A 107,923-nucleotide genomic window follows, 5' to 3' on the forward strand; every position below is an offset into this window, starting at 1 on the left:
TTAACCCGAGAGTGTTTTATCTGACTACAGCAAAACAGAGAATCTCAGTCTACAAAAATCTCATTTATCTTCAACTACCTAAAATAAAGCCTAACAATAGTTAAGCACAGATAGGTTTAGTCATATAGCTGTACTTAGTATTGATAACTGGTTGCAGAAATACCCACCCATCTGGTTATATGACTGTAATTTACATAAAACTGGTTGAATGGGAATCTGTGGACTTTTAAGCTGCATTGTCCTAAAGCAAAGCCAACCTCATACACGATTCCTTACTCATACAGCTACTGCACATGGCTAATGGTGTACAGGAGATTGCAGTTTGTGCTGCACTGCTTGAAGTTGATGGGAAACAATGTTCATTGCAGAACTCATTATTCATTCATTACCAAGCATTAATTAAATCCAGGTCTTAAGAGGTGTCACTGAAGACAGAAGGTCTGGTTTTATTTCCACTTATCATGGATCTTCAGCAACAGGAATGGCTAAGGAGACAGTCTGAACAGGAATACTGTGTAGATACTGCACGCAAAGCAGTGTGCTCTCCTATCATCAGACACCCTGCCCTGTGCACCCCCCTGCCCACCCCCACCTCCACAAACTGTTCAGAGACCCATCATCATTCATGTTCATTTCCGGAGGAACATTCAACAGCATTAGATTTATATCATTTAGCTTCATAAAGTACAAATCCAGACCAAGATTTAGTTTCAAGCAACCAGTTCAGTATAAAGAGTCACAGTCACACAGTACTCAGCTGGTTGGTTAAAACACAATCTTGGTCTGGATTTTTACATCATGGACCAGAACGCTCCACCTCTGAATGGCATTTTCTCTACAGTGCTCACTGATATCATGATAGCACCAAATAGTCCTTCTCTGCATGTGTTTCCCACAGCTTTCCCATAGTTGCTTTCCAAGTAGTTGTCTTGGGTTCAGCTCCTGCCAGTACAACAGCCTCCTAGCAGCAGATGCAGCTTAGTGGCAGAGTTCATGCTCTGTGTGCGTGAGGTCCTCGATTCATGCTCTGTGTGCGTGAGGTCCTCGATTCATGCTCTGTGTGCGTGAGGTCCTCGATTCATGCTCTGTGTGCGTGAGGTCATCGATTCATGCTCTGTGTGCGTGAGGTCCTCGATTCATGCTCTGTGTGCGTGAGGTCCTCGATTCATGCTCTGTGTGCGTGAGGTCCTCGATTCATGCTCTGTGTGCGTGAGGTCCTCGATTCATGCTCTGTGTGCGTGAGGTCCTCGATTCATGCTCTGTGTGCGTGAGGTCCTCGATTCATGCTCTGTGTGCGTGAGGTCCTCGATTCATGCTCTGTGTGCGTGAGGTCCTTGATTCATGCTCTGTCTGCGTGAGGTCCTCGATTCATGCTCTGTCTGCGTGAGGTCCTCGATTCATGCTCTGTTTGCATGAGGTCCTCAATTCACCTGTACTTCTACAAATCGCAAATAAGGTTAATTTTATTGTTCAGGGTTAAGGGCTTCACTCAAGGACCCACAGGTGTGACAAGAATTGATGGCGCTTTCAGTTTAATACAGAATTGCTGTATTGCTTTGAGTAGGTAATAGAGGTCTGAACTTTAGCGTTTAGGCTTCATGAAAACAGCCCCTTGTTGCGCTCAGAGGCGTCTTTAACCAATCCTGAGGTCATGGATCTGCAATATTTTTTTTTCCCTGTGAATTACTGTTCATTTCCACACATGTTGTCCTGCTAAGTTCTTGTAAAAAAGTGCTAAATGCCCTTTTCCCCTTCAAGAGATTCAACAAGAAAGTAAATCTCTGGCCTGGGCTTAACACGTCAAATTAAAGGCTACAGATGCAACTGCTTCACTGACGCTATACAAGAGCAAGAGTCATTGCTCCACACAGGTGAAGCTGATACGAATGACGCCTAATTTGCCTTGTCAAGGTGCATCCTCAGTGACGAGAGGGATGTGTTTGGTGACATCCACTACAGAATGTTACAATTATCGTTACGCTGTAACTATCTCTGCTCAGCTACAGAATCAGGTCACATGCAGGGTATCTGCGACTCAGGTTTCAGTTTTGAAATTTCCCCTTTGCGGGTCGATAGAAGAAGTAGAGTGGGGTGGACATGATGTTGCATGACACAAAATGGGGAAAACAGCACAATGAACATAGACACCCCCTCCCCCCAGCCTCAGGCTCAGACTCACATTTGAAAGTGTATAATTGAGGTGCCAAGTCCACACTAACCTTCTTGACCGACAGATCCCTACTGAACATGTAGGGAACTCTTGTCAGGTGATGGCCTTAGAGCAGGGGTCTCCTGGGGAGCACCAGGCCTGCACAGCTTAGCTCCCTCCCTGTTCCACCACACCTGATTCAACTCAAGAAAAGAATGGTAATTAGCAGAGAAGCTGAATCAGGTGTGTTCAATGAGGGGAAACCCCCAAAATGTGCAGGGTAGGGGCTCCCCTGGACTGGACTTGGAGACCCCTTGCCTAGAGAGACTTGCCCCTAGTCACAGGAAGACAAACACACTGAATGCACAGCTATCCTGCAGACAGCTACACTTCCGTCTGGCTTTGCCTCAAGTTGGTGGAAAAGGGCACCAATGCCCTGTCTCTCAGTGCCCTAGCAGCTCCCCACCAAAAGGGAACCACACGCCAAGGTTGAGTTACTCAAATGTCACTCATGCAGGCCCAGATGTGCACAACCATGAAAACAATCTTCCTACCGCTTCAGATAACCTGGGCAAATATGTTTTAAGAAGTCAATTTTCAGGTTTTTATAGCCGAATGGAAACAGTGCCTGAAGACGAGACAAAGTAGCCCAGACTGTGTGCTGCTGGCATAGCAGCTCGTCTGATTGACGCCTGGGACGCAGTGACACGTAGGATAACTTCCAGGGCTCACCTCCCTTCAGGGAGATACCGCCACTATGCAAAGTGGAACTTTGGCAAGGAGAGCAAAGGACCAATAAAAATTCTGGAAAATTGCTTCCATTTTTTTTTTTATCATCAATGATCTGAAACCAAGGCAAAGATTATGCCAATAAAAATAGTATAAGAGGAAAGAAATAAACAGAAAAAAAAACTTAGATTCAGACTTTTAAGATTTCAACAACGCATGAAAAATTGACCAAACTATTGGTGGATTTAGAATTTGGTGATCAGTGATCATTGTTGACACACCACAGCACACAACAACAAAATGTGTCCCCTGCATTTAACCCATATGTGACAATGTGACATAGCTAATTCGGCGCCCGGGGACCAATGCTTAGGGGCGGTACCATGCTCAGGGTACCTCAGTACCAGCAATCTTTTAATTACGCTTCCCTATCCATTAGGCCACCACTGCCCAGAAGAATAAGGGAAAATAATTTACTCAGAAGAGAATTGTTTTGGATTAATTGGTTTGGATTTATTTTGTATCAGAGTAACTGTTCAGTGTTATCTGTGTATTGGGTGATGTAATCAATTAGCCAAGTTCAGCTGTGTCAGTATTGGCATATTTATATTGCATCTGTTCAGTTGTTTAATAGTTTCATTGTGTGTTTCCAAGCAGCCCTTCATCCATGGTGACATATGTAAGCTATCAGCATTGATAGAGTTCCAAAGAGGCTGGAAAATCACAAAATGCTGTCGGTAAAATTTGCCAGTTGAGAAAAGGGGGGTATCGATCTGGCAGATAGTATAATAATATTATATCATTATAGAATTTAATATTTTAACCAAAATGATTATATAATGGTTAGGAGTGGACATTTAATCTATGTGTCGTGATCAGCAGGGGGCCCCTTAGAGTACGGGGCTCTATTACAGTATTACTACCATTCAAATGATCACATGATGGGGAATGACAGCCAACCACACTGAGTCACTGCATCATTCAATGAGATGTACAGGCAGGTCACTCATTGGTGCAGGTTGCCGTCAAGTAGTGTGATGTCAGGAGAAGGACTGGGCAGCTGTATATGCCGGAAGTGAAGCGGCAAGGTCCATCCGTCTGTCCATTTTCTCATCAGAGGTCCTCGATGTTCATGAAATTACAATGCTGAATAAATGCTGAAGAGCTCAATTCCACAGCCCAGATAAACTGTGTCAAAGAGACATATGGATCAAGCAGTTTGAAGTGCGGATGTGTGGACAGTCCGAGGTTCACGCCTGAAGCTGGTCTAGTCATTCCTGCCTAAGGTGGTTTGTAGCACAATGGATGTGATGACATGCATCCCAGGAGAAGGTAAGTCAGTCCATAACTGCAACATGGTTTTGGGGATCACGCCCCCCCCCCTCACTAAATTCAGATGCACCCTTAGAGACTTTGTTTGGGACCCAATGCTGTGGCCATTTCCATTAGGACTCTAGATGGTAGGTTGCCAGTTCAAATCCCTGGACTGGCAGACTGAGTTCATTGTTGGACTCTGCCAACTGCTCCAAGAACTGGCTGACTCTGCTCTCTCAGTCTTATGTCTCTTTAGACAGAATGGCCACTGGATTCTTACTTTCTGGACCTGAAATGTCCACCTCTGGTGCTTTCCCCTCTGGGCCCATAAACAAGGCCCTTACGCCACTGGGACACTGGCTGACCCTTACCTTCATGTCTACTTTGCTAAATAAATAAACGCAATCACTAATCGACTACAAGTCACTTATTTAGCATTATGTTTTATCAGTATATGTGCTTTAACTCTTAGTCATTTGTAACTTTTTATATATTTTTGTACCCTACGTGTCCCAGGTGCCTGGAATCTTGAAATGAGTCTGGCAGTTACAGCTGCCTTTTCATTTCTGCCAGAACAGAAGTGGAGGACAGGCAACAAACAACACAGATGTTCTGGAGAAAGAGACAAGGATCAGGTCACTAATGGAAAGCTTTTCTTTTTTAAAACAAAACAGCAAAGGCTGCCAGTACATTCCTCTGGTCTCCCTATGCAACCTCTGGATTAGCCAACGAAGGCAGCAACAAACCAGTCTGCCCCCAGAAGACCTCATAGTCTGAACCCACTGAAAGATGCACTTTTCCTGTCATTTCCGAGGTGTCATCCTTGTCTTAGAAGTTACATGCCTCAACATCAAACAAGTGTCTGTATATTGGTGTGTGCATGGTTCCTGAAAAGGACACAAGCTCCTTAAAAAGCCCCCCCCGAGATGTCTGGGGGGGGGGGGTCTAAGCAATGTCCACTTTTGTGTTATAGGTTATATTATATCTTCTACACATTAAGGTTCCTGAAATGAAAAAATGAAATAAATCTGAGCTGCGAGCCACAAACTGTATATGTGGGTATATGTGGGTATATGTGGGTATATGTGAAGGAACACAGTATTTGTTAACCATATGGTCTTCTCTGCATCCCTGCAACTGTGGTGCTGCCCTTATTCGTCTCGGAGTCCCTTTAATCAGCTGTGATACGGGAGGCTTGGGGTACTACAGCAAATAGACAGCTGCTGTCAGTATTGAGTTATCTGCTCCGTTGATGTGGCAGCATAAAATAAAGGGAAGGCATCCTTGACGCACCAAGGTGTGGCCTCTGCCTTCGCCTCCCCGTCTCCCCTGATCCTGTCCCAGACGCCGCTGCTGGCCGACAGATCACAGGTCCCATTATTCTGCTCAGAGACACTCCGCATACGTGGGTCTTGAAACGATCTTTAAGCTCCTTAGTCTAATCCCTCCCCAAATTTCGCTGGTCTCTGTCTCAATAGGTTACGGCTGGGGTGGGGGCACTAAGGCCAGGAATGCAAAGACCACGCTGTCCGTGGGATTGCACTGAGACGGCACAGCTTGAAGAACTTCACATGTGGAAACTGTTTAACGAAGCAATATTTGATCCAACTATCAGTGGATACTAGCCCCATAGGGAAAAAGGAGGGTTTTTTTTGTAATGTTAACAGAAATATGTCCCCTTTGTACTACTTTTATAATGCTTTTATTTGTGTAGCACACCATAGATGATGCTACTGCCTTTTCACTGTAAAATTTCTGTGATCTTGAAATTTTTTCTATAGACACTGGTTCCAGAAACTGTGTTTCCTGTCCAGCTGCATAGCAAACACAGTTATTAGAAGCATTTTGGGGAAAGGCTGAGCCACAGAAGAGATGAAGGCCTCAGGACTGAAAAGGCTGATGGTCACCCTGCTTCTGCTGACTGAAACGGGCGGGTCGGGGGTCTGCTGTGATGGAGCCCATTCACTCCAGGACAGTATCTGCACTTGATCTGAGTCGTCAGCGAAGCTGCATCTGAAGCTGATTTTCATTAAGGACCTAATAAATTAAATCAAATATCATTATTGAATGCACTGCTTGAAAATCCACTACGATTATCAATATTAAAACATTTTTTATTAAGGAGAAGAATTATGATGAAATAAGGGATATTTATCTTCACACACAAACAAAGAAAGATGCTTGTATAACTTATACAGTACTGTACAAAAGTCTTAGGAAGCCAAAAAAAAATTATGTTTAAATAACTGTCATGTTGGTGTAAAGCTATGCTGTTACACCTAACAAAGTGTCAGTTTAGCCATTTCAAAACCTCTGCTAAAATAACCCTGTTATTTCCTGCAACCATACAACACACCCGTGTACTTTATGACCTGACCACTAGCCCACCTCATATATCTATTCAATGTCTCGTTCACTTTTTTAACTAATTAATTAATTAATTAATTAAGCGAGTTGGTGGTGAAATTTAATAAATACATAGAATGGTTCGGGTGCCACTGAGGAAAAGTTTGGGAACTGAAGTGGTGTTCATCTAGCTATCCAAGTAGATATCAGTAACTTTTTGAGAACAGAAGACATCTTTACTAATTTTTATTGTGTTTCTCGTAATTTCCATATGTTCTTATGTTAAATTATATTTTTTTGTTGTAAGAAAATGTGCACTTACTACCCAGATAAATAGCGTTAAACATTTCTTTTGAGTGACTTTTGCACAGTACTGTTTGCTATAAATATTGTATATTATAGGATATACGTAACATTTTGCAATGTTAGCAACCTTTTGTAGGTTCAGCACCTCTCTGGAAAAAAAACACATTTGGTGAAATTCTGTAGGATCTTGACCCAGGTCCAATCAACATATCCAGAAAGATTAACCAATTTCGAGCTTAGCAGAAATTACAATGCTCCCCCCCCCCCCCCCCCCCGCCCCCCCAAATTCAAGGGGGTGAGGGCTGCTCTCAGCGCCCTAGGATTTCACATCGGCCACAACTGTGCTGGAGATCCTACAGACCAGGACGTGACAGGAGATAATATCTGCTTGTTCAGGGTACAAAGTGATGGAAAACACTCTATTCAATGCACCATAGATAAGCTGCGTACCCTGTGGAGTCATTCCTCTCTGACTAACTGCTCTGTGGGAGAAGACCCCGTACACATGAGTGTTTCCAGTCTTTCCCAAAGGATGTATACTCTGTGAGATTCCGATGGCCCCGCATAGCGACAGCTGGGATCTGAAGGACAGAATGGAAACGCCATCTCTCAGAATAAACATCACCCTTCACTTACTCACCAATTTCGGAATTATCCATCAGACCTTCACTCAAGTCTACTGTAGCAGCAACCCCGCCCCCCAGCCTCTGTCCAGTCTCTGCTATTTCTGGGCACTAGTTGTGTGCTGATTGGCTCCATCTGGATATCAGCCATCGGGGCCCCAATGCTACGAAGAAGCGTAACTTTCTGCAGAGAAAATGTAGGCAAATTCTGTGCACATAGAGCATAGAGCTTCTCCTGCCACTATCCAGAATTTAAATGCAATGACAGCCCCGTGTCCTTCCTTGTGGAATCATCACGTTACCTGGAGTCCAATCTCTAATATCTAAATAAAGGGCATTTTCATAAATGTTCTGAAACTGCTTGTCCTATACAGGGTCGCAGGGGGTCCAGGCCTATGGATGCAAGGCAGGGAACAACTCAAGATGGGGCACCAACCCATTGCAGGGCACACTCACACTCACACACCATTCACTCACACACCATTCACTCACACATGCACAGCTAAACATGGATTTTTTAAAAGAAATATTTCCATGCATTGGCTTTGTATTGTATCCCCTGCTCTTCCATAGGATTATGCAGTAGTGCCTCTGCATTACAATCCTTAATCGATGGCCCGAGAGGTTTGCTGCAGATTCATTCACGTCCAGAAGAGAGTCTGCTGCTGTGGACCCTTGGGATGAGTTACCCAGCCGCCTGAGTCCGGGGAAGAGTACAGCCTGCCGCGGGGGATGCAGCTTCAGCCCTGAGTCCGGGGAAGAGTACAGCCTGCCGTGGGGGATGCAGCTTCAGCCCTGAGTCCGGGGAAGAGTACAGACTGCCGTGGGGGATGCAGCTTCAGCCCTGAGTCCGGGGAAGAGTACAGCCTGCCGCGGGGGATGCAGCTTCAGCCCTGAGTCCGGGGAAGAGTACAGTCTGCCGTGGGGGATGCAGCTTCAGCCCTGAGTCCGGGGAAGAGTACAGCCTGCCGCGGGGGATGCAGCTTCAGCCCTGAGTCCGGGGAAGAGTACAGTCTGCCGCGGGGGATGCAGCTTCAGCCCTGAGTCCGGGGAAGAGTACAGTCTGCCGTGGGGGATGCAGCTTCAGCCCTGAGTCCTATTCGCTAAGCTACTCACTGGAGGTCAAACATGTGCTCGTGTTCCTTTCAGAATATTAAATCAGCCCCCCCAAAAAAATAAAAAATTCCCGATGGTCTGCCACACCTGTGCTGTGACTCAGGAGATTCTAGACTGTTTATGCCTCAGGCTTTTTCTGGATCGTTCGTAGACCATTTGTATGTTAAGCAGTAGAGGTTTGCAGCTGCTGGGAAGCAGAACAATGGCAACGAGCAGGCAATCGATCAGCCGTCCGTAGCCAATGGGCATCTCAGCTGATGGAAACCGGCTGCCCTTGATTAGCCTGTCATCATTACTGGGGATTAAATAGGGGAGCTGGGCGGATGGGAGGAATATCAGAGAATGACGTACAGTACTCACAACTTTGTTTAATCCTTACCATCCTGTACCTGTGCTTCCCCGCGGGAGACTGTCGGCCAATAACCTTTCACTCTATCAGACAGCTAACTGATCACTATCTTGATGTTTTTTTAAGTGTTTGTGTTGCTTTGTTTTTCTGTGAAATATATCAGTGTCTGCAATGGGCTGGCCCCCCATCCTGGGTTGTTCCCTGCCTCGTGCCCATTGCTTCCGGGATAGGCTCTGGACCCCCCGCGACCCAGTAGGATAAGTGGTTTGGAAAATGGATGGATGGATGGATATATCAGTGTACGTTGAATTGGAATTAGATATTAGTTACGATATTAGTTTTTAAGCTGAATTTGCAGTTAAATAATAACACAGAACATTATAATAACAACAATTATATAGTAATGATAAAAGTATCTATATACAGTACTGCACTGTACCTCGAACTTACAAACAGTTGAAGCCATACAATGATTTCACAAGCATCACAAAGTAGTGAATGTACTTGTTATTAGGAAACATTGTATTTAACCTGCATTATTTTTATACAATAGTCTTTATGGCCGTGCGTTAGTAAGTAGGAGTTGTTTGTAAGTCAGACTGCTTGCATAAAGCACACTGAGACTCACTGTAACATAGCAGCCAAAATGTTAGTGTTTCGGTAGCTTTTGTCTTTTAAAGTATAGTGTCATTATTTAGCTGCTTCCGCCTTCATTCATTACAACTTTGTTTTCTCCGAAAATAACCACAAACTGTTCCCCAGTCAGGGCCTTTCCTTTTCTGGTGAATGATCACATTACTGTACGCACTGAATTAGATTTAGTCAATTAGTGTTAGTACTTTTGCCTACATTATCTAAAGTCAACATCCAGCCAGACATCAGGGTCTGGGGGTGCGTTCCCGGGGCAGCCGGACATCGGGGTCTGGGTGTGAGTTCCTGGGCCAGCCGGGCATCGGGGTCTGGGGGTGCGTTTCTGGGCCAGCCGGACATCCTGGTCTTAGGTTTTGAGTCCTATCCTTTACTACAGCACTAGAGGGCAGCACTGAGTACACACATTTCAGTTGACTGGTATTTATCTGTCAAATGGTTCCCAGATGCTCTGCAAAATAATTGTTCCTGATCATTAAATCACTTTGGGGTACAGTTAAACCCTCCTGTCTTTCATCCAGAGCACTCCTTCAAAGTTCAGATTACTTCAGTAGTGATGATCAGCTCCAGTACTAATAAAACTCCAGAGACAGTAATTATAATTGTCCAAGAGCTTGATTCATTTCATTCTTTGATTCATAGGTCTTATACTTTTGCTGCTTAGAATTTAGCAAAATCAATATTAATCCACAAATGAAAAATATCTTTGGTTCTGACCCTACAGAATAATAAATAAATAAGACGAATGAATGAAAATGAAGCTGAACTATTTATCACATAAATACATAGTTACCTGTGTTATTCCCCCTCTTAATTAGTTGCCCTGTGCCATCAGGGATTTTCTGTGAATACATATTGGCCACAAAGATGGAAAATTCAGTACAAAACAGGTCTTTTTCCTAAAATGCTTGGACCCATGCTAAAATGTGTTGTCACAATGCAACACCATTTACATTACATTTATAAATACAAACATTAGTATAAAATGGCAGGCATATGTGTCAAAAGAGGCCACTTTCAGGCAGGTGTAGATAATGTACGTACCACAAAGACAAGGTGCCCTTCAAGTAAATTTTTGTTTTACTGGGTGGTTTACGAAAGCTTATATTCATGAGAGAAGCTACCTGATTGGTTGGTGAATTCTGTCTATGGCATTCACTGGCCAATCAGGCAGTCACATGTTTGCGCTCTCAGCATATGGGCGAACGGTGACCATGACGTGGCACGCAAAGGGAAGCGTTTGAGACACCCAGCCTGGGAGTCACTCTCTGCGGATACGGCCATTCTCTGTGTGGTCTGTTCCTGATCCAGCCGCCACAGTGGAATCGCAGGCCAGCCTCTTCCATGAAGGCGGGAGTTCTACCTACACACAGCATCCCTCACCACAATCCATAGGAGACCATCAGAACCAAAGGCATCTTGGTTGTCATTCAGATATGAAAGAAGCTAATTCAGCTGCACCAAGGAGCCAGAGCCAAGTTATGGGGTTTCGAAAGCTGACTCGGGTAACCGAATATACCCTTAATATTGCCCAAGTTAAGATTTGTCATTTTCTTTTGACATGGGACTGGCTGCACACACAACAAAAATACTTTCCTGTCTGTGAAACTGGTCATTTTATAGAAATCAGAAGGTTTAATTATATGAAATATAATTATATATATATAATAATTCTACAAAAATTACACCCGAAGTTAAATAAACCATAATAATATTTCATGTGATAATATAGAATATTATATTCTATATAATAAAGTTATATAGAATATCCAAAAGAGCTGTGATATTCAGAATTACAGACAGTTTTTTATACCTCTGTACATACATCTGATGATGAAGGTAAGTGAAGTCTGAGAAAGCTTCTGGTTGGTAATTATCTGTTCCGCTACATCAATTAAATGTGGCCTCAAAATGTAAATTCCCAAGGCAAACAAACTTTACAAGCTGATGTGCATATTTCTATGGTAACCTTACAGAAAGTTAGCGAGCCGAGTGACTGATTCACTGCCCTTCTGACACACACAGGCACATGAACATACAGAATCTGAAATGCTGGAAAATTCCTGGAGAAACCCTTGACTGAAAACATTCATTTTTGTGGTCTACATAATACATGTCCTTTCAAAGACTGTGCGGCATTGTGGCTAATGCCTGCCAGCCTTATTCAGCGCCTTGTAATCTTAGTAACAGTAAATGAGTATTACAGTGAATGGAAATCAGGGATTTGTTCTACGATTAATGCAGGAGGGGGATTTCCTGTGCAGGTTTTCCTGACATGTTTCGATTTTTTTTCCAGCAGTAATAGATACTGTGTTTTTCTACCCTTGAATGGCCAAGTGGTAAAGAGGAAGACATATTTTGGGGTTCTCTGCTGGTAAGTGACTTTGCAGGGCTATGGACTGGTCAGCTGAACTGAACAAAGTAGCTCATATTCTCTTATGACCAGCATCAGCCATCAGGAGTAAAGAACGTGCTCCAGGTAACTAATAGCCCACCGGTACCCTTGCAAATTAAATATTCTAATTAAATAATCATCAGTTCACACACCTTAGATTTTATCTAGCCGTTCTCAATCAATTTAATCACTCAAGGTTATGCGATACATTTGTGAAGAAATACATTTTCATACAAAAACATTTCACGTAACTGAGCAGTTGGTGTGAATGGGAAGACATACTGCGTCTTGTCAGATTCAAACAGTTATGTGTATGATTCAATAATAACAGCCCTGAAGAGGCGAACAGTACCACACACATCTGACTTGGGAATTTTTTTTAAACCTACAGACAGAGGAAGACACTCATTTGGCCGCTTATACCGCTGACGGTCGCTAACCACGTCTGCACAATGTTTGGAACTTTGGTTTCCATAGCGATATGGACCTGATATGAATTCCGTTTGCTTGCTCAAAGACCCAGTGAAATACAGAAGGTCATGACGGTCGGGTCGGTGTTCTTTCCATTCTCTCAGACAGCGTTGCGGTGACCACCTGGCTGTGTCACTGCTATCTTGTTTAGACAGTAGCCCTCAACAGCAAGACAGATTTACATTAAAATTAGGTTAAAAAAGAGCCACGAAAAAAAGCCATCAAACCTTTTTGAAAAGCTGTATTCGGGGCTAAAGCATCCCGTGGGGTTTCCCCCCAACCCTACATTTCTACCAATAGCTTCACTAGTACAGACGTGAGCAGAACCCGCCCACAGTCCCTGCTGACAAGGTGAAGCTCAGATGTGGCCCTCTGCCGAAAATGACTGCCCAGGCCTGAACTAGTAGGAATCAGGAAACCGAACATGAAGGAGTTCCCTCTGACGTGTACTACTACAAAAATGTTTACTTATTTTAATTACAAATCACAGGATGCCCCAAGGCAGAGCTAAGGCAGTAAAGCAAATGAAGAAGATCACGCAGCGTTCCACATCGGAGTGCAGAGCTGAAGCCTTACTGCCGGTTTAAGTTCCTACTCAGACTTCTGCTAGCTGTGACTCGATTCTGCACACAGCAGAAAATGCTGCTCTACTTACGAACTTTCAACTTACGAACTTTCAGACATACGAACAAAGAGGACTGTAAGTCCAAATTGTGTTCATTGGGCTCCCGTTTCCTGTCCTCAACATCAATTTTTTTTCTGCACACCAGCCCCGCCCAGTACGAATTCTGACCGCTACTCCCGCAGCGCAGCAGCGTAGCGTGCGAACTCCCAGCATCCTAGTTCTTTGTACTTGCGTATACCCTTAAAATGATGTTGGATAACAACTTACGAACATTTCAAGTTACGAACGGCCGTTCGGAACGTATCTCGTTCTATAAGTAGAGGAGCGTCTGTACAATCATGTGGCCCATGGCTACATTTCAGTCAATGGTCCCATGCGATTATACTGCACTGAGCTGAAGAACTTGTATGGCCTATTGATGTCGCAACCATAAAAGTGCTATAATGTAAAGCATTACTTACGTGTTTGTGGTGATACTAGTGTAAACAAACCTCAAACCTACTGTGTTGTCAATATAAAATATAAAGGTATTATGTAGAAGTTTTAAGCATAAAATTATGTACAGTACCTAATACTTTATAATGATAACTATGTTATTGTTGTATGTATTTACAATACTGTACTTTTTATAATTATTTTAGGGTGCTCTCTTTTTAATTATAAAAAGTTCACCATAGCCTAGACGTGTAATAAGCCATACCATCCAGGTTTGTGTAAATGCACTGCATGATGTTCTCGCAACGACAAAATCGTCTGACGATGCATTTCTCAGAACACGTCGCCATCGTCAAGCGACGCCTGTTTGTAAAGGCGCCTTTTGTCAGGGAGTGAGTTGATGGGCCCGGCTGTTGTACCACTGACCAAAACTCTCCGCGCAGCATTTCAAACTTAGAAAAAGCTCCTGCCAAGAGACTGGATATAAAATAAGAAAATCTCTGGAAATAGGTCGCAATTCTGCAGAAAATTTAGAATTTTAGCATATGATCCCGTAGTCTGCCTCGGAGCCAGATGGTGGATCATTATTTTGGTTGTATATGTGAGGAGATGCCAGAGGAGATTACCTCACTGCGGAGCCTAAACAAAGGGTTAGGGTTACAGCTCCCCTGCCAGGTGGTGAGCGGAGCAGACGCTAAGCTTACAGCCGAAGCCATACCGCTGCTCCGTCCCTTGTGAGGATGGGCACATGTTGGTTTGTGGGCTGAAGCTATTTATTAATGCAACTTTAAAAAATCACAAGTAATAATTATTGTAGGAACAAGCAATACAGCTAAGAATAGATGCCGTAAGATCGACTGTGCCACATCCAATTTACAGCCCCTCTAGAGCAGCCAATTATCTTACATTGCTGAGAGTGTGACAATGTTCCTGTGTCACTTTAAATAATGTGACAGTCGCATGATTACTTGAAGCAAGAGCCCTGTTCGGCTGAGATCTATTTCGTTGTATTGTGATCATGGAAATAGCCAAGAAAATTATTTTTTTCGAAAAGGCATGAGAGAAATCTGGCATAGTTTGCTTTTAAACAACAGCACCACATTTACTCTTGTTTTAATCATACTATATAAACATGGATATTACATTGCTATACTTGAACCTTACAGTTCAAATATATCATACATACTTTAACCTTACCTTGGATTTATACATGATGCTTCCTTTTATTTTAATACTAACATTGAGAAAGGAATTCTTTTTAAAGAGCTGAATGAAAAAGGCGTGTTCATTTCTATTTAGAATGTCAGTGTTTTGTTATTGTGTAGTAAAATCCAACTTTACAGGCAGGAAACACATCCTCTTTGCTTTCAAACTGTACATAAACTCTGCGCAAGGGCGGTTTGCTGGTGCAGTAGCCTCACACTGATGGGACCTGGGCTGGAGTTTCTGTCATGGTCGTATTGTCTTAACATCACTGCCACTGTGTGACATGCACTAAATAGCTAAAAGCATATGGACATCAGCTTATTCAATATCTCATTGCAAAACCAAGGGTATAAATATGAAGCCGGTCCACCCTTTGTTGCTATCATAGCCGCTACACTTCTGGGAAGCCTTTCCATTTGAAGCTGGTTCATAGCTGGCGGGATTTGCTGCCATTCGGGTTGGGTATTGATGTTGGGTTAGCAGGTCCCTTTCTGGGAGTCGTTTGGTCCAACTGAACTCGCTCCCAGACATTTTGCCCTTTACAACTGCCTCACTTGCAGTCGACCAGGACAGCTCTAGCAGGTTAGAAATGCGGCAAATTGACTTGTTGAAAAGATGGAGTCCTGCAATGGTGCCGAATGAAGAGTTTCCAGCCTCTTCCATAATTAATAGGGGTTCCCATATACTATTGGCCATATAGCATAAACCCTTTTAAACAAACAAAGAGTATGAGATATGATCCATAAAACAGTGACTTCGGAGTTTGAGGGGTGCCATTTCTTAACAAACTCTCACATGAGGGATGACCTTTCCTAAGAGTGCGAGTGATTATCTCTCCTAATAGACACTCAATCGGAGTGAAGATTTCGCCTGACAGACACTCAGGCCGTGGCGGATTTAGCTCTGGGCACCATGGGCAGGCGCCAAGCAAAAAAAACAAAGCCAGAATGGTGACATTTGTTCAATTGTTTTTCTATTATTATTTCTACATCACACCATTGGTATCACACCATACCTGTCCTGAGGCCCCTCCTTTCCATTACTTTTCTTCTTCCGCTTGCCAATGTCTTCCGTAAATATAATATTAATTTTCACTGTTATGCAGATGACACCCAGCTCTACCTCACTTGTAAGCCCACTTCCAATCCTCCTCCCTCCTACCTTACCGATTGTATGACTGAAATAAAATCTTGGTTCTCTTCAAATTTTCTTAAACTAAACAGTGATAAAACTGAGGAACTCCTCATTGGCACTAAAACAACATCATCCAAAATAAACAGTTTTTCCCTTGACATTGATAAAATGCTCGTTTCCCCTTCTCCACAGGTTAAGAGTCTGGGTGCCATCTTCAATGGTACCCTCTCCTTTCAGTCCCATGTTAATCATGTCACCCAGTCTGCATATTTCCATCTCCGTAATATCAACCGTCTTCACCCCTCCCTCACCCCCCAGGCTGCTGCTATTCTTGTTCATAGTCTCGCTACGTCTCGGTTGGATTACTGTAATTCCCTCCTCCTAGGTCTACCCCAAAAAACCCTTCACAAATTACAACTCGTTCACAACTCGGCCGCTCGGGTTATTAGCGGGACACCATCCCTCCACAGCATTACACCCAACTACTGCGGCTTCACTGGCTCCTGGTCAAGTTTTGAGTTCAAAACCCTTCTCTTAACGTTCAAGGCCATTCATGACCTGGCACCTCCGTACCTGCATGATCTCCTGCACATTGTTACCTCCTCCCGCACCCTCAGATCATCTTCTTCTGTTCACTTGGCTGTTCCCTCTGCCCGTCTTACCACCATGGGGTACAGGGTCTTCAGTCGCTCTGCTCCATGGCCCTGAAACTCACTCCCACCAGACATCAGAAACATCAATTCACTTTCACTTTTTAAATCAGCCCTCAAAACCCATCTTTTCAAATTAGCATTTTCTCTCAAAATTTTCCATTTTATTTACTTGATTTTTGTTATTATTACAATTTTTTTTTTTATGAAACAGATTTTATTCTATGTTCTCTGTATTTTATGGTTCTATGCTTTATTGTATGGTGTCCTTGGGTGCTAGAAAGGTGCCTTTTAAATAAATGGTGTTATTGTTATTATTATTATATTATATTGTGGGTCATTTAGGCTTGTTGTAGTGGCCACCCTGATTATAGTGTGTGAGCTAGGCAGGCTACCAAGAAGTATGAGATGGGAGAGGCGGCGGGGCTGGGATAACCTCTGACCTCCCCACTCATAGTACGAGGTGGGGGGGGTGGGGCAATCTATCAAATGGCACGCCTCTAACTTTGTACAGTACTAATGTAATTAGAAAAATCAGTCACATTGTGAAATGCTACCAAATAAACACAATTCATTCATAATACTGTCAGTACAAGGTTCACAGACATAATGTTGCATGCTTTTCTGGTTTGTGTGTAATTGTTAAGAATAATATAATACCAGTCTGCACACCACTAAGGTGAACTGGTTAAGTCTTGACTCATGGCTAACAGTGTCGGGGGATGGATCTTATTTTGTGTGTATTTTTATATTCATATAGTTTTAAATTTTGTCATTATTTATTTGTATCGTTCCAAATATCTTAATAAAGATTATCATCCAGGGTGCCATAAAACCTAGAACCACCACTGACCAAAGCGATGGTCTCTCCTAACAAGCACTCAATCAGAGGGATGGTCTCTCCTAACAGGCACACAATCACAGGGATGGTCTCTCCTAACAGGCACACAATCACAGGGATGGTCTCTCCTAACAGGCACACAATCACAGGGATGGTCTCTCCTAACAGGCACACAATTACAGGGATGGTCTCTCCTAACAGGCACTCAATCACAGGGATGGTCTCTCCTAACAGGCACACAATCAGAGGGATGGTCTCTCCTAACAGGCACACAATCACAGGGATGGTCTCTCCTAACAGGCACACAATCACAGGGATGGTCTCTCCTAACAGGCACACAATCACAGGGATGGTCTCTCCTAACAGGCACACAATCACAGGGATGGTCTCTCCTAACAGACTCTCAATTACAGGGATGATCTCTCAAATACCTTCAAACATTTTATGAGAACAGACTAAGAAGCACTGAATGCAGTGAACACACTTTTAAAATGATGGATGTGCTGTCAAATGTAACAGAACAAAATCTTTCCTGCATTTTTTGCAGCGCTGAAATGGAGATTTGAATGTTCCTACTTTTTTCAGGGGGTCGGAAACCTCTAGCCCAGCAGATGGGAAAGTCTGTGCCAGAGGTGCATTCATGGGCTCTGACATCATCATTTACGGTGCAAAGGAAGGAAGAATCACTCCTGTCCCCGTTGGTTACCATCTAACACTACTTTTGCAGAAACAAGATGGAATCCATCTCATTTCAGCTTATTCAACATCTTGGGTAAAAAAGAAAAAGTAATGGAGTACTGGACATATTTGCCTTAAGATAATTCTTCATTGTACCAATACATCATATCAGTCCATCATCCATCTGCCACCATATTGCAAGAGAGGTGTGGTCGAATACAAATGATCTCATATGCTCAATAAAATATTTACAAAACTGACACTGATAATATGAAGCAATCTGTTTAGAGAAGGTCCCTTGAGAATGTTGTAATCTATACAGGAAAAAAACCTACTGACATGTTTTGGGCAACACGAGCTAATAAATACATGTTTTCATAGAAAAACAGCAAAGGACTGAGCCACGGCACACCAGGAAATGTCTGCAAATGCCAAGCCTGGAAACAAGGCCTGCCATGCAGTCATGGACAAGCACACATCCAGCAGAGGGTCACCGTGGCACATCCCAGGAGGCACAGTGCGCAAGGAAGGAGAGCATCCTTGACAAAATGTCCGCCCATCAACACACTGTGGGCAATTTACAGATGCTTATTTGCTAAATCACGTGCTTTTGGACTATGTGAGAAGACCATACCGGAGACAGAAACCTGTATCGCTGCTGTAGGTGTGAGGTAAAGAGCTACCCAGAGAGCCAATGTGATCCCCTTTATGAAATTTACATGCCTGCCAATTAGGCTTACTCCTGCCAAATAATATAGCTCGTAATAAAAAATTTTCAAGGTCGCAACTGTACGGTACCCAAAAGAACATATAATGTGGAAGATGCCGCACTGAAACCCCAGTAGCTGTTATGTGTATAAAGCATAACGTTCTTCGCAGCTACATTCAGCCACATTTACATTTCTACTCCACAGCCTCAGCCCTTACTTTGACTCTGCTAGCCGGACTTGCTGAAGGCTTTGGCAGAGAATCCATTGCTGTGATTAGCACTGGCAGCCATGTCCTTAACAATCACGCTGCCTTCTTACTCCACAAGAAATAAAAAAGCTAAGTATGAAAACAATCAAAATAAATATATGCCAAATAAAAATTATAGTTACTGAAATTGTCTGTTTTTACACAGTGATATATCTCCATCTAGCGGACATTTGGTATTATGCGTTCTGAGGAAGCAATTATGGTTATTGGAAAGTTCTTACTATTTATATAAAAAGTCGACAAAAACTACACATTTCCACCAAAAACTATGAAGACGGGTGGACACCTATCACGTGCTAGAATGTTTACTGGAAAAATTAGTAGATTTTGTCAGTTACAATAGATAAACTAAGTAGAAATTATATTTACACATCCATGTCATTTTGCCCAATCTTTCCCCACGGTCAGGTGGTCAATTGTATTTCTTTTTCTTAATGTCCATGTCTTAAAACTATGTTTATTTTGTTCAGGCCTATATGGCTCAACATTTATAATGTATTTTTTACTTTCTCATTTCCACTGTGACTAGCAAGAACAAGAACTGTATGACCCCCATACATCAAATATCTGAAGCCGACAGTAAAAGATACTTTGACTTTTGAAAGTCAGCATTCAGACATCAAACTGTTACAAAAAAATGTGATTGTTTTGTGACATTGTATATGGGTGGTCTGTGGTTTGCCAGGTTCAGAAACCGTATTTGTAATATGAAGGGTCACTTAAGTACTCTTAAAACCAGGTATTTTTAATCTGAGTAGTATTTCACCAGATGACTTTCACTTGTGTAACATTTTAAGATAAGAGATAAGATAGGACTTTATTGATCCCACAGTGGGGAAATTTGCGTGTTAACACAAATTTTAGTGTGGTATCTGTGCTTGTGAAAATTAAGTACGTTTCCCACCAGTTTTCCTCGTACGCATTCGGCACATGTGCGAGTTCTGTGTCCGTTACGCACGTGGACGGTTATCAGAAGGAAACCGTGCAAGCAGCACTTCGACACTGGCTCTCTGCCTCCGGGTGGCATCAGCCTAATGGCGACGCTCACTGCCATGACAACAGAGCAGTGGCAGTTCGTGCTGGACGGCAACCTAACGATAACGAGGCACGTACTATGGTACGTACACGTTAGGCGAAATGCTTAAATCCAAGCCAACAAATTCTACAAAAGTTTTTCCAAGTGTAAACACTGACAATACACACCAAGAAAAACACAGAGTAATTTCTGGAGGTAGATATTTTTATTTTTAAAAAGAGGTTGCATTAATATTTACAAAGAGGAACCTAACCAATAAATACTTCCAATAACCAATGTTGTGACTGAGTTGGAGAAACGAGAAAAGAGTATGATTTGCGGGAGCAGAAAGCACAGGACGCACCTCTGCATAGCCATCGTTGGCAGTGCCACCCCAATCAGGCTCCACAGAGCTACATAAAGAACGCCAAACTCCTCCACAAACTTACAATATCGAGCATGTTATTTACTTAACAGAATCAATGGCTTAAAATTAAGTGGGAAAACAGTGAAATTGTAATGCTTATTGTAGCAACAGGCTGCTGTCTGATTCCAGCACGATGACGGCACAACACTGGAGCACTCTTCGTGTCTTTACTCTTCATCACCCGCTTCCTGCTTCCTAGCCTGTTTCCTATTCTTCTCTAATGATTGCCTGAAAAAGTGGCACCTCAAATATCTTACTAGACTGTCAGAAAGACTGGCTGATATTTGGCGACACCATCAACGTTCCCATTCACTTTATAAACCACAGGAAGGCCAGAGCTTATTTGAATAGCATATAAAATTTCAAACATTGGGATATTAGTTGTTTTAGCATTAAAAGAGACTGTTTCTAAGATTAATTTTCATGAAGAGTTTCAACTGTTAATTCAAACTTTAAATAGAAACTCAAACTCCTATCACCAACTAAACAGAAAAAAGTATTTTTTCCTAGAGCGATCTGCCATACAGGAATATCTGGCACAAAAAACAGCCATGTGTAGAAACAATAGGATTCAACTCTGTGACACTTGTTGAGAAACAGCAGCAGCTGAAACCAACAGGGACAGGGACCCACTGTCAGTCCATGGTCCCTCCCAGCTCCCTGCCAGACAGTTTGCATTGTTACCAGCAGGTGGGAGGGAGCAAAAATGTGGATTCTCTGTGGCTCCACGAGGACCGGACTGGGAGACACTGCTACAGCCAGACTCACTGTGCACCTTCAGGGATTTTCTATGAAGATGTTCCCTCATGGTATTCAGGCTTTCTCTGTTAACCCGACTCAATGCTATCCAGACCGAGGGTGTTGGATGAAAGGCTCTGAACTTGTACCCATTTAGCAGAGCAGAAACAGGCATTGTGTGAGGCTCCTCTTACTCACTAGTAAGGACCCCGGCACAAAAAGAGAAAAAGAGGGTAAAAGGAGGGGAGTGGATTACAATGAACAATAAATAAAGAGAATAATATCTCAGGACTGGATCAGAAGAAAGATAAAAACACTGCATCTGCTGTTTCAGGGGACGCCCGCGATGATCTATAGCATATAAAAAATGGCAAACGGGAGTGCAGTAGGAGCTGGACGGGGTTTATGTAGGCAGGAGGGGAGTAGAGGTGTGTAGGATGAGCTGACTAAGGTTTACGAGGAGTGCAGGAAACGGTTGAAGGCATTGTAGGCCGACTCCAAGTCAAAGAGCATCTGCCGGACCTGGGAGTCGTCCAGCTCATCGGAGGCCGACATGCTGCTCAGAGTGGTCAACCTGCCCAGGAGATGGAGGCTGCTTAGGTATGTGTGCATGGATGGAAGAAGCAGGTACTGCTATGATCACAAATGCTCGGAAACAGTTTCCTGCTTTACATAACTCTGCATTATCCAATAATGTAAATCTAGTTTTCTCCATCTACTGAGATCAGATGTATGCATTTGGATATAAAAAAGCCATCTAATCCACTGACATATGATTAATACTAATTATGTTTATTGAAATATCAAATTTATGAATGAATGTTCCGTTTCTTCCTATTCTACTAGGCTGTGAAATCTGGCACCAAAACAGGGCGATCTCAGGGCCAGTTGACCGTACCATAGGTTGACCTTGTCCTTGGTCTCCGAGTCAGGGGGCATGTTGCTCATCCTGTTCATGGTCTCCATCAGCTCCCGAAGATCTGGCTGGATCTGCTCGACCAATGTCCAGTCAAGAGGACCAGACAGACAGACCATCAGAGAATCGCCCATTAAAGTGGAGGCTGATTTTCCAACTTTCAAAGACAGTAGTTTGAGCAAAGTTTATGCAAAAACTGGAGTAGAAGAAAGCAGGGTAGAGGTGTAGTGCAGAACAAATTAACAATTAAAAAAAAAAAAAGACTACCAAAACTACAAAAAAAAAAAGAATGTCCGGAAGGTAGCGTGGGAAAAAGTTTGTAAGTGTTCCACTGTTCTGTATTTATTGTAGGCAGGCAGCCTCCAAACTGAAATCACAACACGTTCCTTACTGGTACACACACTCAAAAACTGGTACTTGGTCTCCCAAGCATATAATCGAAACAGTGATGCATGTAGTTCAATGACTCTTGCGAAAGTGAAGTTTTGGATGGACTGCATCTGATTGAATCCAGGGACCATCGCGTTCCACCAACGACTTGTTGGTGGATATCCCCAAATAATGGGGGACACATCTTCTGTACAACTGCAAAATCTACACAGCAAAAAGGCTGCAAATTATAAGTTTTAATTTTTTAAAAATTAGTTATGATTTGTAATGTGACAAATGTTTTTTTTTTTTTTTTTTTTAACAGAATGTGTTGACTAAGGCTAAATTAAGTTTTCCTTTAAAAAACAATAGATTCAAAAATGTTACATGCCCATTGTCAGGTGTGTACTTGCTGTGTATTGTAAGTGTTGCTCTTAACCAGAGGAAATGAGGCCGGTTCTCAGATCGTGTCACTTGAGCACCATCTGAGAACCAGCTCCCTACCAGCAGCAGCACACGTGGAAAAGGACAAGAGACTCACACAAAAGGGTCATAGAGGATAAAACAGGGTGTGAGATTTTCATTGAAATGGAACATCACCCCCTGCAGCACCCCCAGCCGAACGTTACCTCATCCATGGCCCGGATCTCCAAACGTAGCTTGTCCATCACAGTGATGAAGAGCTGGGTGAAGCAGAACGCAAAGGTCAGACAGGAATGCGGGTGTGTAGAACTGATGACTCCGAGTAATGAAACGGGGGGGGGCGACCAGAAAACTTACAGAGACAATGTCAGCAATGCAGCGATTGAGGTTGCCTTTGTCATCTTTGATGGTTATTGGCCGGTCTTCTTTGATTCGCTCCATAGCTAATGGGCAGTCCAGCTAACAAAGGCAGATATGAGAATCAGACTGGGGTCACCTCACAGAGTCATTCCTTCCAGCGACCTTCACACCGTACAGATGGCGAATCAATCAGGGCACATGATAGGGATAGGTATTATTTCACAATATCCATTGATCTTCATAGTGCAATATTTATGGTAGTCATCACAATATTCACCTACCGATTATCATCTCTATATCTTATACTTAATTTCATATCCGGTACTATAATAAAAAAAGTTTTCCAGTTTTGATGCCATACACTGTATGTGTGGGGGGTGATTATCTGGAATGTATATTCTGTCTCCTTCCATAAGAAACAATAAGAATTACTAGTAATCAGGGGTGTGTTTCTCAAAAGCTTCGTAACGCTAAGTAGTTTATCTAGTACTTAAGATTAATTGCTAATTAGTGAGTGTTTTTTGAATCTCTTTGTAACTAAAGCAATTCGTAATCTTGCTCGTAAATTTACAAGTGCTCCGACCCACGTGTGATTTTCTACGTCATATTTATTTGAGCTTGAGCCTACTGTCCTGCTACAGACACAGAGATCAGCCAAAACAGATCACAACAGCACACTGCCTTTTTTTTGGACAATGTCATACTGCTGATATAATAAGAGGTCAAATACTGCAATATAAAACCATAATGCTGACTATAAATTAATGCAAAAGGGGCCCGTTGTTGTGACACCTGTATGCCATTTGAGTGCATCACAGAGTTGGGTCCCATTCAGAGTTAACTTGAGGATGACCTTAAAAATCAAATTCAAACTCATAAAAGTGGATGAAAACACGATGCACAATCACAATTCGAATCTGAATAAGAGAAAGTAGGATTAAAATGGAACTGATTTCATATTAATTCACATAGTGTAGATGTAGCGATATAGCATATTATTTGAATATGAATTACACAGTATGGTAACATGCACAGGCACTGAATCCCACCCCTCCCCTCCTGCCCCACGTGATGAAGAATGTTTATGCCAGGAATAAGTACCTGTCGGCCCCCCTGATCGAGCACCTGCCTGTAAAGTCTGTGCATGTCACTATTATACCACATGTGAAGTGTTACCTATAGAATTTAACTGTGCTTTTGTGTACCATGGTGAAAGAGCATTTCATACAGTCATAAAAGTAACCCTATCACAACCCTGTCCATCTGACAGCCCACAGACTCACAGGAAAAGCTACTGCATGCAGACTCCTCACAAATAGTAAAACGCATGAACGTTTACGTACGTTAAATATGTAAAAACAATAAGTATATGCATGTGGAAAAGGACTTAGAGGGCTGACATGAAAAATTCTAACAATACGCCTTTGGTTTATCTTACAATCATGCAAATATAAAGTTCACATCACTCAGTAGTGTATAAGGTCAAATTACATCTACTATCTAGTTAATCTATTATGTAATTTTTTGCTAGATTAAATGACATTCCTGTGTTGTATGTTTGCATTAAATTGAAATGAATTCTTCTTACCATCATTCCAATTCAACATCTTACAGGGTGTGGCATATTCAATTCCAATTCCAGTAAATGAATGGGATGGGGCACAATTCATACACTCTGAACAACCCTGGTAGGCTACATAATGAGTTGTCCAAACAAACTTGCTAAGTGTTCAGTCACATCCTTAGATTCGTGAAGGTTAATCACCCTGCGCAAGCATGCAAGTCAACCGAAGACAGCATTTGAGACAGCGCCGTCCAGGAAGCCAAGTTGCTTGTCTAAATGTTGTTTTGTGGGTGGGCAGTATCAGTAATGAACAATTCATAAAAAAAAAATCAGGTTGCCCCGGGGTGATATGATGAGCCTCCTTGGCCTGGTGCAGATTAAACTGAATAGAGGAACACACTGGAATTTTGCCCTCAGTGCGCCGTGCAGCTCCTGACAGCTCTCTGCTTCTACGCCCCCTGGTGGATTCCTGCAGATCTACAAATGCACATGGCCTCACAAAGGCTGCTGTGTCCTGCAACTGTGCATGCACTGATCATATACCATACGCACAACTACATACAATATCCTTGCTTGACACTAAAATTGGTTTTCATATTATTGCAGGCATACCTGCCACTGTAGGTGCTGTGGATGGAATACCCAACCATATTTATACTTGCAACCCCTTGAACGTAGCCTGCACCTGTCGGGCACTAGGCCTAAATGTCCAGGTGATATGCAGCTATCAAGGACATTTTAGAGACATCTGAAGTGCTGCCCCCTTTTTCTGTTGCTGCTCACCACTGCTCTGCTTTCAGAAGGAGGCAACATCACATTTTGAAGTTAATTTTATATGTTCAAAAATAGGTTAATTTATTTCTGTCTTAATTTTGCTTGCTTTATTTTCTATTTACATTATATATTTTTGTCCCATTTGCATATGTATGGTGTGACACTCATGTAACATTTCACCACTGAAACACATGGGATCCATGATTCTGTCATCGGCGGTCTGTGCTGTTCTTATGTGGAGGCTGGGGAGGAGCCAGCGGGGTACCGCTTAAAGTTTGTTTGTTAATTCTGAAATAACAAAAGGGTTTCGGGAAACGCTCGTAAATCTCACTCGTTCTTTACGCACATTGTTCGTTATTTGCCAAGATCGATCATTTTCGGGAAACGCACTCAGATAAGTTTAGGTACTGCACTTAGTGAATGCACACTGCGGATGTTTTTAAACCTCTGCTAACACTGGAAGCAGTTTGAACTAAGACCAGGAGGGAGAGAAAGCACAGATAACTATTAATTATGTGGTAAACTGAAACTTTTGCATTTTTCTGCTGAAAACAGAGGCTCTCCACTGTGAATTGTGGTAATTTCTCTGTTTCAACAAATACAGAAACCTCAATATCCAATGAACAAATGGAAGATGACTACATAGCACGATATGTGATGAGGTGCTGGCAGGCTTAAACGAATGACTAAGTAGATGCCTTACATGCTGAACAGAAGTGCAGACCAAACCAAACAGCAAATAAGGAACAGGCCTGTTTGACAGCCCCCACCAGGGAGGGACTAGTGTGTAAGGCAGCACTTACCCTATACTTCCTGCAGAACTCATCAATAGTGCCCACATCAGAACCCTGGACCTGCTTGAAAGCAGCTTTGTACTGTACCAGCAACCTGGAGCAGGCACCCGTGTACCTAGTGCAGAGAGCCAAGAAAATCTCAGTGCAGCTGGCAGGTGTTAGCAGTGCTCAGTATATGCAAGGCAGCACTGAAATACATACCAAGTACGTTTAGGCAGATTCTGCAGCTGCACATATGAAAAGCTAAGTGCTGTATAGTGCAAATTACATCAACCAGCATCCAAGGACACTGACAGCCCATATCATGACCACACCCAATAAGGTACGGCAACGGAATCGCTCAACACAACATGCAGTATGTGGTTAAGAACTTAAAGTTGGCAGTTCAAAGCCACATTTGAGGGACAGGATGGCTGTCCAAAACAGTACAGGTTCAAACATTAAAAAGAAACTAGCAAACAATCAATGTGATAATAATGAATGAAAACAGCAGAAATTAGGTAAATGAGTGCCGACAGACGACTGGCTCACTCATTTGGGGTCACGCAGTCCTTTATGTACGCCTTCTCCAAGGCTTGCAGTGTTTTCACCACAGCAAACAGTTCCGCCATGTTGTCATACCTGCCAGAATAATTGGGGGGGGGGGGGGGGGATGTGTTTCACAACAAGGTCTTATTCAAGATTCACAAATATTCAGCTAGTTCCACATTAAACTGCAAAGAATCCACTTACTTTTCCCGCTCTCTTGCATTCTTATACAGCTTGACTTCCTGCAACACAGTAAAAATGTTTTCAGAAACGCTTCGCTTTACAAGGAGAGCAAAACAGTTTTGCTCATGCAACCCAGCTATCATCCAGCCTTTCTGAACTCATAATGACTGTTAAATAGACGCACTTACTTCATACAATTCAGGCTTAGGAGGAACAGCTGAAATTAGCAAGAGAAACAGTTCAGCACAAAAACATTACAAACGCAGCATCAGCCATACACACCAGACGAATATGGGAAAAAACAACTGAACCAAAACACGAGCTGTCATCGCACTGTCTTCACCTCTCATTTAAGAGACGTTTACGTATTAAAACACATTCTACTCGCCAAAATCACTCATTGCAAGAAATAAGAAGTTGGAAAGTAAGGGGACCGAAACTTTATAGGGCGTTTTTTTAAGTATTTGTCGCCCTCATAAACTATTGCGGGGGTATATTGACACAAAAACACAAATGAGGTTCATTTAGACGTAAAAGTGCTTATCGGCTTTAATGTAAACTCACCTCCTCCCATCCCTGTGCTGACGGGGATTCCGTGAAACATGGCGGCTCTGAAAAGTGTACTTGGCTGTCAAACGTACGACAGGCAAGGCGTTAAATCATTTGACTGACACTAACCCTGAAGTCATCAGCTGACTATTCAATCCTCATTGAGTGTCAGGCAGCGAAAAACAAACAGCGGTATTTCTTACTACGAAGAAGCTATACTGCATGTTTAAAGTAAACGATAATTAAGCAGATTTCTTTCTTATTAACAAATAGACTTAGACCAAAATACCCAAGTAATAGAAATTACTTTTAGATTGACCGGTTTTAGCAATTAGCATGTACCAACATCAATTTTTAACAACGGCAAAAAGTTTTAATGACGATTAAAGCAGTTAACTATTAACATATAAGAAAACATTTCTGAGCCTGCATCATGCCTAATTATGATATTACGAGTAAAAAAATAACCGGTCAACTCTTTTTCCGTCGCAGTGGCCAATCAACAAGCTAACAAATGCTAACGTTAACAGGATCATTTAGCGTCGTATCAGTTTTGCTTTGTGTAAGCGAAGGGTGTTTAGGCATCTATGTTCTTCTTTAATAAAACCCAACACAACTATATATGCTGAATTAAGCTACAAGCAAAAGAAAACTGATTCTCACGTACCTTCTTCCCAGATTAAATGACGTCGAACCAAACACACCCGTCGCAGACCGAACACGGAAACACGGCGAGGTGTCCGGCGTGCCTGTATTAAAATATTAGACCTGACATGCTGTAACGAAATTTAAAGATATAAATATATTCTAAAATACATATAAAATATAAGTTTATTTTTCTGTTTTGAAATACGGGTTTAAAAAATATATTTTAGTGAGGCAGTCGACGACCGCCTGTCTAAACCACAGGGTCAAAACACCTTTGAAAATTAGGCGGGATCGAAGTAAGACAGCTGAGTGGTGAGAGTCGCAGTGTGAGCGTGTGTTATGTTACATTTATAATATTTAGATTTATGTAATTTATTTTGTGTTTTACATAATTGTCTATATTGAACTGTGTGAAGATCACCTCCACGATTGCTAAATGTATGTGTGATGTATTGGGAACACAAATAAGTCGTACAGAAGGAGATTCTCGTGTACTGACTCCTTGTGTTATGGGCATTTCATATTTTTATTGCGTGGCGCATTATATACCGCTATTATTCTTGGAAGGCCAGATCAGGGCTCCGTGAGCATGAAACCTACAAAGAAGGCTGCAATGGGGAGCGAGGATGTGTGCGGAGTGTGGCTGGACACGGCGGATCTTCGCGGGCGGAGGAAGCGGGTGAGCAGGCGGCAGCCGATCTGAGTCCATATCCGTCATTATTCACCTTGCCTTCTGCTTGGCCTTCAACTCGCTTTTGCTTGACCGTCATTTTGATTAACAAGTATACAATTTCCCGTGCGGGTTATGGCAATTAACTGGGGGCAGCACGTGCAAGGGGGAACGGTGGATAAGGACTTTCAGGTTGTAATCTGTGAAAGTGTAAGATTGTGTGTCCCCTCGTGCTGGACTGCAATACCATCTGCGGTTTGGCCTTTCTTTGTGCTCCGTGCAGCTTGGATGATGGACAAAAGATGAAATATAATGGGGATATTTTATTCATCCCCATGGAGAAATGAGCTTTTTGCCTGTCCCACCTTGCTCTCCAAAACACACACAGATATGTCAGAGCAAGTCTGGGGGGGGGGTCACATTAGAGGCACCCCTGGAACAACTGAGTGTGGGATTCAAACCAATGACTTTTCGATCACGGACACAGACCTACAAAAAAAGCTTGTAATCATCTAAAGAGAGAGATTCATATTTTTAACCGTGCATGGGTTACACATGCTTGATTTTGGGGGGGGTGGGGGGGGTGGGTAGAAGTGTTTCATGAAACATTTAATGAAAATAAGCATGTGTGCTAAGGTAACACCAGAAAAGCTGATTAGTTTACACATAAATAAAATGTAGAATAACTAAGTGGAAATGGTCTTTTTTGTGCCGCAGTCCAGCCTGAAGCAGCCCATCTCCAAGCTGCTGAACCCTTTGGCTCCCTGCCCTGCCTACAGTGTGGCTGTCTCTCTGAGCTTCACACAAACTAAACTCCAGCTACCTCCAACCAGACAGACTTCCATCACCTCCTTCTTCAACCCATGGCCCACAGGTAAGCAGCATCACACCGCAACAGGATACAATTGTGTATATGTGTTTGTTATCTGTTACTTTAATATTCCTGGCCTTCAACAGAAGCGAAGGCGGTCGAGTCTTCGTGTTCTGAGCATATGAGTGGCTCCTCCACGGCTGTGAGCGAGAGGAGGAAGAGGAAACGCAGCACAGCTGAGGCTGACTGTGACCCCAGAGCCACTGACCACTCGGACCCGCAGGACAGGCCGGCCTGCCAGGACATCAGGCCGTGTGTCTGGGCAGCTCCAGAGCGCCTGGCTCTCCTGGATACCAAATGTCAGTCTGATGAAGAAGACCAGCCAGCTGTGAAGAAGAGACTCGCGGGACGCCGCCCCCTCCTGCCCGAGCCGGACACCCAGGACGCAGCTCCCTGTCGTGGCTTCAGCAGTGCTGCTGCCGCCTCGGAGCCCCGCGAGCCCCCACTGTCGGACTGTTTCACTCAGGATTCACGGGGCAACTGTGTGCTGGGGCACCGTGTGACGACGGGAGATGGCGGCTTTCCAGACAGCCTTGAAAGCGAATGGCTGTTTGGGGCACTTTTGTCACACGCGGACCGAACTTCTACCCAGAGGAGGCATGGAGGGAGTCCCCGCAGAGCCCTACGCGAAGAGCCGGGGGAACAGGGCAAAGAGAACAGTTCTGCTCCGGCCTGGACTCAGGGTCTATCACCGGTGAAGCGCAGATCCTGCTCTAGCCCGTGTTCTCCCCTTAGGAGATGGGAGGTCAGCTGTCCATCACCGCGCAGGTATGCTCCCAGAAGCCTCCAGGAAGACGAGGAGAACACCTATGACATGTTATTTACACAGGATTCCCAGGGCCAGCGGGTCATCGCACATCATGGCTTTGAGCCAAGAAGTCCACTGAAGGACTGGGGTAACATAGCTAACTGCCGTTTCCGGACCGGGTCCTCAAGTACGTCAGCGAAGGAGAATGAGGACTCAGAACTGGAGCCAGAGATACTGTTTACGCAAGACTCTGAGGGGAACGTGGTGATTAAGCACTGATGGACATCGTATCTCTCATTCAGCAGTTATGCACAGCCACCGTAGCACTCGGACACTGTGTTTGCACACAGATTCACTGGGGAATTTCTGATTCCAGTTATAAGCACTGTTATTGGTGCCACAGTTTACTGGTTCCTTACCTAGTTTTGTTTGAGGTTCATTGCAGAAAATCTGAAGCTTAAACAAAATGGATAAAAGTAGCTACATATCGAACTGTGATGAACAGAACCACCTACAGCTAAATGAGGGAAGTATTAGACACACTTGTTTGGTGAGACAGCACCTTCTAGTGGTCACCATTTCTACATAAACTTGTCAGTACAGCAGGGGTAGGGATCCTGTTCAGTGGAGGGCCGGTGTGGGTGCAGGTTTTTAGGATGACCTCTCAATCAGCCAATAATAAATCTGGTTCTCAACTCCAGTTCTGGGGACCCACTGTGATTGGCTGATTGAGAGGTCATCCGAAAACCCCGCCTCCACAGCAGCCCTCCATGGAGCAGGATCCCCACCCCTGCTCAGATACTTTTGAAATTATACCAGATTCATTACTTGTTACCTTGTAAAGAAAAGGATTATAAACTGTCACAGGGAACTCTTGAAATATTTGAACTGAAATGTTTTATTTCAAAAACCTGTCATATGGACAGCAAAGGGATGGGTAACTGTGGGGATGACAGATGTGACAACCACTATAAACTGCCTTACAGTCACCGGTCTGTTATTTTCTTTACATTACAGAAGGTTTGAGGCAATGGAAGGAAACTGCTCAGTGAAGTGTTTTAGCTCATCAGCATACTGATATAATATACAAATGCTAGCTCTTGGCAACTGTGTCGTGTTGCTATATCTCATTGTGATTGTCAGAACGGTATTGCAGGAAACCTGAATAAATATTTCCTGTTTAAGTAAATAATAATATTCTGATTTGATCAGCTTGTCTCAAAAGCAATGAAATTACCTTAAACTTTATCCTGAATTTTAAATAAAGCAAGACAGCAATGAGGTTTTAGTTCCGTACACTTTGGTCGCTCCAGCTGGATGAAATCTCTTCCTTTAGTAATCTTTCCATTGTGTTCCTTCTAGCTGTAATGAATGAGGTACAAATTCCTGCAGTCAAAACCCTCAAACAAAATCTGTCTGAAGTTTAACTCTCTCCTCTTAAGTGTCACACAAAGTGACAGTTTACTTTTCATTGTGTTTCTCAGCACAAGTCGATACGAATCTGTCAAACATCCTCCTTACCAAAAATGACAGGCTGCCTCCTGGTTTTCTGTACCCTAACCTCCCTTTTCCTCTGTACATTTTAATAATGCACAATGGGCTACACAAAGCGAAAATCTATGGCACGAGGATGCAACATATATTCACTGGATGTAGTGTTAGTGGTGGGGGTGGGGTTAATGCAAGTCCAACAGCACGATATCAATATGTATCAAAGCTCTTGTCAAAAGCAATAACTGGCTTCAACGAGCATTTGAAGGTGAGCTACAAGTGACCTAATTAAATAGCACACCTTAAAATCTCATGGGTTCCGGTTTTCATTGGGTTCAGTTGGAAAACGACTTTCTGTTTGTGTCTAGAAGTTTAGTTTCACTGGTATCAAATATATGTGATAGGGTCCTTGGGGTTTCAGAAGGAGGGATAAATTTAACAGTAACAAAGTCATTCCGTCGCAACAGATGCCACAAAGCGCTAATGTAGTATGGGATCTCGCGGACGGAGCGTTCGGCTACAGCATCGCCGTGTCATGTGAGGCACTAGTCTCATGCCTACCTAACTAGTCAGCTAGTTGTTTTTTTTGTACAGTTCTTTAACAGAAAAGAGACATATCCGACGGTGCAGTGAGGAACAGGAGGATGAGCGAGAAGCAATGAAGTGCTGATCAGCCGGCGATCTCGGTAGGCTCTGTCACCAGCTTGGATCCGTTCCAGATCGTCTTGAACTGCTCCGGAACCGGAAACTCTTTCTGTTGCACAGACAGGCAGACAGATCAGGCTGAGGGCCACGGTCCATCAAACACACTACATCCTCAATTAAGAGGACTGAAGCTCCCCTTCACTACGTCTCGCTCCCACACTCACATAGTCATCTCCCTGTGGGATCAGTATGTTCATCTCGGAGCTTTTGGCACTGACGATCTCGCAGTCCAGCGCGTCTGTACTCAGGTACACTTGGCATCCTTCTGTCTTGTTGATGGATATGGTGGGTACTTTGCCCATCACCTGAGCGGCGGAGAAACAAACCGATGGGGCTTAACACTGAAAGGACAGCTACTGAACGCGGCTCGGAATCCAGCATGACGTTGTTTTTGGAAACTATGACGGCAGATGGACCTGCAGCTGGACGTCTCTGGAATTGATGACCTCAGCGATGCCGACCACGTTGTCAAACACCAAGCCGAGCTTTCTGCAGTTATCTTGAGAAAGAAAGGTTTAAGAAAGTTATTATAGTTGGAAATTCTTTTCTTTCTTTTTTTTAATTAAAAACTAGGGGCTGAGTTGTGGGGTCCATGTGGCATTTATCAGAAGAGGGAAATGGTATTCTTACATTGCAAATATACTGCTCTGTTTTTCTGCGTATCTATTTTAGTATTCCAAGGACAAATTCTATGAAAATCTATAGTTCCTATGTAAAACTGCCCCAGGAAGGGTTTTACAAAGCTTTAGATTACAGTCGGGGCTGATTCAACCAACCACGGCTTGAAAATATTCCAAAAACAAATTCCAGTTAGTTCCAAAAAGCACAACTAGAATTTACTGAATGCTGAGTTCTATCCTGAATCCACACAAATGAAGTGATGTATATGCAGAGAGAGAACAAATTAATGTACTGAACATGTACATTTTGTCTTGTCATTATTCTCTAAACTATACAGTATAACAACTGTTTACGTAGCATTCACATTATACTAGGTATTATGAGTAATGTGCGTAGGTTTTATGCAAATACTGCGGCATTTAAATAAGGGACTTGAGCATCTGTGGATTTTGGTATCAGCAGGGGTCCTGAAACCAATCCCCATAGATACTGATGGCTGACTGTACTTATCAAGCTAAACGGGTAAAATGATTCTATAGGTCATGTCCTTTGTGCTCTTTGTGCCCTCTGCTGGCTGTTCCTGGAAGTTCAATAGGGCACCAGGCCCAGGGCCTCACCCACAATGATGGAGTTGACCTTCCCCTTGACCTGCAGCGTGGAGTTGCTGCAGCTGAAGACGTACACCACCTGTCGGAGCTCGGTGTCTGAGATCACCAGGTCGTGGGTCTGGTTCTGGTGCTCCTGCAGGTCACATGACAGACAGATTCGTGTGTGCATCGCCGCAGTCAGCTTACTCAGAGCCCGGCGTACTCACAGTCGGGAACAGCTCTGTTATGGATGCTGTCGCGATTAACCAGCTGACTGCTTGGGTCCAGCCCGTCTGATTGACAGTAACTATGGAAACTGAGCCACTTACTACTCTCCACTTCTTTCCCTCCAGCTCCAGCAGTGGGGAGTGGGTTTGCTGGGGGGCCACTTGGGGGCCAGCCAAGCCGGGAACCCGGGTCTTGGTTGGAGAGGTGGCTGGAACTGCTCCCTGGGAGCGCAGGCCTGGGTTCTTGTGGGTTTTCTGGTTGTCGGAGACGTGCTTTAAACCTTGGGGAGGGGGGAGGGGGGGTGAGGCCAAAGTGATAGAGAAACAAAACAGAATCAGAGTGAATCTGGGGGGCTGTTTGCAGGTTTGCTGGGGAGAAACATGGCTCAGCACCAAGAAATAATGCAGGATTCCCTTAAAACATTCCATTCACTTCCTGAGGTAGTGAGTGACGATTTAAGTAAAGGAAGTAATGACTGACGGGCTGCTCTCTCCTGACACCCCCGGGCTGACCTTTAGTGATGGCTTCCCCCTGGTTGAGCTGTGCAAAAAGGGCTGAGTGCAAGGCTGCCGGGTCATCCGCTTTGGGCCCCGCCTCCATGAAGACTGGGGGAGGTCCAGGAGGAGGGGGTGGTGGAGGAGGAGGTGGGCAGGGACCCTCAGAGGGAGCAGGCGGGACAGAGGAGGGGGCAGTCAGATCCTGTAGAAAGAAATCAATCAAAAGCTATTTTAAAGACCAATTTGTAGGCACAGCCTTAGGCAGAATGAACAACCAACCAGGAACGTTTCTGTGATGCAGCTGTATGCATCCTTACCAGCAGGGGGAGACACACAGCACAGAGTATTTTATGGCACTTTTGAGTATCTACAACCAAATGCATTAAATGCGCACTCTAGTATAAATGCTATTGATGATGAATTTTATTACACTACTAATATCTATACACCAACTTCGCAATTAATTGTTCACAAAGCTGGGCTGCATTAGCTATAACCCACATAACAATACATTAATGACACCTTTGCCTCCACAATGCTTCAAACATGCAAAGAATCAAAATATAATTTTCCTCTTCATACAGAAGAACATCGCATATTTTTATGAATGCCTTTCTTCACAAACCATAAAATTGAACTGGAACACGTGGAAGTTGATTACAAAAGTAGGGCTGATTTGCATTGGGGGGTGTCCCCACAAGGCTACTTTTCAGGGTTGCCCAAAATGCCCCTACAAGGTGAGGAGAACACGCCCACTGACACTCGATGGTCTAGCTCCATTTGCTGGGGATTTCCTATTGGCTCCTGGACCACGGTTCTATTTTTCAGCTTTTTGACAGATAACAGGTTGTTTACGGCATGTGTGCACGTATGAGGGCATTATGTTCTGCGCCCTGTCACCCCTGGCCCCCAAGACCCTTGATATATAGGCAAGTCTGGTGTCAGCTGTTCTGCTTCTGACCCCCTGTCCTTGGCAGCCCCATCCATGTGCTCCTGGCCCCTCCAGAACTCTTGTGCAGCTAATTAACACATCGCCGTGAGACAGCTGCTGACGGTAACATAGAGGACCTCCAGCGAGGGCCAGCTGCGGCGGACAGCTGAGCGGCACGGGGTCCCTGGCTCCGCGGGGGAGGGGCGGAGTGGAGACCTCGCTAACTAGCCGTTAGCATTGTTTTGGAGAGGTGGTGACTAAAGAAGCCCTGAGTCACGTACTGGGGGACAGCAGCACGGATCCATCAGGACGTCCATTTAATGGGTAATTAACACATTGGTTGCTCAAAAAAATAAAAAAAATGTTAAACTAATGCATTCAATTAAGTTCCTAATTATTTAATTTCTTAATCTATAGCAGAGGAGCAGATGAGATGCACACAATGTTTCTGCCCGTGTGTGTGTGTGTGTGTGTGTGTGTGTAGGGGGGGCAGCAGGTGTGTGGCCAGGGACACTGAGCTTTTTGTCTGGCTGTTTCTTCAGCCGAAGCTCCACGCGACGCCAAGGACCTTGAGCAGCACCTGTTCACGCCACGCGCCCACTCAGCCCAGCACTGAAAGTGCCACCCCAGCTGACACACACCGGCTGTCTCCTCTCGGATTTCCCTCTGGAGGGGGCGGGGCCTGCTGGAGCACGCTCAGTCTATCTGTCTGGAAACTAAGAGTGCAGAGTTCTGTGAAACTTCACACAGTATTGTGTTCGGGGATCTACGACACGGGGGATCTCAGACAACCGAATATACTATTACAGGAAATACTGCCTTGTGTGTTTTGTGGTACTTTATCCACCTAAACTACCTCCTACAAAATATATATTTAATTCATGGTTCTCGGGAACATGGTAAAGAATTAGTGAATGAGAATATGAAATCACACTGAGTGAACAGAATATAAATTCATACTAACACGGCTAAGTATATAATCACACTGAGTGTGCAGAATATAAAATCACGCTAGCAAGGCAGAGTATATAATCACACTGAGAGAGCAGAATATAAAATCACGCTAGCAAGGCAGAGTATATAATCACACTGAGAGAGCAGAATATAAAATCACGCTAACAAGGCAGAGTATACAATCACACTGAGAGAGCAGAATATAAAATCACGCTAACAAGGCAGAGTATATAATCACACTGAGTGAGCAGAATATAAAATCACGCTAACAAGGCAGAGTATATAATCACACTGAGAGAGCAGAATATAAAATCACGCTAACAAGGCAGAGTATATAATCACACTGAGAGAGCAGAATATAAAATCACGCTAACAAGGCAGAGTATATAATCACACTGAGAGAGCAGAATATAAAATCATGCTAACAAGGCAGAGTATATAATCACACTGAGAGAGCAGAATATAAAATCATGCTAACAAGGCAGAGTATATAATCACACTGAGTGAGCAGAATATAAAATCACGCTAACAAGGCAGAGTATATAATCACACTGAGAGAGCAGAATATAAAATCATGCTAACAAGGCAGAGTATATAATCACACTGAGTGAGCAGAATATAAAATCATGCTAACAAGGCAGAGTATATAATCACACTGAGAGAGCAGAATATTAAATCACGCTAACAAGGCAGAGTATATAATCACACTGAGTGAGCCACCTTGGGGCTGCTGGCTTCTTCAACAGAGGGAAGCACGGTTACTGACAGAGGAACACGTCAAAGCTCTACATGGCTCACTGACACATAACGCCACCACCAGAAGGCACTGACGCCCCGCCTAGCCGGAGATTAACGAAACCAAACGTCAGATGGGGACGTGGCTCCTGAGGACAGAGTCCAAGTACTACACCAGTATTTTAATGTACACACGTAATGTCCCCTGTTTTATAATGACATATTTTTGCAGCCATTTATTGATTTCCATTGGTGGCTCACACTGGTGCAGTTGGCTGTGAGTTTGATTCCCACGCCTGGTTTCCCGGTGTGGAGCTGCCACAGTCCCCCTTTGTCCTCTTGGGGTTCCACCTGCCACCCCGGAGCATGTGCTTAGCTGATCTGGTGCCTCTAAATTGCTTGTAGCATGTGTGTGTGTGCTCACAATGGACTGGCATCCCATCTAGGTTGTCTTGTGCCTGATATGACCCTGGATAAGCCATTATGGAAGATATATGGATAATGGTGTACAGTCATGCGTCACTAAACAGTTCTGAGTAACGTGCCGTTAAGCAATTTCATCATTATGCGAACATCATGGAGTGTACTTACACAAACCTAGGTGATACAGTGTACTACAGCCTAGGCTGTAGTACATTTTTCTTCTTATAAGCAGAAACAGTACACTCTAAAACAATAATTAAAAGCACCAGCACCAGCTTATTAACATTACAAGTATTATATACTGTACATAATTGTATATGCTATATTTTTACAAGACTGTTGGCGCAGCAGGTTTGTTTACACCAACATTACCACAGATACTTGAGTAATGTGTTGCCCTGCAACGTTACGATGGCTACGACATCTGTAGGCCAGAGGGATTTTTCAGTTCCATTAAATTCTTATAGAACCACTGTTGTAAATGTGGCCCGTCATTGTCAAAAACGTCATTATGCAACGCTGGCCTGTATTACAGACCAAAAACTACATGAATGAAAAGGGTCTTGCCAGTTTGCTAAATTAGCCTTTTACAGAGAGCCCACACAGTGATGTCACTGCTGCGTTTGGAGTGAAAGCATCTCCTGTAAGACTCCTGCAGGACTCTAGTTATGTCATCATAAAAAGAGTTTTTTAACAGTTGAGATAATTTACTGCTTTGCTCTGAGTAAGAGCATTCCTGTAGGACTTTGTAGCAATTCCTGTAGGAAGTTGTGTTACGTTGAAGAGAGATTCCTATAGATTTTTTCTCATTTTTTCATTACAGTCTTATTATTCTCATTACAGCATTATTTCAGATCATCCTGGCTGATTTGTGTGTGTCTCTCAGAATGACAGAAATGATTCCTTGGAACCAGGACATGCAGCTGTGTAGTTATATCTCTTTTATCAATGAGATGATCAATTTGTCCCTGGAGAAATGCCAGAAATAATTATTCTCTCAATAGTGAAACAGAAAGAGGTTCAGATAGTTAGTAAACGTTTTAGAAAGAACAATGAATTTCATTGATATCAATAGTGCTGCTTTGTGAATAGTGGCTGTTTGAGCAGAGTCTTAAACCTACAGAGTTCGACTGCTGCCAGGTCTGTGTGGGTTTTTCCTATAGTCTTAAAACATGCCTGCGAGTGTTTGCCTTGCGCTGGGCTGGCAGCCTGTCCAGGGTGTGCCCTGTGGTACCTGGGACCAGCTGGAGGCTTACTGTATGAGGACACACATGACTGTTCAGGCCTCCGGGGGGAGCCGTCAGCATAACCCTGACAATGATATGGAGCAGAGCAGCGGACAGACGTAGCGTCTGCCTCCAGAACCGCCTGAAGGCTGCACCCTTGACATAAATAAATGAGCACCAAGAAACATCATCCTCTCTGCCTGCCAGGCGGTTTGCAGCTGTCACTGAGCCGCCCAGACAGCCACGTTTACCTGCCTGAAAAGCTGCACCCAGACGGCCTGCTCCGCATGCTACAATGGCGACTTTGTACAGGGCTGTTCATTGCTGTAACTCAGGGCCCACGTCACTATATTTGCTTCAACAATTACAGCAGACAGTGCCTTCTTGTTTTGAGAGTCGCGTGGGTTTGGGGTCGTTACCCAGGCCTATAGGTCATGGGTTCAAATCCTGTGGTCGGCAGAGTAATAATATCACTTCTGGAACTTAGTTCTCTAAACTGCCTCGGGTGCTAATAGGCTGACTCTGACCTCTGACCTCTGACCCCATGCTTTCTTAACTTGGTCATCACTTAGGACAAAAACATCTGCTAAATAAATAAGTGGGAACATGTGGTTCCCCCCAGGCAGAACATCCCCCCAAGCAGACCACCCCCCTAGGCAAACCGTCCCCCCAAGCAAATTGCCCTCCCAAGCAGACCGTCCCCTCAAGCAGACCGTCCCCCCAGGCAGACATCCCCCCAAGCAAATCGCCCTCCCAAGCAGACTGTCCCCCCAAGCAGACCGTCCCCCCAGGCAGACGTCCCCCCAAGCAAATCGCCCTCCCAAGCAGACCGTCCCCCCAAGCAGACCGTCCCCCCAACTACAGTCGATTTTCCACATGGCAGGGGTTAAGGGCATAGCCCCCCTGATCTAGAAAACCCACATAAAAATGTTAAGTTCCCTTGGTGAGTGAAGCAAGCATGAGAGCAGACAAAGCAAAATGAAAAATATACGATAAACGCGAGATACAAAGATCACTGAGAGATCACTTAGAGACATCACACGAGAGGGTGCCGTAAACAGGCCCAGCCAGCACTGTTCATACCAGCATTTGATGGCTTACTAAACCTTTTGTGTGTTGCCTGCTGGGCTGTGGCTTCCACAAAACTCCTTAACCCCTAAAATTCCCAAATACTTCTTAGACTGTCTCCACAATATATCGAAGCCATGGTGAGGAAAGTCGTGATGCAGATGGATCGACTGCATTTAATCTTTATTTAATAATCTTGCAGGTAGAAAAACAAAATCGAACAGAGATGGTTAGTTACATTGTTAGCCTCTGTTAGCACAGCTCAGTAATAACAACCATTAACACAAAGTATCATGCTGAAAGTTTGTTTACACAATCAGCTTCTACTCAGCAGTTGTGTTTTGCGGTAATATTAACCAGGGTAATCTGACGGCGGGGTTAAACCGTAACTGCATGGGCATCTGATAGTTAAGGATCGACACAGCCATAACTCCAAACAGAAGACAGATGAGGTGAGCTGCTGTGGTGAAAATGATCATCTTGGGAGGAGACTAGAGGTGGCCGTGGGATTACAGAAACAACACTGGGCTGTGTCACTGCTTTTACTGGGAAAACACTCACATTTCCTACAGATCCATTACAATGACAGCTATTCCGCTGATGGGCATGTCAGCGAGAGGCCACATTAGGAAGGAATGCAAGTGGCATTAAACTTTAACTATTACAACTGCAACCATGGGGACAGGAAGGGAAGATTCCTAACTGTCCCTCAGTAACACGGCCATTTCCTTAGCTGTAAATCCAGAGGACAGAGGGATCATGGGAAATGCTTGGGGTAACCATGATTTGGACTCACATTCTTACTCCAGACCAGGCCCGTGGTGTAGTGCTGCTTAATGTAGCTCTGCAGCTCAGTCCAGATGCTCAGGTATGACCGCACCCAGTCCACATGCCGCTTGTCCCTGTAGAGAGGGAATGGACAGGGGGGCAGGTCAAGAAGATGGAGGAGGACGAGGACAGAAACAAGCTGAGGGTGTTGAGTTCCCAGAATGCATCCCCCTGCTGAGCAGCCACCTGCTCCTGTCCGCTGGAGAGCCTGGCTCTTATAACCCTCCCTGTCACTGCTGACGGTCACTGGAGGTCCTAAGAACATCGCAGAGGACAGAGAAACGTGCCACTCACGAGTCCTTATAGCTCTTGAGAACCCTGTTGGTGTAGAACGTGGCCGCGTCGGTCATCTCCTTCACATACGGCCCGGGCTTCTGCCCCTGTGGGGGGGGCGGTTCACACAAGTATCAGGTTAGACTGATGAGAATCAACAGAGAGAGCAAGTAGGAAGAATCAGCCTGCATGCTGAACGGGCTTTCCGGAGCTTTCCAGGAGAAGCTGCCTGAAATTAGGGGGCTTCTTTGCGACAGGAGAAGCTTAATCATTAATAGCTTTGTCCATGGTTAGAAAAGCTGTCACCATAACAGATATTAATAACCCCACCCTGTGTGTATGAAGCTAAGTGTCTTTGTAGTTCCTCAGTGTTTATACCAAGCAAGCCTGCTTTAACTTCAACAGAACATAAAATAAAGCTCTTATCTCAATATTATCTACTGTTAGCCCAACTCCTGTTGTGAAGAAATCCTGCTTTGTGTGGATTACGTGTCATTAATGTTAGATAGTATAAAAACATAAGCAGCCAAAAGGGACATTAAAGACTGGTATGTATACGACTGGGATCTTGTGGCATATTCCCACCTTAAAAATAAATCATGTAATATCATGGTTGGGAGACAAGATTAGGAAAACAGCATACAGTTGCTGAATATTTTGCAGTGCAGCGCAGTCTCCATGGCAAAGGACACTGTTGTCCTGCAGTAAGCAGTGAGTCACTGCGTATAAATTACAGCAGTACAGCCAAGTCCTGGTCCTCAAGGCCCAACCCTCTGTTTCGTCCAGCTCTGCCCTTTACTAATTAGGCTTTAATCAGCTGTGGCTCAAATTAGAAATTAAACAGATTTTAATTAAGATCATGTTATGAATGCATTACCTGAAGACTAGTATTAAAGCAAATTATTGTTGGGAATAACTAATGACAGAAAAGCAACTATACAGCACTGAGCAAAAGCCTCAAGCAGTCAAAAATAATGTTTCAAACGATTTATCTGGGTAGTACGTGTATATTTGCTCAGAAACAAAAACCATTTAGCATAATAAGATCAGAAAATTAAAAGTAACACAAAAAAAACAAAACAGAATTCCTTCTGTTGTCTGAAATGTCACTGATGCTATGTTGGAGCTGAATAAGACACGGCTTCTGATGCCAAACCTCTCCTCAGGGGCACCTCAACCATTCCATGGATACGCTAAGTTTCAACACCAGCTCAAAAACTTAACTAGTGAGAGTAAGTAAGAGCAGGTAGCACAGAGCCCACCAGGAGCATGTGTGGGAATCACTGGGATGTAAGACTTCATGTGGTGGGTGTGTGGTCTGCTGGAACCGCACGCCATCGCACTCACCACTGCCACCCAGCCCAGGGCTGGGATGCTCTCGCTGACCGCCGACAAGTGGTTGAACATGCTGCTGCCGCGGTTCTTCTCACGGAAGTTCTGGATTTCCTGGATGTTGTCCGATATGGGCTTCAGTAGGTCCATGAGCTCTGACTGTGGGGGGGGGGGGGGGGGGGGGGGGGAGAACAGTGAGATGACAGGGTGTGAGGTGAGAGCCAGGCAGGCCGCAGTCTGACACAGAGCCCCCCCCCCCTCCCCCATGCAGGGATGATGGCCCTCATTCTGGGATTCTGGAAAAGTATTAATGGCTCCAGTTTCAGCTGGAATGCTATCTGTGAGAAGGCAGCTCTCCCCTGCCCGTCCCACAGCACAGCTCTCACACAGGGAGACCCCGTTCCTTGTAAGGTGCTGTGCTGATTCACTGTTTATACCTCAGTCAAGCTGCTGGAGAGCTTTACTTGAGGGAACACAAATAATGTTTTATGCTATTACATATGGTGTGTGAGTGTGCCCTGCGATGGGCTGGCCCCCCATCCTGGGTTGTTCCCTGCCTCGTGCCCATTGATTCCGGGATAGGCTCCGGACCCCCCGCGACCCAGTAGGATAAGCGGTTTGGAAAAATGGATGGATGGATGCTATTACATATGTATTAATTAACCACAAACTAAGTGTTAGTAACAAATTGATGTCAGGTTTGTGCATCATTAATAAATTGTCACACATCTTTTATCTCAAGCAAGTACTATATTTATTATTATATCCCTTAATTCTGTAAACTTTTATGACTTACTGAAGGAAGTAATCTAGGAACAAAAAATAACGCACGTAAAATAGTGATCACATGTTTGTTCATTGTTAATGAATTGTGACGCATCATTTATCCTAAGCAGCTACTATATTTGTTACTCTATCTGTTAATTCTGTATATTTTAGTGAACTACTGAAGAAACTACTAAGGAACTACTGAAGGAGCAAGTAATGAATATCACAAGTGAAATACTGATGTCATGTTTATTCATCATTAATGAATCATGACACATCTTTCAGCTTAAGTAACGACTATTTTTGTTCATGATCTGTTCAGGATTTGTACTCCAGTAATATCTGGATTATTACTGTGTTTCTGTCCCCTCAAAGTGTTACCAGATCATTGTACCAATGCTGTAGGAGCATGACTCTAAGGCTGTAGGACCATCATGCTAAAGCTGTAGGACCATCATGCTAAAGCTGCAGGAACATCACCTCACGGCTGTAGGACCATCACGCAAATGCTGTAGGACCATCACCCCAAGGTTGTAGGAACATCATGCTAATGCAGTAGGACCATCAGGTTAAAGCTTCAGGATCATCCAAAAGCATTTCAGGGATTTCAAAAAATACACTTCAATATTTATCATCACCCGTCCACAGACTCAAAGACTACATTGAGCAGATCATTTCATGCTGTTTATACCATAAATCGACATCATGACCCAGAGCATCGAGAGTCGTGGATGGACCATGTTGGCAAAACCGCCAAAGGGGATGGGAGACAGCATGAACGTTTAAACAGAATTGGGGGGCAGGGAAGAGCATGAGAGACTGAACGTCTTGTCAGTCTCAGGCACAGCAGGCCTCTGACTCGCCGAGGGGGACACTGCCTCTGTGTGTGACGAACAGAGAGCCAGCTGTGTGTCAGTCTGCCACACAAATGGCTTCCTGGAGTTCAGCCCAATCAACAGCACATGATTTTTATTGCCAGGGTGAAGAGGCCTCTGTCCCTGGGCTGTTACAGCCCGGATTTCTCCACCATCCCGTCTCAAACCGATAATTCTAAAACTGAACAATCTCACACACACGCACACACACACACACACACACACCGGAAGATGTGAAGCCCCCCCCCCCCCGTGACTTAGGAGAGGGTAATAAATTGCTCAGGTTTTTTTATTAGATCATCCTACAGCCGACAACGGTTTTTTAAAATTTAATTAGTAATGTAGCCCCTTCACATTCGCAAATCCGATATTCACAGTCTTGGTTGTTGGTAAGTTGGCCATGAACAACTAAACAGAAATATTTCTGGAGCTTACCGAAATATCATAGAAACACACTATAGACAATGTGGACGGCAAAAACAATACTTGAATCACATAAAATGAATTAATATATCGATATTAGTGTTACATAATAGTTGTTAGTGTAAGTGCATACCAGGTCTTTAATATTAGAAGTCTTGGCTTTGGTTTGCCCTGCATCTTTGTCTCGGTAAGCCTGGCACACTTGTCTTTGTGCCCGTACAATCTCATATTTCTCGCAGTAACTTTTAACCTTTTCAGAAAAGTTAATTTTGTAGCCATTAATTTAGCATTTTTAAAAATGGGTTCAAAACATTGTGCTCCCAGTGTGTACAGTAGTAGCTTTGGGCCTACAGGATTTGTATACTATATGAAAATCATTCAGGCTAGCAAACTGTTAAAGGTTGAGAATAGGGATGCCCAAGTATTATTTGCAAATTTTCACATTCAAGAGGATCTTTCGCCCCTAACCCTCGCAGGTTTGAAGGGGTTACAGTACTAAAGGAGATGTGTTTCTTCTTAACCAGTTTGGATAAACATGTGAGCCTCTAGTTCCAGTTTTGTTTGGACAGAGAAATTATTCTCTTGTCAGTTTTGCAATATAACTATAGTCAAGGCGAAAAGTTTGAGAATGACTCAAATATTGATTTTCACAAAGTCTGCTGCCTCAGTTTTTATAATGGCAATTTACATAAACTCCAGAATGTCATGTGGAGTGATCAGAATAATTGCAATTAATTGCAAAGTCCCTCTTTGCCAGTAAAATTAACTTAATCATAAAAAACCCATTTCCACTGCATTTCAGCCCTGCCAGAAAAGGGCCTGCTGACATCATGTCAGTGATTCTCTCGTTAATATAGGTGACAGTGTTGATGATGATAAGGCTGGAGATCACTCTGTCATGCTGATTGAGTTAGAATAGCAGACTGGATGCTTTAAAAGGAGGGTGGTGCTTGCAATCATTGTTCTTCCTCTGTTAACCATGGTCATCTGCAAGGAAACGTGAAGCCATCATTGCTTTGCACAAAAAAGGGCTTCACAGAAGATGCTGGTAGTAAGATTGCACCTAAATCACCCAATTAACAGATCATCAAGAACTTCAAGGAGAGAGCTTCAATTGTTGAAAGAAAGCTTCAGCATGCCCAAGAAAGTCCAGCAGGCGCCAGGACGTCTCCTAAAGTTGATTCAGCTGCGGGATCAGGCAGAGCTTGCTCAGGAATGGCAGCAGGCAGGTATGAGTGCATCTGCTAGCACAGTGAGGTGAAGGCTTTTGGAGGACGGCCTGGTGTCATGAAGGGCAGGCTGATATTATGCAAAATGTACTGGGATTGGACTGCTGAGGACTGGGGTAAAGTCATTATCTCTGATGAATCCTCTTTCCGATTGTTTGGGTCATCCGGAAAAAAGAGTAGAAAAGGTGAGCACTACCATCAGTCCTGTGTCATGCCAACATAAAGCATCCTGAGACCATTCATGTGTGGGGCTGCTTCTCAGCCAAGGGAGTGGGCTCACTCACAATTTTGCCTAAGAACACAACCATGAATAAAGAATGATACCAAAACATCCTCCGAGAGCAACTTCTCCCAACCACCCAAGAACTGTTTGGTGAGGAACACTGCCTTTTCCAGCAAGATGGAGAACTGTGACATAAGGAAAAAGTGATAACTAAGTGGCTCGGGGAACAAAACCTCAACATTTTGGGTCCATGGCCAGGAAACTCCGCCGATCTTAATTCCAGCGAGAACTTGTGGTCAATCCTCACGAGGCGGGTGGACAAACAAAATCCCACGAAGTCTGACAAACTCCAACCATTGATTATGCAAGAATGGGCTGCAATCAGGATTTTACACCAGAAATTGATTGACAGCATGCCGTGGCAAACTGCAGAGGTCTTGAAAGAGAAATGCCAACACTGTTGGAGGAAGGACTAACACGGGCATCAAGGCGCTGAACTTCACGTGGTATACACACACACAACCATTCAAAAGTTTGGGGTCACTTGCAGTAGAAATTTCCTTGCTTTTGAAAAAAAGCATGTTGTCTTATTAAAATAATTTTAAAAGGTTCATTGACAATTAGTAAACCCTTTTGCAATTATATTAGCACAGATAAAAATTGTTGTGCTGATTATTGAAGCAATAAAACTGGCCGCCTTTGGACTAGCGGAGGATCTGGAGCATCTCCGACTGGGGGTTCGACTGCAAGCTCAAGGCGTCAGAAACAAAGAACTTTCTTCTGAAACTCGTCAGTCTGTTCTTGTTCTGAGAAACGCAGGCTATTCCATGTGAGGAATCGCCAGGAAACTCAGAATCTCATGCAATAGTGTGTGCTACACACTTCACAGGGCAGCACAGCACAATAGATAGAGGAGAGGGAGGCCCCGGTGCACAACTGAGCGAGAGGATAAATATATTAGAGTTTGTAGTTTGAGAAACAGGCGCCTGATAAGTCTTCAACTAGCTCAGTTGAAAACGGTCTCAATGTCAACAGTGAAGAGGCAACTGCGGGATTCTGGCCTTCTAGACAGAATTACATATAAAAAGATAAAAATAAAAAGAAAAGACTGAGATGAACAAATGAACGCAGACACTGGACAGGGGAGGATTGGGGAGAAGGTGCTGTGGATAGATGAATGTAAGTTTGAGGTCCGGATCACACAGAAGAACGTTTGTGAGACACAGATCAAACGACAAGACGCTGGAGGAGGGCTTGATGACATCTGTCAAGCGTGGTGGAGGGAATGTGATGGTCTGGGGCTGCTTTGGTGATGGTAAACTGGGAGATTTGTACAGGGTAGAAGGGGATCTTTAAGAAGGAAGGCTGTCACTCCATTTTGCAACTCCATGCCATACCCTGTGGACGGTGCTTAATTGGAGCCTACAACAGGACAGCGACCCAAACACAGCTACAAACTATGCAAGATCTATTTAGGGAAGAAGCAGTTCCTACATAAGAAGTGCCCATCAATTACGTAAGACGTGCCCAATCCAACTTGTGGGAGATGCTTCAGGAAGCACGGGGTGAAATCTCGTCAGATTACCTCAACAAACTAACATCTAGAATACACAAGGTCTACAGGGCTGCAAATGGAGGACTATTTGACAAAAAGCTAAGTTTGAATTACATTTAATTATTATTTTAATTTCTACCTTTGTCAATTCCCTGGATGTCTCCATGACCCCCCCTCCCTGTATAATCCCACAATCCCCAACCTCTTTCTCTAACCCCCAACATTAGGCTTCAGCGTGATCTAATCAACACATTTTGCTGAATGGAAAATCTGCAATTAACCAATAATATTACTATAATATTACCCAAGCATACCTTAGACACTTCCCACCTCTCCAAAAAATCTTTATTAAAAGCCTAATTTGTCTTAAACTAAACAGGTTCACCAGATCTGTGCCCCTTCTTTAATGTGTCACCACTGACTAGGTCTAAGTCCAAATGACACATTGAAATTCCCCTACAATAAATTCTGCTAAATGAAAATACTACTGTATAACAAAAATATTGTACCACCAAAGTTTACCCTACACACTCTCCCCACCCTGGGGGTGTGAGACAACAGTGCCACCCTCCTAAACGCTAAAAGCATCGATAATGTGATTAATGGGAGGGAAGTAAATGGTCACACTCTTGCTATAACAGCGCTGAAGCAGTGAATCACAAAGCCGTGTAGGACGGGGCTCAGGGGAAACCGGGTGGTTTGCTGGCATGTACAGTATTTATGAGGGCAAAACGGCCTTTACTCATGAGCCGCCACCCCAGACGACATACCTCGCAGCTATAGGGAGAGTTCCGAAAAAGTGAGAGACAGACAGGGGCAGCCCCAGATAACCAGAGTCAGACAGGGATAGCCCAAGATATCCAGAGCCAGACAGGGATAGTGCAGGATAACCCAAAGACAGATTGGGATAGACTGGGATAACCCAAGACGGACAGGGATAGTCCGGCAAAGCCCGTGACAGACTGGGAGAGCCGTATTTCAGCAGACATGGGTACTGTATTTCTGTCCACTAAAAAAAAAAAAGAAATTAAATGTTTTTTTACGACTATGACAGTTCAATTCCTTTTATTAATTTGCAGGTACAATTGCAAGAATCCGAGCTGATCTCTATTCTGTCAAGCATGTATTTTATATACACGTTTGCATCAGCATATCAGAATTGCTAGTAACTCAACTGTAAGGTGCAGGGTTTTAATGGGCCTGTGATTTCAGGCCCTTCTGTCCCTCGGCTCCAAAGACACCCCCTCGCATGGCAAGATGAAAACAGCCCCGTTATCTCAGTGCTGCAAGATGGCAGGGAAGAAACTTAGAAAGTTACTCAGTAACCGTATAACGGAGGGAAAAGCAGAGATCCATGGGGGGGGGGGGGCATCTGGGACAAAGGCAGGATCTCGCTCGTCCGCTGCATGACATAAACACGGCTGGCTGTGATGTCAGAGGACAGCGGCTGGTTGGCTCCAGAGTGGGGGTTGGGGGGGGGGGGGTCTCTCGGAGGGGCAGGGAACAGCTGCGGCGCAGACACACAAACACTCACACACACGCAAATATAGAACATGGCCATAAAAAGGCATGGATGCCAGTAGCGGCCTGGGATCCTCCCAGCGGCCTGCCAGAGCCAGTGGATCCTGCCAGCGGCCTGCCAGAGCCAGGGGATCCTGCCAGCGGCCTGCCAGAGCCAGTGGATCCTGCCAGCGGCCTGCCAGAGCCAGGGGATCCTCCCAGCGGCCTGCCAGAGCCAGGGGATCCTCCCAGCGGCCTGCCAGAGCCAGGGGATCCTGCCAGCGGCCTGCCAGAGCCATGGGATCCTCCCTTAGGCCTGCCAGAGCCAGGGGATCCTGCCAGCGGCCTGCAAGAGCCAGGGGATCCTGCCAGCGGCCTGCCAGAGCCATGGGATCCTCCCAGCAAGCCTGCCAGAGCCAGGGGATCCTCCCAGCAAGCCTGCCAGAGCCATGGGATCCTCCCAGCAAGCCTGCCAGGGGATACTGCCAGCGGCCTGCCAGAGCCATGAGATCCTCCCAGCGGCCTGCCAGAGTCATGGGATCCTCCCAGCGGCCTGCCAGAGCCAGGGGAACCTCCCAGCGGCCTGCCAGAGCCAATGGGATCCTGCCAGCGGCCTGATGCTCTGCAAGGCAGCTGCTGTTACTGCAGCTTCTGCATCTGCTGCTGTCTGGAAGAGACAGAGCAACTAGAAAGACAGTGTCCTGTATGCACTCTGTGTGTCTGTCAGTGTGTGTGTGTGTGCGTGTGCGTGTTATGAATATATTACATTGTGGGAACACATAAAAACCTAAGGAAACTCAGTTTTATAAAAATCAATGACTACAATGAATAAATTAAAAATGGCAAAAGTCTTGTAATTTGTTTGGTTACTTATGGTTAAGGTTAGGGCTGGGTAGAGGTTAAGGTCGTCATAGTTGGGATTAGAGTTTTTCCCATAGAAATGAATAGACGGTCAACAATCGCCCGTCTATCTACAATGAAGCTCTGACATGCAAACTTCTGTCCGGGTATGAAGGGGCTGTGTGTCCAGCATTGCAGGGTGACCCCTCCTGCCCCCCTCCCCCCATTTGGTTTGGCTGTGCGTCAGTCATGCACTCGGAGCCACAAACGCAGAGCATCCCCCTGTACCTGCCCCACATGATCCCCTGGCCACAGTTGAGCCCAACGCCAGCTGGGGCTCTGACACGACCATATCCTAGGGCTGGGCTTAATGTTTAATGGGGCAGGCAGGTTATAGTCTCTACACAGCAGCAGTCATAGGCCATAAACTGGAATCTAGAGACTGGTGTTAAAAAGCCTGTAGTAGGACTGGACTAAGTGCGATATTAATTCCAACATGGCATGTTATGTGCCCCTCCTCCTGTGTGCCACGCCCCCTGTGTGCCACACCCCCTGTGTGCCACACCCCCTGTGTGCCACGCCCCCCTCCCTACCTCGTGTGGCATCCCCGTGTCATTAGCTGTTTCTCTTTGCGTTTCATTCATTCTGTGTATCCAAGTCCGCGTTAGAGTATGTTTCGCCAGTCCGGTCATTGACGTCGTGAAGTCTTTGTATGTTCCTGTGCGTATTTTTCCTAATTAAACTCCATATTCACCCGACTCCTCAATTCCTGCTCCTATTTCTCCAGTCCGTGCCCATGCGTTCATGACATTATGCACATCTGATTCTTACATCGCTAGTCAGCTATATTAAAATGAGGCTTTTTCTTACTTTCAATTATGTACGAAGATTATAGCACGGGGGTTAAAATACTGTTTTTACTCTGTCATAGGAAAAAAAAACTTAGCAAGCTTTGCAATTTTGAGTATTATTCCTATTATAGATTCAAACAGGTTCAAAAATCTGCCGCTTTTGCATGAGCGCAGCATATATTCTCTGAGACAATTGTAATCACTTTCATCCTTGCCATTACAATCACTCGAAGATGGGTTTGTGAGAAATTTGTGATCTTCTTTTTTGTTTTATAAATACCTCAATATTTATTACAATGAAAGCATATTGCTGGGAGATAAAACACACTATATGTCTGCTGTATTAGTTTAATCAACAAAGTATTTTTTAATTTCTTGTCGTGCCATTGCATGACATTGCATCCTTGTGTTTGGTAATAGGAGGTTCCTAGCCAGACAGTAAAGAGTTTGTGGAGGTTATTTGGCCAGTGGTCATGTCATCAGCAATATCAGTCTGTCCCTTCTGACAATCTGAATGACAGCACTCCATCTTACACACTGCTTTCTTTTGCTTGAATCTGCTGTCCGGTTTCCCTTCCCTCTCCCTCCTTTGTATCCCTTGACCCTGCAGGCCAGCACTCGCAGATCTGCAGATACCCCACACTCCAACATGCCATCCCCCATCCCCTCTCCGCTGTCTGCATCTCTAAGCATTAAATCGCTTCCCTTTGAGCTCAGGGCTTTGTTCCCACCAGCCTGTCAAGCCATACGAAACCCTAAAGCTAGCAGGATGACATCACGTTAACCCCCGCTGCCCTGAGGCTGAATGCGCAGGGAATGTGCCACATTGGCGCTCTTTGGGTGAGGGATAATCCCACAGCAGCTGGGCTCACAGGCTGGAAACGTTACTGCGCTGGATGGTGGATCAATCAGCTTCCTCTGAAGGCTTTCAAACCGGTCACGCACACGGCGATTCATGCACACGGCGATTCATGCACACGGCGATTCATGCACACGGCGAATCACACACACCGTGATTCTCGCACACAGCGATTTATGTATTCGGTGATTCATGCACACGACGTCGGCCTGCAGCTCCTGGCTGTTATTTTATAGTGATTCAGTTCAAACGGGACAAATGTTAGACCCGGAATATCTAGGTCAGCTCAGTCTTTATCCAAATAAGGCGCCGTCAGCAACATCATTCTGATCTGGGGCAGCTAATTTTGCTCAGCTCTGGCTCAGACGCAAAGTTTATTACTGCGATTGTTTTTATTGGCCAGTTTTAAGAGAAAAGGGGGAGTCACGTGACGTCACGTTTTACGGCATGCGATGGATGGGAAACAGGCAAGGAGTGTGGGGGGGGGTGTTCAGTGAGGCAGGACAGAACAGAAGGATGAACCTGGGCCTTTCCAGTGATCTGCAGTGTCTCAGCTGGCCGGTCTGCTGGCAAACTACCGTGTCATTCACACCAGACCGGAGCTACATGCTGCTGCGGCTAAACCATAAATCATCGGAAGCAGCTTCATGGTCAAACTGGACTCAACCTTTGTAAGAAATAATGCAACTGCAAAATGCAACAGCGCTGGACTAAGGTGCATGTTTGCTACACACACAAACACACACACACACACACACACGGCAACCTCTATGGAAGATGTCCCATTGACTATTAATACAATAAATAAGTCTTAAGATCAATCATACAAAACTCTACCAAAACTGGCAAAACATTTGGGAATTTTCTTAAAAAAGCCAGATGACACTTTTGTGCCCGATGTGATTTTTGTGGAATCATTCCCGCTGATTTTCAGACATGCCTGCTGATGTCCCCCCCCCCCCCCCCCCCCCCCTCCCCGGATGAGTAGGAGGGGCAGACTCAGGACAGCCACCTACCTGAGCAGGCTCCTGATGTGTGCTGCTGATCTTCAGGAAGTTCCTCTGCACTGCAAGAGCGCGGCCCACCATCTCCGCCTGAACAAGGTGACCCAAAGGTCAAGGGTCACGCCTTCACTATACTCAACAGTACAAGCAAACACAGCATTTAAAATTGTTACATAAACATGTTATATATACAGTATCCAGTCCTCATGTATGCTTATTTACAGCGGAGGACAAATTGACATGTAGAACAAAAACATTTAAGAGCCGTGTGTCAGTCGCCACACACCCCCACCCAGAAGACAGTGAGACCCACAGACACAGTGAGCTGTGCTGTGTTCCCGCTGCTAATGCTGCTCCTCGCTTTTATCAATCAAGTTCAGAAGCCAAAGTGTCCTTTTTTGACGCTCCTGGGCCAACACTGCACACCCATTTTAAACTGCCCTCAGAACGTCTCCCTTTCAACCAGGCCACCATCACGTATTTCAGCATTCCACACGGTGCGGCTTCAAGTAAAACACCCCGAATCACCCGCTCTCTCTCACTCTCTCCTACACACACACACACACACACAACATCCCTCCCTCCAGGCTCTGGAAAACTCCTGCTTCCACACTGTGCCAGGGAAACACTGGCCATATTTGGGCAAAGGAGTTCTCTCCTGTCACAAAAGAACTAAGAAGAGTGTTTGTCCATAAAAGGAACAGTTTAAACACTATTAGCCAAACAAACCCCTCTAACCCCCCCTCCCCTCCACACACACACACACACACACCATCTTTAATATGGGAGAGGCAGACAGAGCACCAGATCGCATAGCTGTTGCCTTTCCTGGTGTTACCCTGTAACTCCTCACTTGACTGGGACTTCAGATTAATTCAAATCTGCTCTCTGCTTTAATCACAGGGGCCTGTCCCTCCCTCTCCGCATCCAAAGATGCACCAAAAACGACGCCTGCAAAGAGTATCCAGAGATGTGAGGCCAGATCTCACTGTTCACGGTAGGACAATCACATCCTTCTGCCTGCACCTCCTTCTGATCCTCCATGAGAGAGGTTTCCAAGCGACTTCACGTGTCACGTGACCCCAGGTGGCGCATCAAGACCTTCTCCGAGGCCGAGCAGCAAGCCATCCGCGCTGGATCTCAGCCCCCCCACGTAAACTCGGCTTAAATACTGGCTCAAGCTACCAAAGTTGCGAGCACCTCCTTCGCACCTCCTTCGCACCTCCTTCACACCTCCTTCACACCTCCCGTCAGTAAAAACGTAGGTATCATGCGACTCGGCAATGTTTCTTCACTACTATAAAACAAACAAGAGCCTATCTGACAAATGCCACACAGAGCTGGGGGGGGGGTTATGTGTGCCATTTCCTGTCCATTGGTGACTCGTATCAGTTCAAAGACGACCTGCAAGGGCAAACAGGACAAGGCTTGTCGCAGTGGTGAAATCAACCAGAGTGTAACTGAACAGTGAAGGAGGCGTTACACCTCCAGGGGACCGGGTACAAATCCTCCGGTATAGGTGCACTGGCGTCTGAGAGCCGCCCTCAGTGAGTGACCGTGAGTATCCGCGCGTTGCCTGTCTGGGACTGGCATCCCTTGTCTGGTTCCCACTTCTTCCTTGGACAGGCTCCAAGCTGACTCTGATCCTCAGCTGGATAAATGGTTATGGAAAATGGGTGGATGGAGATAATCTCCTCTGTTCCCAAATAGCCCAGGAGAGCAGAGCGCTTGTGACTTGCTGCACCCTACGTCACTGTATAGAAGTCCTGCACTCCCAGTTAGCTCTGGAAGAATTCCCTCTTTCTCCTCTTATCTGCTTGGAAATTGATGTGTAATTCTGAGAAAAAAAATGAAGCATTATTATTCTATTCAGTGTATATGATTCTATTAAAATGCCAAATCTTTATTTGTATTTATCTGTATATTTATACATAATGAACAATGACCCATGAAAGCATACACACCAATTAGTTAATCGTCGTGTTGTGGGGGAACATTCATTCACCGGACAAAATTTGCTTACCAAGCCACAGGTCAATGGAGAGGCCTCTATCACTGTTACAATAACAATGTTTCCTAGGATACCCACATTAAAACGGCCTTTTTGGGGACATTCCCTTAGTCAGGCACCACATTGCCAACCAAAGGCCCAAACTCAAAGACTAAGGACATTTCACAGCAAGCCATAAGTCAGGCGTCTGAGAGGCACAGACGAGGGTAAATAAGAGAGAGGAATCAGCATATCTGAGCCCAGTTCTGCTCAGTCGCTGTGTAATAACAGATGGCTGGTGTCGCCCAGATACCAGATCAGGCCGTCCCGCTAAACAGAGATAGACTTGCAGGCACCATAGTGAATGTGCATCGGCCACTATCCAGGACACCTCAGGGCTGGACTGTACAGAGGGGGTCAAGAAGGAACTCTTTAAGGCAGTGCCGTCGGAAGTGGTTTGACATTGGATTGTTGAATAATAAACATGTAATCATTTAAAATGTTTCACAAATAAACATAACCAAAAAATAACTGATATATATGATAAAAATGAGTTTGTCTGATACATGTTCACACATGAGCTCAGTGAATTGGCCTCACACTGCCACCAACGCTACCTTCTAGCCTTACAGCAAGACCTCATTCTTTGCTCTCATAGTATACCAAACATAGTATACCAAACATAGTATACCAAAACAGCATGATGTGGTGTGCTCCGCTAACCAAATTTGTTATGTTACCAAACAAGTTTTGGGTGTCCCAAAACGCATCTCATTAATATTTTAGCTGTAGTATTGATCTGTTTACCAAATATAGGGCGTAAATAAATGCCCGCATGGTACGGAAAAGCTGGCGTCCGGCCAAACGCTACACCTTTGATCTAAAGCCCTGGTGATTATTGCACATGCACCTTATAAAATCGATATGATATCGGCCAGCCCGACTTCCCGCCCTCCCCAAACGCACAGATCACACATCTAACTCCTTACTCTGCGCACATTTCAGCCCCCTTCCCCACCTACTCCGACATCCCTTTTGCTAGCCTGGCCTTTCACGTTCATCATTAAATATTCATTTAAAACAGGACTGTTTTAAAATCTTTAATGAGGATTTTAATGCGTCTTTTACTCACTTGAAGGGAAAGGTGAAAATGGAAACATTTCGCGTTTTCATTTGTATGTCTGCCTGTGTTTGCACTGGAGTCGTTTGTGTGTGTGTGTGTGTGTGTGTGTGTGTGGGGGGGGGGGGGCATCTGTCTGTGTGAGTGAGTGTGACTTTGTTAAGGATATATATTTATATGTACATGTAGCAGCTGAACCGAGATCAAGACAGCAGTTGTCACCAGCCTCCGCCTCTAACAGATGGAAGTGTGTGTGAGATTATGGCTCTCAATACCTTGTTGTTCTTCACAATGGCCACCATAGTCTGCCTGCCCCCCCCCCTTCCTCTCTGCGTGTCAGTGCATTAAACCCCACTGCTCCAGCGCACCTCCTCAGCCATTTACAGAATTTATCCAGCTGCTCGTCCATCCCCCACCAGAAGCACTCAGACTCGAGAGAGCCCCCTAGGGGACAGACGCAGGACAGCGGGTGCTCACATGCTGGGCGACGTCGTCTCCGATGGCTCGGCTGATCTCCAGGTACTCGCAAACGGGGCCGGCCAGCAGCAGGTCAAAGGCCTCCACGCACGGCGCCAGGCCTGCGGAGGCAGGGACACCTCGTCAGCATCTCTCCATCAATAGCCTACACTGCTTAGATGTGTTTGTTATTATAGTGTGGTGCACATGACAGCAGATGTATTTTCGGCCTTAGAGACATGTGACAGTTTGCAATAACTGGTGACAGAGGACTTATCCTTCCCATCATCCTCTCTGTTTTCATGAGTAAGGAAAACATGAGTAACGTGATATGGCAGTAAATAGCAGGAGGGTCATATATACTCACAATAAGCAGTATCCGGTAAATGCATTTTTTTGCACCCAAACATTGTACTTTTCTGCTGTCTTTTCTTGTAACCTTTATCTATTTATGTAGCATTTATTTGCTTTCTTTCTTTATCCATCCATCCATCCATCCAGCCGAGTACTCGCACCTCCGTTGATGCCGTTGATGTTGTCGCAGTCGGCCACGCCCCTGGCAGACAGAGCCTCTAGGCGAACCACGGCTCGTTCCAGACGCTCCACCAGTGCTTCCATTCTGGACGCCGCGGTGGACAGCCTGGGAGGCAGCAGACGGAGGGCAAAGTGAGGGCTGTGCGTCCGGAGTTCCGGAACTTTCACTACACATTCAACGGAAAAAAAAAAAAGATTACGAGCTTTCATTGTTTCACTGCTTTACATGCGCACTGGACAGAGTAAAGCAATTTTCAAAATTTCATACAATATTTCACTTTATCGTGTAAAAGCCATATTGGTTTTACAAGCAGTCAGTAGGTGAAGTGAACATTCACTCACTCTGTAAAAAAAAAAAACAAATTAAAACCAATATTTATAAACACATATTTTGCCTCTGACTTCATCATCAGTATGAAATACACACATAACCAAACACGGATAGACAGCCAGTTGCACTACAACTACAGTGAATATTTATTTATACACAAAAGTATTTTTGCAATCTCAATTTTCAGCACCAGGCTGTCAATTAACATATCAAGATACAAAATTTCTGTGTTAATAACATTTTCATTGGTCTTATAGAAAGGCTTCACTGGTATTATGAAAATATAAAGTTATAGAATAATGTATGTATTCCTATATATTCCTATGACAAAACAGAAGACACATCACTCAGAATGATCACTTATATTCAAAAATCATTGCATAATAGGCATGAGAAATACACATGGATTTTGCAAATATGAGCAGTGCATTCACTATTGCAGCTTTGGGTTGAGAAAAGGGAGCAGAGGTGGACAGTTCAGGTCCAGAAAGCAAAAATCCAGACCGACCAACCAGCTGAGTATAAAGAGTCACAGTCACGGAGGACTCAACTGGTTTGTTGAAACTAAATCTTGGTCTGAATTTTTACTTTCTGGATCAGAACTTTCCACCTCTGGCACTTTCTGCACTTTCCTCTTCGGCATGGTTACTGTATGCGACCCACAGTGTAGATCAACACCCTCATCACCTTCATATTTTTCACTTGGCAGATTTAGATGTCTTAAGTGCCCCCCCCCCCCCCCACACACACACACACACACACACACACACAACCTGGGAATATAAACAACCAATTGCAGTCTGATAACTCTTATTGACAGCCCGACAAAGCAATATAGGGTCTTGCTTTCCATTTGTGTGATCGGTGGTTTGATGACCGTGTCTGGTGATCTACGTTTGCTGCCCATTAAAACTTTTTTAAATGGTCAGTGTGTTAAAACCAGGACATACTGCTATATTTCCATCGTTTCTTGGAACAGGAATCAGGACTGTCCTGGTCAAGCCGAAACGCCAGGTCAATCCTAAGCTCCAGCCTCCAGCTTTAGAGGAGCAGCCCATTGTAAGGAGAGTAAAGGTGGATCGGGTTGGATCTGGGTGCCCTCTCATGTCGGCATGGCGGGTGATCATGAAGCTAGTGGTATGTAATGACACACAGATTGCACTATTTGGGCTAAAAATGTTGTTTGGATCACCTCAGTGAATAGACATGCTGCGGGTGAGATGGGAACAAACAAGGGAAAAATCATTGAACTAATATATAGTGCAGGTGGTGAGCTCCTGTCTAGTTTCATTAAAAAAAGAGGCCAAGATGGTTTTCTTCTGCTAAAATATTTTCAGGTCGTGCAAAACATGGGGACTCCCAGGTCAAGAGATTTGCTCCTGTAAGAGAGTCAGAAGGGGACCCCCTGTCCAAACTCAGAAGCACGGAGATTACATAAGTGACACGGAGCAATATCCGCAAAGTGGACCTTTTCTATACCCTCAGCCCATATCAATTAACAGAAAAGTGTGATTATCACAAATATTCTTATCACCTTTTCAGAAGCCGAAGTCTGTAAAATTCAGTCTATGGATCGGGATGCAACAGAACACACTGTAGATCATTTGGTAACACTTTACTTGAGGGGACACAATGTAGTAATACACTCGTACTTAATATATTAATTAACCAGGAGCTAACAGTTCGTTACATACATGACATGTTCGTTCATCATTAATCACTCATAACGGAATACGTATTTCATTCAGTTATTATATTTGTTCATGATTTGTACTTGAGTAGTAACTGAGTTACTTGTGTCCCCTCAGGTAAAGTGCTACCAACCACTTTTACTAATACTTTACTAATACTTTTTAAAAGTTAGAGAGGAGAGAGCTGATCACAAACAAGCAGAGACCGTAAACCCAGAGCCATAAGACGGCACGTTCGTCTGGATGCTGTGTTAACTGGAGGAATGTGAAAAACAACTGGATTAGGTTGGAGCAGGGCCACAGCAAAGAGGCACACAGCTCCCTGCTGAAGACACATCAGAGAAATTATATTAGAGCGTTTAGCTTTAGGGGAAAAAGGTCACAAGCAAAAAGCTCCTTATTTGTATATGAAAACTTTTTCTCCACCCATTACAGTCACAACAAGCCACAAGACTGAAACAATCTGTGAATTTCCATTCTGAAAGCAGCCACCTGTAGTTACCAGCATACTATTAAAATGGGAGAAGCTTCTCTGCAGAAAGATCCCTGCTTGATAGAGGGACATATCGCTGGCCCCAAGGTGACGTGACTCGTTACAACTATTGACGGGACAATTTGATGTATCAGAAATCTTTAATCTCTACCGCGATTCAATTAATGGACTGTCAAATTATTTTTGATGAAGTAGATTCAAATCTTTGTTTCAGTAATAAAATGTACAGATATTACCATGGGAACTTAATTACATAGTATTAGGAGAACACAAAGAAAGTAGAACCTCAGAGCGTTCATTTTTTTAGTCCAACCACTATCTCTGTACATGTTCCTATGGTGCTTTTATACCAAAATACCCTGTAATGTGCTGTTATCAACTAATATTGCTAACAATGGCAAACAATTACCTGGACTAGAACTGGGGCCTGTTTCAGGAAGGTCAGGATTTCTTGCTGAGCCAGATAACTTGTCGGATTTAAGGTAGTCTGGGCGAAATATAAGTGAATGAAGTTAAAGACTATTTAAACTGGGGTAAATTAAATCCTACAAGTTATCTGGCGAAATTAGAAATCCTGCTTTTTGAACGCAGCATAAATATCAGCCAGCAATATTGGCTAAGACTGACACCACAGACAGATGCTGATATGTTAACCAATATGTCATGTATCTCCAAGGGTAACATTACTTTTTATTTACATCTACATTTACATATTTAGTGGACATCGCAAATATTCATGCTGTCTTGACTAGCTAGCTAGTTACCACTTGAATGCTGATACCGTAGCTTGTAAAAACAATGACTTTTTTTGCGCTATAAAACAAAGATACTTCCCAAAAGCATCATAGCACTAAGATTAACACCACAGCACAAAGATCATCAGGCAGCGCTTCCTATATGAATATTACTTGTAATTAGCCTTCCCCTGTCATCCTACTTTCAGAAGTTCACATTCTGGGATTGTTATTCGACCCCCAAAAATAAATTCTAACATTATAGTTCGATACTTCTAATCGCCCCCTTAATAATCAATTCATCACAATTTCTTGATGCATCTTTACACTTCTGCTCCTTCCTCCATAATTTTTAGCAACCACATTACTATATATCCTGACACCGTGTTCTGCATGACAATTTATGGCTGTATCATAGTCACATAATTAAGATAATTAAGATCTCATTAATTGATCACAAAGTCAGCAAACAGGCACGCCAAAGGTAATATCAGCAAATCATCATTAGACCATGTTCTCGTGACACTCCGTCGTCACAAGAATAAAAGGTTGCAGTAATGATCAAGAGAGCATCTAGACAAGCGCAGCAGAAAACAGAGATATTAATCCAACCGATTATACATGAAACAAGCTTTCTAAGCAGACCTTGGATTGCAGTGCCTTACCCTGGAAATATGACACTGGGAAGCTAGTCAGGCTAGGTGTATCAAGCTGCACAGTGCCTAAGATCTGAACACACGACACACATCCATTTTCTACTTGGAAGAAACCTCATCTGAGCACCTGATCTGAGCCCCTGACGTTTGAAGGTGACCTCACTGGCCTGGAGCACTTTCTTAATTAGTTCGTCCAACACAGAACGGAGCTGAGGCACGAGGAGGGCAACTGCTGTTTATGTGTTGACTCGGCCATGTGCCAGAAGCCAGCCTGTAGCCCTCCGGCTACTTACTCTGGCTCCTGTCTCTCCACCACAGCTCTACTGACATCCAAGTAGGGCTGCAACAACTGATCGATAACGGCGATAATAATCTGTAATATAAATAGCTGACAAAGAATTTTGTCATTGATTGGCTGCATTTTTGCAATTTGCTGTGTAAATTGCATATGATGACATCACAACCTAGCAACACTATCACTTTTCTGCATGTTATTACAGCCTGTGCATGATCAGTATGCACAGACTAATTTGTGTACCTACTACATTCACTTGGCAAACCACAAAAGGCTGGAATAGCGTCTTTGCATTTGCACTTTTCTTTAAAGCCCGTGATTTGGCCAAACTAAGCGATTAGTTGATCGTCTGACCGCACGATTAATCGATTATGAAAATAATCGTTGTCTGCAGCCCAACATCCAAGTGGCTTCCAAAGACTCTGAAAAGAACAGCCAGAGGCTGGCGCTCATCAGCTGGAGTCCTCATGCACTGAATCAAAATATAGTTTTCCAGCAGAGTCCCTGCATCTAATGACCATACACCAGTCACAGACATTCGGTACCCCACAAGAAATCAGAATTCAACACAGATCAGGCTCAATAATTACTGATTAAATCAGTCCATGAGCTTTGACCGCTGGATGGAGCATGCAAATGGCTAGCTCCTGAGTACAGGTACAACAATGTTCACACGTTCATCAGAAGACCACTAGCCAAGAGCATGACTGAGGTGCTGGCTGGATTGGAAACACAAGTGCTATCTCATAATCCAGCGAGAGAATTCTCCCCATAATGCCAAATGCCTGAGGTGGGCTTCACTGGCTATTTCCGTAAGGTGGACAAGCTACTCTGACTACCAGACTGAGTGACAACCACTTCCCATGTAACAATGGGTAGGAACAGCATCCTGGGGCAAGTCAGAACCCCCTGCAGTCTGTAAGAGAAACAGTACACACATAATTATGATGACAACACACCCTGTTAGAAAACCACACCTGTGTCCAAAGTACAGCATTTCATAGGAGAATGTGCTACTTTGCATTCATACCAGATTTACCTCCTTTCCTGGAGAACCTTAGTGCTCTTTAACATAGATGGATATTTCAAGTCCAGACCGTAGAAATCCAGACTAAGATTTTGAAGACTATGCGACTGTGACTGGTTAGTTGAAACCAAATCTTGGTCTAGATTGGTACTTTCTGGACCTGAACTATCCACCTCTGCACTTCGGTATATAAGTTTTACATTGTAAGCAGTTCTACAGTCAATAAATCCATCCAATAAGCACAAATTGTTGTTTTTGCCCTGTATGAAATAAATGTCACCGGAGCTGTGATTGGTGGCAAGAATCACATGGTCATTTTGTGGTTATAAACTCGAAAACCATGTGACAACATCCATTCTGGTAGGTCATACCTATGTGCATCTACTGATCTACAGGATTTACCAAACTGAATGTTCTTATTGAATTTAATGTTTTAATTCACCTGGTGTATCTTAATTATCTATCTGTGCTATCAAATTGTCAGTTTCGGTCAATACATTTTGGCCACAGAACCTATTTAAGTAGTGGTTGTCCACCTAATTCACTGTCCAGCCAAAAAAAGGTCACCATTTGAATTTATATCAGCAAATACTTAAGAGTCAATGACTGGATCATTATTACAGCTCAGCAACGTTATGCAGCAGTAAAGTCAAATCAGCTGAGTACCTGAATCTACTGACTGGCCAGGTTACACCTCCATCCATCAGCAATGGATTCTTTCTTTCCTGTTGACATGGGCATATTCAGGAAAAGAATGCCAAGATTCATTGGGTTCGAATTGTCAGAGAATGGTTCAGGGAGCATGAGGAATCATTTTCACGTATGACCACAGAGTTGTGACCTTAACCTCATTGAAGGTCTTTGGGATGTGATGAAGGAGGCTTTATGGAGGTTCAACTGACTTGTCAATACAGGATTTTGGTGTGAAATGAATGCAAATCTGGGTGAAAATAAAGGGTGAGATGTTGCATAAGCCTGTGGAAACAATGCCATAACAAATGTGCGCCATAATCAAAGCTTTTCTCATATTACCCGCGTTGACTCGCACAATTCCGTGCGCTTTGTTGAGTGGGATTTTCCACTAAACGCTACTCCCACCTCTTAAAACTTTTTTTTTTTTTTTTTTACAAATATTGCAAATCGCTGTGCTACTGTAGTTGCTGTTAAAAGTGTAAAATACTCCCAGGTCGTCACCCTCTTATCTGATAATCTCACGCTCCTCCTACTACAACTGGTATGCGCATGACGTCACAGCAAGCGGAAGTCATTGTGCTCTCACCCACTGAGTGCCAGAAAAACTGAGTGGCAGTGTTACTGTTCAGTTTTAATGCCGCAAAACTCGCATCTAAAACGGGAATGAACTGTAGTGCGATTGACTGTACAAATAGATTTAACACGAAATATGAGCTGTCTTTTTAGAGACTGCCAAAAACTAAATGAGTAAGTATCGGACGTGGATCGGTCACGTATACCCGATCCGTAAAAAGCTCTGGATTGGTGCCGATACCGATCAGAATATGGGATCGGTGCATCTCTGTTATAAATATTTTATTTAGAGGTTTTTAAGACTAGTCAGGATCACATGATGCCAAGGGAGTGTAATGTGAAAAACTTTCCTACTCTAAGAGGATCATATGGAAAAATAGCTAAATCTGAAAAAGGTAAACAATGTGATGTGTATGTGTGTTCAGCACCCAGTTACACATTCAAGAGGTGGTCCTGCTTAGTTGTAGCAGGACCTTAAGTAAACCATCAGCTCTCAGTCAGGAAAGAAAGACAGCATTAATCAAATGCCTATCAGCTGTGATCAGGGTGAGCTGAAGATCTGAGTCTAGCTGCGTCAGACAGAAGAGGGTCTAGGCGGAGACCTGATCTGTCCGAAACTTTCACATGTTGGCGTTAACAAGCAGCTGGTTATCACTCATTAGCTCATGGCCAGAGCTTGCACTCACGTTAACACGTATAAGGGAAATATCTACGCCTGACTTTGCTGCACATAAACGCAAAGGCAAAAGCGACAAACTCACCACGTTAGACACTGAAACTATTTTTGCACTCTGTAAAACAATATGCATTTATAATTGATTTATAATTGACTTAACAGTATACAATAAGCTGAATCAGTTATCTGGGATACAGCTGAGCTTATAATGAGGAAAATGTTTATATAACACAGAAGGCAGATGTCAAGGATGTTACGCATACAAAAATGCACCTTCTGTGAAAGCATAAGCAGAGAGTGGAGCACCGTTCATCAGTTTTCCATACAGTAAAATCCTAAGCAACGTAACGAGTCACAAAAACTGGGGTCTATAATGTGATCTATTTCAGCACGGACCCTGGCCTAAATCAATAATCTCGCACAGAAAACCAGGGCAGCCCTGGCAAACGTCGTAAATTAAAGCAATCAGCTGTGCTGAAGCGGCACCTGAGGTTACACCATTATACCCAGTTTCATGAATCATGACGCCGCACATCCAACTGCCATGTAACGAAACAGTAACCTTTATCGTATATAGCGTCTTTTCCCGTTCATCTGATTATTCATAAATACGCACATTCTAAGCTATGCAAAGCATACGATATGCGAGTAACTACGTGAACTACATATATTCAATCACAGCCACTTACCAGCAATTACATTACATATAAGCACAGCCATCTAACTGCGTACAAGAAGTCCTCCGCTACAATATTTTCTGTCGGAATAATAAATCATATGGGCAAGAAATCATATGATCGTGTTTTAATAATAGTTATTCCGACACTGCCATTAAAGTGAATACATGTATATAAATCCCGCATGTTACTGTGAAAGTGAGAGTCAGAAAGCGACAAACGCAGGGAATAACATTACCCCTCCCCCCAATCCCCAAGCCCGACCCTTTATTCAACCTGCTCCCCCTCTCACAAAAGCAATAAAACACCTTTTAGGATAAGCTCTGTAGCTTCGCATTAGTGAATAATAACACAATAGTACCTGTGATTTCTCCTTTCCTTATTTTACTGAGTGCTTTCTATCCCCCAAGTCTCCAGCCCGAAGACGGCGCGATCTGTGCAGGCAGAGCGGCTGTCAGTCAAACGGGACAAGAGGCGCTTCCGGGACCCTCCAAATAAAGCCACGCGACAAAAGGGGGACCGGCGTCTCCGGGCGGCTCCCTGCGCTCACGCCTCTCTCTCTGCCGGCGCCCACAGCCGCAGCAAAGCAAGACGCCTATATAAGGAAGAGGGGAGAGGTATCTGTAGGCAAAGCCGGCTGCGCTGAGTCCCCCCCCCCATACCGACCAACATGCACACCGGCGTGCGGAGAGCCAAGGATGCCGGTGCCATGTGTCTGAATACGCGGTAATCAATTGCAATGCTGATAGACAGCATTACTTAATACTGGCAAATGAAATAAGCGGTGTAGACCCGGTTTACTAAGACAGACTAATCTGAATTTAAATGCTGACTTTGGGTGAGGCTGTGAAATCACTGCAAGCTTTGCTCAGATCGAAGTATAAAGAAAAATACCAAGTAATGAAGTTTTATTTAGGTCTTCGCATCTGTATGGGACACAATAGGTGTGTGTTTGTCTGTGTGTGTGTGTGTGTGTGTGTGTGTGAGAGAGAGAGAGTATACCTTACTTTATGGGGGCACAATGTCCCCACAACTTGAATACCCATTTTATTTTCTCTTATGGGGATCAATTTCCTGGTCCCCATAAGGGAAAATTTAGTTTACTCAATTTACTAAAAATTTTATGAAAAGACTAAAAATGCAAAAGCTCTTGTATTTTGCTTGGTTACTTATGGTTATGGTTAGGGCTGGGTAGGGGTTAAGGATGCCATAATTAGCGTTAGCAATTTTACCATAGAAATTAATGAGCGGTCCTCATAAAGATATGTTTACCTGATATGTGTGTGTGTGTGTGTGTGTGTGTGTGTGTGTGAGAGAGAGAAAGAGAGAGAGAGAGAGAATTTGCAGCATCAAGTCAAATCTGACGAGCGATGCTAAGTTCCAGTGATTATAAGGAACATGGCCTTTCCAGTAGTAATTTGTGTGTCATTCGATTGTTTGAAATGCGACACAAAGCCCCAGGATTTCGGTATAAAATGTGTCTGACTCTCAGGCCACTCCCTACTCACAACGTGTCTGAAGGTCTCTTCTTTGGGTTGCCTAGTGACGACTTCATGCGGCAGACAAGACACACTGCAATGGATTACGCAAGTTCCAGGCGCCACACCATAAGCTAGACTTTGCTGGAGCTCCACCCTGTTACCATGTCAGTCACTTCTGTTATTTGCTAGAACAGTCAGTAAACATCAGACCCTTGACCGTGTTGTTTATTGTTCATGTTTATGCTCAGATAAGGTGGGCCTGCCCTTGGCTGGGCGCTTGGGCTTCTCCTTCTCATGCTTATGCAGTACAAAGCCAAATGGGTGAAGATTAATTTCCAGTGGTGTGTTTTGTGATTGACTGACATCCTCTACAGCAGACACATCCTGAGCCTGCATGGGGCACTCAGGGCTGAAGCCGCTAACGATTTGTTTAGAACGGATGTTTCAACAACCATAAAATCGGTTTTAGAATTCCATACATCATAACACTCCTAGTCCAGAGTTGTGTTTCTAGTGCTACAACTATAGTAACTTCAGAGAGAGAATATGATAACCTCAGGCAGTGGGTTGCACGGTGACACAGTGAGCACCACTGTTGCCTCACGCCTCTTGATCTGGGGTTCAGGTCTTCACCCTGGGTCCCTGTGTGTGGAGTTTGCATGTTCTCCTCGTGTCATCTTGAGGTTTCCTCCAACTCTCCAGTTTCTCCCCACCACAGTCCAAAAACATGCTGAAGTTAATTGTTGCCAAATTGCTTGTAGGTGTGAATCGTGTGTGAGTGTGTCCCATCCATCCCAACCCTGGATAGGATGAGCAGGTACAGAAGATGTAGGTCTCAGATTAGGTCTCTGGACTGAGTCCCTGATGTCTTAATATTCTAGCAACAGCCCTCTCTACAGGGTGTCCCCTACCTTGTGACCTGCGGTCACTGACTCCCCCTGCAACCTTACTGTGCTTGTGGATGAGTGAAAATGCTAACAATGTCTAAAATAGCATTTCGGCGATTAGGATTGGGATCATCTGAGGCAAAGGACCCGGAGTTTGTGGGAGGCTTCTTCCTGTGCTGTGTCATGCTATAGAAAATGTACACGAGTTGGTTTTGGGTTACAAGGCAGAAATAGCTCAGCTGAAGGGCAGGCATTTCTTATTGATGGGGAAAACGTACTGAATTATTGAGTCAAGTTCACCCTTCAGTGGGTTGCTGGGCCTACAGAATCGGGTGGCAAGTTAAGCTACACAACGTGACAGGTTGCACCACACCCAAAGATGCCTTAAGCGTCCGAAGAGCAAGGGCCTAGCAGGTTAGATCCCGCCGTTGACTGAAGTGTTTGACATCTCAAAGTCTCATTCAAACGATTAGCTCATTTTTCTGTGTGACCAACAACTTACACATAAACGAATAACAAAAGAGTAATGACATGTAAGCCCAATACCTCGAAAAAATGGTGGATGCTTCTTATTGTATTATTGTATTATCGTAAACTGAGTCCTGCATAATATGTCAAAACAACCAGGAATGAACCAGAATATTATGAGACAAGTAGGAGAACAAATTTAATATAGTTTGGCAGCCTGGATAAGTTTATTTGATTCTGGATAAGTTTATTTATTTGATTCGCAGATTCGTATCACTGAAATCCTAGGAAAGTCACATTGAATCAGATCGAAAGGAGTCCAGCTGTACCTGATTACCTGTACAGATCCCTCTGGATCCTCCTCACTGTATTCCCACTCATTCATTATTGCTGGGTTTGAATTGCTCCATTCAGCTTCAGTTTTGGGTACCTCGGCATGCACAGACTCTGATGGACTGAGGCGAGCTGTACCTGGATTAGATGAAGGACACACGGCTATTATTTGGTCCTTCTTTATGGAACTTCATGGTCCTAGATGTCCTTCTGATTATTCAGTGTTAAAAAGAAACTCTTTGGTGAAGCAGTGCATACTCACGTCTGGCATTAGACTATGCAATCCATCTTTCACATCCATGGACTAATAAAAAGGGAAAATGGTAACATCAGGAATTCTGATGCACTTCAAAACATTTTAGGGAAATAAGAAAAAAAAAACATTTATCATAACTTATTGATGTTCTACTTTTCAGAGGCTGAACAGGCAGAACTTTACTGTAGGCATTACTAGACGCTCACCTATCTCTCTGTGAATATTTTTTTTTCTAGTTTCATCCTTGCCCTCATTCATCAGCTTGTGTCAGTACCAAGCTGGAGGACACCTGCTGGAAACTATGCTTTATAGTGTTTACATTAACAGGAATCGTCAACTAACCAAAGTCAGCAAGCATGTAGCAGGCATTGTCATGATCTGGGGCTGCGTTGCGGGTGACAGAATTGATAACCTTTGCAGTCTAACCCAACATTGCTATCGCAGCGTACTTCAATGACATTAACTTCCAAAATTCCAATTCTTCAGCAGGATAATGAATGCAACACCGCTATCTCGCTAACAAGAAGATTGCAAGGAATCTAACCTCTGACCTGACGTGCCCATTCGTCGAACCTCAATGCCAACCTGTGAGAGAAAAACTGGAGATAAGTGTGAAAGTGAAGCAGGACACAGGCGCCCAAACTACCTCTCTGGCCACTGGTTTAAAAGCTGGGAGGACGCTTGAGGGAATTCATGCTGAATCCTGACTGAACGTCTCATGTTTGTGAAGCTCTTATCAAGGTACATTTTGAGAATCAAACATTCTTAAATTGCATTGTGCACTACTTATATCTTGTACAATTTGTTTTTCTGAAAAATATATAATATTATACAGTAGGAAAAAGCCTAGTTTCCAGAAAGAGCATTCAGCCTTTTGTCAGGTGCTGTGTTTTGGAGAGCTTTCGACGCCTGTCAGTGTCTGAGATGGCTGTGTCAACTGCTTTCTTTTTAATCTAAAATGTCAGGAGTCACATTGGTAAGACATCATGTTTGTGGGCCACGTCGCACCTGGACGAGAAGGATCATGGAAACTAGAGGGAGACGCACGGCACCATGGTCGTGTTCTTCCCCGGTGACAGAAATAAGCCCGGCCATTTCAGACCAGATGATATCAGAGGGGCAGCAGCCCGGGGGAAGAGTGAGTCATGCACATACCATGCCGGTGGGGCACTGAGCCAAGAGGCAGCCCACACTGACACTGCCAAGGCTCGGGGTATCAGGCGGGGGGGGGGGGGGGGGGGCAGTGCCACGGGGCCCTCCAAAAACCACCCACACGCTATGTGGAACACCTCGCAGCCAAGCCGAATCTTGGGGTGTGGAATGTCCCCCTGACTCACTCCATGTTTACAACCTCCTACAGAACAATCCATCCATCCATCCATCCATCCATCCCCTGTAACTGCTTATCCTATTCAGGGTCACAGGGGGTCCGGAGCCTATCCTGGAGACTATGGGCAAAAGGCAAGGAACAACCCAGGATGGGGCACCGACCCATCACAGTACAGAACAATCCCTGAACATAGCACTTAGAGGTTGTTCACTTTCAATGAATTTTAACCTGAGGAAGTAACACAAGCAGCCACAGCTAATCAGTTCACACTTTTATAGATACAGTAGCAATGCTCATCAGCCAATCAGAGGAGGCGGAGGGTGTAGGAGAGAACAGCTGGCTATTGCCGAGGGCCTGCCCACATTCACTGACTAACAGCAAAGCAGAGTAGCGGGTCATCTTAGCATGTGCCTTTGGTAGGAAAGCAGGCAGACACAGAGGGCTGAAGGCAGGAGTACCTGGCACAGTGAGCTGACATGCCCATTTCAGTCAGGCACCACTGCAGCCACCCCAAAGTAATCCCCATGAAAAGGGGGCCTAATTCATCAATGATGATGAAGGTCAGACCCCATCACTAATATACACGACCACAACAAAGTTTATACACAGATTTTTATTTCCATTTTGAGTAAATAGCATTGAAATTCTGAAATAATAAATTTAATACCAAGACGACTGTTGCATTCAAATAGTAAATAACACTGCCATTTTCCACAAAACATTTTACATACTGTAATCCAGTGACGATGAAAAGCCTTTTTTAAAAAGTTTTTGTCCTTTATTCTCATGTATTCCCTTGTAAGAAATAGTTCAAGTATAAAAATTCCCAATAGTGTAAAAGAGTCCATATGGTGAATTATAAAAGCAGTAGAAGCACAGCTATCTTATTCAGACAAAGATCGTACATTCTAGTGTAATAAGCAGCGTTCTGTGCTGTTCTTGGTGGTAACCTCGTCTTTCCATCGTCTAATTTCTAAACACAGAAAGGGGGCCAGAGTACCCTCTGTATTTAAAGGCCCGCATTTAAAACAGGCTTTGTACAAAAGGCATTCAACTAGCCAGTATTTTATATATCCTAAAATTTGAAGAAAAAAAAAATGTATAATAGTACAGTGCAGGTACAGAATTGTATCTTAAATAAATCCTAAGTCAACATTTTTGGTTGAATATGTTAATATTACTACGACTAACCCTATTCAATAACTTATATGCCATGAGATGAATACATATCAGTTATACAGTACTGCCACCAGGTCCACAGTGCGCAACATTGTCAGACTGTCAAAATAAATACCTTAAATATTAGATCTCTTTTCTCTTAAATATTTCAACACATGTAAGGCACAGATAGAGGCGCATACTTGACCCCTCTAAAGTTACAGCGCTGCCATTTCTCAAGGAGGCAGTCAGGTCACCGGGATTGAAGGGGATGTTTACTCGGACCTCGGTGCAGTGTGCCCCCCCCCCCGGCATTGCTGATAGAGCACGGGAGGGCTTAAGGATACACAGTCCCCAGCCCCTGTTCTCCCAAAGGCCAGCCCCCCTCCCCCCTCACCGCTTTCGACCAGGGGACAGGTGCCGCACATGGAAGAGAAAGAGTCTGAGCGGGGCGTGCTGACGGCAGCATTTCGGGGGGCGGGGGGCAGGGGGGGGGGGGGGATGTGACAGCTCAACAAATGGGCACAAGTGATGCATTCCTTCCAGAGCACCCGACCCGTGTCACCGTGCGTCCCGGACAGCTGCTGCTCCGGTGGCCCCCCCGGGGCACGGCCGGGTACACATCAGCGAGCAGCAGCGCGACCGCCCTGTTCGGGATGTTTGCAGGCCCAGGGGGGCAGATACAGAGGGGAGGCCTCTCTACGCACACAGACGCCCCTGCGTCTCAGTTTGCTTTGCATAGGTCAACACAGAAGAGACATTCAGCATCAGGAAGACGGAAAGGCAGTTTCACGCCCCGCATGTCATGTCATTACTCCCTGCTACTCGTTTTCTCCTCTCCTTTCTAAATCTTTCCCTCCACCCCCATGCGTGCCCCACTATTCCCTGATCTTCAGAGGTTTTTTTTTTTTTTTTTTTTTTTTTAATTCACTGGAAAACACATTTCCCTGATAATCTGAGAGAAGAGAAAAAACAACCAATGCACTTGAAGACAGTACAAAAGAGCCCTTAAAAGCATAATAAATAGTGGATACAGGGCTGCACAGGCCGACACGCTCTGGGAAACGCTCCAACGTCCCCAGAAGAAAGCAGTCTCGGTAACGGAACAAAACTGGAATTTAAGGCCGCATCTAGGATATCGTCACAATTTAATTTATTGGTTTTCTCCTCTAATAAATATCTAATAAAACAATAAAAAAATTATAGCTATGGTAAAGATAAATAATGACCATATCGTTATCATAATTATAGTACTGACGATAAAGTAAATCTCCGCGATGTCTTCTGCTGATTTTTCTTTTTCATATTTTTTGGTTACGAATCACCGCAAATTGGAAATCCAGTGAATTTCCACCGCCGCCACAGTTCCCATCATCAACGCCTTTGACTCCTCCCATAAAACCACACCCCTGTCTGCCCCCCCCCCCCCATCATCTCTTCAATTCCTCCTGTTCGCTCACAAGCAGGTAGCAGCCAGCCATCTCCCAACCCCCACCCCCCCAACTCAAGTCCGCCCCCTGCAGGTGATGCTATTGCATGCGGTCGGTCTGCAGCTGCTGGGGCTGGTACTGGCCGAAGGCAGCGGCGGCAGCGGCGGCCGAGCCAGGAGCGGCAGCAGCTAGGGGCTGCTGGACGGCATAGCCGTAGCTGGCGGGGGCCACGTAGCCAGTGGCGGCGGGCGAGGCGGCGTAGGGATACTGCTCATATGCAGCGGCAGCGACGGCAGCGGCTGCGGAATACTGCGCGTAGGCAGCGCCCGCGTAGTCGATGTACGGGGACGAGGTGGCGGCCGTAGCAGCGGCCGGCTGCACGTGCGGGATCACCACGCTGGGCTGCACAAAGGCCTGCGGGTAGACGTAGTGTGCTGGGATCCTGCGAGACAGGACAAGAGGCTCAGTCAATCGCCGCGGTAACAGCAGCACGCCTCCCGGTAGACGCCATTCAACAGCACCCAGGAAACTCCATCCAGCTGTTATTAGAGTTATAGGGTTGCCAAAATAGAGAGGATAAAATGAAGACAAAACAGCAACTATGAAGAGTGAGATCCTCATGTCAGCGGTAGCGTTTTGGCGGGGGTGCCCGTTGGGTTTGGCCATACTGGATGTTGTGTTGCTGTGGCAAAGCTATGCAGTGAAGTCAGCTGACCTGACGTGACATGACAGTGTGAGTCCAGTGAATCTCACAACGTGGGTGAGATACACTTTGTGCCATGGCCTAATGGGGGGGGGGGGTTGAATTAGTGTATCTGCTGTGATGCTCAGCCACGGAGGACTATGTGAGGAAAGGAGGGGGGCATTAGGGAGGTGTCACTGCCATTTTGACAGCTGGACAATTTTCAAAAAGGACTCCTCCTTTCTCATCCAGCCTGCCCCCCCCTATTGAACTCTGACAAAGGGCATCTGGCTGGACAGTGCAGAGGGGAGGGATTTTTGATTAAATAAGTGGTCAGGAACAAAGAGAACATTCTCCCTTTGGTTACGTATGCGGTCAGACCTCCCGGACGTTTCCAGGTTCCTCTCGCTTTTTGCTACCCCCCCCCCCCAGCACAAGCCCGGCTGCCTCCAAAATCTCTCACCTAAACTGCCTCCGCTCAGATACGCCATTTGCTAATCCAAGGAAACAATGTCAGCTTTTCACTGCAACAGACTGTTGTAGCAGTAATGACAGCTGAAGCTTTTCTTATTGTTATTACCAGGGACTGCTGACGACCAAATCTAAGCCACGTAGGGGCTGAGGGCGCAGAATCAGTTGTGTTAGGAGAGGCAGTCAAAGGCTTCAACACTGGCAAATAGAGAGGAGGAGGAGGAATCTCTCACAATTCACTGGATTTGGAAAGAATTTTTTAATTCCACCCTCATTCAAATTAGCTGTAAAGACAAGTGTTTTTAAATTTTTAAGGAGGGGGATAAAAGTCTATCATGGCAACCCTACTTTCAGCACTCCCAACCCAAATACAAAAATGACCCCAAAATAAATTAACAAGAAAAAAAAAAAACAAAAATACAAATGCAGGCGTCACAAAAATGTCAACTCAGTCCACAAGTGTCATCACAGCATAACCACTCATTGAAAATAAAAAGGGAAAATAAATAAAAATAACTCTAGTGCAGCTCTCACTCAGGTCAAAGGTCAAAGGTCAAAGAAGCTCCTATGACACGCCGCATAGACGCCTGGGTGCCACACTACTGTCACAAGACAGTTACAGTCACAACGTGAGCTGGTCACACAGCACGACACGACACACTGCGGCCCCGTCGAACACAGAGGCTGCTGACATCCACGAACACAGTTAAGGCATCATTGCCCTCTTCTTCACGCGCGCACACACTCAAACACACACACACACACACACACACACACACACACACACACAGCTTAAATAAAACTCAAAAATAAAATAAAGGACACATGAGACACGGCACAAAAGGTGTACCTCTGGGGTGCAGTTTAGAACACACTTACAAAAAAAGTATAACAAGATATTTTGACATGTAATGCCATCCAGGTTTGCTTACATTCTCTTCTCCATCCGTCTTCCGCAAGTGCAGAGATACGGACGACAGGTAAGGGGATGAGGGCCGGGGGATGGGGTGGGGTGGGGGGGTTAGCGGACAGGGCCAGGCCAAAACCAGACAAGGCGAGGCGTGGTGCTTGTTAGAATGGGAGGTCTCCACCGAAAGCACATCACCAGTGTGTTAATTTCCGCACAGTACAAAGGGAGTGGACCCTTCACCATGAGGCCACCTTCCCTGTGCTCATGCAGGCTGCAAACGTCAGCGTCGCGAGGCAGCAAAAAACCAGCTGCAGCTTTAATGCATGAACACCAGGTTCATACCTTGGTCTGTAGGTGTGAATGCAATTCTGCCTCACTTATCAGGGCAGACTTTGGGATTTGGATGGATTAGAATTAGGAGGCTCGATTCTGGCTGAAAGTGAACAGCTTGTATGTTTTGAGGTACCTGTTGTCTTTACAAAGTAGCCCTAAGTTTTCATACATACTCCCCTGCGTATGCGCGCGCGCGCACACACACACACACACACACACACACACACACACACACACAGAAACCCAAAACCTGCATCCCGCGGCCTGACTGCCCCTGAGTGACAGGAAGGACTGCAGTCCAGCTATTTTCTGCTGCTCTCATCTTTCTAAAAATGGCTCCCAGTTGCTGTGAAAGGTCAAGCCGGCCACGTTCCCATCATCTGTGGGCATCTCCTGGAAGAGGTGAACTTTTCCATTCCCCCCTTGCTTCCTCAAATCCCCCTGAATGCCTGCTGGCTCCCATTCTACCTACCATCTACCAAACCCCAACCCACAGTGTCATGGTGTCCAGGCGGCTTGTGTGGAACGTCTGTTACCCATCTCAAAAGGGAGGAGGGAGGGAGAGAGAATGTGTATAAGGGCTGCTGCCCTCTGCCTCTGGGGGGGGGGTGACTGAACCACCTCAATCCAAGCCCATGAAGATCCAATAGCAGGTCATCGAGACACGTTCAGGGAGCCAATAGCTGAAGCTTGAGTGTCAAGAAGCCCAAACAGCAGCGAATGACATTCCCTCAGGCAGCGTCTCCCCGACTGCCAAGAAGGGGGGGCTTTCTCAGTCAAATTAAAAATACTTCTGTCACTGTGTTGCTCCACGCAGCAGAGCAGTTTGTGACTCAATATAAACAAGTTCTCTCTGTTCCAATCCCCCACCCCCCTGGCTCACTCTGCGCTCCTTAAAGTTCAGCACTAAATAAAGGTCTTTGTCAGCCTCTCGGATCTGAGGGCGACCTCTGCTAAGTGAGGAAGTGCACCTGTTGGCCAGCGTGCCTTAGAGGTGGTAGAGCTGCCCTAGCAGACCCACTCACGCACGGGGGGGGGGGGGGGGGGACAATGCCGGGGCCACCGTTACATTTATCCTGCAGCATTTCAGACATGCTTTAAAAACCCCCCTTTGTCTGTCATTTGGACCCGCCATGCATCACCCCATGCTCCCCGCCGGACTCCGACCCGGCGAGGCTGCACTGTCAGCACTCCCAGCTTTGTGTGGCACAACGGAGCAGTTTGTTTTTGTAACAACGCAGTCCATTTGATGAGATCTTACTTGGGTTCGGGGAGGGGGGGGGGGTGGCCAGAATGTCAGTCTGCACAGCTACGGGGACCCCCCCCCCAGCGGGCGTACATGTCTCATCGGGATCGAACAAAAACAAACCGAACGACAACTCGAACAAACGCACAAACAAACGAAGCTGCTGGTGGCTGCATCAAAGGGCCACTGTTCGACGCTCCGTCTCTCTCCACAATGCCAGTTTCTCCCACTGCACCGAATTCCCCACCCTGTAAAAATGGTCTTCCTGACATCTGCAGTCAGCCACAGAGAAAGACAAACAACACACATATAATGCAAAATATTAGCGCTAACCAAACAGCCTACCCCAGTCACACAGCATGAAACTCGCTCACTCTTCCTCAGTCTCAGTCTGTCCTGTCAAAGTCCTGACCGGACATATGCAGAGCACCTGGAAATTTTCTCTGCTACAGCAGTAAACCATCTAGAGTCCCAAATAGGGCTGACACCAGCAGACTACCAAGGAAGCTACGAGAGAGAGAGACAGTGAAAGGAAAGTCGGGGGGGGGGCGGTGGGGCTGGGAAGAGCACTGTGATCTGGATTCTTAGTCATTGGTTAATATAACACAGATCAAGCCAATTTCAAAAATGAAGATGGGGGAGACCGCAGCATGCAAGCATTGAGTTGTTGGGTTTCGGGGGGGGGGGGGGGGGCAGTGTTGTGTCACACAGGATTTGGGGATTGCACTCACTCAACAAGACAACAAATAAAATATCTTGTTAAACTGGAAAAAAAGATTACGAAAACAAAAATAAATAAATCTTGCAAGCTAAAGCACGAAAGCATCAAATCCAAAAAACAGCCTTTGCTCCCCCTGCAAAGTCAACACTCCTGCACAAATCCAAGAAATTAACACTAGAAAAGGGGAGGGGCGGGGGGAGGGGTAATGATACAGAAATAAAAAAATTCAAACCTTCAATCCAGCTGTTTCATTAAATAAAGCACACAGTTTAGCTATCAAACAGCACTTCATTTTGGTAAAAGCACACACAGCTCTACTGACTATCAAAACAATAAAAAAGAAAAAAACGGAAATCCAACATACATGCATCTTTAATCACCATTTGAGCTCGTTTGTGTGCGTTTGAGTTTACTGGTAACGCTTTTCTGATCTGTGCAATGCGGCCTCAGCTATTCCTCAAACCACCCGTTATCTTAACCGTAATCGAGCCTGTCGGACCAGAGAGAGACAAGAGTCTATCAGGATGGTGAACGGCCAGTGCAACTCACGCCTGCGCACGGGGAGAAGAGACGCGTGGTTAGGGTAAGTCTCCTGGACTCCAGGAGAAATGCATTCTAACCATCCAAGGCAAACATCTCAGTACAAGCTAATGAAAAGCAGGCTGAACTGTTAAGGTATATGGGGACTGAGAGGACTAGAACATACATATTCTACATCTGTACATGATCATAGGTATTTGGCATTAAGGAAGCAATGTTACTTACCCATAAGGCCGTTGTATGAACGCTGGGTGGATCTGGGGCACGCCAAAGGTGAACCCTGCGCACAGACGAATCACAGGCACGGTTCACCTTCATAGCAGGTGCGCGTTTCAGCTCCAAGACATGACCGAAATCATATGTCCTTTTGACGGTCCGATAAATTAGACAGATAGATATCGCACTCTGCAGTGCAAACCAATGCAATAACCACCATGTTCCGTACAGTACTGCCTGGTTTGGATTGCGTAATAATTTAGCGCATCCAATCACATACTTTGTTTATGGTACATTTGCAGCATAAATTGAGGATTAGTTATATGCGCCTGTTGTGAACGACAGTTCAGCCATGTTCAGCCACCTGGTCCACAAACCCCCCTCCCCTTACCTGGCTGCATCACCCTGGGCTTGGCTCCTAGGTACGCCAGGTTAACATTGGCCTTCCTGCCGTCGATGATGGGATTGGGGTCCTTGCAGGCCCTGTCAGCGGCAGTCCGGTCCGCCATCGTCACCTTGGGGAGGGATAACAGTGAGGACCCCCACAGATAACTGCTAACAGCCAGCACATCCCACCTCCAGCCACAAAACAGAGACCGACAGCAGCAACGCTCCGTGTAAACAGAAAGAACAGGAGTAGCACTGCGCTATAAGTGGACGTGTTAACAGCTCAGACTCAACATAAACGCATACTAAGGATAGCATTTGTTGATCCGATCGAATAAATCTATGTTAAGAAGCGGGTCTGAACAATTAAGGTAGACTTTCCATCAGTGTGCCAGGGGGAGAAAACGGTGGAAGTGCCAAACAATTGGGCGTTGAAAATTACACACACAGGTCAGACACCTGTTGTCGACAAAGCTCCACTTCGCGAAGGTCTTTTCAGTTTCACTTCCACCCGCAAATTTACAATCCCGACAAAGTGTTACTTCCAGCCACCTGCTTCGGCAAAGCGCACGATCACAAATCAGAGCGAAAGCCAGAAAAGTACCGCAAGAAACACTCCGGGAAGCAAGCAGAAAGCTGCCTCGATGCCTGTCTCAAATAGCACACAGTATTAATTACTGCATCCGAAACGTCGCATCTTTTTTCAGCGGACCGCTCCCATTTGCGGACACCCAATTTGGCAACTTTGCGACGATCGCGCACATTTGGCCACTACGATACTTTCGCAGACGACAAAGTAATTAAACCATGACAGAATAAGAAAACGAAACAATCCAACTAGCAAAAAACTGTCTCATTCATATGACTGTTTCACTCCACACATCCGTATCCGTTTTTATTTGCAGTCCCTTAATCTCAATACAGGCTACTTAAGTGCTTTACGCTTCCATCAAGCTAAAAACATACCCTCTATTTTACATATACTCCTTAACGACAAACTAACATCAGCTAAGATAAAAAAAAACGAATTATCTTCTTGTAATAACGGTGACGCCGGATTAATCGAAAGTTGTATTATGTCACCAAGCCATGAAGTTTTCTAAATGAAAGAGCAGTACTTACGAATCCATAACCCCTGGACTTGCCGGTCTGCCTGTCGGTAATTACAACAGCCTCCTCGATTTCTCCAAACACCTCGAAGTATTTCCTGAGACTGGAGTCGGTGGTGTGGTACGGAAGACCCCCTACAAAGATCTTGGTGTAGGTTGTGTCCTTCTGCGTGGTGTGCATGTTCGCCGGCCGTATTCAGTGCAAAAACAATGTTAAGATCAACAAACAAAAATAGTGCAACAATTCCTAAAACAATTATTAAATTATCAATACTCCTTAAACCGAACGCGATACAGAAACATGAGACTGTAAAAGATCAAACGAAACTGGAAGAAGTTCGAGGTAGATCAGCTTTTTAACTGTATTGATGGGAAATGAGCGGATTGTCCGAGAGAACAACAAGTGTCCGCAACTCCTATTCGCCACTTTTCAGAAACTAAGCGGCGAGCTTGTGACCCATTACTAAATGTGCTTCCAGTAACTCCACCCCAGAGCGGCGAGGGAGGGACCGGGCGCGGATTCCTGCCCACCCACCGCCGCATGCCCATGCAAACAGCTGGGAAACGCCAGCTAGATACTGGTGCCCCGTCAGGGCCACACTGGAAAGTGAAAAAGTAGCCGCAATAATAAAGGAAATAAATGAATAAATAAAAACTTATACACTAAAGAGTTGTTTCCTTGTTTCCAGTTACGCTGCGTCGTTTTTGTCCTAATGAAAACTATTGATTAGTCTTTCTACTGCGTATGCAAAATACACAGACTAATTAACAGTGGCTTTCTTCACAAATGCAAAACAGATAATGAAACGAACTGTAATTGGCCTATATAGGGACATATGACATTGTTGTAATCATTTAATTGTATTCATGAAGTGACAGTAAATGCACGGCCCTTAATGCCCCCCTTAGGGCCCTTAGAGCCCCCCCGTTCAGGACGGCTTAGGCTCGCACTTCTAATGTGACACTGACCGCGGCTTCAGCAGAAAATTAATAACGACACTACAATCCGGCACGATATGTTAAACTCACAGCTAATGAAGAATGGTACAATAAACATTTTATCTATAAGACTACAATACAAAACCAGCGTACAGTCTCTAAATCCACACGACTCGGTGATCCTAGTTAGGCTATAGGATATGACAAACCAAAATATAGTTAAAACAATACTGATGATGTGTCAGTCATTAAATACCGAAAGCAAGTGTTATTTCAGTCTTGAATACGTTCATTTTCTTTGTTGTCCTTTGGGAGTTTTTGAGCCAGGTGGCTACCAGAGGAGAAGCGAAGCACATGGGGCAGTTGGAGATCCAGCGGGGCTCAGGCGGTTTCCTCCCGGGATAAAGCGGCCTGTGTTTCACAGTCCTTTTCACTGTGACCATCAAACACATGAGACAACATGCCAGTCACCATAGTGGAACGCGGTACAGACACCAGCAGGACACCGGCGATCCACCTGTTGCCATAGCTTACCAGGGCTCGGGGATACTTCTGCTTTATTTGGAAATTTAATCTCAATTATCAGAAAATACTACTACAGTGTTTAACATTTAAACATACACGTTTTTCTTCTTAATATATATTCAGTTAGGACAAACGAAATTAAGTTGTTTCTGAAAGAATCATATTCATTCTGTTCTATTACAACTGCCCCATTACCACACTCCCAGCGAGATATATCTTCTTATCTTATCTTATCTTATCTTATCTTATCTTATCTTATCTTATCTTATCTTATCTTATCTTATCTTATCGCGAGATCTAATGGGGTGAAATATCCTTTGTTGATTCCTGTGAGGAATTTAAGATCTAATGGTAATATTCAGTTTATCTGTTATGGATAAAATATTGTATTCATCTTTAGCAGTTGTATGGCCAGCAGATTTATTTCAGCGAATTGTTTCCAAAAAAACCTAACGGAGGCTACAAATTTAAACAAGTAGCCTATAACGTTGTCAGTACTGTACTGTCTTTCCTCTCCGTTACCATGTTCTGGACGTTGGTTCACCCCATCTGCCATTGTTTATTATAGACTTTTAGACACAACTAGGCAATTCGTAAACTAATTAACCATTACAATTATGTTATTATTATTATGATTATTATTGCTGTTGCTGTTTCCAGTTGAGCTCTTTCTACGGGGTCGCCTATTGCACCTTCCTCCGATCTTCCCTTCATTGAACACATGCCAGGAACATAAATCTACATGATGGTTATTTGATACTCAAGTCACTTACCAGCAAACTTATCTCGATTAGAAAAAGCACTTTTCGTTTATAGACAGACCGTGTAAAAGGTTACTGAGACTTTACCAATTCCACAGACTGCTTCAAACAATACTGTGGACATTCATCCTTTCCTAATATATGTAATGCACACCGGCGATTCTGAAATGGAAGATAGTTAATAATTTATTAAGCCCCGGTTCCGCTGTGAATGGGGCCTTACAGATGTTACGTGCGCCGGTGACACAAGATGCTGCCTCTTTTATTGTCTCCATCTTGCCGAGCTCCCCCTACCCATCATCATATCTGCGGACTGCGGTGTAAATGCTGCACTCATAGCTTGAAGTTAGATCAGAGCCACCCGCTAGAAGGGGGGGTCTGTATTGTCTCAGGGCGGTCACTAATTTATTCATGCAGTGACACACGCCCGTCAGGCTTGGAGAGTAGACGGCGCAAGCACGGTCTGTTATCGGATTACCGTGTCCAACAATAGGGGGCCGATCGTGTTGCCCTCCTCCTCCTCCCCCCCCCCCCCCTTTCTATTTTCTTCCATTTGCGCTGACGCCTTTAAATTTCCGCAGCTGTTGTGAAGACGTAGCATAAATGACAGGTTTTTGTGCAATAAAGGGCGCACTGCTCATTAATCCACGCCTAACTAAACTTGTATAAATGTCTATTGGTCAGATTAATCTAGCACCCAACACCAAAAGTACCTATTGTTTTGTTTATAGTACAGACACCAATGGAACTCGCGATTAAAGTAAATTACACTACGCTACATTACTATACGTTTATTACTATAAACTGTATTATTAAGTTGTGTGTTAGATGAGTAATTTGCAGAATTCAACAAAACACAACGTCATTCACAACTGAATTACATCAGTTAGACTTTTGCAACGTCGTTTATATCGGACCCCGGACACTTATATGGCATTTCCTTGTTAATGCCTGCCAAACAGGTGATCAAACACCGTAGGTTAATTTGTTATATTAATTTTATTCTTATTTTTGCTTTGGTGTCATGTCGATTGCGTGAAGGAAAAGTGTTTAACCTATGTTAAGGAGCCATAAAAAGTCCCATAACAGCTTTTAAGTTACATTTTAAATGTGCATTATTAAACAATATTGGTACGCGTTTTAATGAAAACTAACAAAAAACAATAGCATTCCATCAGCCACGTTGCTTGGACTCCTAATTACTATATTTTGGAGGAAAAGTACTTAGACCAAATTTAATTTATTTTTAATACTTTATGAAGGAATATGTCAGCGGACGGATGTCTGAAATACCCCCAAAACTATGCGAGTCTCCACTCAGAGCCCCCGTGATTTAATCCCATATTCAGCTGGCCTCAAATCTAAAGAGCGCCCGATTCTATGCCGATGACTCGAAAAGGACTTACTTCCATGGCAACTGGGGATGGGCTGATGAAAGACTGACAGCTGCAGAAGTCTGTCACCCCCCCCCCCCCAAACACTTGCTCATACACATCACAACTGTATTACGCATCGATACGAAGAGTCTGCACTGCGACTGAAACAGATCCCGAAAGCTACATACATCATTCCTTACATAACATACAAATTATCTGGTAACCTGGCGTTCAGGATTACCGAGATGCTCAGGACGTTGTGTAGTTGTCGGTATCCATTACGCAAAATTGAAGTTAATTTACCCGTGAGTGCGACCTACTTTTAAACCTGGATTTATAATGATTATTACAGACTGCTGTTACAGTACATTTTGCGAAAGATAATAAGCTCAGCTTCCGAACAACTCTTGTCTGGATCGCGTGTCCTCTGCAAATACATTCTTTCACTGCATCAAAGTGCAGCTCCCTAGTCCTAGAGCAGCATTTAGTAAATCAACAGTGGCGATCTAGATTTTAGGTTAACAGCGCCATCTACTGCTAAAAGAACAGACTTCCGTCTCCCCATTTTAAGTGAATTCAAATTAATCGGGATTGAAAAGATCCATCGTCGTCCTCGTCTGTGGCCCTTGTCTGAAAAATGGCATCGCTCTCTAGAGGGACCATGAGGACCCCCCCCCCCCCCCCCAAATTCTCCCCAGCTCTGTCGTCCTTGTCCTTGCATGTGAAACTTCCTTTCTGCAAGGCTTACTGGGAGGCCAGTGCAAGGTCCTGGTCATGCCAGACTTTTGGGGAAGTGCGTCCAGATACTGTACTGGGTCCTCCATCCAATTCCAGATGGTCTTTCTCCTCAGGCCGGCTCGTGCCGCAGCACCGTGCAGACATGTCCCTGAGCTTGCTCCTCAGCGCCACCTCCTGGGCCTATGGGGTAAAACAAAGAAAAAATAATTGATTACCATGGCCGACCAGGCTGGTATCGCTTTTATGAATGAAGCGGAGTCTGCTGTCAGCTGGCCCAAAACAATATAAGACAGGCTGAGAAATCCAGAACGCTGAGTTTTCCTGAGTTATTTTCCAGAGGTATTTCCTGAGTCTTCTCCTTTCCTACTATTAGTGTATCTAAGATTCCTTTTCAACAAATTTCATAAACAGGGGTGGGGATCCTGCTCCATGGAGGGCTGCTGTGGGGGCGGGGTTTTGGGATGACCTCTCAATCAGCCAATCACAGTGGGTCCCCGGGACCAGAGTTCAGAACTACTGATTTATTATTGGTTGACAGAGGTCATCCCAAAAACCTACACCCGTACCGGCCCCCCATGGAACAGGATCCCTACTCCTGTACTAAAAAAGCTAAACCCCACTCTGATTGTGTGGAGTTTGCATGCTCTCCTCAAGTCACACCGGTTCTCTACCACAGTCCAGAGACGCAGTTAGTGTATTGGCATTTCTATGGTGTGTGACTGTGTGCAAGTCCCCTGTGACAGACTGCCATTCCATCCAGGCTGCCAGCCCTGCATGCCGCCTGAGATGACATCTAGCTCCCCCGCGTCCCTAGCCAAAACAAGCATTGATTATAGGTACTACAATGCATCTTGATCAGCATCCTCAAGATCTTCTTAGAAAGGCACTGAGACATGATAGTGAATATTTTAGCTAAATGTACACCATCAACAGGCATAAATAAAATCTTGATTGCATCAGCCCCCCCCTTGCCAGCAGCACCTTGCGTCTTTCCTCTGCTCTCCTCATCCTGGCCTCGATGTCGTCCTTGGTGATGAGCTTCCCCGCCCTGTTCCTCAGAGTCTCTAAGTGTAAGGGTGGCCGCCGTAGGTGCTGCTCTGGGCCGTCCATCTGCAGAAACATGGAAGGTGTGTAACAGCTAAACATCTGCTTTGGCATTAGAATCACAGTTTACCACAGGAATCAATGCAAAATGGAACCTCCTCTGAATAGTGGGGAAGCTCACTAAATCTGCAGAATGCAAAAACGTCAACACCCAGAATAGGGATAGGTTCTCCCAGGACTGTCCAGCAATCTCCCAGACTCTGATATCTTGATATCTTGATATCATATCTGATATCTTGATATACCAATGATATCTTGCCAGTGAGTAAAACTACAAAGGTATTCAGGACTCTGAACATGACCGTGTGATGACTGAAGTGTTTAGAATAACCACCATTAGGCACAGTCTGAACATCGGATTCAAAAGGAATTTAAATTCCCTGTAACTGGAGCGACTCTGTGTAGCTGAGTGTCCAGTTGTTGTGTTGGCATGTGTTCACTCCCCATTTGCACGGGCTGTTGAATTGGTTTAAATTGGACTTTGTGTGTGTGTGTGTTGGGGGGGGGGTTTGCATAGATCACATTTGGGGACCAAACATTTAGATAGGAAGACCAATTTGTGTGTGTGTGTGTGTGTGTGTGTGTGTGTGTGCGTGTGTGTGTGTGTGTGCCAAGGTTGGGGCCTTTCCGGAGAGAATTCATCAATTCCAGTCTAGATCAGGAAGTGGAATTGGAGTTGGAATTTGCATCTCCCTGAAATTTGAATTCAATTCCAATTCTGTTCCCCATCCTTTTTTTTCCAATCCCAGCTCCAGTTCCATTTCTCGATTTGGATTGGAATCGATGCATTCCGGAATGGCCCCAACCCTGGTTCCGCACTTCCCGAAATGAGCTCCAGCCTCCCTGATGAGCTGACGTAGAAAATGACCAGTTATATTTACTGAATTATACACGTGAATGAAATTTACTGCATGATATTTTGTAAATAATCTTTAAATGATATTCCAAGATCAGGGTCATGTCACCTCCACCACAGCCAGTGTTAAGAATACGGAGGAAGATGGAAAATGTTCCTTCAAAGCTTTTCTTCATTTCTGGTAGGTGTGTGGGGGTAAAGAGGATCTTATGTGTGTGACTGCACCATCCATTGCTCACCATCACACTGTAGGCCTCTCCCCACTGGCCCTGCCTGCAGTTTGCTGGGAGGAGACCCTGCCTCTGCAGCTGCTCCAGGATCTCATGAGCCTTTGGTCTCTCTCTGTCCTCCTTGGTGAACATGGAACTAGGGCCTGACTCACACAGACAGACACACAGACAGACAGATACACAGATAGACAGATACACAGACAGACAGACAGACAGATACACAGACAGACAGATACACAGACAGACAGATAGACACATAGATTAGGCATCTATATCTTTGTAGGACCTCTCCATTTCTACAGGCATAACCCTAACCCTAATTATGCCAGCCTTACCCCCTACCCAGCCCTAACCTTAACCATAAGTAACCAAATAAAATAGGAGATTTTTTGTATTTTGACTTTTTTTTGATTGCATTCACAGATCTGTGGGGACCTGAAAACTGGTTCAGTCAATTTTCGTTGACTCCGTGAGTCAGCACACACTGTCGAACCTCCCTGTAAACACCCCCTTACCCCTTAATGGGGGCATTGTCCTGGGCACGGCTTCCAGACCTAACCCGCTGTCTGTAGTATGCTTGGACGCTGCCGATTCTCCGCGGGGAAACGCCTCGGAAACGTCATTCTCCAAAGCATTTTTCTGTGATGACAGACAAGAAAACAAATTCCTGTTTATCATGCCAGCTCAGCCGCGACCCGTTATCAAGTGTAGGTTTAATTTAACGCTATGATCAGTCCGAGTACAGACCGATTCAATTTCCTTATGGGCTCAATAAAATGTGTGTGTGTGTGTGTGTGTGTGTGTGAGGTTCAACACACACACACACACACACACAAATAACAGAGAACCAGTTTTACGAAATGACAACTGCATTGACCCCACTAATTAGTCAATTCAATTGATCTTATGATGAATAAGCAAATGAATTATTAATAAGTAAAAGCATGCTAGCTGAGAGGGTAGTATTACGCTTAGGAAAGAATTATGTAAAAAGTTTGATGGAAACGTGTCATACTGAACCCGTAGATATATTGAATTATGTAAAAAAAAATTCTCAGTGCAGATATTTTACAATGAATAGCAGATTGACTTGTTTTGTTAATAAGATCGAAAGATTTAAAGACGAAACGTGTCTAACGTTTAACAGGATTTCCTACAACGGTAATCGGTCAGTATTAGTTTATTTCACTTGCCTCCAAAGTGACGACATAAACCATGGTTTGTCTCAGAAAATCAAATAAGAAATTCAGTAGCTTTTTTTTTCCTTGTCTCAGGATAAAATTTCAGAGGTTCATCTGATAACGGTTACGTATAATCTATGTCAGCACGCTTACAGCTGTATCATAAGCATCCACAAAACTGCTTTAGTATTACATGAATTCTATTACTCAAAGACTAAGCATAAAGTTTAGAAACTGATGCTGTCGATCTACCTCATTTCCTTCAACCAATCTGCTGGGCTCCACAGCCTTGACAACCGAGAATTTGGAACTTGTGCATCCCATAATAAACAAAGCCAGCAAGCACCGTGTTGGTGCAGGTTTATTAATGTTTGCTTTTCTCGTACGACTCTGAAACATTTTAGGCAGTCACATTCTTATGAATCATGATACCGGAACCTCTGTTGCTATGGACTCCTAACGTTGCCATGGGTCGTCGCTACAATAAATCTGACCTGACTGTCAGATAGATAGACTGACCTATAGGCTGTCTAGTCTCTAGAGCATGTGGTCACATCGACAACAGAAATACTTTCCAATTAATTATAGTTGACAGTACTAGTCGAGTAGACTTCTTTATTATAACTACTACACTATACTACACTGTACTGTACTATACTATACTATACTATGAATTGTAGCACTATACTACTACTATTCTTAGTGTACAGCAATGGAATACAAAACTCAGCCTATTGTCACAGGCAATAAGGCTCCAGGGATAGAAATATGGGAAAAATCAGAGTCAGGGGAAGTTTTATTAGCTTAAAAACATAACAAAACAGATAGCAGCACCATTTGCGGCCCTCTCCTCTCTTAGCTTCTCTGCAATGGGTTTAAACATCACTGAACAGGACTGACTGGGGCAATTATGAGTTGTCCGCTATGCTGTTTTCACCCCTTAAAGCCAACAGTAAGGAAACCATGGTTACTGTTGGCATGCACGGTGCTGATTGCCCCCTGGTGGTGTGTGGTTAAATTGCAGCCAGCTGTGGCATCCCGCTACAAACGGGATGAGATGTCTAAAACTACCCATTTTTTTAAATATTACTATGCAGTTCCGCTTTCATTTTGGGGCGATCTGTTTCAAAATTGTATCACTTCCAGCTTGTCACCCCCAATATGTGTTTGCAAAGTTTGAAAACGATCCATACGATGCTTTGTCTGCTGTGTTCACAAGACAAAGTGTTCTACAGTTGCTACATGCTTCCTTTGCTGCGGCTTCATTTCTTAGGACAATTAGTATTAAAAATAAAACCATGTAACGTTTTATCCTGAAGCATAATAATAATAATAATATCCATCAAATACTTTTTGACTTATCACATTCACAATGGGGGTGGCATGAGGACCAGCGTTCAAGTCTCTACTACGGCCAACTACTTTTTTCACTGTGCAGTTCTGCTTATATTTCGGGGCAATCTGTCTCAAATTTAACCTGTTTGCATGATAGTATCCATATGATGCCTCTACAAAGTTTGAAAAAGATCCATCAAATGGTTTTTGAGTTACTGGCTTAATGTAATAAAATGTCAAAACCGCCCCTTTTTCTGCAGCACTGCTTCAATTTTGGGGCAATCAGTCTCAAAATGTAATCAGCTCCAGATCCTCATCCATACAATGCCTGTGCAAAGTTTGAAAAAGAGCCGTCAGATGTTTTTTAGTTATCACCTTACACAGCAAAACGTCTGCAGCAGATGACTGGTGATAAAACCATATGTATTCCTTGAAACCCAGGGAACACAATTAATATGGTACACTTTTTCAGGTTTAAAGTGGCTTACCTCTTAGGTTTTTAGTTTCCACCTTCTTTGCCGCTCAATGTGAGCCTTGCCATTTGGCAAAAAGCTCACTAGTAGAAGCTAGGAGAAGAAGAAAAACCTTCTTAGCACATCTGTGGTGAGGACCAGAGGAGGCCACCGGTGGGCAGCAGGGAGCAGACAGAGGCTCTCCTGCTAACCATTATAAAATACTAGGAAGGTATTTCAACTCCCTGTTTCTCACAGACAGCACTCATTCACTGAAGCCTTTTAAATGCTGGAAGATCATGGTGAGACCTTATGACTACAGTCATTACTGTTATTTTATGTGAAATGAGAAATTACTCTTGGATCCATTCGTTGGGACTGAAGGTCTGCCTAAGTAAACCGACTTGTGCATTTTTTGTGAAGTCTGGAAATTCTAATTCGTTTTGTGTTTGCATGGCTTCAGCAAGTATACGCAGAACAATTTTGGGACGGCGCTGTCACGACAGAATGACGAGTCGAGCCAGAGCACAGCCGTTTGCTGCCGACTTACCGGGCAGCCATGCTGCACAAACAACAGAACCAGTTTCATCAAGTCAATAATCAGATTAGTGGAGGCTCTTCAGGACCCCGCAGTGTCCCAGGGTTCATCCCCTAACCCTGTTTTCACGCCACCAATGCGCAGGAGAGGGAGCTCAGATTAGCTCTGCTGCAGCATCTCGATGATGTGTATGGGGTCCCTACCCCATTTCTCACTCGGGTCACGGAGCTTCCCAAAGGACCGTAACGCCCATCGCTGTGTCTTCGTTTAGTTACACCTCTCAAATGGAGAATAGAATTATAATGTTGAGAACTGAAACATCTTAAGTTAGTCACCTTGAGTTTGCTTGTGAAGGTAAGTGACTAAGACTAAAGCTTCAACAGGCTCAGTGGGTCTTGTTTTTTCAACCAGCTTCCGCTTCACTCATTCATACTGGCCAGGGTGCAAGAACACTAAAGCGCACGATCGCTCTCAGAAATTCTGTAACTCAGGGTGAATCTGCAAGCCCGAACCCATTTTGTTCTCAGCATGTCTCTTGAGGACATAAGAAGAGCACAGCTCACAGACCTGGTCCTGGTAAGACTCCTAGGAGTAGCTGTATGTTCCAGCCTCAGAGCACTCAGAGGTACAACGTTCCAGGTTGGTGGGTCATCTTTGGGTAGTTCCTCCAGAGATCTTTCTGGTGGCCTAGAATGGAGAATGGTTGCAAAAAACCATCTGCCCAGTGTGTATACCTGCCTAAAGTCACCCACCCAGAGGCTGTCAGTACTGCTCCAGCCCCTCCCCACTGTCCACCACCCCATGGTCTCACATATCCTTGAATTCTGTGGACAGCACTCCTGTGACACCCCTGTCCTGGTGCAAACTCACACTGTATTTTGTGCTTGTTGGGTCACTTGAAGGATGATCTGAGCTTCCTCTAGCTACCTCTGTAACCAGTCTCCCATTTGCAGAATGTAGTAGACTACACTCTGCCCCGTGGAATGTTTTGATGATGCTCTCCATTCAAAAGGTCATCCAATGTTGGCCAGACATAAAGCAGCTCAAATTGTAAGAGGCCAGCAGCTTGCTGCATTTCCCTTTAGGCAAACAGAGGATAAGGATGCCACTTATCCTATTCCTGATCAGTATCCGTGATAAACTTCCGCAACATCTTTTTCAAGGTCTCATTAAATATCTGAACTAAACTGCTGTTTTGGGGGTAGCAAGGTGAATTCTTCAGAGTCTTAGTTCCCATCTTTTTGCAAAGCTGTCCCTTTAGCTGTAAGGACAAGTTAGTCCCCCGGTCAATGAGTATTTCTTTTGAAAAGCTCGACTGAGTAAAGAGCTGGACCAGCCAATGACTAGCTTAGGAGTGATGACAGTTCTCAAGGTAAAGGCTTCTGGGAAATCAGTAGCATAATGACACACAACCAGAATCTACTTTAATTCTCTCCACTGATCCCACATTATTCACTGCAATCTTCTTAAACAGAGTGGTGGTAACTGGCATGGATTGGAGAGGGACCCAATGAGAATGTGGTACAGCACTGGTCTTCTGGCACTCTGGACAGGTCTGACAGTAGGATCAGACCTCCTTATACAAGGCCAGCCAAAAAAATGCCGTCTGTCCTGCTACAGATACGTCTTTTATTGGCCCAGGTGACCTGACCAAGGGATAATGCAAGCTGTGTATAAAAGCAGTGGTCTGCAGTTGCACGATACCACCAACTGCCTGCTTCCTGTTCTTCTTTGGATGCAGATGATGCCATCTTGAATAACATGTCTAGTGCTGATTTGATTTTCCACCATCACCAACTTCTCGTAAATAGTTTTCCGAGATATGTCCGACTGTCATAGCATGGATATTAACCTGCGGCACATCCTACTTCATGTCTAACAGGGATTTCTGGCACCTTAAGGGTATTAGGGGAGACAAGGCACTTCTGTAGTTATCTCGCTTGTCATGACGTCCTGGGCTCCTTGGCACCTCCACACAAGCCATCACACGGGTCTGACAAGGGTAAAAAACCCTTCTTCGCTTGTACCCATGATGTACCATGGTGGTCTGTGGGTGATTCACTCGGGATTGGGGCTGCATTAGTAGTGTATTGGTCGTGTACCATTTACTTACATTAATTTCTGTTATGAAATCCACAATGAGACAAATGACCACATTTCTTGACACAGACGGAACAAAAATTCAGTAGATGTTAAACACAGAAAATATGCCTATTGCGACTGAGTTGGTTAGGGTTAGTGCTGGTTATAACTGCAAAGCTCAAAGACCCTCCCACATCACTTAAATCAGCAATTTCGGAAAAGTTAGGTTTCCAAATGAATTACACCACAGAGAAAGAGTAGCTGATAAGGCCAAGACTATCTGTTGGCTTTTCTTGAGTGAATCGCGCAATTATGAATATTTTACTAGAATATTCAAACCAAGAATAGCTAGGTCTTATCATTGAAGTTTTATTTTACATATATATTTACAAATGTATAAATAAAAATCTCTTATGTTGTGTTAAATAGAAACATTGCCTTTTTCTTGGTTTGCAGTTTTATTATAAACAATAGGGCTGACAATCAATCTTATTATGATTTAATGTAATGCTGCGGGGTGTTTCACAAAGCAAAGCTTCTTGGTTAACTGGATAACTGGGCGGATTTCGTTTGGATTATGTCTTCACCAAAAAAAGGCATGTATACTGTACATAAACACGATTCGCCGCGTTCAATGTGCAGCTCTTGGCCTACTGAACAAAATAAGCCCTCATATGGATCAACACGTTTCGGTCATTGAATGGTTTTCAACCAACTACCTCATAACACAGGTACTACCAACCCTCTCCTTTGACAGACTTGACCACACAAATACCCAGTAAAAAGACAAGTTCAATGGCGTATTTTAAAGCTAGACTGCAGAAGAGTTTCATGGTGCTGCTTGGATACAAGGACACAAATCCAGGGATGGGTTTAAGCAGAAAATAAGCTACAATTAAACACTGATAAAGCACTTTTTATACTTTTCTTTGCAGTTTTCAAGACTAGATAAACTGGACCGGGCTTGGCTAAAGGTGACCAAACGTTGCCATCACTGAACTAATCAAGACGAGATGCATATCAATTGTCCCCACTGGTTAGAACTTTCAAAAGACCTCCAGTATAGGTCAAACGGGACCTGTACTTATACCAAGGGAAACCCACATTAGCAATTCTGCGAGTGCAAGTTTATTTTTACAATTCGAGTTTATCCATGTAACAGACTTTCAGAAATCGGTCCTTCGGTTAGTATCTCGTGACTGTCAAGATTTAAACCAAACCATGTTTGTGCATGTCCTGTCCTGCGAGTTGTTTGGGTGTTGTAAGCATTTTATTTCAGGAAGGTCCTATTTTTGAGGTAAATGTTTTTTTCTTCTACTACTATATATGAAACACTGAAATATCACTGTTTTTTTCAATTCAATTTTAAAAATGGTAATTACAAGTTTAAGTTTGATTTTAGTTTAATGATTCTGAGTTTTAAAATGTAATTTTAGGATCCATGCAGTTGAATTTACAGATTTCTGCTCCAAGCATCGAGGAAATGAATCGTTGCACCACTACTAATTTAAAAACAAATTGTTTTCCCTGCTGTCCCTAAACTGCACCCAAGCATGAAAATGAAAACCATTATATCTCTGCATAGGACTGGCAGGTCTCTCCCCAGTACACCAATAGACAGATCACCCAGTCCTCTAATGCACAGCAGGTATTGAACAAAAACCACAAATGACTGACATCACTCAAGGCCAAAGAACATCTGAGGGCAGACGGGGGACCAATTCAGCTTAAGGGGACCAGTGCCACGTCTTCCACTGTCCCCATGCATGGTGCCCAATCTTTTCCTAAGTTCCAGGGTCCCCAGTGGCGCAGATATGGAAAATGGATGCATGGATATATGGAATTTTAATGGACTCAATGTGAAAACATGGAATTTTCAATTCATAATTTTATTGATGGCAATTTAGCCCATGGTTTTTACTTTGTCATTCACCCAGTAATAATCATGGCTTTTAATATTAAATTGTCTTCCTTATTATCCAAAGTCACCATAGTCCATTTAAACAAAAGATAAAAAAATATATATTTAACACTTTGTACAATACTGGTTTTGGTCCAAACAGAAGTGGATCAGAAAAGCCAATATACCTTTAGTTTTCAAAGGATTCCCAATTTGCATTTGTTTATTTTAAATGGATTCAGGCAACTTTGAATAAAGGGATTTACATAATAAAATCTAAAGACAAATGCCAAAAAGAGAAAATCGCTTTAACACTCACAAAAAAAAATTCAAGTTCACAGATTTAGATAGCCAAGAGAAATGAAACGGTATTTACATGTTTATAATAAAATACTCAAAGGTGAATTAGAGAGAGAAAGGAATAGCAAGAAAAGGGGAAGGAAAAGCAATCATATGGAACTATAGATTTACAAAGTCAAGTCGAGGGCTTCTGCTGTCCAGGCTGCCCTGCACCCGATGCAGCCCACCCCCCCCAAAAAAAAAACCACATTCAAATGCTCTCAGTCTCAGTCAGTCCAACAGTGCACGCTCTACACTCTACACGCACTCACAGTCATCAGCAGGCTGCTAGGGGGAACGGGGGGGGGGACAAGAACACGGCCCAGTCTCAGACCCGTGACAGTGAGGTCAAGCCAGACATTCTGCAGAGGCTGCAGCGCAGTGATTAAAACGCATCGACAGGAATTTTCTACTTGTGGTTTCTCTTTTATTAGAAAAAGCCATGCTTGAGCCATAGCTGACACTGCCATTGCCTAAAAGACGGGACTCTCGCCGTCGGCCCATGGCCTGATTGAGTGTTTTTCTTAACTGGATTTGCGAAGTTTCACTTGTCCTCCTGTCCCAGGCCCCTCCACCATCTCCTTTCAGTTCAGGAACATGAATGCCAAAAAAAGCGACGCCCCCCCCACCAAAGAGGCACATTTTCCAGGGAGGAGCCCCTTCAGAGTGCCTCCTCTTCGTGGGGCAGAAGGGACGTCGCTGTCGCTCGTGGCAAGGATCCCTATTTCCGGCGGCGGACTGCGGTTTTGATCTTCCGCCCGGAGATCGAGTGGGACCCTGGGGCAGAAGCTGATGCGGGGCTTTTCGCCGACCTGTTAAGACAAGACCGCAGGATGTTAAAGACCAAACCCAGCCACCAATGAGCATCAGCCCTCATTAATAACGGAGAAGCCATCTTACCCAATGTTGAAAGTGGGCCGTACGCTGAAGTTGAACCCTCCAGTGGGTGCGGGGGGCTGGGTGGCAGGGGCAGCAGAGGCGGAAGCAGAGGCCCCGACACCACCAAAAGTAAAGACTCCAGTACTGCTACTGGAGGCTCCGAAAGTGCCGGAGCCACCAAACTGGAAGCCTCCCACTGTGAGAAACAATGGGCCCAAAGGTGATCAAATGGGACACGAAGGATATGCAAGAGCGCACAGGAGTAACGGCACAGGAATCCAGTACGACTGCAGCCCAATCAGCCAGCTGCACCTACACAGTGAATCAGTTTTACAGAAAATCGTCTGATGACGTCGGTCTGCTTCCACACCCACCTGAACCTGAGGAGGCAGTCGTCGATCCGAAAGTTGGGTTGGCGCTGGCCGGTTGGCCAAACATGGGGGCGGGGTTGGCGCTAGGCTGCGCCCCGAAGCTGGGGGGCTGGGAGACTGGGGCCGAGAAAAGGGATGGAGCTGCAGAGCCGAAGGCAGGGGCACCAGGCTGGCTGGAGCCCTGGCCGAAAGAGAGCGTCTGTCCAAGACCGAACGATGAGCCAGCCGGGGTCGCCGAGGATGCAGTAGCCGAAGAGAAAACAAACGGGGAGCTGGACTGACCGGGCACTAGGAGGGAAAGGTCAGGGGTCAAATGTCACCTGGGCATTTTTACAGGTGGGAATAAAACAACACGTACTGGAGGGATGCGACACTGGAAAATACTCATGTGGTATGTGAGAGAGACCCAAACTCACCAGTGGAACTGCCTGCAGAGGGTGCAGCGGCTCCAAAGTTGAACGATGGAACAGCCGTTTGTGCCCCTGAGCCGAAGACGAAGGGCTGTGCTGAGGTGGGAGCGGCAGGGGTGTTCTGGGGAGTGGCCTGCATAGGACTGAGGTCCTGTTGCTGACCAAACACAAAGGTCTTAGCAGGAGGTGTCTCTGTGGAGACACACTGTCCGAATAGGAAAGGGCCTGGGTTACTGCTTGGAACAGGAGCCGGGGCAGGAGTGCTGCTGGCCCCAAATAAGCTGGGAGCTGGGGTAGTAGAGGCAGGTTTTGTGCTGGCCCCAAATAGGCTGGGGGCCTGGGTGGTAGAGGCAGAGGAGGCCGGTGTGCTGCCGGCCCCAAATAGGCTGGGGGCCTGGGTGGTAGAGGCAGAGGAGGCCGGTGTGCTGCCGGCCCCAAATAGGCTGGGGGCCTGGGTGGTAGAGGCAGAGGAGGCCGGTGTGCTGCTGGCCCCAAATAGGCTGGGGGCCTGGGTGGTAGAGGCAGAGGAGGCCGGTGTGCTGCTGGCCCCAAATAGGCTGGGGGCCTGGGTGGTAGAGGCAGAGGAGGCCGGTGTGCTGCTGGCCCCAAATAGGCTGGGGGCCTGGGTGGTAGAGGCAGAGGAGGCCGGTGTGCTGCTGGCCCCAAATAGGCTGGGGGCCGGGGTGGTAGAGGCAGAGGAGGCAGATGTGGCAGTGGTAGTGGACCCCGCCGTGAACCCAAAAGCTGACTTTGATGCTCCTGAATCTAAATGGAAGGTGGGGGAAAGAAAAACAAAAAAAATGTTAGATCACGAGCAAAACCTGGGGGCTGGAATACAGAGAGACGGGGAGCCCAACGCTCACCTGCAGACGCCACCCCAAAGCTGAAGGATGGCTTGGGCTGCTCCTTTGGGGGGTCTGGCTTGTTGAAAGAGAAGCCCAGTGAGGGGGTGGGATTCTCCTTGGATTTGCTGAACAGAAAGCCAGCAGAAGGGACTCCAGGCTCCTGCTTGTCCTCGGCCTTCCCGAAGCTGAATGTGGGGGTGGAGCCCGGTGCGGGGGCGGTCACCCTGACTCCTCCCTGGCTTGTCTCGGCTGCCTGGCCAAACAGAGATGCCGCCTGTGCCTGATCTTTGACGGGCTCTACATCCACGGATTTCCCGAACATAAAGGAGGTGGCAGGCTTGGTCTCAGTAGAGCTGGCCTCGTCAGGGGACCCCGACTTGCCCTTGAGGGTGGAGAAGCTGAAGGTGCCCTTCTCATCCGCTTTGGCCAGACCAAAGGAGAAGCCTTCTGTTGGGCCCTCCTTACCGTCACCGCTGGAGCCAAAACTGAACTTAAACCCACCACCTTGGGGATCATCCTTCTTGCCTTCCTCAGTCTTTGCTGTTGAGGAAGGGGATCCGAACTTGAAGCCCTCTGGCGGGGCACTGAATTTGAAGCCCCCTAAGGTGGGATTTGCAAACTTGAATCCACCAGAGCTACTGGTGGTGGAAGAAGAGGTGGAGTTTGTGCTGGACGAGGAAGAGGAAGGGAGGCCAAACTTGAATGAAGGCGGAGCAGAAGCAGCAGAATCAAAACCTGGGGGGGGGGGAGAGTATCCACAGCGGTCAGTAGGGAACGGGATGAACTGCTCCCCCAGTCAGATGGCTGCATGTCGCCCATGACAGAACATTCAGCACGACTCTATATTATGATGTAATATCACTATCGTACCCTGATGGTTAAACACTGCAATACTGAAATAATGGTACTCATAAATTTGAAACCAAACTAATTTAATTAACAAGCATTAACTGCCTTTATTCAAGATGCTGACTCATCCATGGTAGTTAAAATTGTCACGCATGTTAACTCCCAGTTGCATAAACTATACATTTCTTAGTGAATACATAAAGTGTACATTTCTGTATTGAAAACCACAAATGTGGGGGACATTTGACTTGCATTGTAACAGTTAGATACTTCACTGCACTGCAGTGGACTTAGCATAAGCTACATAAATGGCATAATTTATTCAGTAAATGCTGGAAAAAAAAGTCTGAAAATAAAACTTCTGTAATTGTTAAGCAGTACTACAACGCTAATAAAAATTGAAGCAAAGGTTCAAAATACCAATGAAAAACTGACACAATATAAATCATGAACTGCAGTACTGATACTGCTTTATCCATAAGACGAGGCTGCGATCACTGCCTTCCAGCTGTGTCCGGGGTGCAATTCACTGCCGTACCTTTAGGTGGCAAGCTAGCTCCGGGTTTGCTGGACTGGCAGGCCACACACTGCAAGGCGTCAGCCTTGTTCTGCACTAGGCACACCTCGCAGTCCCAGCTGCCTTCCGGCTTCTTGAACTTGTCCCCGAAGCCTGGGAGTGCGCCCCCTGTGGGCGCTGGGGTGCTGCCAGCTGCAGACGAGGGTGCAATGCTAGCAGCAGCTCCCCCTGATAGGATGGTGGCAGTGGGACATTACTGAATATTTGCATAATCACAATACAGAATATAACCAATATCCATAACCAGCTGAAGCACACGGCTCCAAAACACTTCAAAACCACATTCTTATAACCCAACAACTGGCATGTGACATTTCACAACAGGTGGGATTTCACCATCTTTGAAGCAAGTGATAAAATATCTGACCTCATAATTGAAATCTAAATCCCCACAAATCGGGATCAAGTCCAAGGAGGAGAAAACTCCCCTTTAAAACTCTGTCAGATGGACAGAAATTCCCATGAAATTTAATTTGTATCAGGACTTCGGCCATTAATCATCAAGCCCCGGTATCGAGAATAAAGAAGCATGCAAAGATTTTTTTCCCCCAAAGCTACGGAGCACTTTTAACAACCACAGAGGCTCCCCGCAAATCTGGTCTGAAATGCGAGATTGCATCATACAGGCCTGGGTATGAACCTGGCAATGTTTTCTTAGTGTTAAAAACGGGTTTAATCGGCAGTCAATGTAGCCAATAAATAGTGCTGGCCGTGTGGGATTATCCGTAATGAAAATCTATCTCCGCATGGCTTAAAATTAAAAACGCACCATCAGCTTGACTTACAGACAGAAATAAAACAGACAGCAGCCCCCCCAGAGGGAACAGGAAGACCCACCTGGCTTCTGGCTCTGGCAAGCCACACAGGTGGCATCCTGGGCCTTGTTCTCCACCATGCACGTCTCACATTCCCACGACCCTTCTGCTTTTTTGAACTTGTTTCCGAAGCCTGCGAATCCCGAAGGCGCGGAGGTGGTGGCAGCAGCGGTAATGGAGGAAAAGATAGCGGGGGTGGAGGCAGTGGAGGTGCTGGCGGGAGAAGCCTGGGCCTCTGTGAAGGCAGGCAGGGTCAGGCTGGGCTTCACTCCAGTCCCAGGCTTGGCCGTCTCACAGGCCACACATCTGACCACGTCGGGCTTGTTTTGCACCAGGCACGTATCGCACTCCCAGCTCCCCGCCGGGGGAGCGAACAAGGCCCCGAAGCCAGCTGAGGAGGACGAGGGCGCGGAGGCCTGCCCGTCCTGCTGAGGCAGGGCCGAGGAGTCCATGCTGGGCCGGGCCGCGCCACAGGCTGCGCACTTGCTGTCTGACGCGCCGTTCTGCACCAGGCATGTGCCGCAGCTCCAGCTACCCGGCGGAGGTCTGATGCCGAATCCGATGCTGGGGGCAGAAGCTCCATCCTGAACAGATGCGTCGGGGCCTGGGGAGCTCCGAGCGGTCGGGGGAGATGAGGAGAACCCTAGGGGTGAAGCAGGGAGGGCTGAAATGACTCAGAGGAACACTACCCCAAACCATCCACCCGAGTAGGGAACAAATGCAGGAAGAAGGGGCATGAAAGCAGGGGTGACCTGGACAGAAGGCCTGAACAACACAGGGCAAAAAGACACACACCTACCTACTGAGCCACCATGCTGGCCCACTCTTATTCTGACCAGCTGGCATGGGCATAACCAAAGCACTTAGAACTTTAGAACAACGTTCACAGGCCTCCCGGGAGAAGGCCGGCCCTTACCTGGTCCCCTGAGGATGTCTAGCACGCTGCCCTGCTTTAGAACCTTGGCAGGTTTAAAGGGTCCCTCAAACTGCTCGCAGGCTGCGGGGCCCCCCGGGGGCGAAGACTTCGCTGCAGAGACACGAGGCGGTTGGCACGGGTTACAGCAGGGAAGGCAAGGCGCCAGATTTAAGGCTACACACCACCTCTGACCCGACAGGCTCACCTGGCGACACCAGTGTCTTTCCATTGATGTTAGCGGGGGCGCTTTTCAGAACCGGAGCGCTGAAGGTAAATCCGGACTGTGGGGAAGGAAGGGGGGGGGGGTGGATAATAAACACATTGCTGAAGCCTGCCGTGTCCCTACACACAGAAGATCAGACATCTTCACACACACATCTCCTGCTCCCCAGCAAGCCTCAGCTCCAGGGCCTATTTAATCCACTGCTGGCGGCAGCAGGTGCCACAGGTACACGGCTGGCGGAGGAGCAAAGCGAACCAGGCGGCCCGCTGACTGGCTGCCTCGTTCCGCACTTACCGCAGAGGGAGAGAGCACCGGTGGGCTGGAGGCTGCCGCTTTGACGATGGGAGAGGAGAAGGTGAAGGGAGGATTGGACGACAGGGGGATGAGCTGGGAGGAGGGAGAAAAAAAACCCAAACCAGAAAGGGGTCACTTGGAATCTGGGCAAAACAAGCTAAGCGGAATGCAAACTCTCAGAGAGAAAGCTATGAGCTCCACAAGAGGCACCTCGCTCTACCTTGCTAGTGAGAGGTGTGCTGGGGGCCGGGGTGATGGGCGCGGCACTGGAGGTGGTGGTAGGCGGGGAGGAGAAGCTGAAGGTGGGCAGGGAGAAGGTGCTGATGGGGAGGGAGACGGCTGGCAGCTTGGGCTCCACGGTGACCTGGGAAATGGGGCCAGGAGAACAGTGAGGGAGGCCGGACAGCGGCATGGACACAGCCCCGCCCACCAGGCCTTCATCACGCCCGAAAGTCTGCTAACGCTTCCCACTCTTCCCTGGGGTGGCTCTGAACGGCGGTTCAGATAATCGACGGAATCGACATGGTTTTGGCAATACAGTATTGTATGACGCGTGATCACTGCCTTGATCACCATTTGAGTATACTACCCCTGTCGTTCGCTCCGATCCCACCTGCCGTCCACGACTGGCTGACATGAATGCCACAGGCCGGTCAGCAGGATTAACCATGTAGTTTCTGGCACGCTTCGCACGGCAATTTAAATTATGTGAATGTGTGTAAACTGCAAATTTCGTGACCGTGTAAATGTCTGCTGTGGAATGCGTGTTTCGTTAGCGTGTGACTGAGTGTTGTGGGAATTCTCGGCTTTCCCCGTCTGAGCCTCTGCCAGTCTTAAATCACCCGTGGCTTCTAATAAAGAGCAACATCCATTTTAAAAACGAGCCGTCATCGTTATTAAAATGACTCGCACACAATGTGTTTATCCGCACTCTGTATGTGGGTCTGCTAAATCAAAAACATTCTGCGCCGTCTGGAGTCATGGTACAGAATGAAGAAGCTGCCGGCTTCGTTTTAAGCATGTCACACATCGTTCTCACTCACGCGTTCGATTTCGTTTCGTCTGGATGTAGTTTAAAGCAAACGGCCACCTTAACACCAACAGCTCCTTTTAGCGCCAAATCCAGTCCGGTCGGTGGTGTGCGTTTGTTTAGTCAAGTGACACACGCTCAGGGTTCCAGTGAGCAGTGTTTGAACATCCACGCCTGCGATGCAAACAGTGACCAGCCCAACGACACTGCGGGCATGCAGCGCTGATCGGGCGTGGGGGGGGGGCAGCTCACCTCCTCATCAGAGCGCCTAGAGGAAGGCCGAGTTGTCCTCTCTCGTTTCATTTTGCCACCAGCTCCGCCATTGCTGTTGGCCATGGGGGTGCTGGAAAGGGGGTACGCGAAGCTGCTGGTGCTGGGGGGGGGACAACAGAGAGTTTTAGCTTAACGGTTCCAAATGCCAATGCTTAACTACACTCGATTTAGCTTTACTTGTTATTTTCCTTCCTAGTCAACACACCCAGCTGTTACCCGATAGGACACTAATAACATAAACAGCTGTGCACTGAACTGAATGCTGCAGTGCTGAGCATGCAGCCTGGGGACTGAACACGGTGGGCAAAAGGGACTCACCTTCGTGGGGCTTCAGAGATGTCGCTCAGGGTGGATGGACCAGCAAGCTGTAGAAGGGGAGAAAGGGCAGCAACAAAGAAAGAGATGAGGAAATGCAATCCACAGACGGCGGCTACGGCCTCTCATGGCCTGTGGGGGGCAGTGGTGGCAAGAGTACCAGCAAGCCTCAGCACTGTTAGAACCCACATACCAGGGCCACATCTGACTATACTGAGGCCCGGCTGATTTGGGGGAGCATAATGGCAGCAGTAGGACATTTCAGCAGGGGCTCTGCCAGCCAGGGGGCAGCAGAATTAGAGGTAAACAGGAACAGGTGCTCGCACTTCACAAAGGTCTCAGCGAGAACATCCTGCCAAAGGTGTGGGGCACATCTGCTATTAAAAACCACCAGCCAGCGTGATCAGCTTTCAGGCTGCCGGGGCCAGGCTCCAGGAGTATATGTATGGCAAGGCTGGACAGAAGGGGACAGGCAGGCAGCACACGTTGGCGTGTGAGGGTGCGTGTGCGCGAGGGGGTGACGCACTGTGTCCCTGACGCTCCTCCTGTCCAACACGCGGCTCTGACTGCCACTGGGGGTCAGCGACGGCCTGAAGGACACCGGGCGGCTCCCCACAGCTGTAACGGGGACCATAAGCCTCTGCACAGGGGGTAGCGGGGAATCCACCTGCATGGGGGGGGGCACAAAGCAGACAGTTACAGCTCAGAGGAGCCTTGGCGCAGACATTTCAGAAGGACCCCCGTCCCGCCCCAGGGCTGCCGACTGCTCTCAAATGGGGCATTGTGGGGAATTACAGAGCTGTCGACAGCTGTGGTGGATCCGACATGAGCGTGTGCATATGGACTGGGGGGGGGGGGGGGGCGGGGCAGCTGCCAGGCCCCACAATGACAGACTGTCTCCCAAACCGGCATCAGGAGGCGCATCGGCCAGGAGGCGGCAGCAGACTTGTGTGGATCACAGCCTACCTTCTTCCTCTTCGACTGGGAGGGAAAGGCGTCCAGATCAGGTCTATCCAGGGACTGCAGGACAAAGGAGGACAGGAAGGCATGAGGAGAAGCACGCAGCTCCCAACCCCTGGGAACGAAAGGTCTTAACGAAGGGGCCACCTACTTACCGTCGACAATGGCGAGGAAACAGACGACGGGATTCTCTTAGCATCCTGTGAAGTAAGAGCAGTCAGTGCCGTCAAACGACTATGCAGGGGCGCCCTGGGCACAGAGAGGGCCGACACACGTGCAGATTTATGCTGCGACAGAGCGCTACATCTACAGCTCCATGGGACAGAACGACAGTCCAGGAACAGCTGTGGGAGCACATGAGCGAACCGCAGTCTCGGGTCACGTACACTGGCCCAACATCACCATCCGGGGCCCCCCCCAAAGCCACAGGCAAGGAGGGACACTCACCGCTAGTGGGCTGGACATGCGCTCCAGGGACAGCAGGATGCGTCTGGCTGTGGCGCTGGTCACCCCGCACGCTTGGCCCCCCGCTGGCTTGGCCTTAATCTGCCTCTTCACCGGAGCCTGGCAGGGCAGGAGGCGGGGGAGAGGGTCATTTAGTGCCAAAGCCGACATTCCCGCCCACTTCGCTGCCACAGAAGAAAAGCACTCTGAGGGCTGACTCTCCTGTCCCTCTTTGCCTGATGACTGCATAGCAAGTATAACTCCCCACTACAAGACCCCCCCAAAGCAGCCGCCATGCCATCACGGCCCACAACCACGCAGTCCGATTCCGTTTGGGGGACCTCAGAGCACAGGCACAAATCTGCAGAACCGGCTCTTAGCGTGGAAACATGGCCATCCTGCTGGTCTACAGCACCGGGGGGGCCACATACCTCTGGCCAGACAGGACTGCTGTAGTCCTACCCGCAGAACCTGGGATAGAGTCAGACGGTAGCCATTGGGTGAGAAAGGGGAAGGCAGGAGGAGCCCGATTTAAAGAAACGGGCAACCAGAGCCGAGGGGCTCCGCACTGTCCAGTTGGAAGGTCCTCAGAAGAGAGACACCCACCTGGTAGGGGGTGCCGGGACGCACGCGGGCGCTGGAACGGGCAGCTGCCGCCCCCCCATAGGTGGTCTTGCCTGGGTAGAAGGGGGAGTCGCCAAGCTGGCTGGAGTTCAGCGCAGAGCTGTTCATCAAGGACTGGATATCAGGCAAAAGGAAACACCACAGTTATGAAGAGTAGGGCGATAACCACATCAATGACAGAGATCAGTCAGGGCTTGACCAAAGGGACCCAAGGTCAATGGCCGGTGGTGACCAAGCTGTGTGCAGACAGTGAGAGGCTACAGAGCAGCACGCCACTCTCATTCAGCCTTACTGATCAGCACACAGCATGTGCGATTACAGTAACAATTCATTCAGGCTGCACAAGGGGCCCCCTCAAGGGGGATCTGGACACTCAACAGCTGCTGCGTCGACAATGGGCTACACATCCCCTTGGCTGCACCAAGCCCCCGAATGTGGGAAACCCACACGGCGGGAGCCAAGTACGGCCCGATAAGCAGGGCACAGGCAGTAGAACGCTGCGAGGATAATCGCAGATAATCACCCCCGTGCTGCTCAGAGACACAGGTCACACAGGAGCTGCCGTGATAGCTGCACTGAGCAAGAGGCCGAACTTTTGCCCAGTGGCGAAGACAGTTTAACAGGAGCGTCACACTCATATTTCACCCATACGCTTATGTCACAGTCATTGCCTGTTGGCTATGCAGTACAAACACCTTTCTCACTTTAAGAGAGAATCTGCAAAAACAGCATGGCTAGCCTAGCTGACAGGCCTAGCCGACACTTAACAAAATAACCAGCAGCTAATAAAACTAACTGGGTAACAAGCAGGATCATTACGTCTCTTTGGTTTTTGGCATTCAGCTGTAATATGCCGATAGCCAGCACCCTTTAGGTTAATGCAGATCAATTTCCTCCAAAATCATCAGCACTGAGAACTGAAAAGAAGCAAATGCAGCGGTCACACTTACGGCGGAGGACGTCCCGAACACAGATAGGTTGAAGGCGGGCTTTTTCAGTGCGGGCTGGGCCGGCGGGGGGGCAGCATGCGTGCGCTCATTCTCTGGGGACCACAGCAGAGGGAGGGGCACGGGTTTGGAGGTGGTCATGTCTGCAAGGGGACACAACAGGGCAGTGACTCGTCGCTCTCCCACCATGGCAGAGCTACACCCACAGGGTCCTGTGTTACCCCCACACCGTTAAGGACCCACCTTTATCTGATGCACGTGACGAGAATCCACTCGTGGTAGAGATGTTGTCATCTTCGTGCTGGGAGGCAGAATCCTTGATCTCCTTTACCAGGGAGAAGCTGGACGGGCCCCCAGGGAAGGATGTGACAGACGTGGAGGGGTGCGTGAAGGGGGTGACCGGGAAGGGGGCCGAGGACGTGGAGGGTTGGGTGAATGGGCCCCCGGGAAAGGGCGTGGATGATGTCGAGGGTTGGGCGAGAGGTGCAGGGGAGCCATCTAATGCAGAGAAGTGCAGGTGGGAGCGACTCAGGGGGGGTCTGGCCAGGACGTCCTGGAAATTGAGAGCTGACCTACTGGTCGAGGGCTCTGGAAAGGAAAAGGCAGATTCCTGGGTTACATCAACCAATAAAATGTTTGTGAACATCCTGTACTGAGCTGCAGATGGAAGCCAGCAGATGGCAGCATTCTGGCTAAGGTGACGTGCCGTACCAGGAAGGTGAGGGGCAGACCCAGGGCCTCCGGTAAAACATGCCATTGTAACACTTGTAACTGCAACATTTCATAAACATGCCGCTTCGGTATTAAAACTATGCTCACCTGCGCCGCTCGTGCTGGGCTCCGGAGTGCCTCGTCCATCCATGACAGGACTGTCCCGCTCGCAGTTTTCAGTGGGAGTGTCCTGGGCGGGGGGGCCCCCCAGCGTGCTCCCATCCCCACCGCCAGCCTCCCCATTCCTGAAGTACTTCTGCAGCCAGGAGGGAACGATGCTCTTCACTGTATCTGTAACTCGGCTGATCAGGCCTGAATGCTGCGGGCCAATGGGGAGGAGACAGTCAGTGGAGAGAGACAACCAGCCCCCGCTGGGAGGAAGACGCCAGAGCAGGTGAGCTGCTTATCAAACTCCACAGCAAAAGGGCCGAGAGAAAAACCGAGCTCCTTTTCATTCACCATTTCCTGTGTATGTGCTTTAAAAAAAAAAAAAAAAAAGCTAACGGGACAAGAAGAACTGAAAATAACTGCAGTTATGGGTCAGCAGAGAGGAGCGAGATGAGCGTCGTTACGCAGAGGGTGTCAGTACTTAAAAGGAGACAAACAGGCCAAGAATCATCCATAATAAAACATGACACATTGTGGAGCGCGCACACACACACACAGCCAGAGTACACCCAAGGATTAACAACTCAGAGGTAGACCAGGTAGAAACTCTCTCTTTAAAAGCTTGAGGATGGATGCAGCCAACGCCAAGAGAGAGGGGAAAGTGTGCCGCTCTGCTGGCATTCACACAGGGCCCCGGAAACCACTGACAAGGAGCCTCAGAACATGCCTGCATTTCATAGCTCAGGAGAATCGTCACAGCATTGATCTGTCCATACCTTAGTCACAACTACAGGCTGCATGACTCACTTGCAGATCACTGGTCAGACGAGGACTACACCCGGAGATCACCACAAAGCACACTATGTGAATGAAGAGTGAACATCACCACCATATCTGGATGCTTGAATCTTGCCTTGAGCATGTGACTAGCACACCCTAATAGGTGAGAGCAGCCCGTGTATGTGTGCGTCACGATCATGCCTGTCGCCTGGCAAAGTAGTCACTTAAAGCCACCATAAGCCCCAACAGAATGTCTCACCGAGACAGAGCCCCCCGTCTCCCCCTGAGCAAAGCCGCATGACAAAGACCTTTGCAGCAACAGCTCGGAGAATGAGTCTCTAAAAAAGGGGGTTGCCACCTCAGCGATTACTTCAGCTAGTTGGCAGCCAAAGAAAACGCTCAGAACGGCAGTGAGTCCCACGGAAATGCTATTTAATGGAGACCTGACGTTTAAGGAAAGAAACCCCAGCCACCATTCGGGCTGCCGTTGCATTCCAGCGTGTAACGTGTCCCAACAGACACCTGAGTAACGTTACACACTCAGGAAATGATGCCGACGTCAGGCCACCAGTAAGCCTGTGGGAACACTTTCCCGACCGGAAGCGATATCCAGCATGCTATGGCAAGTAGTCATGCTCACATGTTAACTGTGTTCATTAAAGAGACACTCTGATCATTTCCCACTAAAAGTAAATCAATACAAAACTTAAAAAAAAAAAAAAAGACCCTCCTTCTCAACTGAAAATTTCAAACAGCAATTCAGGTATCAACACAGAGCATGACCTTTGCCAAACATACGATAAACCGGATGAAGGTGTGCAACTGACATGGTTTAAAGGGAAAAAAAACATGGCAAAGGGGAGAACCCCCACCCCCGACTCAGGCCCCCAGCGTGTGGACTCTAATCAGCACCCCACAATGTACATCTCCTTATCTTCAGGAAAACTGCTGAACCCCTCCTCCACCCGCACCCCCACCCTTTGCCTCTGCACACAAACAAGAAATGCTCTTGCGTTAGCCATACGAGGGGCTTGGGCTGCCAGGAGGAGGGGGGCCATGGGGGGGAAAACAAAACAAAGAGGAAGTGCCTGATGCTTCAGTCCCTCAAATCCAAGTGACATTTTACAATACCCCTAAATAGGGAAATACCAAGATGAACAAATTAGTCCTTCTAGAACAGTCAAGAAATTAAGACATTCAACCACATGGCAAAGACCCAAAAGGGCATTTTCGGAACATGCTGCAAAAGGTAAATACGTTTGCTTTTAAGTTTCATGGTGATTGGAGCAAATAGGGGAGAAAATGAACAATCAGCACATTTCCCCTCCTTCACCACAAACTATTTCATCTGCTGTCCCTTTAAAGTTTTAGGGAGGATTTTGTATGGAGTCATAGCCATCAAGAACCAGCAGCACAATGAAGTGAGAATGATGAAGACATTTGCTGGGCCAGGGAAAACCAGGTCAGTACCACTTACAAGTCTGTGACAAGAAAAATGACACTCATGGCTAAAGTGACTGTCTGTGAGGACAGCAAGCTGCCAGTCACTGTGCACAAACATGCACAGGTTTGCTTCACAAATGTGCTGGACTGCGCTCTGCATGGAAAGCCTCAGCAAAATGCGAAGGTCCTCCAGAGGCAGCTCTGCCATCCTGTTCTTCAGAAATGCTATTTGCCTAAATGTCTCCATTACGCCAGGTATCAGATGCAGAACGTGAACAACTTCAGTGTTTTAAGGTAAGAAAAACCACAGATTGAATGCAACGTTGTACATGTGCTTTAAACTCATTCATTCCATTGACAAAGATCACTAGGCCTGTAATGTATGACTCAGAAAACAGTCTGGTAAAATAAATACAGGCATTTAACCCGGACTAGTTCACAGGTAAGTGAAGGAGTGATTTCGGGCTCCGGGTACTTTAAACATGATGCCAGATAGGACAGCTTGCAGTACTGAAGAGAATGGAAGTAGTTATCGATAAGCTCTTAGTGATTTTACATCAAATCAGGATTCATTCAACCCAATTTGCAAATATAGCTGAAACACGAAACAAAATAACCTATTTATGACTAAAAATTCAAATAATTTTCATCCAGATGTTTTTTTTACCCCATATCAGCAACGTATACCCAGATGTTTTTTTTTTAACTGGAACAGATGGACACGTGTGATCAACAGTATCTTTTGTGTTTAAATATCAAAGTAACAATAAAAAGAGGATGTATTGAGTTTTTCGACGCATTATTCGACTTGTTAGAAAGGAACAATTCGACATTAGATCAATGATTTTAGATCAATAAATATTAGGTTACACGGACAAAGCTGAAAGAAGGTGGCGAGCGTGACACACCGGTAACGAGAATTAATTACAGGGAATGCTACAACCACAGGGTCAGACCAGGGCACACAGATAGGAAACCCCATGTAACTGTGAGCAATATAGCGGAAGAGACCGACTGTTAGACCCAGTTACGGGGTCCCTGTCAGTACATCTATCCAAGCCGCCGAACCACATGCTGATCGAGGAGCAGATAAACCTCCCCCATTGCCATCAGAAAAGCACCGACACCACTACACGACGCAGGTGGACGAGTGCACAGGCCTTCATTACACCGCGCTTCCTTATGACTGGTTTATTTTTAAGATTAACGTTGTTTTATACTCTTTTATACCGGTTTAATTGTTTCCATGGTTG

General features: G+C 45.6%; 5 protein-coding genes across 17 annotated transcripts in view; 1 reads left to right on the forward strand and 4 right to left on the reverse strand.

Moving 5' to 3' along the window:
- Window positions 1-20,215: 20,215 nt before the first annotated feature.
- vps28 (VPS28 subunit of ESCRT-I) lies at window positions 20,216-28,376 on the reverse strand. Of its 2 annotated transcripts, none has more exons than XM_048994052.1 (10): window positions 28,301-28,376; window positions 27,649-27,712; window positions 27,273-27,301; window positions 27,106-27,143; window positions 26,905-26,994; window positions 26,383-26,488; window positions 23,239-23,340; window positions 23,088-23,141; window positions 22,072-22,163; window positions 20,216-21,747 (listed from the first exon to the last, which is right to left on the reverse strand). In XM_048994052.1, the coding sequence occupies exons 2-10, from the start codon at window positions 27,686-27,688 to the stop codon at window positions 21,627-21,629; spliced, it is 672 nt and encodes a 223-aa protein (XP_048850009.1). In that variant the 5' UTR covers window positions 27,689-27,712; window positions 28,301-28,376; the 3' UTR covers window positions 20,216-21,626. The 2 variants fall into 2 exon arrangements, with proteins under 2 accessions (XP_048850009.1, XP_048850008.1); XM_048994051.1 differs by having other exon boundaries at window positions 27,649-27,695; window positions 28,301-28,344.
- Window positions 28,296-31,274, forward strand: LOC125719352 (aurora kinase A and ninein-interacting protein). Of its 3 annotated transcripts, none has more exons than XM_048994046.1 (4): window positions 28,296-28,369; window positions 28,849-28,960; window positions 29,669-29,825; window positions 29,909-31,274. In XM_048994046.1, exons 1-4 carry the CDS (start codon window positions 28,317-28,319, stop codon window positions 30,847-30,849), a joined length of 1,263 nt encoding a protein of 420 aa, XP_048850003.1. In that variant the 5' UTR covers window positions 28,296-28,316; the 3' UTR covers window positions 30,850-31,274. The 3 variants fall into 3 exon arrangements, with proteins under 3 accessions (XP_048850003.1, XP_048850004.1, XP_048850005.1); XM_048994047.1 differs by lacking the exon at window positions 28,296-28,369 and adding an exon at window positions 28,556-28,593; XM_048994048.1 differs by lacking the exon at window positions 28,296-28,369 and adding an exon at window positions 28,583-28,607.
- Window positions 31,275-31,450: 176 nt separating this feature from the next.
- rbm24a (RNA binding motif protein 24a) lies at window positions 31,451-78,956 on the reverse strand. 8 transcript variants are annotated; one of them, XM_048994037.1, is made up of 15 exons: window positions 78,514-78,956; window positions 77,396-77,519; window positions 77,014-77,068; window positions 56,678-56,802; window positions 56,184-56,284; window positions 52,609-52,686; window positions 42,485-42,628; window positions 41,159-41,244; window positions 40,833-40,938; window positions 34,715-34,901; window positions 34,304-34,482; window positions 34,005-34,128; window positions 33,183-33,265; window positions 32,931-33,071; window positions 31,451-32,815 (listed from the first exon to the last, which is right to left on the reverse strand). In XM_048994037.1, the coding sequence occupies exons 1-15, from the start codon at window positions 78,679-78,681 to the stop codon at window positions 32,732-32,734; spliced, it is 1,785 nt and encodes a 594-aa protein (XP_048849994.1). In that variant the 5' UTR covers window positions 78,682-78,956; the 3' UTR covers window positions 31,451-32,731. The 8 variants fall into 8 exon arrangements, with proteins under 8 accessions (XP_048849994.1, XP_048849996.1, XP_048849995.1 ...); XM_048994039.1 differs by lacking the exon at window positions 78,514-78,956 and adding an exon at window positions 77,996-78,089; XM_048994038.1 differs by lacking the exon at window positions 78,514-78,956 and adding an exon at window positions 77,851-77,982.
- Window positions 78,957-81,562: 2,606 nt separating this feature from the next.
- stmnd1 (stathmin domain containing 1) lies at window positions 81,563-86,628 on the reverse strand. The gene is made up of 5 exons (XM_048994053.1): window positions 86,463-86,628; window positions 85,545-85,668; window positions 85,039-85,172; window positions 83,821-83,949; window positions 81,563-83,019 (listed from the first exon to the last, which is right to left on the reverse strand). Exons 1-5 carry the CDS (start codon window positions 86,607-86,609, stop codon window positions 82,846-82,848), a joined length of 708 nt encoding a protein of 235 aa, XP_048850010.1. The 5' UTR covers window positions 86,610-86,628; the 3' UTR covers window positions 81,563-82,845.
- Window positions 86,629-93,429: 6,801 nt separating this feature from the next.
- nup153 (nucleoporin 153) overlaps window positions 93,430-107,923 on the reverse strand; it is a 15,336-nt gene continuing 842 nt past the window's right edge. Inside the window, exons 2-23 of one of the 3 annotated variants that reach the window (XM_048993631.1) lie at window positions 104,448-104,658; window positions 103,872-104,216; window positions 103,632-103,771; window positions 102,664-102,795; window positions 102,061-102,177; window positions 101,769-101,813; window positions 101,620-101,673; window positions 101,180-101,320; window positions 100,657-100,703; window positions 100,318-100,438; window positions 99,256-99,399; window positions 99,036-99,128; window positions 98,724-98,799; window positions 98,519-98,629; window positions 97,625-98,245; window positions 96,749-96,955; window positions 95,380-96,096; window positions 95,222-95,281; window positions 94,523-95,107; window positions 94,110-94,394; window positions 93,757-93,931; window positions 93,430-93,668 (exon numbers count right to left, since the gene is read on the reverse strand). In XM_048993631.1, the coding sequence (XP_048849588.1) occupies window positions 93,578-93,668; window positions 93,757-93,931; window positions 94,110-94,394; window positions 94,523-95,107; window positions 95,222-95,281; window positions 95,380-96,096; window positions 96,749-96,955; window positions 97,625-98,245; window positions 98,519-98,629; window positions 98,724-98,799; window positions 99,036-99,128; window positions 99,256-99,399; window positions 100,318-100,438; window positions 100,657-100,703; window positions 101,180-101,320; window positions 101,620-101,673; window positions 101,769-101,813; window positions 102,061-102,177; window positions 102,664-102,795; window positions 103,632-103,771; window positions 103,872-104,216; window positions 104,448-104,658 (4,518 nt within the window). In that variant the 3' untranslated portion in view covers window positions 93,430-93,577. Of the gene's footprint in view, window positions 93,669-93,756; window positions 93,932-94,109; window positions 94,395-94,522; window positions 95,282-95,379; window positions 96,097-96,748; window positions 96,956-97,624; window positions 98,246-98,518; window positions 98,630-98,723; window positions 98,800-99,035; window positions 99,129-99,255; window positions 99,400-100,317; window positions 100,439-100,656; window positions 100,704-101,179; window positions 101,321-101,619; window positions 101,674-101,768; window positions 101,814-102,060; window positions 102,178-102,663; window positions 102,796-103,631; window positions 103,772-103,871; window positions 104,217-104,447; window positions 104,659-107,923 lie in introns of all 3 variants that reach the window. The other 2 variants (XM_048993630.1, XM_048993629.1) reach the window with 2 other exon arrangements.

The sequence above is a fragment of the Brienomyrus brachyistius genome, chromosome 23 (assembly GCF_023856365.1).
Source record: "Brienomyrus brachyistius isolate T26 chromosome 23, BBRACH_0.4, whole genome shotgun sequence".
Taxonomy (NCBI): Eukaryota; Metazoa; Chordata; class Actinopteri; order Osteoglossiformes; family Mormyridae; genus Brienomyrus; species Brienomyrus brachyistius.

Excerpts from the sequence above, each read along its gene's own strand:
- LOC125719352 (XM_048994046.1), top strand. The coding sequence starts at position 28,317 with ATGACGTCGAACCAAACACACCCGTCGCAGACCGAACACGGAAACACG. Across the intron at positions 28,370-28,848 it reads GAACACGGAAACACGGCGAG|GCCAGATCAGGGCTCCGTGA; the intron begins GTGTCCGGCGTG and ends TATTCTTGGAAG. Across the intron at positions 29,826-29,908 it reads CTTCAACCCATGGCCCACAG|AAGCGAAGGCGGTCGAGTCT; the intron begins GTAAGCAGCATC and ends GGCCTTCAACAG.
- stmnd1 (XM_048994053.1), bottom strand. The coding sequence starts at position 86,609 with ATGTTTCAGAGTCGTACGAGAAAAGCAAACATTAATAAACCTGCACCA. Across the intron at positions 85,669-86,462 it reads GATTGGTTGAAGGAAATGAG|AAAAATGCTTTGGAGAATGA; the intron begins GTAGATCGACAG and ends CTGTCATCACAG. Across the intron at positions 83,950-85,038 it reads GAGAGGCCTACAGTGTGATG|ATGGACGGCCCAGAGCAGCA; the intron begins GTGAGCAATGGA and ends ATGTTTCTGCAG.
- vps28 (XM_048994052.1), bottom strand. The coding sequence starts at position 27,688 with ATGTTTCACGGAATCCCCGTCAGCACAGGGATGGGAGGAG. Across the intron at positions 26,489-26,904 it reads GACTGCGTGACCCCAAATGA|GTACACGGGTGCCTGCTCCA; the intron begins GTGAGCCAGTCG and ends TCTCTGCACTAG. Across the intron at positions 21,748-22,071 it reads AAGGACAAGGTCAACCTATG|GTTGACCACTCTGAGCAGCA; the intron begins GTACGGTCAACT and ends TCTCCTGGGCAG.
- rbm24a (XM_048994037.1), bottom strand. The coding sequence starts at position 78,681 with ATGCACACCACGCAGAAGGACACAACCTACACCAAGATCTTTGTAGGG. Across the intron at positions 42,629-52,608 it reads CACATCAGGAGCCTGCTCAG|TCAGAGCTCATGGACCTACT; the intron begins GTAGGTGGCTGT and ends CCCCCCCCACAG. Across the intron at positions 33,072-33,182 it reads CCAGAGACGTCCAGCTGCAG|GTGATGGGCAAAGTACCCAC; the intron begins GTCCATCTGCCG and ends TCCGCCGCTCAG.